The sequence below is a fragment of the Indicator indicator genome, chromosome 3 (assembly GCF_027791375.1).
Source record: "Indicator indicator isolate 239-I01 chromosome 3, UM_Iind_1.1, whole genome shotgun sequence".
NCBI classification, from domain to species: domain Eukaryota; kingdom Metazoa; phylum Chordata; class Aves; order Piciformes; family Indicatoridae; genus Indicator; species Indicator indicator.
The window spans coordinates 9,495,699-9,631,586 of NC_072012.1; the positions used below are offsets into that span (position 1 = coordinate 9,495,699).

General features: G+C 42.2%; 1 protein-coding gene across 1 annotated transcript; it reads left to right on the forward strand.

Annotated features, from left to right (window-relative positions):
- The first annotated feature begins 9,623 nt into the window (after positions 1–9,623).
- FBLN1 (fibulin 1) lies at positions 9,624–101,801 on the forward strand. Its single transcript, XM_054399738.1, has 18 exons — positions 9,624–9,775; positions 9,976–10,439; positions 27,679–27,778; positions 36,480–36,615; positions 43,997–44,168; positions 45,707–45,766; positions 47,947–48,048; positions 49,305–49,442; positions 51,204–51,341; positions 54,731–54,874; positions 55,871–55,999; positions 56,744–56,869; positions 57,430–57,549; positions 58,579–58,710; positions 59,498–59,621; positions 76,041–76,183; positions 78,347–78,478; positions 101,662–101,801. Exons 1-18 carry the CDS (start codon positions 9,624–9,626, stop codon positions 101,799–101,801), a joined length of 2,652 nt encoding a protein of 883 aa, XP_054255713.1.
- Positions 101,802–135,888: the final 34,087 nt, after the last annotated feature.

A 135,888-nucleotide genomic window follows, 5' to 3' on the forward strand; every position in this document is an offset into this window, starting at 1 on the left:
TCCAAGTACATAGGGAATACACCTATTTAATGGGAACTCTAATATATTGAAAGAATCCTGTTTTCTGACGTGCAGTGAAGCTATTGTTTACACACATATGGTATTCAGCTACAAATTTGCCTGTCTGTACATTTCTAAGTTTAGAGAAAAGAATATGAGAGCTATTCTGAACACTAATATTATTCTAATATAGACAAATATGTAGGATGCTACTTTTAATCACAGGAAATAGAAGTTAAGCTAAAATTGGCCTAAATTCCTTCATATCACATTGATGGGAAGTCAATGGCTCCAGGTTCTTAACAGCTAACTCATAATGCAGCTTGTTTGACAGGTAGGGAGGAAGCTGCATCCTGTAGTCTGAGGGGAATGAAGAGAGGCATGATGAAACAGGGAACTGCTGGGCAAACTCAAGTGGCAGAAGAGAGTCTACAGATCATGGAAGGAGGGGCTAGCCACTTGGGAGGAGTATAAAATGCTTGTCAGAGGATGCAGGGAGTTAGCTAGGAATTGAACCCTGCAAGAAAGGTCAAGGACAACAGAAAGGGTTTCTCCAAATACATAGAAGACAAAACACCAGAGGCAATGCAGGCCCACTGCTGAATGAGGTGGGTGCCCTGGTGACAGAGGGTGCAAAGAAAGCAGAGCTACTCAATGCTGCCTTTGTCTCTGTCTGTACTGCTGGAGAATGTCCTCAGGAGCCCCAGGCCCCGGAGGCCCCAAGTGGCAAGTGAGAATAAAGGACAAGTTTGCCTTGGTTGTTGAGGACTGGGTTAGGGATCCATTAAGCAATCTGGAGATCCCTTAGTCCATGGGTCCTGATGGGATCCACACACAGGTGCTGAGGGAGCTGGCAGCAGTCATTCCTAGGCCACTCTCCATCATCTTTCATAAGGTGTGGGGAACAGGAGAGGTGCCTGAGCACTGGAGGAAAGCAAATCTCACTCCAGTCTTCAAAAAGAGCAAGATGGAGGACCCTGGTAACTATAGACTGGTCAGCCTCAACTCCATCCCTGGAAATGTGATGGAACAACTTCTCCTCAGCCCTGTGTCCTGGCATATCAAGGAAAAGAAGGTCATTGGGAGCAGTCAATGTGGTTTTACCAAGGGGAAGTCATGTTTAGCCAACGTGACAGCCTTTTAGGAGGACAGAACCAGGTGGATAGATGATGGTAGAGCAGTGGATGTGGTTTCTCTTGATCTCAGGAAAGCATTTGACACTGTATCCCACAGCATCCCCTCAGCTAAACTGAGGAAGTGTGTGCTGGATGAAGTGAGCTGGATTGTGAATGGGTTGAAGGAAAGAAGTCAAAGAGCTGTGATCATTGGGACAGAGTCTCCTTGGAGACCTGTATTGAGTGGAGTCCCTCAGGGATTGGTACTGGAACCAGTACCATTCAATATATTCATCAACCACCTGGATGAGGGAACAGAGGGCACTGTCAGCAAGTTTGCTGATGACACTAAACTGGGTGGAGTGGCTGACACACCTGGAGGCTGTGCTGCCTTTCAGTGGGACCTGGATAGGCTGGAGAGTTGGGCAGGGGAAAACTTGTATGAAACACAACAAGGTCAAATGTGGAGTCTGGCATCTGGGACAGAACAACCCCAGAGACCAGTATAGGTTGGGGACTGAGCTGTTGGAGAGTAGTGCAGGAGATAGAGACCGGAGGATCCTGGTGGACAGAAGGATGACCCTGAGCCAGCGATGTGCTCTGGTGGCCAAGATGGCATTCTGAGGTGTATTAGAAGGAATATGGCTAGTAGGTCTAGAGAGGTTCTCTATCCCCTCTGCTCTGCTGAGTTGAGGCCACATCTGGAATATTGTGTCCAGTTCTGGGCCCTCAGTTCAAGAAGGACTGGGAAACTGCTTGTAAGAGTCCAGTGCAGAGCCACCAAGATGATTAAGGGAGTGGAACATCTCCCTTGTGAGGAAAGGTTGAGGGAGCTGAGAATCTTTAGCTTAGAGGAGACTGAGAGGTGACCTCATTAATGTTTATAAATGTGTGAAGGGAAAGTGTCAGGAGGACGGAGCCAGGCTCTGCTCAGTAATGTCCAATGACAGGACAAGGGGCAATGAGTGCAAGCTGGAGCAGAGGAAGTTCCATGGGAACGTAAGGAAAAACTTTTCCACTGTGAGGGTGACAGAGCCATGAAATAGGCTGCCCAGAGATGTTGTGGAGTCTCCCTCTCTGGGAACATTCAAAACTACCTGGATACATTCTTTTGTGACCTACTCTAGGTGATCCTGCTCTGGCAGATGGGCTGGACTGGATAATCTTTGAAGGCCCCTTCCAACTCCTAACTTTCTGTCATTTAATTATATGATGCTCAAAACACTTTATAAATCAGACTGCACAAAGAGGTAAAGTACCTTGCCAAAAGACATCTCATAAGCCAGAGAGCAAGCTAAAAAGACAATCTCTGGTAAAGTCTGCTCAAACTTCCTGTTTAGGAAGCCACATTTCTCCCAGGTAATTAATTCCTAAATAGTTAGGGGTTATGGGGTGTTATTTTTGAGAGGTGATTGAGCATGTTTTTTTCTGCCTTCTTTTGGTGTAAATTGCTGCTGTGTGTCTGTATGTCACATACACTTTTTTTATACATTGCACTGTGAACTGGTCTTCCCTCTCATAGGAATATCTCACTGACCCACTACCAAACTCTATGACTAGATCTAAGAAGAGCTGTGAGATCACAGCTGAAAGAAATAAGAGTGAGAAGAAAGGGCTTTTTTTGATAAAGTGAGTAGTACAGGGTTGGTTGGTTTGAGCTATTTTAGGTGAAACCTGAATTCTGTTTCTAGCTCTGCTTCCACAGCTCAACCAGAAGCTAAAAAATGAGTCTCAGAGTAGTCCTTGACCAACAAAATCCCCAATTTTAATGCAAAATAAGCTTAAAGTATACTACATTCTTCTCCAAGTCTGTGAGCCAGTCTCCTCATCTACATAGGCTAATGATGTAGTATATACAAATGGAAATGTCTGTCCTGAGACCTGGGAAATTAAAGGTACATGCAGCATGGCACAGCTAAATCCATTAGGTTCATTTAATAGGGAAAATCTGTGTATTTTTCCTCTTGATGCTGTCCAAAGGCATTCTGATCCATCCACCCTCCCAATTAAGAGCCAGTTTTCACCAACTCTGCATATGCCAGATGTCAGCCAGTTTCTGTAGAATCCTGCCAGAAAATATGGTAAGTTTATAATATTTGTCTTCTGAATGGTTTTCTGTGCTACAATAACTTTTGAATTCATTTTTAATAAGATGCCCTCCCATAACCACTGCTCAGACCTGTGTAAGCATTTTGTAAATACAAGCTCCACTCCCTGTGTATAATATTATTACACAACCTTTAAGCTCATTGAGTCCAACCTTAGCTATGGAGTCTGCTGCTAAACCACATCCCTTCGCACCACATCTCTCCTTTAAATACCTCCAGGGATGGGTATTCAACCACCTCCCTAGGGAACCTGTTCCAGTGTTTGAGAGCCTTTTCATTTAACTTGTGTTTGTAGAATCAGGCCACCAAGGATGACTGTGGGCTCCTAGGACAAAGATATTACAGCCCAAGGCTGTAAAGTCTGACATATGTGGTACAGCAGTAAATAAAGTTTGGGAAGAAGAAGAAACAGTCTGTCTCTGAGGCTGAGGGGAAAGGGGGAACCCAATATACATGAATTTGTGGTAGAGCTTTATTCAGTGTTCATACTCTTTCTGCTGACTGCTTACATTATACTGAGTTTAAACAGAGAATTTCTGCTGGCGAGATAGAAGCTTTCTGTTAGACTGGGACTATATGCAGATGGTTAGGATGGCTTCTTACTTAGACTTATGCAAAAACATTTTAAAATAATACATCAAAGTCATAAAACAATAATGAAACTGCACTGGAGGAAACAGATTTTAAGTGATCATAAGGAAACACAGAAAGATGTGTGCTCCTGCTTTTAAGCTATTGTAGGTTAATATTAAGTGGGCAACTTAAAGTTAAGCTATTTAAGCAACAGACTCTGAAGTTTTATTTGTGCAAACCTGAGATGTCTGACATTCAGTTGTTTATTTTCTGTTTCCAAAAGATCGTTTGGCCACATACTTGGATATTATTTTTGTCTGACAGGGATGGAGCTCAAATTTATCAGGGATGTCAGGAAGGGAAATGGCCTTTTGCCAGAATAGCCATTTACTTTATTGATGGCTTTCCCCCACCCTTTATATTGAGATATTATTTTTGTTTGAACAATGAAAATAACCATTGGTACAGATGCTGATTGACAAAGTTCAGAGTCACCCTCCAAGAGACCGAAGCTAAAATAATGACTAATCCTTCCCTGCTGTTCTTAGATTTGTGGAGGCCCCAAGCAAAGTTTAAGGCAGATGCCACTGTCCCCTCCAACCCATGTGTGCATGACTCACACTGCTTATAGCTTAACCAAATGGGGTCCAGCCTTCCTGGGCCTCAGGTCTTGGAAAATACTTTGCCTATTCACACATAAGACTCACTGCCTGCAGTGACATGAGAGAGTCTAGATGGGGAAAGGAAATTTATGGGAAGGGGGAGATCTGAGAGAGTGGGAGGATGCATCTTTAGAAGGAGAGATAGGAAGTGCCCCATGAATGTCAGATTGAGTTTTTCCTGAATTCTACAAGTAATGCCACAAGGGAAATAACATGGATCATCAAAGCATTCTTTTATGCCCCAATAAACTCCTTGTTTTAGAAGCAGACCCTATACATATAAACAGAAAAGCAGTGTGTGTTTTGAGTGTCCAAGATAGCTATATATTTTTTTCGTAATCAGACAGGAAAGAAAATAAAATGTAGGCAATACTTACAAAATGGATACAACCTCCAAACTGTGTAAAAACTCAATCTGCATAGAAGCAATGTTATTGAAAAGGACTCAGGGTTATGAGTCCCAGTCTGGAATATTTAACTGATCCACACAAAGAGGAAAGAAATGGTTGAGAGATTAACCTAGCAGTGAAAAGACAAGAAAAGCTCTATTAAAGTAAGCCAAGCCTCTACCAAGTCTGTAGGTACTTAAAACATAGAGCCTGAGTAGATAACCTGGTTTGTATACAAGCACCCCTTTTGCTACCCACATGGTAGAAACAGCTTGGGCTACTGGCATCCATGTAGTTAAATATATGCATATATATTATATATATGCATATATGTTGTAATATTACTTACTTGTAATATTATTTATATAAAGAGGAGTCCAAATTTAGGTTGGTTGTAAATTTCACCTAACATTGTAATTATTCTGGAAGAAGTCTTGAGCCAGCTTCTCTGCCTGACTTTAGCTACAAGATGCCATTGTAAACCAGATGGCATAAAGGTGGTGGCTAGGTCAACCTTCTTGACTGGATTTGGAGACTCAGCTTTGTACACACCAGGGAAGGGAGGAGGCTCTCAGTCCTCCCACCCTCCTTTGCTTATTTAGGGCCTGGGATTTGAGAATGAAGATGAGCCTGCCAGGGGGGACAAACTGATTTATCTAAGGACAGGTTTTATTCCAAGCTAATACCTACAAGAATATGGTAGATGCTTATGAAGTGTCTCTAAATGACACAAAATAAGCAACAAATTGTTATCTGTAATGCCATTAATGGCTTAAAGAAAAAAAAAATACCCAGGGGACATTCATCTCTCTAAACACTGACAATTTTATTTTTGTAAAAGGCATTTTCTAATTTGGTTGGAAAACCTGCCAAAAGGCAGGAAGGACAGGAAAGTAAGTCAGAATGGTGTCCATAAAACTTTAAAATCCCTTTCCAATATGAAGATGCTAACCCCCTCAAATTTCCAAAACTTCTGATATTAAAGTGGTAACAGAGCGTGACACAGCTGTTGACACATGTCTTTCGGACAGAGGTCTTCCCTGTTGTTCTAATTCAGAAAAGATTCAGGTAGTGTTTTCTCCAGGAAAGCAGCCCAATGTCAATTGTACTTTGCTCATTCTAGAGTTTGGAGCTAAGCTGAGTGGGTCGTTTGTACTCCAACAGCCAGAGATTTGCTTACCGTACAGTTGGGGTCTTATTTTTATGGTGAGAGATGGTAAGATCCACAAGGGCTTGTCATAATTCTTTTGAATCTGTAGCACTGATGTATTCTTCCTGTTACAAAGGAAAAAATGCTTTTTAATGCATCTTTAATGTGGCACTTTTCCATAACAAGAGACAATACATAGCTTCACTTTTTGGGCAGAAGGAGTTTCCCTTTAGTAACTACAGTTACATTTCTCTTCTAGGTTAATCTGCTTTCTTCCTTGCAACCTTCTTTTTGAAAAGAGGGAAAATACAGCAATTTCCTTTCCCTCTCTTTTGCTCAACTCTGGGACAGATGGGTGGAGGGGGAAAAAAAACCCAAAAAACAAGATTTGGGATCTGCAGTAAAACAACGGAGCAGGGAGACACAGCAGCTGGAACAATGGGGCAGCTTTGTTTGTTAAGCAGAGGTTGATGTCCTTACATAGGTTTATTCAGGCCATCTCAAAAATTCTTGTTCCCAAGAAACTAAGTAGCTGAACAACAACTATGAACCTGCTCCCATAGATGGTAATGGATTTCTTAGAGACTCTAAATTCTTTGTCAGTCTACTTGCATGTATCTACTCTCAACAAGACCCTTAGAAATTACTTGCACAATGATTTGTTATGCTGTCATTACTCATTAATCTGAGCTTCTGCAAATGATTTTTCTTCTTCTGAAGTAAAAATAAAATCCTCATTAAAGAATTTGTTTGTTTTAAAAGCTACACAAAGGATTACAGGGTCTTTGCAAACAGATGTAAGAAAAAATGTGGTTATGCAAAATGTTCCCTCTCCTAAGCCTTTGCTTTCCACTGACTTCCAGGAGCTCTGAATTGAGTTTGAAGTGCATGGCTTAGCTCACTACAAAGCTTGGGGTCTGTAATTAGAATCACATGTACTCGAGGCCACTGAATCTGATTGTAGGTGAAAGTACCAATTTATACTGGAAATGTGTATTAATATTATGCAAAACCAAGGAAAAATCTGTTATCAGATCTGCAGATGACCATAGCCATGATGGTTTCTATTAATGTTTCTGAAACTTACTTGAATTTGCCTCATTTCTGGTAAACATCTTGTGGTGGCACACTGAACAGCAACAAGGAATTCTCACTCTAGAGTAAGAATGTCCACACATGGTGTTAATCAGGGTAACTCCATGTGTGGACAGGCTATTATGTGTGACTTCACACTGTTTTAGTCAAACCGGTGAACTTCTTTCTACCCACCTTTAATCAATTAGGAGAGGGTTTCAAGTAAAGTGCTTAAGCCAATACTGAACTGAATCCAGGATTTCTGTTGAGGGGGGTTCAGTTAAGCTGGCACAAACTTTAGACAATGTGTGATCTTTGTTAGTTGCCTCCTGCAGCTGTCTGATAGGTGAAAAACAGTAGCTTGGAGGCTGTGAAGAAAAGCTGCTAAGGTCCCACTAACTTCTGTAAGATCCTCGTAACCTGAGTCAGGGTATTTAAAGAAGAGAGAGAAATAGATATGCATATGTAGTAAAGAAAGCATAAAACACCCCCAATGAAGTAAGCCACCCATCATGCTTCCCCTTTTGCAGCTGCTCCTTCCCAATAAAATAGGAGAAAGCAAAACCAAACACAAACAAACAAACAGAACAAAAATGAAAGAACAGTCGAAGAAAGATGACCTGGGCATTAAGAGTGTGGATGGAGGTCAGTTCTGTGATGTTTCTTCATATAGTAGAGTTAGGGGCACAATGAGAAGGTTGGTGGAGCCAGGTTCAAAAAGAACAAAAGGAAACGTCCCTCCACACAGTTACTGGGAGATCCATGAAATCTGTTGCCAAAGGGATATTTTGGACGATCAAGGTTTACAAGAACGCATGGGGAGAGAGAATAAATACCTGGAATAGAAATTCATTGAGGACTACTAACAGCAGAGAAACCACATTCCACTGAGAAAATGCTCTAAACTCAAAGCAGCTGGAAGCTGGGAGAGCAGCTGGGAGAATTATCATGTTGTGTTTTCCTTCTTCATACTCTTCCTTTGGTGACCACTTATGATCATTGCTGAAGACAGGATATTGGGAGAGTTGGACTCTTGGCCATATGGACATTTTTGTTCCTGTGTCAGAAAACAGCAAGTAACCTCGTGCAGAACAAAACATGCACCCTTTCAACTCTTACTGTCTTAAAGGCTTTTTCCAGTTGGACATTTTGAGGAGAGGTATTAAAAAGTTGTGTTTATTGAGTAGTCACAAGAGGAACAGTCCAATTTGAGCCCATGTGGCACAACTACTACGTAAACATGAACTGACTTCCAACTGTTTGTCCGAATAAAATCGAGGGCAAAGTATAAAGGGGTGATGAACTCTCCATTTGTTTCCAGGCACATTTGCCTGCAACTATTATCCTCCACGTTATCTTGACGATCTTGGCAACAGCACAGCCAACGGAGTGCTTTCAACTCCAGCTCCTCCTTTGACCACTAACAGTGTTTGTGTTCCTGTTTAAATAAGATAAGGAGGTTAGGGAAGAAAAAAAAAAGGAAAAAGAAGGGAGGGGAGGAAAAGAGCAGAGCTGACTGCCTCATTTGGGTTGAAATTCTCATCTTGGCTTGTTGAGGGGGAAGAAATACGGGACGTTGGAGGGCTATTTTGGCAGCTAATTTAACAGAAAGATTCTAGAATACCTTTTTTTTTTTTTAAAGGATTTTTTTTATTGCTAAAAGTTTTGTTAGACTAAAATTTACCGAGAACAGGGGTTGAAAAATCTCCCTTCCAGAGGTTAAAACTTTCCTTCTCTGCTAGGTGGTTGTCCTTTTAAAAAATTTTCTGTCTTGTTGTTGGGGTGTGTGTGGGTTTTCTTTCATTTTCTTTTTTTTTTTTTTTTGGGGGGGGGTGGGGGTGGGGGGGTGTTGTTTTTGTTTTTCTTTGCTTTATTTGTGGCTTTCTTCTACTTGGCACCGAGAGAAGTCACTGCCTTTTCTCCTTCATAGAATCAGTCACGCCGGCCCTAGGTTCACGCTGAGTATCTGTAAAATTTTCCGAGCGAAAGGGAGTCCCTTTTACAGTGTGTGTGGGGGTGGCAAGGAGAGAGGTAGAGGGGTCCCAGAAGCAACAGGGTCTCTGCTTGAGAGCTGCAGAGGGGTCTCTGGGCTGCTCAGCGTTCGGCTGTGTAATTACCCGGGCAGGCAGTGAATTAAATCTTTGTGAAGCCCACTGAGTGAGGGGGCTCCTGCAAGCTCTTTTGCAACCAGTCGCAGGCGGCTGGGATAACATCAGAAACAGCAGCAACAGCAAGCAAAAAAAAGGGGGGAGCCCACCGGACGCTGCAGTAGAGCCAAGCCCCCGCTCGGTACGAGTGCTCCTGCCGGCGGGGAGCAGCGGGCGGTCGATGGAAAACCTCGGCGGGGCCCGGCCTTTGCGGCTGCTCTTGTTCCTGGCGCTGATGCCTTCGCTCTGGGGCCAAGGTAAGTCCGGGGAGCGGCGCGTCGAGCCGAGCAGCCAGCGGCCGCCGGGCTGCGCTGCGCTCTTTCCCCGCAGCCCCAGCACCATCGGGCCCAGCTCTGCCCCCAGGGCAAGCAGCGCCGCGTTCCGCGCGTACTGGTGGGCTGGGGGATGCCGGCGCATCCTCACCTAACCGGGAAGCTGCCCGCGGCGGGGGACCTCGTCGCCTCCCGCCCCATCCCCGGGCTGGCTGCCCTGGCGGTACCCGCTGCCTTACTCGGGGCGGGGGCGCGGGAAGCGGTATCCCGCGGCTGCGAGAGCAGGCCCACGGGGGATGAGGACTGCTGGACTTCTCCCTTACCCGCGCCCCTGGACGTCCCGGGCACGCTTTAAAGCAGCTTTGCTGTCACCGAAATCGGGAATCAAACTCCTTAGCACCGGGTTTCACATTAAGGAGCAGGCTCTATTGTATTACAAACCTGCGCAAATTAGGGTGCTAGGGGCGCTCCCCCAAACCTTGCAGACCATTTGAAATCCGGGGCGGCTGGGCTCCCCCCGGGTGCATATCCCCTACCCGTACCCCTGGGCGTCCCGGGCAGACTTTAAAGCGCCACTGCCACGTTCAAGTGAGCAGAAAGGCGTGGCGTGCACCGGCTCTGCCGCCGCCGGCTCCCTGTCCCCTGCGGGGCAGCCGCCACCTGAGCCGGGTTATCGCTGCCCCGGAGGATCTGTGTGAGGCTCCACAGGGACAGGCTCTGCCACGGGGAGACGGTGAGTCGGTCGGTGGTAGAACCGAGCTGCGCTGTTCTGCCCCCATCCAGAGCCAAGCGCCCCCGGGCTGCTGGCGGCGGGCCCGGGAAAGGCACTGGGGCCGCTCCGAGGATTTCTCGGTGTCCTGGGGATTGCGACGGGGGACGGTTGGCGCTGCCGACTGCTGTCGCCGGTGCCCTGCTGCAAGTGGAGCACTGGAACAGGCTACCCAGAGAGGTTGTTGAATCGCTGGAAGAGTTCCAAACCCAGCTGGACGTGTTCCTGTGTGATTTACTCTGGGTGATCCTGCTCAAGGCAGAGGGGTTGGACTAGGTAATCTTCAGAGGTGCCTGCTGTCCTTTCTAACCTCTACCGTTCTGTGGCTATGTGAAAGGAACCCGGTGGTGGGCACAAAAGTGTCCCGAAATAGGCAGTCAGAAGAGATGTCAGGTCTGATCTGCTGGGGACCAAAATACACCACCCAAAAATGGGAAACAAGATCAACGGGTTACTTTGAAATCTCAGTGGAATAGGAAGAATAGTAAAGTGAAGGATGCAGTCTTCTTGAAGACAAGATGGGAAAAGTTGATGAATGATACTGTGCTTTGTGGTTGTTTTTGAAAGTGGGGATCTAGATCTGGGCCATGGCTCCCTTACCATCCTGTGCACTTTTTTCCTAGTCTCTTAATACTGTGTAGAAAGAGGATATTAATTTAATTCCATGTGGCATTCCAATACAAATATAACTGGTGATACAGGACAAAGAAACCACTTCTCATCTGGTGGTAATGAATTTATCATACCTAACAGGTAAGTGTGCCTTTTTCTATTAGAGTCACCCCAAGGGGGCTATTCAGAGTTGAGGCTTAATCATGCTGCACTCCAGGCAAACATTTAGAAACATATGGCCTCTGCAATAGGCCTCACAACAGCAGACAAAAGCCAGTAAAATAAATTATTTGTTACTATCACAGTGTTTTGACTCTTCGTTTTCATATAGCAGAGCACTTGTCACAGATACACTCAGAATAGTTGCTGACTTTAACCACTCCTTTTAAAGAAGGAGGAACAAAAGAAAGAAGCTTTGAAAAGCAGTGTTTAATGACACAATCCCAAGGTAGCTCCTACTTTCCCTCAGACTACATCAGTAAAACGTGGCTTTAATGTATCACAGTCAACAGACATCATCATTTTAAGCAATTCAACATTATTTGAAAACACCAAAGAATTAAATTTTGTAATCTCTGTACACTTAACTACTGGACTGCTTTTTAGAAAAAACATAAGTAATTACATAAATAAGTTCGGGTATTCATAGTTTTTTAAAACACAAAGTGTAGCCAGATTTGTTAGTAAAACCTATTTTAGGCTTTTATTCTCAAATGAAAAAACATACTCTGATTTCACTGAGAGCTTCTGCATCGTTAGAACTTCTGAGACACACTGGATGACATTAGATTCAAAGATCTGAAATGAAGGTAAGGATCCTTGCTTAGAGCATGCCTTCTTAGAGTAGGCTTCTGTCAGGTGAAATAATTGCTAGTAACTATAGTCAATAATGTAATAATTGCTAGTAACTGCTGTAAGAAAGATTTTTTTTTTTTCACATGGCCATCTGTGTTTTGCAGGCAAATGAAGTCATAACTTGTTAGCTCATGTTGTTTTAAGTATAGGCTCCAAGGGACAGTGTGTGTGCTCCAATCATCATTAGAATAGAATAAGAGGTTTGACAGAATCTTAGGGTTTGGAAAAGACCTTCAAAGATCATCTAGTGCAACCCCCCTGCAAGAGCATGGTCACCTAGAATGGGTCACACAGCAACTCATGCAGATGGGTTTTGAATGTCTCTAGAGAAGGAGCCTCCACAGTCTCTCTGTGCAGCCTGTTCCAGGGCTCTGTCACCCTCACAGTGGAAAAGTTTTTCCTTATGTTCACGTGGAACCTTCCCTGCTCTGGCTTGCACCCCTTGCCTGTCATTTGGTTATCACTGAGAAGAGCCTGGCCTGTGCTCCTGACACTTGCCCTTCACATACAAACATTAATGGGGTCACCCCACAGTCTCCTACAAGCTAGACTCACCTCCCTCAACCTTTCCTCACAAGGGAGATGCTCCACTCCCTTAATCATCTTGGTGGCTCTGCACTGGACTCTTTCAAGCAGTTCCCAGTCCTTCTTGAACTGAGGGCCCAGAACTGGACACAATATTCCAGATGTGGCCTCAACTCAGCAGAGCAGAGGGGGAGGAGAACCTCTCTGGGCCTACTATGCACACCGCTTCTGATACTCGCCAGGATGCTGTTGGCCACCTTGGCCACCAGAGCACATCGCTGGCTCACGATCATCCTTTTGTCCACCAGGATCCTCAGGTCCCTATCTCCTGCACTACTCTCCAACAGCTCAGTCCCCAACCTATATTGGTTCCTGGAGTTGTTCTGTCCCAGATGCCAGACTCCACACTTGCCCTTGTTGTGTTTCATACAAGTTTTCCCCTGCCCAACTCTCCAGCCTATCCAGGTCCCACTGAAAGGCAGCACAGCCTCCAGGTGTGTCAGCCACTCCACCCAGTTTAGTGTCATCAGCAAACTTGCTGACAGTGCCCTCTGTTCCCTCATCCAGGTGGTTGATGAATATATTGAATGGTACTGCTTCTTCCACTCGATACAGGTCTCCAAGGAGACTGTTCTAATGATCACAGCTCTTTGACTTCTTTCCTTCAACCAGTTCACAATCCAGCTCACTTCATCCAGCACACACTTCCTCAGTTTAGCTGAGGGGATGCTGTGGGATACAGTGTCAAATGCTTTCCTGAGATCAAGAGAAACCACATCCACTGCTGTACCATCATCTATCCACCTGGTTCTGTCCTCCTAAAAGGCTGTCAGGTTGGCTAAACATGACTTCCCCTTGGTAAAACCACATTGACTGCTCCCAATAAACTTCTTTTCCTTGATATGCCAGGACACAGGGCTGAGGAGAAGTTGTTCCATCACATTTCCAGGGATGGAGTTGAGGCTGACCAGTCTATAGTTACCAGCGTCCTCCATCTTGCTCTTTTTGAAGACTGGAGTGAGATTTGCTTTCCTTCAGTGCTCAGGCACCTCTCCTGTTCCCCACACCTTATGAAAGATGATGGAGAGTAGCCTAGGAATGACTGCTGCCAGCTCCCTCAGCACCTGTGTGTGGATTCCATCAGGACCCATGGACTTAGGGATCTCCAGATTGCTTAATGGATCCCTAACCCAGTCCTCATCAACCAAGGCAAACTCCTCCTTTATCCTGATTTGCTGTGGAGCCTCCGGGGCCTGGGGCTCCTGAGGACAGTCTCCAGCAGTATAGGCAGAGACAAAGGCAGCATTGTGTAGCTCTGCTTTCTTTGCATCCTCTGTCACCAGGGCACCCACCTCATTCAGCAGTGGGCCTGCATTGCCTCTGGTGTTTTGTCTTCTATGTATTTGGAGAAACCCTTTCTGTTGTCCTTGACCTTTCTTGCAGGGTTCAATTCCTAGCTACCTCCCTGCATCCTCTGACAAGCATTTTATACTCCTCCCAAGTGACTAGCCCCTCCTTCCATGATCTGTAGACTCTCTTCTGCCACTTGAGTTTGCCCAGCAGATCCCTACTCAACCATGTGGGGCTCCTGGCTCCCTTTCTTGATTTTGTGCTCAATGGGGTGCTCTGATTTTGAGCTTGGAATAAGTGGTGCTGGAATGCTAACTGACTGTCTTAGGCCCCTTTGCCTTCTAGTTGCCTTTTCCATGGGATTTCCCCTAGCAATTGCTGGAAAAGTTGGTCCTGCTAAAGTCCAGGGTTATGATCCTGTTTGGTTCTCTGTTCCTACTGTCCAGTATCCTGAACTCCACCATCTCATGGTTATTGCAGCCAAGGGTGCCCTTGGTCTTCACCACTTTGACCACACCCTCCTTGTTAGGGAGTGTAAAATCTTCTCCTAGTTGTCTCATCCACCACTGGCATCAAAAAGTTACCATCAGTGCACTGGAGGAACCTCCTGCACTGTGGATGGCTGCCTGAGGAGGCCTTCCAGCAAATATCTGGGTAGTTAAAATCCCCCATGACAACCTGAGCCTGTGATTGCGAGGTTGCTGATAGCTGCTTCTAGAAGGCCTCATCAGCTTCCTTGTCCTGATGAGGTGTCTGTAAAAGACCCACAACAGTATCACCCATAGCTAGCCTGCCCCTCAGTCACACCCACAACCTCTCAGCTTCTTTTTGGGCAAAGATGAGCTCTTGAGTGCTTTAGTTATACAATTGCCAGATTACTAGGACAACATAGTTCTGAAATACAGCCTCATCCCAAGGTCGTTACCATCAATTTTCTTAACTGCTTTTCCTTGCTAATGAATTACCAGCATCTATTATATATATCTGAATCATCAGCATCTATGAACTGAAGTCCTCATTCTGAAAAAACAAGAGGGACTGTCTTCAGTGGAACTGCCCAGTACATGTGAATATTTGCAAGAGTAAGGCTCTTAAAAACCTTCTAAATTTTACCGTACAGCTTTGTTTTGCTACAAACATTTAATTTTTTAGAGCGTGTTTTTCCTTATCATATAAAGTACCCTCTTCTGAAGATGATCTACTTCACATCATTATGTCCAAGCAGTGCACAAATAGTTCATCCTCCAGCTGCATCTTTGGCATATCTGGGTTCTAAAGACACAGTTTTAACTCACTAAACATCTGGAAACATGTCTATTCAGGGTGAGCTTATAGTTTGTAATAAAAAAAAAATGTTCCACTGACTTTGTGGAATGAGTTTTATTTTAAGATTATGATTTTTGCATGTGCTTTTCTAGCAGTAAATCTATAAGAAGCATATGGGTGCAGGTAGGACTTACAAAAAGGATTTCTTGTCTGCTATCACAGGTAAAAGCTCCTCCCCCAAAATCACATACTACCAAAAAACACAGTTCTGAAATGTGAATACCATCTCTAAATTAGTTTTCAGTTGCATTTTGTTTTAATAGTCCATTTTCTGACATGGCATTTTATTGCAGTCAGGGGAGGAGCAAGATGTCAAACTCTTGTTTTCCATCTACGTAATTGAAAGCAGACATGTTCATGAAATCCAAGATGAAAATCCGTAAACTATTTACCAAGTTACTGCAGTGTATTTGTAGTATTCGGTCACATTTTAGGCATTATCTGATGCAGGTCAATGCATTTTCAAAAGTTATTTATTTATCATTGCACTTTAGCCTGTTCTGCAAATTTCATATCAACTTTACACGTGTTTCTAATCAATAGTTGTGTTAAGACCAGCCTGTTCTAGAGTACTTTTGTGAGCATTTTTTGAAATTAAAGATGGGTCTTAGACCTCTGGAACTTGACAGAAAGAGAGTTACCTGGGACCAGGAAAAAATTTCAGTTTGGTTTTGTGGTTATGGATAGATCTAAAGAAGTAGGTGGCAAAATCAATTCAGTAAACAGAGAATATGGGTTTACTAGAGCTAGTAAAATACTTCTAGAGAGTAAAAGGGCTGAGAAGGTCAAGAAAGAGAGCTGAAATCTAAATTCAAAACAAAACAAACAAACTAAACAAAACCAACCCCAAAATAATCAAAGCATGGGCAAGAATTTTGGTTCAGTAAAGAGAGAAATTGACAAAAGTGTGTGTGAAAAAGGCAGCAAAAAGGGACAGTTGTCAGTAACAAGGAGTAAGGGAAATGAGCAAAGAAAGGACAAAAAGCAGGCCATTTTATCCAGGATATGCAACAGTTTGTGTAAAGCACTTGGGAAGTGTCAAGCACAGGTATTTATATGTAGATTTGATGGAAGTAAGTAGGCCAGCTGTAGAGCACATAATAGTTAAGTCATCACTGGGAGAGCAGATAGCATTGTTCCAAGATGTAGAAGTGGAGGTAGAAGACTGCAGGGTGAGAAAGTATAGAAAAACTATCTGCAAACAAGTCCATGAAATAGGTCTTGGGAGCAAAAGGGAAAAGTGAGGAAGAGGGCTCAAGAAGAAAAAAGAACATAAAGGAGAGGATGTCAGGAGGATGGGGCCAGTCATTTTTCAGTGATGGCCAGTGACAGGACAAGAGGTAATGGGCATGTACTTGAACACAGGGAGTTCCATCTACACAGAAGGAACTTCTTTACATTGAGGGTGGTGGAGCTCTGAAACAGGCTGCCCAAAGAGATGGTGGAATCTATCTCTGAAGTCGTTCAAAGCTCCCCTGTGCACTGTCCTGTGCAACCTGCTCTAGGTGAACCTGCTCTGCTGGGGGTGTTGGGCTAAATGATTTCTGGAGGTTCCTTCCAACCCCTTATGATTCTGTGATTCTGTGAGGGAAGGAGTCAGTACAGATCAGTGAAGATCCCTAGAAGAATGTGGAGGATTACTGGCCAGAATATTTTGTGAGTAAATATTAGTTCAGAAATGCTCAGAATAATGTCAGGTGGAGAAGGAATAGTCAAAATAGTATCTACAAAAATTATGTACTGGGTAGTTTACAGTGATAGGGAGAGTGCATATAGTAAGGGGAAAAACTGACAGTAACCTGCCTGTTTATCAGACTTGATGAGGATTCTTGTCCTGCTGAAACCATCTCTAGCCAAACACTGGGATAGTTCAGTAGAAGTAGTGCTGAAAGTTATCTGTGATGAAGAGGATGCAGCAGTTCCAAACAAGGATCTCTAGTGCTAATGCTTTCCTAAATATGCTGGCATGTCTTTGGCTAATGCAATTAATGAAGTGTCTTGCCTTCCCTTTTTTTTTTTTTTTTTTTTGAAGGAGTGGACAAGACCCCAAGGCTCATGGGTACTTTGCTTTGTAACTTATATATAATTTTAGACTTCAAACTTCTGAGAAAGTGCCCTTTGGATATCAAATATGTTTTGTTGGATCTTAAGCAGGAAACTGATTTTTCTAGAGCCTCTGGAATACTGGTTCAAATTCTTTTCAGTTAATCAGATTAATTGGAAATTGTCATTAGAAAAAATAAAAAAGCTGAGTGATAGTTCTGATAAGGTTTTGGGTACTTCCTACACAAGTATAGGAATTAGTTTGGGGATGATGGTAGTTCCCACAAATGAGCCACTCTCCACAAAAAGGCTGTATGTAAGATGTTCCCCACTAAAGGATGCATTTTGAATCTGGTCAAAATCTGTATGGAGATATTAAGCATAGTAATAAAGAAAGCAATTTTGTGTCAACGCCAAAGTAAGTGGATGGATATAGGACTACTTGGTTTGGTATAGTACAGCTTTTTAGGGTGTTGCCTAGGATTTACTGAACTGGAAGGGATATACTGCACAAATGCTAGCATCAATACATCCCTTTGAAATACTACAACCATCCAGCTGCGGAGCTGTTATGACTAAATTGCAAGTACTGAATACTTCTAATATTGATACTTTGGCAGGAAATTTGGAAGAGCTAGATACCAGTTTGTCCCTCACTATACATAATTTCAAAAATGAGGAAAATCTCATGTAAGAAAGTTGTAGTAGTGCTTTCTCCAGTAGGAAACCTTCTCTAAATCATTGCTGTATAATTATATGTAAAAAAAAGGATCTTTATTATCTTCCTGCTCTCTAAAGTCTGTGGTTCCTTCCATACTAAACCTTGTTCTGTTGTGCTGTAAGTTGTTTCCCATCTACTTAGTGTTTCCAGACTATTCACGATACAGAGTAGATGTGTTTCACTTAAGCAGTGCATAAAAACATAGTTATTCTTGCTGATTTTCTGGTCAGATAAAAAATAGAGAAATCCCAGTGGAAAAATATTTTTCTTGTAACCATTTTTTTTGTGAAAAGAAAAAAAAAAGGAATGCTTTAGCATAAGCATGACTGATACTATGAGATGTGATGCTTTGTCCCATTCTCATACCCTTCATCTTTAAATTGTTTTAATTTAAATATATGTTTATATACTTGGACTCAATCCAAAGCTCTTTAAGATCTATCTAAGGACTGCCATTTACTGCACTACATTTTAGATCATGGACTTCATTCAAACAAACAGGACTAGTAATAGATGAATTGTAACACCTCCTATAAAACCTTCTAATCACACTTTAAAAAGTCAAAATGAGGAATCAAGAGAAGATAAAAATGTGTTCTTAAGTTAGCCTTAAGTGGTACTTCTTCTTTCTATCAACAGAAGTAATTTCATTATTTACATGATTTTCTCATACAGGGAAGAGTGAAGGACAAAATAGGCTGTGTACTTGTCAGAAAGCAGGTGCTGCCCTTCCAGTTCAGAGTCTCTTTTGTAGGTCCACCCATGCCATCTTGGTAAGACTCTTTAGGCCACCAGTGTCCATCACAGCTGTGAATACCCACCCCACCCCACCTCCCCCCCTTTTTTTTTTTCCATGTTCCTGTGAGTGTTTCAAGTCTAGGACAGTCATTAGTTATACTAAGTGGTTTACAAGATGCTGAAGCATGGGCTCCAGTGTTAAGTTTCTCTCAATACCACATATTTTGGAAGTCTTCAGGACAACCTTCAGTGTTCTAGTCTTACTGTCTTTCAAACTCCAGCCTTCTCCCAGGAGAAGTCCAAAAAATAGCCTGCTGAAAAAGATGAAAGCATTTATTGTTCATAGGAAAGACATTTACATGAAGGAGCAGTCTTCAGATAAAATGAAGGAGCAGTCTTCAGAAAAACAAAAGGTTATTGAAATGTTTTGAGAGCCCCTGAAAAAGCATCAGTAACCAAAGAATCGGCTTTTGGAGTGGACAGAGAGGTATTGTCTTAGTTCTCTGTCATTAGGGACATCGAAGCACAGAAGTGCATTGTTACCTAGAGAGGTTGTGGAATCAGTCCCACTTGATATTGTTTGGAACAACAAAATAGCAATCTCCCTAAAACTGACCAAATTTTATCAATTCTGCTGAGAGTACTGGGTAGGACAAAACAACCACCTGAGGGCTCTTTTGTGGTGTTTTGATATGTATGTAGGATGCCTTGTAGTCTTCCTGGAATAGATGGAGTAGTCTTTTCTAATTTTTTAGTGGCCAGTTGCCCATGTTTGTGAAAGAATTCTTACTAGATCTGAGACAAAATAAAAAATCCACCCTAAAGCACTTTTTTCCCCACCAGAGAAAATAAAATGTGTTGCAACATAGCACTGCCTTCCTTATGCCTGTCTTTTTCACCAAACAAACCAGCTGCTTCATCATCAGCCATTGCCATGAATGATTTTAAGAGATTCTTTTATGAACTGCAAACAGACACTTCATAAAATGAGGTTTGGCCATATCTGAACCCCCCCCTCCCCCCAATTGTGTGATGGCCACTGCTGATGCTACCAGATCCACATTCTCCATAAATGAGTGTTCTCCAGACCTAAGAAAGTTTCCAGTCAAGTCTTGGCTGTTTTAAGACCAACCACAAAACAACACTAAAATACCAGGCATTTCCTTTAGGGTGCTGGTACTTTAGTTAATGAGCTAAGTTGGTTTCTTCATTGATTTCAGCTGTCCTGAGATAATCACAATCAGCTGAGAATTATCTGAAGGTAAGGGTTCAAACCCTTTAAGCCTGTTTAGAAAGAGTCCTTGCAGCACATGAACTGCTAGTGGTTGTCTGTCTGTCTGTCCATAACAATCCAATGTGACCTCCAAACTTGGAACAATGAAGCCCTGTTGTCATAGACCTTCTCTGAGGCCCAACAGCAGTCTGGAGCAGTACTGGAAGGGACATCTAGTGATGAACACAGCTGTGCAGGCTGGAAAAGGTACATGGGAGACTGCCTTCTGGCTTGTGTTGTTGTGGGTATTACAAGAGAGGGCACCCTGGCTCCTGTGTTTGTTATGAAGTTCAAGCTGGTATGTTCTTTAAGGGAACCTGTAAGAGACAACCTAGTGTAAGGACTAAGAATAGCTTCCTGTCCAAAGGTGACTTAATGCTGCAGCTCAGCTTTGTCTGTTCATCTTACCCCATCAGTGTGTTGTCGTATTTTATGTATGGTCTTGAGTTAAGTGAGTACTTCCCTGAAGGAAAACAAAAGCTCCTGTTCTCTTCTCTCTCTGCATATAAAATGGAGGAAGGACATCATCATTCCAGTCTGAAGAGATCCAGGAAATACTTGGATTGTCTCAGATGGAGAATGGCAATGCTTTCCTGCAGCACTCCATTACTCCTAGTTCAAAGCTTTTGTTTTGGGGAATCATGAGGCCAGGTTTTTTGTTGCATGTCTTTGTCTTTCCTCACTTCAGGTCTCCTTCACCTTTTCCTTTACTGTGTGTGCCTAGTCCCTAGGTTTATACATAGATCAAGGTGCAACAAGGCTGTACTTATGATGTTATTCTATAACCAGTTGGACCTTTGAAGTCAGCTGGCTTCCCTCTTGTCCAAACACACCTCTGGTTCTGTTTGATAGATGCCTTAAGTGGCCAGCCAGAGTGTATGTGCATTGTCAGAAACAGCATTTCCACGATTTCTTGTAATGACAACTGAAAAATCAAGACTACAAATCCCAGCTGCCAGCACTTGACTGCTGTTCCTACTACAGAAGCAGCTGACTTGTCCAGCCAGGTGTCATTGTTTCAAGAACAATTAGTTTGGTGCAGCAGACGGGCTAAGCACACTTTGTCTGCCCTGAATCTATAAGCATAGAATCATAGAATCAGTCAGGGTTGGAAGGGACCACAAGGATCATTCAGTTCCAACCCCCCTGCCATGGGCAGGGACACCTCACACTAGATCAGGCTGGCCAGAGCCTCATCCAGCCTGGCCTTAAACACCTCCAGGGATGGGGCCCCAACCATCTCCCTGGACAACCCATTCCAGGCTCTCACCACTCTCATGGTGAAGAACTTCTTCCTCATGTCCAGCTTGAATCTCCCCACTTCCAGCTTTATTCCATCCCCCTTAGTCCTATCACTACCTGGAGCCTTGGCCAAAAGGATATGCAGTTGCTCTGGTTTTGTGTCAGCAGACTTCAACTCTAAAGGGAGCTTGGAAGACAAAGAATTTGACAGTGAATAATATGGATGACCAGTATAGCATTTTGAGGATTAAATTCTGTATGCAGCCTTGTTTTTTTTTTTTTTTTTCACATGACAGTTGGATGGATGAACATTACTAGTAAGAGAGTTTTCTGTACAGAATAAGAAAAGTTTTATCAGAAAGGTACATAGTGAAAGTATTCTTCTTACTGGAAATCTAAACCAGTACATGTCTGTTGTAATCATGAGTTCCAATAATTCTGGATGACATACTGTTACTGAAATATGTTGGATTAGTGCTGAGGTTTTTTCAGAGAGTCCATCTTCTGCCTGTATCTCTATATGCTGAGAAGTGATAATCATGTTCCTTTTTCTCACATTCTACAACACTGAGAGTCTAAGAGTAAACTGAATGAAGGGCAAGCCCTGCACCACATTTTACAAAGGTAATCGATTAAAGTGCTTAAAAGATTGAAAACATCTTAATAAAGTGGCGTGACTTTGGCCCTTTAGCCTGGACTTGCTTCCAAATCCATACCAAACTACAGCTGGTTCTGTGGGCTGGGAAGTCTCTGAATTGAACAGCCACAGCGTTCACTGCACTGAAGAACTGGAAAGCTTTATAAGCCCACCAAGGCTCAGGTGTAGCTTTGGTTTGATATTATCATCAGCTCTATCACTGTTCCATAGATCAGCACTGAGTAATGAACAGCTATGTAATACTGGATTGTCCATAGGCTTTCCCAGCAGCAGCTGTGCAGATTAGCTGCTATTGTAGACGGTTACTTAAAAAAAATCTGTCTCTCTCTGATCTAGGGCGAATGCTGCTGCCATGAAAATTACCCAATCCTTTTTACTTCTGCTTATTTTTTGCACAGTTCCCAGAAACAATTCAGGGTTTCTCATTCCAGGAATCGTGCTTTTGGGTAACAGTCTTAAGCTTATCTTTCTTTTGCAGAAAATATTCAGTATAGCAGCTGAATAAGCAATTATTACATCATAGAACTCTAAGGTTATGCAGATTTTAACCACATTTCTTGCTTTGAACTCCCACACAATATGTTAGGCCAGTTAAGATTAGCAGGCTACCTTATTTTTTTAAAGCAACCATCTGCTCATACACATTTTATCTGTGTAAGCATAGTTCATAGCCAGCTCGTGAATGCATCATGTGTACAAAATCTTTTGAGTGTGTGACCTTTAATCACTTTGTATCCAATATCTCTTGTGAAAAAGATATTTTCTAAAATTAGAGAGCTGAATTCTAACTGTGTTTGTATTCTGCTGAAATCTCTCTCAGACTAACTGTGCATACCACCTTACCATCAGGACAGGCATCCTCACTGTTACCATACTGATATGATTCAAGTTCTTTTAGATGCCCCATGGCACATACTTTCTTTTTTTTTTTTTTTTATTACAGGGACAAGGTAGCGATAAAGCAAACTCTTTGATTTGGTGACCCTGCTCTGGCAGGGCACTTGGACTCCTAACATTCCCACTCCTAACATTGTGTGATTCCCACTCCTAACATTCTGCCACTCCTAACATTCTGTGTGATTCTTTCCATCAACACTTTTTCTTTCTACCCACAGAAGTGATTTCATTATTTGCATGATTTTCTACTAACATTTTGTGTGATTCTCTGATAGACTGGGATTTGCTCAGTTAGCATTCAAAATTACTATATCTGAGTGAAAAGGAAGGAAGATCTCTGGTTTATCTTCATGTTTTTCTGTCTCATGATACCAAAAAGCTGAACAATTGCTTACAAACTGGACTGGACAGTGTATTCCTGAATGCTATAACTTTCCTGTGGGGCTTCTCCCTCCAAATAAAAGGACACCTTTCAGCTGGACACATCAGCCTTTCCCAGAAATGTTTTGCCTCACAGATACCTGAGATTTCTCTGACCAATTTGCATGATATGCCATGCTCTTGGCAAATCAGTTAAAGGGGCATCAGATTCAGAAGAGTAGTACTCTAATTCCCATTCAGTTATCTTTGGCACTGCAGTTGGCACTGTTTGGCACTGAGGGGTGCCACGAGCCCATTAGCTGTGGCAAAAGACACGTGAAAACGCTTGGAGAAAAAAAGAGCCATCACTTTCCACAGAGTAGTGAGGTTCTTCAAGATGTTTAATCAGAGTACTTTGTACCAACTGCTTCCCACTGCCTCTTCCTTTCAGACACCTTGCATTACAGACTTCTGCTTACAAGATGCTGACGAGAGGCCATGAGCCCTCCCCATGCTGTTGGTACAAATGATCTCAGTATGAACCCAAAGATTTCCAACTGGGAGCCACATACATCTATGCATGTACAGTTATGGAAAAGTACAGTTTTGAGACAAGGAATCTATCCTGTTTCTGAGTACTCATTAACAGCTCTTAATACCCAAATAGTCAGAATCAATTCCACTGCAATCAGGAGCTGACACCTGAAGTGTGAGAGACGCATTCTGACATTGAAAGAGTAAAGATTTGTCCCTAATGGATCATTTTAAAAAGGCAAACTTCAAAGCCAAGCTGGAGAAAATGTTTTTCAGTTTTATTGTTGCATTTTAGAGGAATGGCCTTGAGGGTGGAGGCTTTTTTTTCCCCTTCCCCCCCCCCCCCCCCCCCCCCTTTTTTACTCTTGTTTTTCACTTCCCTCTATTCTCAAGAGTATTTTGACAGGATCTTTGGAGGATATGAATTGTGATGTCACTAAAACAGCCTGGCCCGCAGTTCTCCTTCCACAAAATATCTGAACTCCTTCTTTGTCTGGATGCACTCCTACAGACAAGCTTGCTTAGCTTGGCCTGCTTTGAATTTTTGAGTTATTTGGTTGGAGTAGATGTGTGTTGCCAGAGCTGGGAGAGAAGGACTGGTGTCTGGAGCCAGGGATTGTCTTTCTGGGGAGGAACTTGGCTAAGGGCTCATTTGTACAAAACCCTGCAAAAACCTGCAGCTAGCTCTGCTCTCCAGCTAAATATATATCACTTTTCAACACAGATAAGATTAATTGCAGACAACAGTGCTGCAAATACTGTTATTTGTAACACATTGTGTGAAATTTGATGCATATAGTGTTTGTTAGCAATGCAGAGCACCAGACAGGGTCCCTATTCCCAAAGAAGAGATCAAACACAAGTTCATGTCTTTCACCACAGGCAGATATTTTATTTACAAGGCTGATTTTTCTCTGTAGGACTGCAACCTACAATTAGCTTTCAGACACTGGCATGAATGCTGGATACATGGAGGGATTCAAGAGAAATATTGCCTTGACTTCATAATGATAGAAGTTTGACCATTATTTTTGGGTATGTAAGTAAGAGTAGAAGGGTGACCTGGGTCATAGAGTACTGAGCTCTGTTACAAATGAGTATTTAATGTACTTCTGTTAATAAGTATCATTCTTATAAAAAAATGCTTGGTTTACTTGATCCCATAATTCTTATTCCTTTTCACTGCTGTCATACTTGTTGACAGGAATCACATCCTTTCACCAGCTTTACTTATCTAGGCTTAGAATGGTCTATTTCTTCCAGTTTCTCCTCATATAATAGGGCTTTGATTCCCCTGGTCATCCTCTTAGCCTTTCTTTATACATTTTCCATACTGATGTCATTTTTCCTGAAAAGGAATAGCCAGAATTATGTTCAGTACTCCAGAGCTTTGCACTGTAGAATTAATAACTACTTTAAGAATAGCTACCATAAGATGACTGACACATCCTAAAATCTTATTTAAAATTTTTCCTTTTTGCTTTGAATAGTTAGATTATAATCACTAATTGGGAATATAGGTTATTCCCTGCAAATGACTCAGTTGCTGGAGGGGGTTATCTGCTTGCTTTCAACTGCTTTTTACTTTCCCTCATCTAAAGATCTGCTGGTTGAGGTACTCATGTAAACTCTGATTTCCATCAAAGTAAATTTGATCATGAACAAGTTAAATAATATTTCCTCTCACTTCAACAACTGAAACAGGTTAGGAGGTGGTTACAGGGACAAATGGAAGGAGGGTGAAACCCTCTCATATCAGGGGCACCTGGAGAATAACGGCTTTGTAACTGACATAGGAAGAGCCAGAGGAGACAGATGCTTGTCTTTACCAGATTTTCCAGGAAGTCATTTGTGAAGATGGATAGTCTTGAATATAATGCTGCTGCTTAGTGAATTTTTCACCCTTTAGCTTTGCTTGGAACAAAACGAAGAATGAAATGATTATGTGAGGCATTTTATGAGCCAGTGGAGATAGCTGGTCTGGAAATGACCTGGCATGCACTCCCTGTTTTGTCACCAGCTTGCTGTGGGATTTGGGCAAGTAATCTCATCCTCTGTGCTTCAAATTCTTCATCAAAAAGAAGTAATAAGATCTGCCTTCCTCTGCAGCACAGCAACCTGCAGATGAAAGGGTCTTCTTTAATTTTCATTAAGTAATCTGTCACAGAATCATTTAGGTTGGAAGGGACCTCTTGAAGATGATCCAATGTTTGAACATTGTCTCCATAAAGAAGTGTTTTCCCGTGTTCAGATGGAACTTCATATGGTGTAGTCTGTGTCAATTGCCTTTTGCCCTGTCAGTGGACAGTATTGAGAGGAGTCTGGCTGCTGCTTCTTCATCCTTTCCTATCACGTATTTATAAACATCAATTGGATTTCCCCTGGGTTTTCTCTAGGCTAAACAGTCCCAGCTCTCTGTCTGTCCTCATGTGAAAGTCAATCCAGTGCATAAATCCTCTTGGTGCCCTGCAGTAAGTCTGTATCTTTCTTGAACTGGGGACCCCAGGACTGGACACTGCACACCAAATGTGGATTCACTGGTGCTGAGCAGAGGGGCAGGATCACTTCCCTCATCCTGATGCCAGTGCCCTGTCTAATGCAGCCTAAGATGGTGTTGGCCATCTTTGCTGCAAAGGTGTGTGCTGGCTCATGAATAACTTGGTGTCCACCTGGACACCCAGGTCTTTCTTTGCAGAGCTGCTTTCCAGCTAGTAAACCCTTAGTGTGTAGTGGTAAATAGGGTTTATTCCTCCCAACATGCAGGACTTTGCATTCCATTTGCTGAACTTGGTTAAGTTCCTGTCAACTCATTTCTCCAGCCTGTTGAAGTCCCTTTGGATAGCAGCACAGCCATCTGATGGATCAGCCACTCCTCCTAGGTTTGTAGCATCTGTGACCTTGTTAAAGGTGTGCTCTTTCCCACCGCCTACTTCACTGTCCACTTACCTAGCCTGATTGTCAGCTTGTCTATGAGAGTGTGATGGGAGACAGTGTTACAGGCTTACTGTTTGGAGAGTAACCAACAGGTACTATTTTCTCCTCATCCACCAAGCTAACCACCTCATTGTAGAAGGCTGGAAGGTTAGTTAAGCATAATATTCCCTTCATAAATCTAAGATGATTTCTGATCACCTTCCTGCCCTTGATGTGTTTGGATGTTGTTTCCAGGAGGATTTTCTGCGTCACCTTCCCAGCCTGTAGTTTCCCAGGTCTTCTCTCTTGGCCTTTTAGAAGCCAGGAAGACTTTTGCTCTCTTTCATTCTTCACAAGCTTCTCTCATTCACCATGACCTCTTCAAGATAATCATGACTAGCCAGATAATGACATCAACCAGTTCCCTCGGCACTCGTGGGTGCAGCCTGTCAGGACCATCAGTCAAAAACCTTATGAAAGAAAGAGCAAACATCAGAAAGCTCTCCCTCTTGATAACCAGATGGCTTTTTACACAGATTTCATATTTGTTGCACAAGGAGCTGTTCAGTGTCCAGACTACAAGATAATTAATAGGAGAATGTGACTCATGTTTTATTCCAAGTTCTGATACACCTGCTGTGCAGTGAACTTTTGCACTTGGAATATGAAGCAAACCTGTAGTGCTTGTCAGTTCATTAACAGTATTTAGTTTTATTCAATTAAGAGACTCTTGTTAAACTTCATGCTCTGCACAGAAAATTAACTTCAGTATGCTTTTCCACTTAGTGTCAGGGCTGGTATAATTTGGCATCTGTATTAATTTTTCCTTTAATATATAATCAAAATATCATACACCTTTCTGTCTCTCTGTACAATCCTTTCACATACTTGTGAGTAAACAGATTAATTGGATAACAACCTCAGGAAAAAACCCACAGTAGTTCTGCAAATTAACTGGTAGTGAGATTCATCTGTATTTCTTACCAGACTATTATTTGATTTCCTCCCTCCACCCCCCTCTATTCTTAAGGATTTTAAAAGGCTGCTCATTGCTACTGCTGCTTTTAATAATCAAGGAGGCTCTGTCTTTATCTGGAAGGTTAAGGGAAACTGCAGTTTTGCTTCATCAAGGAAGGAATACCTCCAGCACTTGGGCTTATTGCAGGGTGTTAACAGATGCTTCACTTGGCCATGGCTGCCTTTTGGATGGGTACATTGTTCTGTGTGTAGAGTAGGGAGAGGAAAACAAACTGACTCTTTTGTTTTGCTCTTGTTTTTGTTTATTATTTTTTTTTTTTAGCTGCCAGATGCAATATCATTTATTAAAGTTGTATTAAATCTATTATTGTGTTTTTCTTTCTTATTTCTGCAGATCTTTCAATGGAAGAATGCTGTGAGAAGGGTATTGAATGGGCAAATAAAAACAGAATATGTACTTCTCTACCTTTCATATCTGAGTCCAGAGAATGCAGGTACAGAGTTATGTATGATGTATTAAACTAAAATCCATGTTTTCATGTAAAGCTAGGGGGATGATGGGTATGAAAGGTGATTTTGAAGATGAAACATTTGGCTCTCAAATCCAAGCTTTTCAAATCCACATCTAGCCTTGGGGAGCACCTACTGAGTACTTACTTCTGTTCCTTTTTAAGTCCTTTAAGTTTTTGCTGTTGCTCTAGTGTAGAGTTCTCCAGCTCTAATCTGTTTAACAGGTTCTGTCTGTTAGTCAGAAGTTTTTCCACTGTACTCTTCTCACAGGGCTTTGACTGACTCTGGGCAATCATCTCAGTGTGGCTCTGCTGTGGTCAGCAAAGCTTCTTCAGTTTATGATTGTGTGAATGCAACCCTAGCAGTGGTCCAAATACTTGGGCAAAAATTTATCAAGAAACAAAACAGATCCTGTAGATTAATAACCTGTGGATTGAACATGTTCTTATGGATGTATGTGGGAGAGTTTTTCAAAACTGTTTTGCCTGTGTGCTGCCACACAGATGATTGTCCTGCAGTTCTTAGTGGAATGGCTGCATGGGGGAAATTAAAGCTTCAGACAAGGAGATTCCTCGTTGTGTAGAGCGTCCAACAACTGTCAAATGTATTTGACCATAGAAAATAGCAATCTTTAGTACATTTCTTAATTTACTGACATTTAGCAGGGTACTGTTTACTGTTATTTCATCTAGTAAATGAAATAATTAAGTTAAATGTTAAAATCACTTGCACATTTATATTTTGGTTATACTGGATCTCTTTTATGGGTGGGGCATTTATTTTTTTGTCATGGTTTTGTAATGGTTTCTTCTTAAATGTACTTGTTATGTCTAATTTCTGGAGCTAACAATTTGTAATTTGAGGGGCAGTTCCACAGAGGACTTTAAAACACATTACATTGCTCCCCTCGATCTTTTCAAATGGGTTGCAATGTGATTTAACCTTGGTAATTGTAGAAGTGTTGGATTGATGTTTGTTGTGGAAAGAATGTGCCTTGCAGGCAAGTCTGTTCATGTTTTCTGACTTTTGCATTTGTATTGGCATTCAAAACAGTCTTTTAGGCAGAAGAATTGACAGATAGGATTTTAAATCCCAATTTAGGAAATGCTTGAAGAATCAGGAGAGTTACAGACAAAACAGGGAGGAAAATACAGGAAACGAAGTTTACTGAACAATCTGGGAGCGAGAATCTTGATGATTTAGTGATCATTTCATTAATGTGAGTTGCAATTCTGCTGTAAATGTAGTGAATTCTTTTAAATATTTCCATTGTAGAGAGTCTTTAGGACTTAACAGGAGCTGAAAAATGCTTACTAATACTTCTAGCTTTTTATGTATGGCTAATACACATATGAAATTACAGCAGTGTAATGATGAATCAGAAACAAGTAAAGGCATGGATTGTGTGAGTGCTTATTGACAGAAAAAAAAAAGGTGGATAAATGCATTTCAGTTGCATTTATTCATGACTATGATAAATAAATATACCTCCTTCTGAAGCTTGGCTTCACTCTAAAAATGTAAGCAAAATTGGCACCTTTGATGACTTTCTTTTTTCCCCAGTTATGATTGCAAACTGTGAGAGGTACAGAAAAATCCCTTTATGATGCCATTTCAGACACAAAAGTAAGGGCCAGAGTCTACTCCTAGTTAATTGCTAGTGTAACTGGAGCCAGAATGAACAGTGAGGGAACTTGATTCCCTTTGCAAGCACGTGAAGGTAATGACACTAATTTGGTACACTTATTCCTGCTGCACAGAGATGCAAGCAAAACCAGGTCCTTGTGCATGCTGAGGTCCAGGTAGGTGAGACTATGGTGCAGGATGCCTTACTGGTTACAGATTTTCAAAAGACCTTGTTTCCTGCTTTAGAGCCCTACATGCAGTGGGAGCTGCTGGGGTGACAGCTATCTGTCATTTATGTGGTTGTTTAAGCCCCAGCTGGCATCTTTTGATTATCTTGTGCAGCACAGCTTTGGACAGTGCAGATAATCTGACTTGGAGAGCACTAAAACCCCACGATCTCTCAGGTGTACAAACCAATATTACTTGATGCCACATGAATCTGTTTGCCCTCCATATTTCAGCTTGGGTTTGCAAGGTTAGCAGTTAAATGCAAGGGAAAAAATACATCATGAAGTGAACAGATTTGGTGAAGTTACTGAAGTAAAGATGATTTTGTGCAGTTACTTTGCAAAGCCTGTGCAGTGCAGAACAGATTGGATGTGACTGCTTTCCCCAACACGCTTTGCAAGAATTTACATGCTGATTTGAATTCTGTGCTTAGAATAATAACAACGTGATGGCATCTCACATTCAGACCTTCCCTTAAAGCAAGCCCACTGTTAGAGTTTCTTTTGCTTTTCTTTTGCTTATATGAGGAACAAGCTGCTTCATTGAATTAGAATTGCACATTAGTAGTCCAGAAGAATGGATCCCACTCAAACACTGATGTTCTTATATCTGCCATGTGTCCTAGAATCAAGCTGACAGTTCTGTATTTCAGCATCTTTTTAGGATCCTTCCCCCAAAACTGACTTGGCTCTTGAGGGACCTGCCATCAATGTGAGTACAGTTCAAGCTGTAGACATGCTCACTCTCTTGTCTTACACCACGGGTGAGATATCTCCATCTGAGGTTCACAAGAGTTTGGAAGATCAATCTGGCTGCTGTTACTCAGTTGCATCTATGCTGAAACAAGGATCCATGTCCAGTGTCCAGTCATGCCTGCAATCTCTTCTTGTGGTTGCTTATCCCACAAAGGAGTATATTTCATTGTGTTACCACTCTGGACAGTGACAGTATTTTTCCCTGAGTCATCATGACTCAGTAAAGTGAGAGTGTAGAGTTTTAATGAATAGTATCTTTAGCTGTCGTAAGGGCAGCGTTTTGCCCGCCCATCCATTTCCTTGTGACGTGGTTAAGCTCACAGCAGTTGGAAACAGCTGCTGTTAATTTTTGGAACTCAACCTGCCCAATAAATCTTCCTTTCAAAATGAAGAGCATTCCCCTGCCCAGAGCACTTAACAAGTGAACTAAACGCCTGGGCCAGAAACAGTGCATCTCCATATGAGTATTGCGTGCCTTCAGCGCTGTGTCGTGTCCTTTTGGAGTTACCCTGGGAATAACATCATTCATTGTTAGTCTTGCAAGAATGCTTCAAAAAGAAGCTGCACAGCGCTTTGCCAGGTACTGTGCAAAAACAGAACGAAAAGTTGATCTCTGTTCCCAAGCAGGGACAAGTGGCAGCACTTGGATACATGCTTTGCTGGGAACATGAGGAAGTAATAAGACAAGTGTTTGGAGTGATAGGCAGCTGTAACAGTGTGAGAGCTGAAATCCCCCTCCCACACAGACAATAACCAGGCTAGCTCAGTCTGGAAGCAAATGAAAGCTGTATTTACAAGCAAACCTACGATCTATGATGAAACGCAATGAGTATGTACAAATATACGCTATTCACAACATTTACAAGTGTGTACAATCAACAGAAAAATACAACCAAGCCCCCTTTGGGCCCCCCAAAAGAGAGGGGTCCGTGCTTCTTTCCCTCCCCTCTCCTTGAGCAGGCAAAAGGGAAGAAAGCCAAGAAGCAGAGAGAGGTTTGTTAGACTTAGCTTGTCAAGGTCAGTATGTGTGTTACCTTCAGCCAGGAGAGAGAAGGAGCAAAAAGAAGCTGAGCAAGCTGAGACACTGTCACTTTGTTTTGAGTAGATATTCTTTAAACATTTCTACTTCTCCAATAGAAGTGTTTAGAATAATCATTATTTTGCTTTATTACACCCAATAGTGATTTGTTTACATTCTTCCACTTTCTTTGCTCGACCTTTGTAAAGAAAAATCAAAAAGTCTTGAAACCATCACTGCAGCAGATGCCTAACTGCTGATAGATATGTATTGATTTATGCTCTTTTAAGTCTGGAAAAGACAGATTTTTGACATCACAGTTGTGACAGTTTTATGTCTGCAAAAGCTGTTTTGAAGTCTTTTGGCGAGGTTGTCTTTATTAATGATTATCTCTTTGTGGTCACATAAGCATGCCTCGCAGTCAGTAAGATTTTTGGCTTTATAGTCCAAGGGGTAGAAGAACAGTCTGCTGTATTGTCAGGGTTTTATTGCCACTCATTTAGAAGAGCTTGCTTACTTCACTTTGTAAATACTATCAAACTCAGTCCTTCTCTGCCAATATTGTATTAATATTGGCAGAGAAGGACTGAGTTTGATAGTATTGTTCCTCTACGTAGTACATGGCATCAATATAATTTGACCTTTTACCCTCAAGAAAACTTTGATTATGTAATCTACAAAGTTGTTTATGGATTGTAGATGATTTAATTTTGAGGCTTGTTGAATCAATTATTTTTACTCCAGTCCTCTGCTAATTTCTAACACATGATCAGTCAAGTTATTTTCGTTTGTCATATTGTGTCACTCATAATACCAGGTCTTAACTTTCCTGAGTTCATTTCTGTTGCACATTAAACTGCAAACTGAAAGGACTAGGGTGGAGGACCCACTTGTTTTTGCAGAATAACCCTGGAGTGGAATTTAGGTTTTTAATATTTTTTTTTTTGTCCAAGTCCTTCCACTGTGCACATGAATAGCACTGACATAGTCTGAAGATAATAAATAGGTTAATAAATAGGTTGAGAGAACCTGAGGCTAACGAAATTAAGCTGACAACAAAGACCTTGTTTCCAGAGCAAAGTTAAATGTTAATGCTTTTATTGAAAAAAGAAACAAAAAATAGGTGATTGTGAATTTGTGCAGGTTTAGGAGTGCATCCTCTGGGGAGGAGAGTAATACATTTGAAAGGGCTATGGAGGTAAATGAGCATGGAGATTTTTAGCTGGAAATTTATTCCATGAAAATCGGTGACGTTGGTTACAGTTTGACAGAAGGTAAAGGCAAGAATATAACCCATGGTCTCCTAACAAGATTTGTAATAACTTTAATTTTAGAGCAGCATCTGCAATAAAGAATAAGGATTTTTTTTGGTAATGTCTGAGCAATTTCTGTTCACTAATGAGCCATGAACAAAACTCCTCTTTCAGAGTTGCATGAGTTTACCTGAAATATCCCCAGTGAATGTCAGTTATGAAGCATTATGCTCCTCAAGATTCCATATTTGGTGTTCTAGAATTTCAGACATAAATTCCTATTTATTGCAAGAAAGTTCTGTTGCACTGTTTTGACTGAAGGTCTGAATGTGGCAGATAAGGAGGAAGTAATTTGGGGCTTTTAAAAATTGTTATTAGGAGTAATTTAAAAACAACAACCAAAAAAAAACCCAGAGGAAAGTATTTTCTTTTTTTGCAGAGAACAATATTGTAAACTGTGTGTTGTTATGAAGTCAGTAGGAGTGCTGCAGAGGAGGAGTTGAAAGGTTTTACATGAAGAGACACATCTAGATGTCCTATTAGCCAGCAGAGATGGCTCCTTTACCCTGGTGTGAATTAGGAAGTGGGTATGTGTTATATTAGGGTCTAAGCCAGGGAGACACACATAATTTAGCAATGACAGGAAGGGATGCTCTTCATCTCAGGAGTCTTGGAGTCTGAAGAGCTTGTGTGACAGTATGTTCTAGCAGCCACCAGGATGTGGGCTGATGTGCAAAGGGGAAAGGATGGTTAGCTGGCCAGGCTGAGTTGCAGCTGGAAGACCAGCACTGTGCAGACTTTTCTGGCATTTTCCTCTGCCATCTTCTAAGGATTTCTACCTCTGTTAAAGCCACACAGGTGCTTTACAGTCTCAAACAATATTTGCTTCCAGTGTAGCTTCACTGTAGGATTTGGGCAATGAAGTGTGATTTTTATTGTTGTTGTTGTTGTTCTGAGAATGAACAAATGGTATTTTAATCCAGGATTCAACTGATGTTTAATTCCTTGTTACAATTGGGGTGGGCCACATGACTTAGGAATACAGCTGTGGGAAACATTTTTAAGAAACATCTTTGTTTTGGTTGAAATTGCCAATATGTCAGTTTTCAAAGAGATTACTTGGATTTGGGAAGAAAAAAGCCACATTGGAAATCAAACAGCTCTACTGAAAGACTGCTGTTGTTCAGTTGTTGGTTGTTTGTTTGTCTGTGGCTAACATATCTAGCTCCTCAGCAGGACTTGGAGGACTAACAGAGCTGGAAAGTCTCAGCTCTCACAGTCTTGGGCTTGAAGTTCAGGTTTCCAAAGTCCTGACAGTCAGACCACCCCAGAACTGGGCAGGGAATGGAAATTCTGCTTCAGAGGGAATTTCAGCAACAAAAAGGCTACATATTCCTCCAGACTGGAACTAAATCAAATATATAAAAAAAATCCTTCAAATATTCTGCCAAATAAAGTTACTGTCCTGGGCATAACTTCTTGCTATGAATTTAAAGTCTATTTTAGAATAATTTCTTCATGAAGTTACCCTGGGTTTTGTTCCTATGCATTGAAATCTCATAGCTGTTTTTGTCCAAGTGGGAACTGCACAGTCAGACCATTACAAAATCCAATAAACATGAACTGGGACTCTTCAGGAATGTAGCTTGACAGCCTCCCCTCACCAGTATGCAGACACAGATGCAGAGTCTGAGTCCAGTACCTCACACTGTCTGGGAGCTGGAAGCTCACCCTATGGTCAGCCAGGGCAGAGAAGCTCCTCCAGAGGTGATACATGGGAATCCTTTTATCTCAGATGACAGGAGGAGAAGCTGGTGGTTCAGTGGTACAGCTAACCAATCCCTCTTCCTTATACCCTAAAATTTCCAACAAGATTTTTAAGAGTAAAGGTTATTTGCTTGCTGAATATATTTACATGACTTTATGTATTTCTAAGCAGTCCTGGAAAAAATGGCAACTTGCTATTCTTGGTGCATTAGGACATCTTGGGGTGCATTAAGAAAGAGTGTGTCTAGCAGGTTGAGGGAGGTTCTCCTTCTTCTCTGCTTTGCCCTGGTGAGACCACAATCTGGAGTAGTGGTGTCCAGTTCTGGGCTTCCCAGTTCAAGAGGGACAGGGAAATACTAGAGAGAGGGCTACAAGGATGATTAAGGGAGTCTAACATCTGTCCTGTGTGGAAAGGTTAGAGAAGACTGTCTCAGAAGACTGAGACAGGATCTTACTCATATTTACAAGTGTCTGAAGGGTGGGTGTCAAGAAGAAGGGGCCAGTCTCTTTGCAGTGGTACCTTGCGATAGTGTGAGGGGCAACCAAAGCAAACTGGACACAGGAAGTTCTGTCTTGACATGAAGAAAGACTTCTTTCCTGTGAGCTTGCTGGATCCCTGGAGCAGGCTGCCTAGAGAGGTCGTGGAGTCTCCTTCTCTGGAAACTTTCAAAACCTGCCTGGACATGTTCTTGTGTGGCCTGCCCTAGGTGATCCTGCTTTGGCTGGGGGTTGGACCCAATGACTCCAGAGGTCACTTCCAACCTCTACCATTCTATGATTCTGTGAAATTTTACTCTTCAGTTCAAGTAACTAGAGCTGAGGAAAAAAACTGGGTGAATACTCTTAACAGCAAAGAGAATGTGTTCAGTGTTGTTGGTCTGTAAGATGTATAAGATTTCCTACATTGATGGGCATAAAAGTGGACTTTAAGGGGTTTCTGTGCATTTCTTATTGAGCTCTAACATATCAGGGCATGCCTTTTAGATGCCCCAATAAATATAATTGATTAGCTTGGGTTGCCTTTGGGATTGTTTCCTTTTCCCTTAGCAACTGGGGTAACATTATTCGTAGTGGAATCGGGTTATCACAGAACACCTGGATAGTTTTTATATCTTTGATTGTGTAATCTGATTTCTTACTCTTAACTTTTCTCTCTTACCCAGTGTTTACTACAGGAGGTAGCAGTATAAAAGCTTTAAAGTGCAAGCTGCACCCACGATGCAGAGTGATGTTTAGAAACACAGCCAACAAAGCAGAGTTATGTGTGGAAATAGAGTGGGGAGAAGGGAGATACCTTCTTCAGTCTGTTTTACATTCAAGTGTAGGAACAAATCTCCTCATACAGATGTTTTCCACAGGAAGAAATTTTCAACTTACTCCCTGAAACTGTTTTATGAGCAGTGGAACTACAAAGCTGAGCTTCCTGCAGATTTTTAAGCTATCTCCTCTCCATAACTTCGTTCCCTGTAATATTCTACTCTCCCTTGGTTTTTGTCTCCTCTTGATTGCTATATGCTCTGTTTCTTGTTATGGCTTTCCTTGGTTTCTTCACTTCTTCTCCTGTCTCCAGTTGTCTCATGGAGCAGCAGCACTCATGAGCTTCCTTCAAGAGGTTTGTTTCAGCAAGGGGCAACAGGTGTGAGGGTATGGCATCATGGAACTGCAGAATGTGCAGGACCTGACTTTTCTGTTTGCCAGACCTCTCACCGTCCTCTCTTCAGCTACCAGCTGCCACAAAGCTCAGGAATGTGAGTCCTGGAGACCTTGAGCCCTATGGAAAATGTGGCTGAAGTTGCCTAAAAAAAAAAAAAAAAATTAGGACAGACTGCAAGGTAGACAGGCAGTTAGACTATATTAAACGTATCACCTACATGTTCTGCCTGCTCCTGGGGAGTATTTTTACTTTGTAACTAAAATAGTTGGCCACAGGAACTTCTTTCCATGAGACTGGTAGAAGCGCTAATTGTCACAAATTGCTTTGTCTGTGCTTTTCTCTGTATCTGACATTCTTCTCCCCTTGCTTCCATCCTTTTGTCAGCATGACACAGGTCCAGTGCTGCCGCAGCCAGATGGAGAAGCAGTACTGTTCTGATGGGATTGAATACGCCAACGTGCGTGAGGAATGTGACTCACATGCTGGTGAAAATGCCACCTGTGAAGCTGAATACTTCAAGGTGAGGTATCAGAGCTACCCTCTTCATCTTTATGAAATGGTACTGCCTGTCTGGATTGGTATTCAGGATTGGCCCTGAAGGTCACTGTGCTCAGGTTGATGCACACAAACATTTTTTCCCACCTAAACCTCTTGTTAAGGCTGTCCACTTCATGCCTCTTTGAGAGAAGCAGTTCCTCGTGGGGTGAAGCAGACAGTCTCATGACATTTTGGCAGAGGGTAGAGTGCAAAAGTATGGAAAGTCTTTAATGGGAAACTACTTTTGCATGAGGACATCAATGCTGTAGGAATGCAGTGAGAAACTCAGACGCTTTTCTGACTTTAGCTCTCATTAGGACTTCATGGCCTAAGGTCAAACTAAGTGGTTTTCAGTACTGGTGGTCCAAAGGGGGTAGGGCTGAAGTTAATCCTCTCAGTGTACTTATAAATCCAGCTTGTTTATGTGTCTGTAGTTAACATGACTTCAATTTACAACTGAATGGAGACATCTGTATGCTTGTGATAATAGTGTTTGAAGTTAGAATAAAAGTGACTAGCAGTGGCATCTTTGGTTAATCTGTGCCTTGCCCTCTGCCTTTCTTACTGGCTTTGTCTCTCATTTCTTGAAAGGGACCATATTCATACCACTCTGCAGAGTGTTTTTGGAAGAAAGTTCCACCAGTAAGATCATGGCTTTCACCATGACCCAGTCATAACCAGCTCTGGTCCTGTTAGGGATTTCCTTCAGTGTTGATGAAAATAAATGAAAATTATTTTAGTTCTTCCCACTGCTCAAAGATGCTGAATGTTTTGGTCTATTCAGTTAAAAAAAAATCTACTGTGTAGAAGATGACAGACAGCTACCTGAAGGGAGGCTGTAGGCAGGTGGGGGTCAGTCTCTTCTCCCAGGCAACCAGCAGCAGAACGAGGGGATGCAGTCTCATGTTGTGCCAGGGGAGGTATAGGCTGGGTAGCAGGAGGAAGCTCTTCATAGAGAGAGTGATTGCCCATTGGAATGGGCTGCCCAGGGAGGGGATGGAGTCACCGACCCTGGAGATGTTCAGGAGAAGACTGGATGAGGCACTGGGTGCCATGGTCTAGTTGATTAGATAGGTCTGGGTGATAGGTTGGACTGGATGATCTTGGAGGTCTCTTCCAACCTGGTTGATTCTATGATTCTATGATCATGTCTGACTCCTAAGTTTCATGTCTTCAAAATGCTGGCTTGATCATGGGCCTGGCAGTCAGATGCTGCTGATGCCAGGGCTGTGAAGGAATCCATGTTCTCGCTGTGAACAGAAGAAAGGTAACACATTCTGATGAGCCTGGCATTTATGGGTTGTCACAAACTTACCTGTGTGTGCCGCATGATTTTGTCCCACAGTGGGTTGTGTCCCTCAGAGAGGGTGTGTGCCACCTGTTAACCACGTTCAGGGTGCTTCTAGCATACAGATTCCTCTATGCAACCTTTAATGTTAAGAAGCCTGTCCACCTCGTTCTGAATGTGACATGAAAAAATATTTAGCCCTCTGTGTTGGTACTCTAAAGGGCTGTGAACAAGGACTGTGATGAGTTTTTAACACATACCATGGGACAACCCTAAACCAGAATGCAACTGTTCAAGGAAACTCACTTTCCCATCTGTTGACTGATGCTTTCCTATGTGGGCTTGTCAGTGTGAGGAAGAAGAGTTACTGATGTGTTTTAAAATGACCAGACTTCTCTAAAGATGGCAGCTTTTCATGGTGATAGCTGTATTTTTAAACAAAATGGGCTGGGCCTTGATCTCTGCCCCTGAAAATAAATCACATAGCTCAGCACAGCTCATGTCACGTAACTGATGTCTTTTCCCCCAACAGTGCATGAAGGCTGTTTGGAACACTCGCTGGCCTGTGCTAACCCCAAAATATGCTTCAGCATTATCTGAGAGGATGTTAGTTGCCCTTAGAGCTTGCTAATATTTAAACATTACAGACAATTGTGGGACAATGCTTGAGCTGTTTAATTTACTTATATAAACTTAGCCAGTGTTATTTAATCTTTGTGAGCCATGTTCTGACCCCTATTCCCACATGGGAATATCCTTCACTTAATAACTGTACTGAGGTAGCTGTAGGAGTGTCTTTGTGTATATACTGTGACCCATGATGGACATAGATGGTTTTATGTTCTATATGTCAGTGAACCATTCATCATTTCTTTTGTGGAATACATTTTCAATCTGATGGCCTTGAGACATACAGTGTATCTCACAATGGTGCCCTGCTTCTGGTAAACAAACTTGAACATTTCCTATCAAGCCTGTCCTCCTGTGGGTTTGAATCTGAATTTGCCTGAGTTGGTTCATTTTTGTTTAGTTTAGGTAGCATAGGAAATCTTTTGGATCTTCTTTCTTCTTTTGATTTAGTAATTCAGTTAGTAGGATTAATCACAGCACTTTGCAGCTAATGAGGCAGCTAATCTTTCTTTTTTTGGAAAGAAGATGAAAAGACCGTATTTTGAAAACACTTCCCTCAGCTTTTACACTTAAAAGCAGTGGGCAGAGGTAATGATGTGCATAATTTTTCTCCTCTCTCCTTTTTTTTCCTTTTTTTTTTTTTTCCCCTTAAGCATAACTTCTTTTGACTTGAAGGAAAGGATGCAAAATCAATCTGCAATACCTTCTTCCAAAGACATGAATCAATTTCTGATCCTGTGATACAGGAGATGTCAGAATGGTTTTATGAAATTTTATACCACAGCAGCCCTGCAGAAAGGAGTGAAGCTGCTTGTAGAAATTTGACTTTCTTTAAGTGCTGGGATATTTCCCCCAAATTTGTCAGAGGTACTTTCTTTTTGCAAAGATTGCCAACGAATACAGCCTTATCTCCCCAGTTAGGTTAAGGATACTTCAGTTGTGTATATTAGGTGAACACAAAAGTTTTATTGCTTTGGACTGATGAGTATGTTTTTGTTCACATCTCCAAAAGTTCAAAAAAAATTTTCCACTTGAGTTATTTGTAAGGTTTTTACCCAGTCTGTTTTTCCTAGCATCTAGTTGGTCTGGATTTCAGCAAGTGAGAGACCTCTTGTGGACAAATAGACAAAAGCAACTTTAATAGAATCATAGAATTGCTAGGATTGGAAGGGACCTCAAAGATCATTTAGTTCCAACCCCCCTGCAGTGGGCAGGGACACCTCACACTAGATCAGGTTGCTCACAGTCACATCCAGCCTGGCCTTAAAAACCTCCAGGGATGAGGCTTCTACCACCTCCCTGGGCAACCTGTTCCAGTGTCTCACCACCCTCATGGGGAAGAATTTCTTCCTAACATCCAATCTGAATCTACCCATTTCTATTTTTGCTCCATTCCTCCTAGTCCTATCACTGCCTGACACACTAAAAAGTCCCTCCCCAGCTTTCTTGTAGGCCCCCTTCAGATACTGGAAAGCCACAATAAGGTCTCCTTGGAGCCTTCTATTCTCCAGACTGAATATCCCCAACTCTCTCCATCTGTCTCCATAGGAGAGGAGCTCCAGAGCTCCAGCCCTCTGATCATCCTCGTGGCCCTTCTCTGGACACACTCCAGCACGTCCAGATCCTTCTTATAATAGGGACTCCAGAACTGGATGCATTACTCCAGGTGGGATCCCACCAGAGTGGAGTAGAGGGGGAGAATCACCTCCCTCAACTTGCTGGCCACACTTCTCTTGATGCAGCCCAGGATACGATTGACTTTCTGGGCTGCAAGTGCACACTGGTGGCTTATGTTGATCTTCTCATCCACCAGCACCCCAAAGTCCTTTTCTTCAGGGCTGCTCTTAAGCCAGTCACTGCCCAGCCTATATCAGTGCTTCGGATTGCATCACCCTTCTAGATCTGGTAACTTAAACAGTGACATAAATAGTAAAAAATTATTATAAAATTAAACTGATTAAGAGAGATCACTGATGGAAGCAATTTCATCTGCTTCCTAATTACACCAAAAATAAATCTTCAAACTTCTCACATTTAACTGTTGATTCCTGTATTCCTTCCATCTTTATTCCTTTCTGTGAGAAGGCAAGGTGTTGTTAGAACATTTAAGGGATCATGGGGCTTGGAGCAGAACATAACTGTCTGTCCAAACATGAAGATCAAGGCATGACTTTGGAGCTGCATGGGCGTTTTGTTAATAACAGAGGAGAGAGAAAGGGAAAAAAATGTTTGAAATTACTGTTGGGATCACTTAAGAAGCAAAGGCTTACAACTGGATTGCTACCATCGAGGAAGGTAATGATGGTTCTAGCAAATGGTTTTATCAAAGGGTTATTGCACCATGCATCTGGGTAGCTGGAAACCTTTAGAAGATGGCTGTAAAAACATCGTGAACTGAATTAATACAGAGTCTCAACTGCACTCTGGGTTAAAGGATCAAAGCCTTCCAGAACAGGGTAACAGGACTGAAATAAAGAGTATGAAAATAGAAATGTTGAGGTTAGTCTTCCCAGGATCGCTGTACTTACAGTCACAGACTGCCCAGTGTCTCAGAATGCCAGAGTGCTCCCTGAGCTTGAGTTAAACTGGTCTTAGCACTGCTACATTATGACTGTTCCACAGTGAGAGAACTGAGAGAGAAATTGATTTCCAGGGTCACAGGTGGAATGTGTGGAGACATAGGTGGTCTACAGAGTCCTGGATGTCCTCTGAGCATAAGTCCATTCATCAGCTTCTCCATCTAGCAGGGAAGTGTTAGCCTTTAGGACTGCCAGTGCAGAATCTTTTAGTGTCAGCATTAAAAGCCAGTTACCAAAACATCAGTTAATAAAATATTTTACACTTTCCATCTCTGGATCATTTTGGTTGTGGTATAGCAACGTAAATTACCGTGATGATCAAGATGGCATCATGCACAGTAAGAATGAATACAAGTTGGAACAAATGGTTAAATGCCTGCAAGACTTACCAAGCTCTGTGCTTGAAGATTCACATTAGCTGGAGATAAAGGTCTTCCAAGTTATGACTCAGCCTGGAAGAGATAAGGCTGCTCAGAAAGTTTGTGGAGGCTCCTTCTCTGGAGGCTTTCAGAACCCACCTGGACATATTTCTGTGCAACCTGCTCCAAGTGAACATGCTTTAGCAGGGGGTTGGACTAGATGTTCTCTGGAGGTCCTATCCAAATCCTACCTGTGATTCTGTGGAACAAGAATATGAGGTTTCAGAGTAGCAAGATTAATGAATTAATGAAATAATAAAATCCAGAGAAATTCCATAACTCCCGATTTGAGCATTGCATAATGAGAGAAATAGATTAAGTCAAGTAGTATAGAAGTATATATACTTATATACTTATAGAAGTATATAATGTAAAAATTTGGCAAGGCATCAGCTGTTTATCAACAATATGAAAGCTTGAGTCAGACAATGAATCTTCAGCTCAATTTTCATTTTTGTCTTCTAAGATATGGTTGTGAAGAACAGAAGTCTAACGAAATTATAGATAGCTGTTAAAAGCTTTGAGAAAGATGGCTCAGGAAAATATTGGACGTGTTAGACAGAATAAATATTCAGAACTGTTGCAATTCTTGGAAGAGATCATCAAGTAGTTCCTTCTTTTTTGGATGACTTTAGAAATAAATATCACAGACATATTAGTAATGAAACCAGAGCCACTGATGGAAGTAGTTGGAGCACCAAGTGAAAAAAGTGGATACTGAGGAACCATCCCACCAAACAGTAGTTAATAAGGCAAAACATCTATCTTAAGGCTTTAATGGACATGAAAACAACACCACAGTACTGGCCAGGAGGGAAGAGCTCCTGCCATAAAATATTCTGCAACAGGGAAAGGATTCAGTTGTATATTGAAAGGCAAGGTACCAAATAGCATGCTTACATACTTCATTATTCTGTGGAGTTAAAAAAAAGAAAAAAAAGAATCAAGGAAAAAGGATTTTACTGGTTTACTTTCATGCTGCTTTTAGGTTTGAAAAGAACCTTTCAGTATGGTTCAGAGAGAAACATGTACTTCCCTGTAAGGAAAAACTTGGAATATACACATGTAATAGTTGCCTTCTTTGCAATAGGTGTGGTGCTTAAAGCACCCAATTACAGGAACTTAGCTGTTTCGTATTCCATCTGCTCTGTTTAGTGGCACAGGCTATTTTCTTCAAGCAATAAAAAGAGCCTGGAAGAACAATAAGGTCAACGATAAAAGCATAAATCCAATTTTTACATGACAGTAGCAATTAGCAGACACCAGTTCAAGAAAAGCAAACATCTTTGCTGCTTTCTAACAGGAAGGAAGAAAACTGAATAAAGCATCAATGTCCCCTCAGTTCAGAGTAAAAGGAGACCTCCACACGATTACCTCATCCTGTGTTCACTTCTGTGAACTTCTGTGTCCTGGGCCCATAGTGGAGCAGCTCTGGAGGAGGCAGATCAAGTTTCTTTGCTGGAAGCTATGTCAGGACTGAAGTGCTTTTAAATAATGTTTGACTATGTAGTCTGTTTTTTTCAGAGCAGAATAACTTCTCTTCAGGGCCTGTTAACACTAACCTTGGATGAATCACATTCATTTGCCTGTTTGTTAGTTCAGAGAGGGCTGCTTTTTGCTGGCAAGTTGGGTGGGAGGTTTATTAGTCAGGCATTTCGCTGATCGTGTCGCATTTTGATTGAACTGGATGCTAAAGGAAAGCAGAGGCGTTAGGAGTTCCCACTGCTGGTGTTTGAAACTGGACAGTGCAGGCAGGGAGCAGTGAAATTCCAAATGCATATGAGGACCATGCTGGTCCTCCACAGAATCAACCAGGTTGGAAAAGACCTCAGGGATCATCAAGTTCAACCTATTACCTAATATCTAACACCACCTGACAACTAAACCATGGCTCCAAGTGCCACATCCAATCTGTTTTTGAACACCTCCAAGGATGGCGACTCCACCACCTCCCTAGGCAGCCCATTCCATGGCCAATTACTCTTTCTGTGAAGAACTTTCTCCTCCCCTCAAGCCTAAACTTCCCCTTACACAGCTTGAGAGTGTGTCCTCTTGTTCTATCACTGGTAGCCTGGGAGAAGAGACCAACCCTCATCTGTCTACAGCCTCCTTTCAGGTAGTTGTAGAGAGCAATAAGGTCTCCCCTGAGCCTCCTCTTCACCTTGCACACGCTTTCACAGTTACACAGTATTTGTGAGACTAGATCTAGGTTCTGTGCTTGGCTGTATGTAGGCCATGTGCAGAGAGAACTGAACTCAACTACAAATTAAAATATCTGAGCCTGATTATTCTAGGACTTCTTTTAAAGAGTTTGGAGGACATTTGCCATCAGTTTGCCAAGGTGAGATAACACTAGTGATGCTACTGACAAAACGTTCATTGAAATCAGGCAATTGAGGGCTAGGATTTGACTTCATTAAACAGTTTCTTTGTTTTTCTCTTTCACAGACATGTTGTTATTGTTGTTTGCTGGGAAGGGTTGCTGAAATTCAAGGACAGGGTTGCGAACCCAACCCAAAGATAGGATACCAGTGTGGAATTGTCTTCAGAGCTTGCTGCCTGAAGGGTCAAGAAGGCATTGATGTGTCCATCAGCGATGATGTTCCTAAAAAGGAGCAAGGTATTTTATGTTACAGATTGTAAAAGAGTGAGACACCAAATGATGTGGGGCACAAGAAGTGCTTGTATTTAAAATTATTTCTGTTGAAATGTCTCTAATTTGAGATAGCCTCTAAGTAATCTAATGATGCATGTTTCAAATGCGTGTTTCGGGTAGTAATAGCTGAAACGTGCACCATAAGAGGCTAAATGAACTGGAAAGCAACCATTTGGATCCTGATGTTAGAACTTAACTATAGGACACAGTGTGGACATACAGACATGGATTTAGGGTTTGGGTTTTGGTTTTTTTTTGTTTGTTTGTTTGTTTTGTTTTTGTTTTTTTTTCTATTTTCACTTATCAGACAGACTTCAAACTGCGGAAAAGTTGTGCTGTGTAATGCTGCCTGCTTCATGGACAGCTGAGCAATGAAGACATGCAGTCTGGTTTGCAGATCACTAGTGACAGATTTCGGGAGACATCATCTTAATCAATTACTATAACATGAACAGACACCTTTGTTAGGCATGAAGTGGGGGGTCAGTCTGTGTTCTGTAAGGCAGCTTCTTGGAACAGCACCTTGAGTGTGTGTTGTGCAATAGCAAGGCATGTAAGGTATTCCTCTGAAGAGCATAAGGCAAGCTGACTCCTTGTATTACTCTTAGCCACATAAAGACTAATTTCTGATACCATGCTCTACAAAATCAGATCAGACTTGGGCCAATTGATTTGATTAGCTTCTATAGGGCCACACTCCCTGCAGTGTACTAACATACCCTTGTGCACAAAAACTTGCTTTCATATCCATGATGTGTTATTTATCTCTAAGTCACCCCTGGTTGAATGGGCTTATAGACAACCACTGAAATGAGACTAAACTTCCTGTTAATAACCAGAGGATTTTGAGATTGTGTTTTGACATGTCTCACTGCCAACCTGCCATTTCCCCTGCATTCAAAGTGTCAGCATTGGAGGAAGCCCATTAGCTAGTCCTTTGGACAGGCAGTGGATATATTCAGCCCTTTTATGTTCTCTGTGTGGTGAGAAAGAACTCAGGACACGTGTACATTGCAGAAGTACTGCTGATCAAAACTCTCTGAGTTAAGATATATAAAGTACATTTGAAAGATTGCCATATGAAGGTGCCCAAGAGTTGGGTGTGTTGTTCTTTTTTGGAATGAATAACTGCGATTAATCTAATTGTCATTAAAGCTGTGAGTACCCTAAGCTACTATAAAGTCAATGGAAGCCAAGCATGCCTCCACAGCATGTCTTACGAAAATGAGGTTAAGTTCTGGTTTAAAGCCTAATGTCCAGAACCTGCATTTGAGAATCTCAGCTTATATGTCATCTATGATCACAGTCTGACTTTCGTATTGAATCAGTCAGATGGAAAATGCCCCTTGGCCATGTGCATTTGAATGCCAACTTTAAGTATGAAATAGCTGTAAAATATGTAAATAACCCTCTTTATTATTCAAAATCCTGGTGTAAGTCTCACCCCTTTTTACTGTGGGAAGAAATGTGCTTTCTCCTGTAACACCTCTCTCTCTTTTTAGTTGAAATTTCAAAGGAGGAACTAGACCAAGAAGATCCATATCTGCATGATGGCTGTAGAGGTAAGTCAGGTCACTACTCCTGTTAGCCACCTTTTTATGATTGCCTCCAAAAAGAGTGAAGCAACCTTAGGTCTAGAGATTAGTCAAAATCTTTTGCTTAGGCTAGTTATGGGTGAAAATAACAGAATGAAGATCCTTTCTATGAAACAGTAGCCCTTATGTGAGGCTTTAATAGTTCTTAAATACAGGGGTTTGTGTTTTACCCATCTGAACTTTGGACTGTACATGTAACATTCATTTAACTTGTAGCAGGTAATACTCAGAGGTGTTACCCATTGGACCCATGGAGTACACTGGATTCCTCAGAACGTGGGGATCCTATATTAAACATGTGCCTTTCTTTATTCTCCTCTTGGGATGAGGAGGGTGGTTGAATATGAAATGCAACTTGTTTCCTTTTGAGGGATATCACCTAAAAAAAAAAAAAAAAAAGGGAAGAAAAGCAGCTATTGTCCTGATTAGTCTGTTCTGCCTCCTGGGAAGAATGTGTTATTGGGATATTGTTCTGCTAAGTATGGTGATTTATTGCTTGGCACCTGTGATTTACATGTCTATAAACTGAAACCAGTGAAGATTTATTGTTTTCCACAAGCATTGCAGAACCAAGGAATGTATTTAGGATAAAATCAATGTAATAGACTTATATTCCAATTGAGGGATGATTTACTGTGCTGCTTGTTGTGTAGCTGTTACACTCTAGAGAGGATGGAAATGTCTTGCTGGGTCATTAGCAAGTCAAAGCCAACACTGGACTCTCCTCCTTGTTTCCAGCTGCTAATTACAAGAGAGAACATAGAAACATGTGTTATATTTTTTCCCAAGCATTATTTCTTTACGTAATCAGTTGTTGCGTTTGTCTTTTAATCATCTGCCTGCAAGAGATGGATTGGTGTGACTAGTTACAAATTAGAGTTTCTGTCTGCAGTCTATTTTCTGATAAACTTGGCATGCCAAAATTAACTTGTGATTTTCCAACCCTTGCCAGGGGAAACTTAGTTTTTCTAGGCAATGGAACTTCCAGCGTTTTGTTTTGGAGCACTTTTGTGGTATATGAAGAAATGAATTCTGTCTTTCCAGCACCTCCATGGTAGATTTTATTGTGGCTGACAGGAGCTAAGAATATTATTAGCAGAGGTGTTCAGAAAGTGGTAGCTGTCCATCTCAACCACAAGCCTATGGCCCCTTATAAGGTCATTGTTTTTACCAGTACAGACCTAAGTTTCTGTGGTGGATTACTGGCTCTGTTCTCATTAGAAATTTTTGCACTCTAAAAAATGATTTTAATGCACTCAAAAGTTTGAAGTATTACAGCTGCATTTGCCCATACTCTGCTTTCTCAAAATTTTTGTTCAGTGCCTGTCCAGCCATTCTGAAAAACAGAAGAAGACAGGTTCTATTTGTACTACAAATATTGATACTCTTACTAGAAACAGATGGAAGTATATAACCTTTTCTCTATTGTGAGAATATTAGTTTTTAATAATGTATTTTTTAACATGATCAGAGAAAAAAAAAGTTTTCTTAAAGATGACCCACATTTTGTGTAAATTTCTTACAGTATCCGCTCTTTCTGTCTGCCAGAATAACCCCAGCTGTCTTTCACACCCTTTGTGACTTCTACACATACCCCAATAGGTCCTTACTATCCCAGTAGTAAGCCTTGGTTCCTGCAGGCTCTCTGAAGCCTTTGTCACACACAATACACTTCTGTCCCTTCCATGTTTTCTATCTGCTGAGTATGACAAGACCACATGCTGTACCTAATTCAGAAGTATGGTCCTAGTAATGATGAGCTAAAATATAAAGCTTAATGCAGCTAATAATGAAAACATTTCATTAAGTTAGGGTGATGCATCTTATTTTTTGTATTTTACAGTAATCACCACACAAACTTTAAACTTCCCAGCCAAAACCTGAGTTAATCAGCATTCAGCTTCTAACAATGATGAGCTATGAGCAACTCCTTAACTTACTTCTTGCTTGTATTCGTTTTTAGAGCTAAAAAATTCCGGTGATTACAAACACATCTTTCAATGTTCATCCCTTTCCTTCTTTTGTATATTTGTGTGTTTATCTGCTTTTCTAAGTAAATCAGCAAGCATCCTGTAAATGAATGGTTTGTTTCAGTTCCTGTGAAGAGCTTTTTAATTATAAAAGACTTCTTAAAACCTTCCAATTAGGTGGTGGTCCCTGTTCTCAGCAGTGCAGAGACACAGGATCCAGTTATGTCTGTTCCTGCTTTGTTGGGTATCAGCTTCAATCAGATGGTGTCAACTGTGAAGGTAAAAGACATAAAACTATATCATCATCCTTACTTTGAAAGAGCAAGAACAGATAAAAAAAAGATCCAGACAAAAGCAGTCAGGACATGCTTATGCCAGCTAGGGAAAGAGGTGAGATCATTAAAGGTTGATTTAAATGGAGTGTTGGGATGAGAGTAGTGAGAAGATGAGATGAGATGGAGGATTTAGAGTGGATAAGAGGCAGAAGATCTTAAATTTAATGTTATGAGTAAAACCAAAATAAAATATCTGTTCTCTTTTGTAATAGTAGATAGTCTTTGATAAGGTGAGAGAAAAGAATCGTTAAGTTACTTTCAGAAACTTAAAAGGGATGTCAAATGAAATGGGCTGGGATAGAGCTCATCACACTTGACTTCAGACATGTGCAGTGTAGACATTTGCTCCTGAGCTACTCAGCCTAGGCTCCTTTTGTTGCAAACTGAGAGAAACAAGCACTCCAGGGCACAATTCATCTTTGCCTCTTCTGCATGTAGTTATTCCAGGATGAAAAGCATAACTCTCTTTCTGTCATTGACTGAAAAGGGAGTCTAGGTACGTAGCTCAGATACAGTCTTCAGAACATGAAATAGATGTTGATGATTGCTGAGACTAACACTAATCTAGTGTGAAATATAAAAAGGAAAAACTTCTACATTGGATACATATGGATGCTAAATTTTCTTATGCATTTGAAGAGAAAATAAAAAATTCACAAGAGAAATGTACATGAGAAACTATGAAGTAGGAAGTTGCAACTTGTGGTTTAGGGAGTCCCTAAGACATATGTTGGTGGGAGGCAGAGCAAAGAAAGGATTTCCTACAATTTGCTTTATTAATATAGCCACTATAATCATCTGCCACTGAACTCAGTCAGATGATGTTGGCCCTTTGCTCTCACTCAGTACAGCTTCCTTCTCTTAAGTCCAGTGAATGAGCAGTCATAAGTCCTGTTACCAGTGGGGTCAAAATGTCTTCACTGGCTCATGCTCTGACATCAGAGAGGAGCAGCTATGTTGTAGCTGTGTGAGTGAGAGGCCAAATCCACACTCTTCTTTGTGTCCTGGTGCTCAAAGTAATGACTGGTTGGTGATGAGCCCACAGCTAGCCTTTGACATCATCCCTGCAGTGATTTCATGTTTCACATTTAACTCTTATTTTTTCTTTTTTTTTTTCTTTACGTTTCTGCTTCCCTGTGCCTGCTTCCCTGTGCCTGCTTCCCTTTGCTTTCTCTTTTTTAATATTTTTGGAAATTCTAGATATTAATGAGTGTATCACTGGGACACACAGCTGTGGGATTGGACAGACCTGTGTCAATACATTGGGATCCTTTCGCTGTCAGCGAGACACGAGCTGTGGAACTGGTTATGAGCTAACAGATGACAGTCGTTGCAAAGGTATGTCCTGTGCAAATGAAATGGACATCCTCCAGATTTCAGTGAAAAAATCACTATGTCATGTTCTTTTGGTAATCTGTAGTTGCACAGGGACACACAGTGCTAGTTTTCTGGGACAGTAGTTTTCCACCTGTCCACTTGCAGGTAACACATCAGCCTGGCTGTGGACTACAACAGAGATTTCCAGGAGAAATAGCTACAGTCATTTTATGTTGGCAATTTATGCTGCACTGTTGTAGACCTGGTTTGGGGACAGAACCACCTGATTTTGGAGACCTAGCACTCATGCTATAGTCATTTTCCTGGTGTTTACTTCTTACTCTTGGAAGTAAAATTTCTGTTGATTTGAACGACATCAGATTTAGGGCAACAAAGAGCTCACCAGCAAGTGCTAACAATCTTTCTCTAGTGGGAAAAAGGAGTATGGACAGTGAATTATACATGCCATTAATATTTTAAAAATCTTACCTGGCTATGTTCATAATGCTAATTATTACTGCTATGTTAATACCAATAAACCCAGAAAATTAATAATCTTTATGTATGATTGTAAAATACCAAGTAAAGGGACTGAGTTCTGCAACATGTAGAACCCTGCTGAACCCAATTCAATATAAACTCATCCTAAACCTAAAATATACTCCACAATCATTATTCAAATCTCACAAAGTTCTAGGGATAAGCAATTGCAACCTGCTACTGTGTCAGCTCCATAAATGGGAAAGCTGAGGCCTCCTATGATGGAAAGTTTCTGCATTTTAATAGCTTTAAGAGATTTCATCTCATTTCAAGGTGGCAGACACTACATTTTAGTTGCTTTCATGTGAAGATGATTACATTCATGAATGAAGTCTCTGTAGTCCTTGTCTGCTTTATCTGAACCTTAATTAATTTACAAATATTTATTGTCTATTCTGAGCTGGAATGAAATATTAAAGAGAGCAGAAATCATATTTATGTGCATTTTAAAGCACAATAGTGCAAGGATATTTTAAGCCTTAATACAGATGAGAATCAAGGCAAATTAATTTATTGAAGAATTGAAAAATATCTACATTGGATCTAAAGTTGTAATGAAAATTGCACTTGGGTATGCAATTAAAACTTGCTGACATAAAAGCTGAGCCCATGATTCACACTCCTGAATCAATGCTGAACACTTCTGAACATGATGCTTCAGGTGCTTTACAATAATAGAATGGAGCAAAAATAGAAGTGGGCAGATTCAGATTGAATGTTAGGAAGAAATTCTTCACCATGAGGTGGTGAGACACTGGAACAGGTTGCCCAGGGAGGTGGTAGAAGCCTCATCCCTGGAGGTTTTTAAGACCAGGCTGGATGTGGCTCTGAGCAACCTGATGTAGTGTGAGGTGTCCATGCCCATGGCAGGAGGGTTGGAACTAGGTGATCCTTGAGGTCCCTTCCAACCCTAGCGATTCCATGGTTCTAATTTTGAATCGTTAGGCTGTGAGAACTAAACTGGTAAATCGTAAGAAGCACACACACCCCATGCTATATATAAATGTTAAGAAATTTAAAAATAACTTTTGAATGGACCTGTTTTTACTGGGATTCTGTTTGAGGTAGTAGCTCAGATTGATCCTGGCTCACTGTACTGAATTGCCTGAAGGTGCGCTGAGGATTATTCTGTCTGATATTTTTAACTATGACTTGCATTTTAAATGTGATGAAAAAGCTTCCTTCTGTCGAACTCCTGCTAACCTTGGGGTTTTTTGTTTGTTTTTTTGGGTGATGTTCCAGATATTGATGAATGTGAGACTGGTACTCATAACTGCCCCTCCGATTTTATCTGCCAGAATACTCCAGGATCTTTCCGTTGCCGACCCAAGCTACAGTGCATGACTGGGTTTATACAAGATGCTCTAGGCAACTGTATTGGTAAGGCATGTTCTGATCTCAGTGATCTCTAAGTGTTGCTCTGGTGGGTTGAAAATTCCCCCAACATCAAATTGCCTGAGCAGCTCAGTTGGAAGCAAATTAAGCTGTATTTACAAGCAAAACTACAATCTAAAATGAAATGGAATGAATATATACAATATTTACATATATTTACAGGTATTTACAATTTATAAACAGCACAAGAGCCCTCCATGGACAAACCAGGGGAGCTAGTAACAGCTCTTCTCCCCCTGCTCTTCCCCCCTCCGCTCCTGTACACCCCAGAGGAGAGAGAAGATCAGAGGGTTGTTAGGTAGTACCTAGCCCCAACAGAGCAATGTATCCAAGGTCAGGAAAGCCAGCAGAAGCACCACCCAGAGCAGAGGAAGCAAAAAGAGAGCAAGAAAGTTAGTCTAAACCAGCTTTGTTAGTTGTCTATCCAATGGGATCGTTTAGAACTTATCATTATTTTCCTTTTTACATCCAATGGTGATTTATTTACATTCTACTGCTTTCTGTTCAAGATCTGTGGAAAATTTTCCAGGCACAGCCTGAAACTACCACAGTTGCCTATGAGATCAGTTGTAGTTTCTCTAAGAGAGTTCCTGAGGTTCTCAAGTCACTCTTCATGCATGTAACGTGTTGCTCTGCTCTGTGTTTTTTCTGCTCCTTTAAAGGCAGGCTTGATCCCACAGGTAAGATTTACAGATGCAAACTGTTTAAATAAAAGACATTAGATCTCTGTTTTTAATGAGATCTGGTTACCTAAGTCACTTAGCTGCATTTGAACATTTTCTTTAAGTCTTTGAGTATTTTATCTGAAAGAGGTGGGTTGGGTTTTTTGGGGGTCTAAAAATTGTGATATATTTTAGATTCCTCTATCAAAAGGCAAAAGGTTTTACCTTAGTATAAAAAGCTGTAATTGATGACATCATCTATGACACACTTTGTTGCATGGCTTTACATGTATGTAGGTGTTTCCAGACCTGTCCCCTGTTAGTTACAGCCAATTAAGATTCTTGCTGTGTATGAGAATTATGAGCCAGCTGTAACACACTGTGGAGAGGAGTTTGATTTTTAAAGACTGATTACAATCTGTTAGGCTAATGCCCTGTTTCCCAGATTCATACAAAACAGAATGGTAACCTTTATATAACTATTTGAAAATTACTGGTTTCCAACAGACTCTGAATGGAATTGTCTAATGTGACCTACAATCTATCAGTTTATTCCCTTGAGTAGTCTTTTCAAGTCTCAACTTAACTTTGAATTCTCCCATCAGCGTAGTGTGTCTTGGACTTGTGGAACTGGCTGAGCAACAGCAGCTGCCAAGTCTAGCTCATTGTCAACCCCTTGTTCTCCTGACCATATCATACCCTGTAGTGCTGAAATCTGACACTGGAAACACTGAGACTGAAAACAAAATTGCAGCCTTTAAAATAAAATAAAGGGGGCAACTGCCTGTGCACAGCAAAGCCTTGAAGACATGCATATGCCATACCCAGCAGCAGGGCCACAGCTGTTAGTAGTTAGCTTGCCTTCACTGACATTAGTAAAGCCACAGCAATATGTAGCAGCAATAGCTAGGTCCCCTGAAATGCATTTGCTCAAAATATTTACCCAAAAAAATTCACAGGCTGATGTTTAAATACTGTGAATCAAATGTGACATTGAGGAACAAAAAATAGGAAAACTTTTCTGTCTTTGTAAATTGAAAATTCTACTCTCTTGAGAGCTTGGATAGACCTATCTGAAACATTTCACATTATACTGCATCCACTTCTCCATCTTCAGGCAGCCAAAATTTTGCAAGCTGGATGCTACACTTGATGCCATGCCAAGTAGAAAGCAGTAGCTCTTCAACAGTTGCCAGTACCACTGTGTAAAATGGTGATAATATCCCAGTGAAACATTTGGGAAGGTTTTAGGCAGAGAAGTACTGAAGTGAAGGTGGACTTTGCTGAAGTTTATGGGGTGCAAGCCCATACACTCATAATCAGTGCTGCTTCTACAAACTGTCAGGTCTTATTTATATTATTAGCATTTCCAGGTAGCACAGGCTTGTCCCACTACCTCCTGTAGCCACTGATTGCAGACTGAAACTTCTTTCCCTGAGCTAACAGCACATGCTGACCTTGTGTAACAGTGGGTTCCTTACCTTCTTGGCTAGGTGCACCATGCTGGATCACTCTCTAATACAGCTCTTCCACCCCTTCTAATCTGCCCTAGTGAGGCTGCATCTGGAATATTGTGGGCCCCTCAGTTCAAGAAGGACAGGGAACTGCCTGCAAGAGTCCAGCACAGAGCCACAAAAAAGGCTAAGGGAGTGGAACATCTTCCTTACGAGAAGAGATTGAGGGAGCTGGGGCTTTTTGACTTGGAGCAGAGGGGTGACCTCATTCATGTTTGTAAATATGTAAAAGGGTGAGTGCTAAGAGGATGGAGCCAGGCTCTGCTCAGTGATGCCCAATGCCAGGACAAGGGACAATGGGTGGAAGCTGAGGCGTAGGAATTTCTGTGGAAACACGATGAAAAGGTTTTTCACTGTGAAGGGGATGGAACACTGGAACAGGCTGCCCAGGGGGGTTGTGGAGTCTCTTTCTCTGAAGATATTCAAAACCCACCTGGATGTGTTCCTTTGTCATCTACTCTAGATGATCCTGCTCTGGCAGGGGAGTTGGACTGGATGATCTTTCGATATCCCTTCCAACCCCTAACATTCTGTGATTAGTCTCATCTTAGTACATTTTCTTAGATTTTACTTTCTAGTGGGTTGTTAGCAGGCAAAGGTTACCCTTGTCATAATGATGTGATATCCTGTTTGCAAAAGAAATAGACCCACATTTGATGCATGGTAGTGAGCTGCATAGTCTTGTGGATGCATAAATAAGTGATTTACACACTTAATGTGTTTACATGGACACCTTACCATAAGAGAAGGTAAGGCATTCATGGTGAATATCTACAAGTAGTAGTTTATCCCTCTGTACGAATAGAGTCAAATACTACCCATACAAGCACATACTACCAAATAGCTCATTCAGTGTGAGTCACAACTCACAGATGGCAGCATAACTTGTTGAGCTGGTGAAATGAACTGTTGATCATCTCTTCCTATGTTTGGGGGAGGCTTTCAAAGGCTTTTAGACAAATACAAGTTCTATACTCTGTTTCCACTGGGATCTGGGCCTCCCATGACTCTGCTGACCTTTACCCTGGAAGGTAAATGGCACAGATATTTGTATTCTCCCATAGGCAGAGCTTTTCAAAGACTGAAGAACTCCACCGATGCCAGCTGCTGAAGGCTGAAGGATTTGCATAAGGAAAGTATCTTACTCTAGAGGTCTTCACCCAGCAGATAGTTATACTGACTTTTTATGCTCTTGTAGATATCAATGAATGCCTGAGCACCAACATGCCATGCCCAGCTGGACAGATATGTATTAACACTGATGGTTCATACATGTGCCAGCGAATCTCACCCAACTGTGGCCGAGGTTATCATCTCAATGAAGATGGAACAAGATGTGTAGGTAAGTAACAGTTTGAAGAAAATAAATCATGTCTGTCATTTATGTTTACCAGTTGCTTGCACTGCCCCAAATTTTTCTCATTCACATAGCCAATTCTTGATCCATTTCTTTCCCTTATTGCAGTCCCAATCAGTGAAGAATGACAGGGATCCACGCTGTCCTATATATAACTCATAAACTCTATATTCTGAGAAATGATAATCACCCTCCACAAGTGGCATTGTCTGTGACTATATTAGGGTATTGGATCAATGCTGTGTGGTCTCAAATCTCCTCAATGCAGAGGACTTATAACACAAGGTCCACTCACTGTCTGACAGAACTGTTCAAGTAATGTTGAAAGGCATTATATGCCTTTGGCTGACTTTTAACTGAGGTGGCGTTTGCTAAGAGAGGTATTTTTGCGTGTCTTTTCAATTTTTGTAAATGGTTTATTAAATCACTACTGACTGACTGAAGATCTGGTGTATGAATATTGAGTGTGCATAATAAAACAGTGTTGCATCTGATTTCCTCCAAAGATTCTCTGATTTCCTGATCTCCTTTCCCTTCCAAGTCCATCAACATTAACAAGGCACCTGAGAGATGACCTCCTTCAGTAAATAGTTTGTATTTGTGACTCTGATCTTTTCACAGATTGCACTGGGTTGGAAGGGAGCCTCAAAGGTCATCTTGTCCAACCCTCCTGCACTCAGCAGGGACACCTCTAACTAGAGCAGGTTGCCCAGGGACACATCACATCTGATCTTGAACGTCTTCAGGGATGGGGCCTCAATCACATCCCTGGGTGACCTGTTCCAGTATTTCACCACTCTCCTTGTGCAGAACTTCCTCCTGATATCCAGCCTAAATCTACCCCGCTCCAGTTTCAACATGCTTTTTGTTTCAAAACACTTTTTAACTGCTAGGGGACGCGGAAATATGTTAACATGTTGCTCCTCTATCAAGTTGCACAATCAGAAATGACTTTTCAATCACTTCTCTCCTTTTTTTCAGATGTGGATGAGTGCTCCTCCTCTAACCATCCTTGTGGAGAAGGACATGTTTGTATAAATGCTCCAGGCAGTTACCGTTGTGAGTGCAAAGCTGGCTATTCTTTTGATGTCATCAGTAGGACTTGCATTGGTAAGTTGCACCTATTGACATGTAGCCATGGCATGTGGAAAAATGACCCTGTGAGAGGAATGTTACTGCTCTCTGCATAACCTCCTTCATCTTGAATGTAAAATTGAGTACTGTACCATTTATATAAATCTAATATCATGTTAAAGAGCTGCTGCTATACTTCAAAGGAAGCTGTATTAGTGTTGTCAATGTGTTATCTGTTATCCTGTTAGAAGGTAAGGTTATGAGCGTGTGTGTAATTGTTTTCTGTGATATTTTTATATGCACCTACGGCAAAACATTCCTTTGGAAGATCAAAGCAACTTTCTTCTTTAGAGATCTAATTCAATTACATGCTGAGGTGCTTCTAAATGAGCATTTTGAGCAAGTCCTTCTCTCTCTAGTATGAAATGTAAGTCCAGAAAATAAAAATCACAGGATCACACAGGATGTTAGGGGTTGGAAGGGACCTTCAAAGATCATTGAGTCCAACCCCGCTGCCAGAGCAGGACCATAGAATCTAGCAGAAGTCGCACAGATGGGTCTTGAAAGTCTCTAGAGAAGGAGACTCCACAACCTCTCTAGGCAGCCTGTTCCAGTACTCTGTGATCCTCACAATGAAGAAGTTCCTCCTCATGTTGAGGTGGAAATTCCTGTGCTGCAGTTTAATCCCAAATGAAACTTTTATGACCACGTTGAGGTCCAGAGCACTACATCAGTGAAGCCAGACAATACGTAGCCCTCTCTTTGTGTTTATCACTGCAGATATCAATGAATGCCGACGCTACCCAGGCCGCCTTTGTGCTCACAAGTGTGAGAATACTCCTGGTTCCTACTACTGCACTTGCACCATGGGATTCAAACTTTCAGCTGATGGCAGGTCATGTGAAGGTATGGCTGTCTTATGCTTTGGCTATACAGTGTGAGCTCATTGCTGCTCAGCTTTTTCCGTTTGATTTTTACCCTGTACAGCTGCACTGGAAAGGTATGAGAAATCCATCCGTGTGGGGTTTTTGACTACATGGCTTGTTATGAGTAATGAAGCCACTGTAGCCCACAGTTCAGACATGTTGCTCATAGACTGGATCATGCAGAGGTGTATGGTTCTGCATTTATTGCATTTTGACAGATGGTTCAACTAGATCAGATTTGAGGCTTGCTGATACCCAGATTTAAAGATGCAAACGAAGACTCTCTCCAAGTCAGAAATTTTGAAGGACAGTGGGAAATGATAGCACAGTGCAGAAATGATAGCACAGAACAACCTGTACTGCCCATATCCACTAGAGAGTAACAAACCCAAAGCTCGCTGTTTCCAGCTTACTCAATGACATGCATGCCATCCTTTCTTAACTTGCTTGCAAACTTGTAAACTTTTGTCTTAGCCCTATAATAGCAGTGGTGAATACAGCAAGAAACTTGGGCTTCAGATACATCATTTTGCCTTTCAGATTTAAATGAGTGTGAGAGCAGCCCCTGCAGTCAAGAGTGTGCCAATGTGTACGGCTCCTACCAGTGTTACTGCCGCCGTGGCTTTCAACTTAGTGACATAGATGGGATTTCATGTGAAGGTAAGCAGCATCATTTTGCAGACAGAGGATGGGTGAGCATTTCTTACTCTCCCCATAACATATGAGCAGTTCCATGTACTTGTAATTGTTTCATTTACACATTGGATTCTCTTCGGTGTTTCTCTGTGACACTATGGAACTGTATTTAATGAATGTCTCCCACCCATGTCCTACCCAAGGAACCACTTGTGTGGTGTCAGTTTTGCTGTGTACGCTGATTTTTGTAGCTTGGCATACTTTTGTAACTTGCAAGGGAGATTTTTGGTTTTGTTTTCTTCTAAGGAACTAACAGAATTTGTAGTCTTCAGCAAGTGCAGATACGAGCACATTTATATGTTACATATGTAATACATAATATTACTAGATAGCATTTTATATACCCTTTTTTGTGGCTAGTTCTGAACTAATATATAAGTAGGTCCTTCTCATTTACAAGGAGAATGTGGATGTGCCTTCATGGACAAGAACCTGAATTTGGACTTAGATCTCCAGGACTTAATAGACAGTAAGACCTTGGGCAGAACACCTCCTTTCAGTTCCTGTTCTGTAAGAACAAAGATAAAGAGGAGAAGTTGTGGACACCTCATCTGTGCAAATGTTTAAGACCAGGCTGGATGAGGATTTGAGCATTGTGGTCTAGTGGGAGGTGTCCCTGCTCATGACAGGATACTAGAACTAGATGATCGTTAAGGTCCCTTCCAAATCAGGCCATTCTATGATTCTATGAAAACTATTCCTCTCCTGCCCTTCATATAAAGCACTGTGATGCACGTAACTGTAAAGTGCTTGTTCTTATCCATTTACTTTGTCTCTTTGGGCTCTTTTTATTGCTTCTGATTTTCTTCACACCTCCATTTATTCCTGACAGCCTTTGATGACAAGACCCACCCCTCTCTGACGATCTTTTTCCTTGCCCAGCAATTAGCATAGTGAAATTATGTCCTGAGCTCACAGCAGCACCACTGTACACGTGGCACTCGATTGAGTGTCATGAACACATAACAAATGAGTGGTGTTTTCTTCTTGCAGATATTGATGAATGTGCTTTACCTACGGGAGGGCATATCTGCTCTTTCCGATGTATCAATATTCCTGGGAGCTTTCAGTGTACTTGTCCCTCCACCGGTTACAGGTTGGCACCCAACGCACGCAACTGCCAAGGTGAGTTCCATAACTGCAGGGAGACCTAACTGGATCACAGGATGTCAGGGGTTGGAAGGGGCCTCTGGAGATCATCAAGTCCAACCCCCCTGCCCAAGCAGGACCATAGAATCTAGCACAGGTTGCACAGGAATGCATCCAGACGGGTCTTGAAAGTCTCTAGAGAAGAAGACTCCATGACCCCTTTGGGGAGCCTGTTCAGTGTTCTGTGACCCTCACAGTGAAGAAGTTCCCCCTCATGTTGAGGTGGAACCTCCTGTGCCGTAGTTTATATCCATAAATCACGGAATTAGGAAAAGTTCTAGTGAGTTTGTATGTTTAATAAAATGTCTTTATTACAACATTGTAGGTAAAGCAGTAAACATCATCTTGAAATCTGAAGAAAACTGTGTTCTTCATAAATACACAGGAAACTTAAACTACAGAATGCAGCAGAGAATACTTTTTATAACATGATTAAAATTCCTAGTGTGGAATAGCATGAGTTAGTTTAACCACTGAAAGGAAATAGGCCCTGAACATTTCAGCAAATATTTGTATCTTGTCCACTTAGTGGCACTGCTGCTCTTCCTTTTCCTGTCCTTGCCTGCGCTTTGGCTTAGTTTTCTTCTTTTTTTTTTTTTTTTTTTTTTTTTTTTTGTTCTCCTGCTCTTCCCCTTCCAATGCTGTCATAATGTTTAATTGCACCTCATGTTCTGTCATAGCTAGTATGATCCTTTCATCATCTAGGACCTGCAAGCAGAGGAAAGGTGTTTGTTTAATCCCTTCACCTTTCTCTGTTTGGCAGACATCGATGAATGTGTTGCGGAAAGCCACAACTGCTCTTTCAATGAGACTTGCTTCAACATCCAGGGAGGCTTTCGCTGTCTGTCCTTGGAATGCCCAGAAAACTACCGCAAGTCAGGAGATACGTAAGTGCTTTCTTTCTCAGGGTTGAACCTTTTTTTGGTGAGGTCATCTCCTTTATGGCATGCTACTGCTGACTCAATACATAAGAGATTTTGTTGGCAGGCCTGCCCTGTGTTTTGCACACATAAGTCCAGTCCCTTTCTTGTGCTCCTGTTTCAGTCTAAGACATTAAGAAATGCCATGTGTCAGTGGTTTGCTTCGTAATGATCTCTAGAGCCATAAGCAGATGTTCTCTCTCTGGCTACCTTGCAGGCAGCCTCTTAGGAGGGTTGCATTCAACTTCACAATTCTGACATTTTTTTCACATGTGTTCTTTCCTTAATTTTGTGCTCCATTGAAAGAGTTCTTTTTAGCTCCCTCTCTGATTTCTTACAAGTGCTGTTGCAAAGCATTTCAAAAATGTCTTATTTTTAATACTATTTCTCCTCTATTCAAAAGACTGGAGTCCTAACAATGGTGGTGTGTTAGTTGCTGCTCCAGTTGATGTCTCTTAACCTATCTCAGAGAAAGTCTGTGCATTCTGGTATTGAAAATGTTAGACAGCTTTAGGAGGAGGGGCTGGTAGCAGCTCATTTACACTCATCAAATGATGCTAGTGGAGTGGTGAAGTTGCTGTCAAATTTCAGTTGCATAGCTAGAGTTTATGGCTTATGCAGATGACTGCTTTTCCTCCCACCCTGTACTCCAGTGATTCTTCCAAAGGCTGCTCCATGGTGCCCACCATGTGCCCTATACCCAGGTAAGTGTATGTTCCAGCAGCCAGGGAGGAAAGCTGATAAATCACATTTGTCATCAGCCTGCTACTGCTTTTCACAGTCAGCATTCAGATGCCCACCATCTCAGATAAAATTGGGTGCCTCCTCTTTAAAGTGATGCTAAGGCTCATCTTCATCAGAGAGACTTTGTGGGGGTTGGGTAGTCTCCATTTAAACCCTAATTTGTGAAATGCCAAGTTAAGTATCACAGCAGATGTGTTTGATCAGAATGCTGTAGGGAATGCTCATGGTATATAAAAATACAGTCTCAGAACTGTCAATGGTAGTGAAGCTTTAAGTTATATTTGCCTTGTCAATAAACAAGCAGCACCTTGTGATGCAGATGTTCTCTTTATTTGTAATATTGTGGGTTCATTTGTATGCTAAAAAGGGAAAAAAAGAAGCCATTTGCAATGGAGCACTAAGCAGTGGTCATGGTCAGAATTAGTGGTCTTATGGACATCCCTGAGCTGCAAAATTTGGTTTATAAACTACGCATCATACACACTCGTTCCATTTTCTCTTCTTTCTTATCTATAATTTTTTGTATTTGTTGAAATTAATGGCTGTTTGAAATGTCAAGGGGTCTTTTGGGGAGACAGTAGAATGTCTGAATTGTTTGTCTGTGTCTGGGTTGTTGGGGGCCTGTAATGGCTTATTCTGCCCAACTCAAACAGACTCATGGGGAGTCTTCTGATGTGCCATGGTTATAATTAGCTTAAGAGTCAGACGAATTTTGTAGCTACTCAGTGAAGTTCTTGCTATTTTAATTCTTTGACTTATCATCTTGTTGGATTTATTAGGTTTTTTCCCTCTCTAACACAGTTAATAAGTTTAGTGTTGAAAATCTGTTTGCATAAATCAGAGAGAACATGAGTTCATGATTTCTATTGCAAACAGTCCAAGCCAGTTCAATGACCAGTTCACCCAGCATTGTGCCAGGACTCTAAAATCAAAATGCTTGGCTTCTCATAGCATCGTATCTCTGTCAGGTACCATTTTCCTCTCCTTTTTATTAAAATCGTTCCAATTTTACCAACCTGGCACATCATGAGAAAAATAACATGTTTTTCACTCTGAAATGGCTCAAGAACTGGCTGGAGGGCTGGGCCCAGAGAGTGGTGGTGAATGGTGCCACATCCAGTTGGCAGCCAGTCACTAGTGGTGTCCCCCAGGGACCAGTTCTGGGCCCCATCCTGTTCAATATCTTTATTGATGATCTGGACAAGGGAATTGAGTCCATCATCAGTAAGTTTGCAGATGACACCAAGTTAGCAGCAGGTGTTGATCTGTTGGAGGGTAGGAGGGCCCTGCAGAGGGACCTTAACAGGCTGGATGGGTGGGCAGAGGCTAATGGGATGAGATTTAACAAGGCTAAATGCAGGGTTCTACACTTTGGCCACAACAACCCCATGCAGCACTACAGGCTGGGGACAGAGTGGCTGGAGAGCAGCCACGCAGGAAGGGACCTGGGAATGCTGGTTGATAGTAGGCTGAACATGAGCCAGCAGTGTGCCCAGGTGGCAAGGAAAGCCAGTAGCATCCTGGCCTGGATCAAGAATAGTGTAGCCAGCAGGACAAGGGAGGTTATTCTTCTCCTGTACTCAGCACTGGTCAGGCTACACCTTGAGTACTGTGTCCAGTTCTGGGCCTCTCAATTAAAGAGAAATGTTGAGTTGCTGGAACGTGCCCAGAGAAGGGCAACGATGCTGAGGAGGGGTCTGGAACACAAACCCTATGAGGAGAGAGGCTGAGGGAGGTGGGGTTGTTTAGCCTGGAGAAGAGGAGGCTCAGGGGTGACCTCGTTGCTGTCTACAACTACCTGAAGGGAGGTTGTAGCCAGGTGGGGGTTGGTCTCTTCTCTCAGGCAACCAGCAGCAGAACGAGGGGACACAGTCTCAAGCTGTGCCAGGGGAGGTATAGGCTGGATATTAGGAGGAAGTTTTTCCACAGAGAGAGTGATTGCCCATTGGAATGGGCTGCCCAGGGAGGTGGTGGAGTCACTGTCCCTGGAGATGTTCAAGAGAAGATTGGATGGAGCACTTAGTGCCATGGTCTAGTTGATTGGATAGGTCTGGGTGATAGGTTGGACTGGATGATCTTGGAGGTATCTTCCAACCTGCTTGATTCTATGATTCATTCCCATCAAGTTGGCACCTTATGGGATGTTTTTCCCCCCCTGTTCTCCAGTATTTTCTTTGGAACAGCTATAATTTAGTAGGCCTCAGTCCTGAAGACTGAAGTTTGTTCATTCGTGGTTTTCCTTAAAATAAGAGGTAACAGCCCTCAGTGATCCAGAAGCTTCCTTTGCCAACACCTTTAAATCAGAGAATTTTGTGTGGTGCCTCTTGCAGTGGTGATTGTCATCAGGCAAAGTAATTGCAGGATCATCCCATGCTACAGGCTGAAAGCTCAGGATGCTGCATAGATACTCTGATCCTTAGGAGGAAACAGCCTGTGTAGCCTTCCCCAAAGACCAGCAAAGTGTCTGGCATGGTCGGGTGCCTAATGGTAACAATTTAATCTCTTCTATTTAAATTTGGCCTTCCCCGTTCCCCTAGATCAGCCTATAGACTTGGTATTTTTCCAAGGAAAATTAAGATCTACTGCTACTCACAGTAGGGCTTAACTTGATGTACAGTCTTGCCAAACACTTTTTGTTTTCAAATTGCATAACAAATTCTCTTTATGTGACACTGAAGTCTAACATTTGTAGTATTTAAGCCAAGAAAAACAGTAGAAAAGATAAAGAGGTGGTTTATGGCGGCATGTCAGAAATGTGTGCAGCACTGAGCCAGATTGGGAAATACTTCTATATTCTAGACATGTCTGCTTACTATTAGCATTGCCTGTCGCTTCTCATTATTAAGACCCTTTTTTAACTGCTTAGAGTTTGGCCAAAACTTAATGAATGGCTGAAATTTTACATGCCAGGTGTCTGAATCAGGCTCAGGTTTTGGCGAATTTCAGCCAGAGCAGTTGGCATATTTCCTAGGACAAGGGTAGAGAGGAACACAAACACTATGAACCCTATGCTGGCTTGTGTATTTAAGACATTTTGGATTTGGTTTTGGTTTTGGATGTGCTTTGTTTTGTTTGGTTGGTTAGTTTGTTTTTGTTTTTGTTTTTTTTTTTTTTTTCCATTTAGTTTTCTGTCATGTTCTGTAGCAGAAATCTGACATTCGTTAGGAGATTACTTTTGTGCTTTTTTTGGTCATCTTTAATGAAAACCTCTGAAATGATCAATTTTGTTAAACTGCAGTTAGCCTCTTTTCATAAATCTTAGGTAATCAGGACCTTGGTGGATAAGATTAATCCGCCCCTGTATGCCAAAACAGAGCTGGGTCTACCCAACTAAGAGTTGTTTAACTTTCACTTCAAGTCCTGGAATGATAAGGGTTTCATAGAATCAGTGCCAGTCTGACTTTGTCTTCTTCAGTGCAATTTTGGCTCTTCCCATCAGTAGAGAAGTCTTTCTTTTTTTAGCAACAAACATTTCTCTTCTGATTTAGCAGACCTGAGCTTCTTGAGCTCTTCAAGGAAGCCTAAAATGTGTGGGGACCAACTCTATGGATTGTCTGAGCCTGTTCCCACAAATAGCCACAGAAAAGAAACCCCTTCTTCCCCAGAGTGTCAGCTCCTATTAATCCTGGGCCAGGTGCTGCCAGTCCTGATAATCCCCAAACCTATTTTTCTGTGCTTTCAAAGGCCACCCAAACTCCATGGATAAGAAATCTCATCTGTGTTTCTAGCACAGGTGAGAGAAGAACAGAGTCAGTAAGAAGGAAAGGCATATCTGGGGATAAAGAGGCTGAATGTAGGGAGGGAAGGATCTGAAGGTATGACCAGGTGAGGTGAGTGAATCTGGCAGACATTTGAGAGGTAGAAGGTAAAATTGCATTAAACAGTTTAGAGACAAGGGGGAAACCAATCATAGGAGGTTATGGGTAAGAGTGCTTGCTGCTGGATTTGGATGAAGGCCATTAGAGAAAGGAATAATTTGGGATAGCTGCATAAAGATTCTGAAGGAAGGAGTGCGTACTTTATGATTCATAGAATCATAGAATGGTCTGGATTGGAAGGAACCTCCAAAGGTCATCTAGTCCAACTCCCACTGCAGTCAGCAGGGACATCCTCAACTAGATCAGGTTGCCCAGAGCCCTGTTGAGCCTCACTTTGAATATCTCCAGGGATGGGACCTCGACCACCTCCCCAGGCAGCCTGTTCCAATGTTCCACTACAGTCATGGTGCAGAACTTGTTCCTAACATCCAATCTAAATCTGTTCTTCTGTAGTTTGAAGCCATTGCCCCTCATCCTGTCCCTACAGGCCTTTGTAATCAGCCTCTCTCCATCCTTCTTCTAGGTCCCCTTCAGGTACTGGCAGGCTGCTATTAGGTCTCCCCAAGAGCCTGCTCTTTTCCAGGCTGAACAACCCCAGCTCCCTCAGCCTATTCTTGTGGCCCTCCTCTGGACAGGCTCCATCAGATCTATGTCCTTCCTATAATGAGGGCTCTAGAGCTGGATGCAGTACTCCAGATGAGGTCTCATCAGAGTAGAGTAAAGTGACAGAATCATCTCTCTGGATCTGCTGGCAACACTTCTTTTGGTGCAGCCCAGGATGCGATTTGCCTTTTGGGCTGCAAGCTCACACTGTCTGCTCATGTCCAGCTTCTCATCCATCAGCACCCCCCAAGTCCTTTTCCACAGGGCTGCCTGTATTGATAGTGAGGATTGTTCCAGCCCAGGTGCAGAACCCCTTGCACTTGCTCTTGTTAAACCTCATGAGGTTCATCTGGGCCCACCTCTCCAGCTTGTCCAAGTCCCTCTGGATGACATCCCATCCCTCTGGCTTATTGACAGCACCACTCTGCTTGATGTCATCTGTGAACTTGCTGATGGTGCACTTGATCCCACTGTCTGTAGCATTGATACAAATACTAAACAGTAGGGACCCCTGAGGGACACCGCTCATCACTGCTCTCCATCTGGTCTTCAAGCCATTGAGCACCACCCTCTGGATGCTACCATCCAGCCAATTCCTTATCCACTGAACCGTCCACCCATCAAATCCATATGTCTTCAAACAGGATGTTGTGGGGGACCATGTCAAAGGCCTTGCAGAAGTCCAGATAGATCACATCCGTAGGTCATCCCTTATCCACTGACAGAATTGCTTTATCATAGAAAGGTTGGTCAGGCAGGATTTGCCCTTAGTAAAGCTATGCTGGCTGTTTTGAATCAGTTCCCTGTCTTCCATATGCGTCAGCAATGGCATCTAGGAGGATCTGTTCCATGATCTTCCCAGGCACAGAGGTGAGCTGACAGGTCGGTAGTTTCCAGCGTCCTCCTTTCTACCCTTTTTAACCATGGCTGTAATGTTTCCTTTCTTCTAGTCCCCAGGGACTTCACCTGACTGCCAGGACTTTTCAAATACCATTGAGATATCAGCTTGGCAACTATATCAGCTTAATTCCCTCAGGACTCTGGGATGCATTTCATCAGGTCCCATGGACTTGTATATCTTCAGGTTCCTCAGACAATCCTGCATCTTAGGGCATGATTAGGGCTGTGAAGTAGAAACTGAGGAAACCAAGTGTCAGGCGGGAAAGGATAGGGGAAGAGGAGGAAGATTGGCACTGGCTGAGTAGACAATCCTGATAGCAAATGTTTGAGTGAGTGGGAAGGGTAGCAGACAAGGAAAGGGGATAGGAAGAAGGACCCAGGCTGGTAAAGACAGATGAAGGAGAGAATGATAGGACATAAAGGCTCAGTGCTGTGGGCAAAATGAAGATGAGTCCGACTCTTCTGTAGCTTGGAAACTGCTTGAGAGCTTATAGCTCCAGACAGGAGCAACATGCAGAGTATTGGTGCATCCTGTCTCCTGTACTGCTGTACACTGTTAGTGGGACTCCAGGTTCTCCTCTGGGTGAGGTGTATCTTTGAAAACCAATCATCAGTTGGTTTCCCTCCCTTTTAAGTTCTGGTTTGTTAAAGATAAAAAACACCTGCCCTACACAGCTGCTCTGTTAAATGTAGAGGTCCAGGATGTGGTGATACAGCCTGGCTGATGGCTCACCTGGGCCTCAAGGTGTGGTGCAACCTGCTGAAAAGAAATACAGCCTCGATGATAACACGAGGGAGTGTCTTTGTCATGGAGTATATATTCCAGGAGGTGTGGAAGAATGTTACAGCTCTGGCAATCCTCAGGGTCGAATTTCAGAGATGCATAGTGTATGGTTTAGTCATAATACATGTTTATTAATTCAGCACACATGCCCCTCTATGAAGTAAATTGCAAAGCCACAAATCCTGCTGGAAAGTTCTTTACCCTTTAGTGCATGAGGACTTGTTGTATACCACTCAACTCCTTTGGGCACAGTGGAATAAATTGCCTCTCTACCGTGGGAAAACTGGACTCAGAAATTAACAGGAGGGAAGGCAGAAAATATTTTCTCCTTGTTTCTCTGTTAGAAAACGTTGTATTCATTATTAAAAAATTGGAATCTTTGTAGTTTTGGTACTTTTATTTTCCTTTATGAGTAACCACCGTTTGGGAATTCAAACGGTGGGTAATTCTTTGAATTTCAGCCACATCACAGTATCATCACAGTATATCAGAGGTTGGAAGGGACCTCAAGAGATCATCAGGTCCAACCCCCCTGCTAGAGCAGGATCAATTAGGGTAGTCCACACAGGAATGCATCCAGGTGGGTTTTGAAAGTCTCCAGAGAAGGAGTGCTCTGTCACCCTCACTGTAAAGTTTCTCCTCATGTTGAGGTGAAATCTTCTATGTTCAAGTTTGAACACAGAAGATATAGATAGACATAGATATAGATATAAATAAATAAATAAACCTAAGAGACCACGGTAGTAAGTGAGCTAAAATAATCAGGAACCAGTTCAGGAGTAAACCTTTAGCAGTATTGGATGCTTATTTTTTCTAGCTGATGTGCCTAATTGCAGAGGTTTGCAAACTGTGTTTAAAACTGCCTCAGCTGCAAAGCTGTGCATGTTTTACTTGGGCTCTGTGCTGGGTTTGTCTGATGGTATCTTGCTGTCTCCTCAGCTTTCCCCTTCCCTCGCCAGCCGCCCGTGCTCTCTCCCGCAGCGACACAGTGTGGTGGCAGGGCGCGGTGGCTGTACCACCAGCTTATCCATCCTGAGATGCCGTGGAGCTGGAGCAGCACCTTAGGTTGCTCACTCACTGGGGTTGTTGGCTTTCCCCTGCCATATCATTTTCATCTGCCCACTGAAGGGAAGCCTTTAAATAAGGTCTAGAGAGTACACTGGGAGTTAAGTGCTCATTGCTGCTTCTCTTTCTGACCCCAGAATGAACTCTGGTTCTTGAAAGCAATCATATTTGCTGTCTCTGTGGTTATTTGATGGAACAATTAGTGCACGTTAATTAAACCTATGGTGAAATGTGCAGTGTGCACCACAAAAGAATGATGAAATTTTGAGTAATTCTAGCTCCTACCTGCAAGCTGTCTTCACAAATAACTTTCTGAATCAACAGAATGTCCTTTTTCAGATCTTAGGAAGCTGGGAGCTTTGATTTTTTTTTTTTTTTTGTTTTGTTTTTTTGTTCTCTTAAAAAATTCTGGCAATTATTCTAAAATGTATTTTACTTTTAGAAAAGAATAAATCAGGGCATCTTTATGAGCTTGTAAGTGCTTATAAGAGCGTATATGCTTCCAAAAAGATTTACATGAAGAAGTTGTTTCCAAGAAATTAACTGTCTTGACTTGCTTCAAGTAGCCTTGTGATTTCAACAAAACCAAGCCATTCTTTTTAGTGGAGTTATTGATGACATTTCAGAAAAGAATGGAGAACTCACTATACCTGAAAATACTCCAAGAGTACCCACACCTAATTAGCCAGCCATCCTGTGAAGACTTGTGTGTGCTCTTTACACACACAAATAAAATTAAGAATGTATTTAAGTCTTCAAAGATTTGCTTTGTACTGGTGTTGCAAGTGGTATTAAAAGAAAACATAGAATGTATTACCTGAAGAACTGAGGGTGATTTTAACTACCCTTTTTGAAAATGCTTATTTTGCATATAATGAAGAGTTCCTGGAATTCAGGTCACCATTCACTGGCAATGAAATGGGGCTTGCTTATGAGCCACAGTTTTGTTGATACAAATATTTCTAATAACAGATCAGTTTTGTATGTCAAAATAAATGAAACAACACTCAGATTTCCTTGAGGTACTGAGAAGCAAAGCAAACCATGCTTTCATGTTGGAGCATTTCTTAGTAAAGAAGCAAAGAGTTTAGGTTGCATAACAGCCTGTTGACCAAATATTGCTTTTGAGTGGAGAGACACTTTTTCATGATTTGATTAATTATCGCGCATGGGGCAAGTTTGGAGCTAAATGCACAGCCTGATCGTCTCCAAAGTCAACATGCAGCTAAGATCATCATATTTACCTCTCCTTCCATGAATTTGTCTGAAAGAATTGTTTCAGTTAGAAAAGACCTTAAGATCCTTGAGTCCAACCACTGTCTAACTCTATCATAAAGTCTTGTGATAAACTATATCACTCAGCACCACCTCTCTGTGTCTTTTAAACACCTCCAAGGATGGGGATTCAACCCCCTCCCCAAGGAGCCTGTTCCAGCGTTTGAGAACCTTTTCAGTGAAAACTTTCTTCTAATATCTAACCTAAACCTCCCCTGGTGCAACTTGAGGCCATATAGGTTTCCTTTTATTCTGTCAATTCTTATGAGGGAGAAGAGACTTGACACCCACCAAGGATGTTTGGATACCAATTTGAATTGTGGTGATTTGGGTGTGTCTTTAATCTGAAATTTAGGTAAACTTTCTGTGTATTCAGTTCTTTAAACACTTCTAAAACCCACCATCTATCATGACATGTCAGGAACTCATTAATGTGCTCCTAACTAGAACATTCTTTAGTAGCAGTGCCTTTAATTCCCATGCTTGTCTGAGTCATATTTTACTGGACAGGCTTCACTTCTCCCCACTACAGAAAGGGAGGAAATTGCTCCCTTTGTGCAGATTGTGATTTCTAGTGCTGACATTGATTGTTCACCCTCACCCTGTGTGAGTGACATCTTCCTAGTGCTCTGGATTTTTCACTTTAGTATGGTGCTTAGTGATAAGGGGTGGAAACAGCAGAGAGCAACATTCTCACTCACCAGCATCCTTCCTATGACTCAAGGTTGCCTAAGAGTGACCTGACTGTAAGGTGCATGCTGGAGACATCAGGCTCTTGCATCTTGTCCTTGCTAGATGGGTGTTAGACTGACTCAGCATGGTTTTGGTAGCATGGAGAAATACTGTGCTTCACTGGGAGGAAGAAATCTGTCTTCAAAGCAAATAAAACTTAACATACAGACAGCGTTGGAAAGAAGTTTTACATTCCTCTGTATGCTGTCAGATGATGAACTTACAGGCATAGTGCAGTATCTAGTGTACCTCTTCTCTCTCAGGAGAACCAACTCTTTGTGTCTTTGTGGTTTTCAGAATATTTTACTCAGTCTTAAGATCCAGCCAGACTTCCCAAGTAGGACAGTCAGCTCACTAACCACTCACAATCTCTTCCTTTATTTAACATGTATCAAATCAACCAGAAGAATAAATCCTAGGGAGGGGGGAAAGTCAGTATTCTCCCTAGGAAGAGGGATGATCTAAATGCGAATAAACTCTTCCCCATGCTGAGGTGCCAGACTCAGCCCGTCGGTGCGTGCAGAGAAAGGGCAACACTACTGAGAAGGGCAATGCTTCTCCAAAAGCACCAACTGCAAAGTTCATCCTTACTTAATAAATGTCCCTTTGCAACATAACTGAAGTGCCAGGCTGAGGACTGGATACAGTGTGGAAGTCAGCATATCTTCCCCCCTCCCCCCACTGCCCTTGCTCTCCTGTCACGCTTGCTGAATGTACGCTAATCTTCCTCTTGTCTTGTGTTCTCACTTTTCTTGCAGTCGCTGTGAGCGCTTGCCTTGTAATGAAAATAAGGAGTGCCAGAGCCTGCCTCTGAGAATAACCTACTATCACCTCTCTTTTCCTACCAACATCCAAGTACCCACCGACATTTTCCGCATGGGCCCTTCCAATGCTGTCCCTGGGGATAAAATCACGCTGTCCATCGTCAGCGGGAACCCGGAGGGGGTTTTCACCACAAAAAAAGTGAACAACCACAGTGGCATTGTGGTCATGCAGCGGCAAATCACAGAGCCCAGAGACCTTCTTCTGACCATTCAAATGCAACTTTCCCGCCATGGAACCATCAGCACGTTTATTGCCAAACTTTTTATCTTTGTCTCTGCACAGCTTTAATCCTTTGATCCCTTTGATCCCTGTACAGGCATCATTGGCTACTTTTTCTCTTCCAAGAATAGCTTTTCCTTCTCAATTTTAATAAAGTTTTAGTTCATCTGCTTGCATGCTGCACTTGCATTTTATTTGCCATCATCACAGCAGTTCTCCACTTCCCCCTGTCACTGAACACCTCAATTCGGGCAGATGTGTACTCTGCAGCATTTTAAAAAAACCCAAAAAACAAACCAACCACCAACCAAGCAAACTACCCACCCCACCCCAAACCAACAAAACCCCCAAAAACCCAGAAATTGGTGTCCAAGAGTTTATTACCTGAATATACCAAGGACTGAAAACTGTTCGCACAGTAGTGGAGTTGCTCCCATTTGATGATACACAGCTTCCTAGGTCTAGATCTAAATTAAAAAAAAAAAAAAAAAAAGGAAAGAAAAAGTAAAAAAAAAAAAAGTAGAATTTGAGCTATCTCAACTGAAACATCTTTAGGGAGCTTCATCACTTATGGGGTAAATACTGTGTTTTCTGAAAATCTATTCAAAGGGTCTAACTTTGGCCCTTAAGACCTCAGAAGTGCCTCAGAACAAAAGTCACTTAGAAAGTGCAGAGTCAGGTTGTCAAGCTGCACTCTAGTTATCATTGCTCTGCTGATTTCCACCAGGTACAGATACTAGTTCTGGCTTTTAAGGATGGGACAAAAGAGAATTTCCTCCAAAGAACAGTTATTTCATCTTCTTTCTGTGGAATTTCTACTAAAGTAAAAAAAAAAAAAAAAACCTTACGATGGGAAAACCTCAGTGAACTTGCTAATAGCATTCAGCTTGTAGCAGAGAGCTCCTTTCTAGTTCTTAAGCTGTGACCTGAGATGTGTCTACAGGAACATTTGAAAGAGACACTTAATTCATCTCATAACATTCTTGTCTCTCTAGCTCCCACATCAAAGCTGATGAATTTTTAACTGTAAAGACTTCACCCATCACCACCAAAAAACCCTCAACCCCATCCTATCAGTTGTAAAAGGTCAGCCAGAATTCCAATATCCAAATCTTTTGTTTTTTCCTTCTATGACTTTTTCCCTTTACTTCTGTGCAATCAAGAATAACGTAGACAAAATACAAAGGGACTTTCTTGAGAATTCTTTTTTTTTTTTAATTTGTTTTGTGAGCTGGAGAAGAACTTATTTTACTTTTCTGTCCTTGCATCGATAAGTAATCCAAGCTGAGTCCCAGAGGTATGATCTAAAAGTTAATGTTCTTTTACACCATCCTGGGCTCAGATACCTCTGCTGCCTGTGACACAGGCAGAATAGTCCATAGATGAAAGAGGAATAATCCATGTGAATGCATATGCTTTAAAGAAATGCTTCACTATGTAAAGACAGCACAAGCAAGGTACAAGATTAGAAACTGGCAACCTTCTAAACTAAGGAATTGCTCTATTAGCTGTAAGCTGCAGGCTCTCAGGCTCATCATCAGCCAAGGACTAGACTGGGGCATGATTGCAGCACTCTGCCAAAGTATTACACGTTCCCTAAGGCAGAGTTTATTGCAGCTGGCTGACAGGAGTTCAAGTCTCACAAGGACTGCCAATATTTAATAAGTCTGTTGACACATAAGGCTGCCAAAAGTTGCCAGTGGGAAAAGAGTCCCAGTTTTAAACATTGGAAGCACAAGCCTATGCTACTTGAGCTAATGGGGTTTCTAATCACCCCAGAAGTTGTTTGTATTATAAAAGCCTTCTGGCTACCAGTTCATTATGAAGCCATAATTAAGTAGGATAAATATTCAAAAATAAACTTAATTTTTGCAAGCATTAATATATATTTGTTTGGCAGGATAAGAAGGGAGTTTGAGAATACCATAATAATTGCATTCAGCAGGTAACTCAAGAACATAGAACTTGGACTCTCCTCTGCTAGATGCTTTAGTGCTGCAGTGTAGCTGGAACTTTCAAGAACATGTATGTAATTCTGTAGCACCATTTCTCTGTCTGGCTATTCCCAAACTAAAATGAAATCGTGGCTTCTGGTCCAAAGAATCCAATTAACTGAATCCAACAGAGAATATGAAAAGGAGTGACACCAGGACCCAAGAAGAAAGGCAAAATTGTAAGTGAGAAGGGTTTGTTTGCGAAGTAAGCAGAGCAGCTGAGCCAGTTCTTAAATTATTTCTTTTTTTTTCTTTTAAATGAAAAAGGCCTGGAGGAGGTGCCAGTTCCAAAGCTGCAAATTTTGCTAGAGAGGGGAAAACTTGAAGGAAAGATTTGAATAAAAAAATTCTCAGCACTTTGGAGGAAACTTCTGTCAGTCACAATCCCCCACTACAGGAAGACATGAGCAAAAATAAGAACACCAGCTAATCAGATCAAATGCAAAGATGATGTGTAATGATAAAATAAAAAATATTTTGAGGTCAGAGCACATCATTGATAGCAAATAATCAGGCTTTGAAATAGATGCCAATTGCCAAATTATTCCAGAAGATATCCAAAGATGTGCCATTGAAGTAAAGACAGAACAAAGTGTTACCAACTGCATCTTGGATATGCTGAAACAACTAGCAGGGATATCACAAGAAAGGAGATCAGAGAATGAATATTTAGCCAGGGAAAATGAAAGCACAAAATTAAGTTTAGCAGTGTAGACAGAGAATTCAGGGGAAAAAAGAAAAAAGGAAAGGAAAAAAAGGTGTGGGATTCATAAGAGGAGAGAGAAACAATGCAAAGAAAAAGAACTGACACAAATGTTTATCTCTTGCATGTGTGGTTACAAGGTGGATGGATCCAGTATCTAGTTTTAACAATTGAATCACTTTGGTTATTGTGATTCTCCGTTTCTGTATGCAAGGTACCTAATTCAAGTCAGAATGCTGTACACTATTGAATCAGCAGCGAAAATTGTGATTTTTAAGTCTTTCTTAGGCCTTCATGGCGTTACTGGATGAGGATTTCAGGAATGTTTGAATTTGCCAAATCTTGTTCCAGCTGAAGTCAAGAGTAAAGCTCTCTTTCCTTCCTAGGAAGGAGCAAAGGCAGAACAATGCTGACTGCTTCTGACACTCCCACCACAATGTTTTTACATACAAATTCTACTATCTAAACACAGCTATGAAAATTTAGGATGCATCAGGACTTCATTAGTAATGATGTCCCAAAAACTGACAGATATGAAGGCCAGCTAGCTGGAAGTCCTTTCTTAGTTTGGGGGGTAGAATCTGTTATTGCAGGTCAGACTGTGTTGTCCATTTATCCAGAACTACTTTGTTGTAAAATGACCAGTGGGAGGTATTTCACTTCCCTGGCCAGCCAGAGCAAGAAGTGAAGTACTCCTGTAGCCGGCACTGGTGAGGTTGCACCTTGAGTATTGTGTTCAGTTTTGGGCCTTTTACTACAAAGAAGACATTTGGGGTGCTGGAGCGTGTCCAGGAAAGGGCAGAGAGGCTGGTGAGGGGTCCTGAACCTGTGAGGAATGGCTGAGGGAGCAGGGATTGTTCAGCCTGGAGAAGAGGAGGCTGAGGGGAGACCCCATTGCTCTCCACAACTACTTGTAGGGAGGTTGTAGTAAGGTGGAGGCTGGAGTCTTCTTCCAGGTGACAAGTCATAGAAGAAGAGGAAATGCACCTAAGTTGCACCAGAAGAGGTTTAGATTAGATATTAGGAAAAGCTTCTTTGCCTGAAAGGGTCTGCCCAGGGAACAGTCTGCCCAGGGAAGTGCTGGAGTCACCAATCTTGGAAGTGTTTAAAAAACTTTTGGATGAGGTGCTCAGGGACATGGTCTAACAGTTGTGTATGGGGAGATGTTAGGTTATGGTTGGACTTGATGATCTCAAAGTCTTTTTCAACCAGGCAATTCTGTGATTCATCTGAGAGCCATACTGTAATATCTGTGAGATGTCTAGGAAATGACAACATTTTGTACCCAAGTAGCAGGTCTCTCCTGGTCTGCATCTCCTGGCCAGTATCAAAACACCAACTACAGAGTGAGAATAACAAGCCAGACCCAGCTGCTGTAAATTAACCCAAATTCACTGCCTTCCCATGAACTATGCTAGTTCACATCTGTTGAAGCTTGATTTCCTTGAATCGTGTCTCTCTCTTACCTTGATTTTAGCTTCAAAATACTATCAGCATGTTTGGCTTTGTTTTCTTCGGGGAGCAAATGTATGGGTAGCATATAAGAAGAAGTTACTCAGGTATTTATTGTTAATAGACCCATAAAGTCCCTCTGAACATCTGAAACAGGATGGGTTGTAGGTGTGGACTTGGGTAACATGTTTTGAAAAGAGCAAGAAGTTTCTAAAGGTATCTGAAAGACTCAGGCTTCCATTTCTGTTTCCCTTTTACTCAGTGATTTCTTTCTTCCTTTGAATGTTTCAATTCCACACAGATACCCCCCCCCTCCCCCCACAAACACCCCCCCCCCACCTTCCCCCAGCATTGCAGTCTTTTCTTTTTTCCACTTAGAAATATGAAGAAATGGGCAGGTCAAAGTTGAGATCATTTGTGGGGCTTAGTCACATTGTAAGTCCCAGCATAGCCCTTTCATCTCTCATGAGCACAGACCGGGCATTGTGTGAAGTTCTTGAACTGTAAGTGACTTTAAATTCACTCTAGTGGACAAGGGTGAGAAGAAGTCATTTAACTTTTAATAGAGTTTCAAGGACGAATGAGCAGCTGGTTGAGATGGAATATGAAATGACCCTTGCCATTTCCCCAAACTCAGACTTCAGTCTTTGAGGTTTTAAATAATGTGGTTAACTTTTTTCCTCTCCCTGTTTCCATCCCTCACTGTTTTCTCAGTTCAGGTGGAAAGGGAATGTGTGTTAAAAGGAAAAAAAAAAGTTTGAGAGAGGCTTTTCTGGCTCTTGCTGCACTGAAAATTGGGAAAGAGAGTTGGCCCTTCAGATATTTCCTGACTGATATTTCCAGAATGAAAACAACTCTTTCTGCTTTATATGACTGATTATCAGAGAGCACAAAAAGGCTGGTGCAAGGAAATGTAGCCCCACTAAAACTGGTGAGTCCACACCAGTGTACTGCAGCTGAGGATCTGGACCTAGTTGTTTGATCTTGTTTGTGCTTGGAAAGAGACTTTGTATAGCATCTTCTGCACTACACTTCTCCCTGGTTTGACATGCCTGGCTTGAAGAACTGGGAGTGAGTTTTGAGGGAGTTTTGACTGCAACTCTTAGCCATGGCAAATTTTTCACTGGTCCAGCAGTTCTGATGATAGGCATTTGTCTAAGTTTTTGAGAATGAATACTTGATATCAATTGTAGTTTCCTTCTCCCCAGATTACAAAACACAGAGTAATTGGTTTTCAGAGTACCTATGCATCTCTCTCTCATTCCTCTGTAGTGTCAGACTTGAAAAGACAGACACTATCCGTTGCATTAAGTCGTGTCGACCAAATGATGTCAACTGTGTGTTGGATCCAGTCCACACAATTTCCCACACTGTCATTTCACTGCCCACATTCAGAGAATTTACAAGACCTGAAGGTAAGTGGTTTGTTCCTTTTTCCATTTAACAGACTACAACATATAAAACCTCCACCGGAAATCCTTGCCTAAAGCCAGGCTAGCTACCGGTGCAGGAAAATGTTTGTGCAGTTCCAAATTATAGTGTACTATCCATTTAATTAAAACCTTCAATATCTAGGAGTTTTAATTTTATGAGGCAATGAAAGTCAGCTTGAGCTCTAACTCATACAGCTTCCTGGTCTAAGGAGCTCTTGAGTCTGAATTCCCATTTACTGTATTTACTCACATAATAGTTCTGTGCCCCAGGATTTTTTTTTTCTGCTCTTTTTTTTTTGCAGATTTTGTGATAGGAAGTAGGTGCTCCTATTTCTTTCATCTCTTACTGGTCTGTTGTTTCCTATTGACAGGTGGCTTGTTCTAAGAATATAGCCTTTATCTACATGCAAGCTTTAGGTATTAGTACATGTATGGAGGATCATAGAATCCTTTTGGTTGGAAGAGACCTTTAAGATGATGCACCAAGTCCAACCACTAATCCAGCATGGCCAGGTCACCACTAAACCACATCCCTCAGCACCACATCTACACATCCCTCCCTGGACAGCCTGTTCCAAGGTCTGACAACCCATTTGGGGAAGAAATATATTGAATATAATCCCTAGTACTGTGATGTCTGTATTTTTGATCTATGGGGGGGGGAAAACATTTTAGAAAAAAAAGCATTGTTTTTTAAAATACAGAGCAAAGGGAGATTCCAAGGACAGCACAGAAAATCTTAAAGATTTTTCAAAAAGCATCCAAGTGATTTGCTGTCCAGGCATCCAAGGTGAGTTTTCCAGCCCCAGATGCTGCACTCATGCATTTCTGTAGTTCCTTTGGCTTCTTGCAGTACCTGTGAGTCCTGCAGTTTCATAGGGATTGCACTCATTTGCTTAGTTCACATACAGATTTGCAGATAAAGAGCCCATTTTTGCTCCTTGGAATTTGTATTAATTTTCTGGCAGCTTCACTGGGAACAGGTGGGATCCATAGGTGGGATGACTGCCTTCAGCCATGCTTCTCTGCAGAATGAGCTACTCACAGTTTACTGTGTGGCACAGATGCAGAGAAGAAGGGGAGATGGAGGAAAAAGAAGATTATTTTGGAGAGGGTTTTAAAGATTGCAAATCCCTGTTTCTGATGCACCCAGCTTTGCTATCTTAGGAAGATATCTAAATCTCTCTCTTTCATGAAAGCCAAAGCTGATTCTTTACTTCTTTACCAGCAGAAGGACTAGAGCAAGAGACATGCCAATCCTTGTTCATATGAGGAACAATTTAACCACCAGTAACTTAGCTATGTAGAGCTCCTATAGATTGCATCAGACCTGTTTCAGGCCTTGGCTGGCCCTGCTTCACAGGGAATGGAGGAATGCCCCATAGCCACTTCTGCTCAAATACACACCCCTTCAGCTTCACCAGGTGTACTGGCAGCAGAGCTAAGGATTTGGCCCAGGATGCTTCCCAAACCGTTTCCTCATTAGTCCATCCTCATGATTTAATAAAAAGAGACCTAATGATCTGAGAGTACTACCCAAGCTCAGAAGAGGTTCCTGAACTGTAATTCAGTGCATGGCCTTGGGTGAATGCTTGCAGCTCCACACGTTAGTTTCATCTTCTGTAGAGTGAGAATATTTGTGAGAATAATAATAATAATTACCTCCCTCACAAGGGGCCTGAAAAATAGTCTCACTTTGGGTGTTTTAAACAACACTCCAACACTCAAAAGGACCCTGTCATTTATAATGGAAATATTTTGTGTAACTGCCTAAGGGAATCAGAGTTCAGTCCTCCTCCACTGCCCACCCTGTCAGTCCTTGGTGTTGTCCTGTTTGGGTGCATGCAGAAAGTCTGACCAGTTTCTGAGTTTTCCAACCTGGTTAATTCTGTGTGACTTTCTGATCTCTGAAAGTAACAGTGATTTGGCTTCAGGGCTTCTTGGATGGTGCAAGAGGATAAAATGAATCTCTCCAAATCCTCCCTTCCCTGAGATTTCCCTTCTTTCCATTTTAAACAACGCAGTGGGAGTGGTGGGGGAGGGAGGTGTCCTCCACCAGCTTTGAGGAGAAGTCATTTTTGTCAGGTTCTTCGGTGATGTTTTCAAATGCTTCTCAGTGCATTCTGTGATGCTCTTTGTTTGCAGAGATTATTTTCCTTCGTGCCATCACACCTACATATCCAGCCAACCAGGCAGACATCATATTTGACATAACAGAAGGAAATTTAAGAGATTCCTTTGATATCATCAAACGTTACATGGACGGCATGACAGTGGGTGAGTGGATTTTTTTCTCTTTTCTTTCTATAATACAGTGGAATAAGGTTGAAGAAGGTTAATTCCAATCTTGATTTTCAAGCCTGTATTGATTTAATACTCTCCAGTCCAGTATGTGTAATATCCCAGATAATTGTTTATTCAAAATACCAGAGGCCTAAATTTTAATTTGAGAAGTATTTTAACTGGCTCTAATTACAAATGCAAATTGCTTAGCTTTAAAATGATGAGGTTTGACTCCCATATTCAACCCAAATATAAAATATGTGGTATGTCAGCAAAGAGACTGTAAATTTAATTAAGTGTTCTTTCTTGTTTAAACAGCATTGTGCCAATTTTTGGATAGCAACCAAAATTTTAGAGCAGGATGGAATTTACTGAAACTATTAACTGTTTTAATATTTAACGACAGGCTGCTTCAGTTTTAAATAAATACCTCTGCTGAAGGTAAAAGGATCTGTCAAATGCTGTGGTTTAGAGGAAAATTCAGAATGGAACATGCACATTTGATTTATAGCCTCAACTTGGCAGAGAGGAGACATAGCAGGAGGTATACCTGTGGATATGCTAGACCTGCATCTCCTCCTACAGCAGGGTGTGGCTGCAAGCAACCTGAGGTTGTACTTTCTGGTAGGTTTCTTTCAGAGCAGGGCCCTTTGGCTGGTAGAAGGCATACTGTATCCAGTTTGTAATGTCTGTAATGTATTATATCCATCCATCTATCCAGAGAGATAGTTCCAGTATATACTGTAGCCTGGCCCTCACTCTGGAATCCAACATAGCTGGGAGTAGTTGGCAAATTATGTGAAGGCTGCAGAGCAGGAGCAGGTCCCAGCTGATGTGCTGCTCTGCCCAATGTGAGTGGTTATTACAGTGGCAGGGGGATATGCTGTGATTCTCAAGCTTAGAGAATGGATATGCCAGGTATTAAAAAGTAGTATTTTATTGCTCTGCATTAATGTTTTATTTATGCAAATAAAGGACCTCTGTTCCCAGTGGACATTTGTGTTTCAGTATGTGAACGTGCAGGTTCTGCTCAAGTTTATACATGTTCATCTGGGCTTTCTAGCAGGACTTCTCATGATGGAAGGGAAAAAAAATCACTGCTGTGCTTCTTCCAGGCTGACAGTTTGTGAGAAAGCTCTTTATAGCATGATCTGAAGGTGGCACTGTTGCATTTTAGAAGCACGATAGTAGAGCGTCAGCTGAGCAAAGGTTTTATGAACTGTTGATAAAAATCATAAGTGATTAGGTTTATATTTCTTTCTTTGTCATGTGAATGCTGAGAAAGAGGGAGAGTCTGTTAAAGCAGGAGGATAAGATTACAGTTTTCAGGTATTGGGTTGATTCTTTAGAAGAGTATAAATGTTATCTGATGCCACAGGAGTTACAGTAGTTTGCTTTTCATGTTGTGTCCTTCTGTCTGTCTCAAATAAGAAAGAAGAATGTGTTTATAAGTTTGACTGGCCAAGGTGTTTGCCTGAGGGAAGCAGGACTACATTTCAGTGGTGTTTTACCTGGTAAACTGAGTATCTGCCTCACAAGGAAATTCTTATACACCGGATTGAGAGAATATGATATATGCCAAAGTACATTCCCAGCTCTGCAAAAGAATTGGGCAACTCTTTCTTCACCTCAGTTCCCCCATGTGCAATATGCAGATGATAAAACATGCCCACTACTGTCTTAATTAATTCGTGTATGTAAGAGCCTTAATTAATTCCTCTATGTAAATGTAGTTTGAGATTAATGGATGGAAGCTGCAAAGTAAACTGCCTGCAGGAGAATTGGAAAATGGAAAACAAAACAAAACCTCAGCTGATATTACCTGGAGGGGCAGAGGTTCAGGACAGCACGTTGTATGTGTGAAATTAGGATTGCAAATAATTATCCCAGCACCATTCTGCTGCTCTCATCACAATGTCATTTTTCTTGTTATAAATAATCACAAAGTTGAGTGTTCCCATAAAAGTTTGCATGATAAGTAAGATGGGATCCTAGTCCACAGGAGTTCACAAAGTGAGTGCCTCCTGTAAAGAAGGGAAGGATTTGTGTAAAGGTGGAAAAAGACAAAGGGCATAGACAACATCAGAAGGATTTAGTGGTTATTGGAAAGCTTTATCAGTCATCCCATTTCATTACAGGAACATAAGGACTGTGGGGTTGTAACAGGGATTCTGGCAGAGCAAATGCCCAGTTAGTCCCAGTAACCAGTGTCCAAGGTATGCACCAGTGACAGAATCTTCCTCCAAATACAGTGTTCCAACTTGCTGCCATCATCAGTTTATATTCTTCTGGGAAAGCACACTCGGACCATCATGCTTGATGAACACTGATGGGCATATGCCTCTTGAGTCTGTGTAGCCTATTTTTTAATCTCTTTTTACTGCCTGTATTGTAGGGGAAAGGATACACTGAGAATAAACCATAGGTGCATGGGTGAAAGGATTAGTAAGCATGTTTCATTCTATTGTAATATTGCAGGAGAAATTACCAGAGTGTTTGAGCTATTTTACCTGCTAACGGAAATTAGATTACCAGATGTTTTTTCTTTTCTTTTCTGCAAGATAAATTTTCTGGGCAAGAGAAAAGATAGAAAATAACCAGAGTATTGGAGCTATTTTATCTGCTAATGGAAATTAGATTACTGATTTTTTTTTTTTTTTTCTGCAAGACAAATTTTCTGGGCAAGAGAAAAGATAGAAAATCTCTACAGAAGTTGTATTTTAAAAAAAAAAAAAAAAAAGGAAAAACCCCAAACAACCATGGACTAGCTCAGAGAGAGATGAAACACATGAGAGTATATGAGGAAAAAAGCAGGAAAATAGTTACTAGTGTTACTGAAAGAATTGAGTGTAGTAAACTTTGACTTGATGTCAGAGCAGAGGAAATCAATGGAGAGGTTCAATGAAAGGAGGAAGCGCTGGGAAAAGAGGGAAAGCACTGGGAAAGGACAGCTCAGTGAAGATGCCCTTGCAGGAAGTCCCTCATTAGTAAAACAGTTGTTTTGCAGGGTTGTCACAAAGAGACATGATGCCTCAAGAAGGAACTGCATCTAAACTGCGTTTGCATGAATGGAAAGGAACAAGATGCTCTCAAGAGTGTAACACGCACAAAAAGTTAGAAGGTACAGGTTTGGTTTGGTTTAGAGAGTTGAGGACTTGTTAAAGATAAGAGTTACAAAAGAAAAGTGAAGGCTTCAGTACCAACAGAGAACTGTGGACTGAAGAGGGACAGGTCATTAGTTTTAGCCATTATCACTTTAAGAAGAATCATAGAATGCTAGGGGTTTGAAGGGACCTCTGGAGATCATTGAGCCCAACCCTCCTGCAAAGCAGGATCACCTAGGACAGGTCACACAGGAACATATCCAGTTGGGTTTTGAAGATCTCTAGAAATAGTAGTACAACCTCTCTGGGCAGCCTGTGCTGCATCATCCTCAGATTTAAAAAGTTATTCTCATGCTGAGATGGAATTTCCTGAGACTAAGTTTACATCCGTTCCCCCTCATCCTATCACTGAGTATCACTGAAAAGAGACTGGCTCCATCCTCCTGACAGTCACCCTTCAGGTATTTGTACACATTGATAAGCTCCTCTCTCAGCTTTCTCCTCTCCAGACTAAACAGCCCCAGGTCTCTCAGTCTTTCCTCACAAGAGAGAGATGCTCCAGTCCCCATACCATCTTTGTAACCCTCTACTGAACTCTCTTCATTAGTTCCCTGTCCTCCTTGAACTAGAGGGACTCAGAACTGTACACAATATTCCAGGTACGATCTAACTAGGGCTGAGTAGAGGGGGAGGAGAACCTCCCTTGACCTGCTGGACACATTCCTCTTAAAGTACCCAAGTACACTATTGGCTTCTTGGCCACCAGGGCACTTTGCTGTTGCATGGATAACTTATTGTCAACCAGGAGAAGGTGTTAGTGAAGCTGAGAAATATGCAGGATTGGATGGAAAGTGGTTGATCTGGATTGTGATTTGTTGATGGAAAATTAGCCACTGAGGTCATAGGAGGAGGGGACGTTTTGTAGGACCAGGTTGTGAGGAAGGAAAAACAAGAAATGAGAAAGAGAAGGGAGAACTGCCCCTGGGAATGTTAGTAAAAGAAAGTATAGGGTCTACCAAAGGAAACATAGTAGGAGAAGAAAGAGGCAAGGACAGTATTCCAAAACTGATGTATGAAAATACAAACCTACCTATGCTGACTTACAGCAAATATCTTCCAATGGATGAGAAGGGGAGGAAAAGGAACAGGGGAAAGAGAAGGAACAAAAGCCAGACTGATGGAGTGACAGTGTGTAGACTTCATGCAAGCTGAAGAAAAAGGGTTTGTGTAAAAAGTGATCTCCAGTATTTTAACCCTATTGTATTAAAAAGAGATAAGAAACCCCCAATTTTTTTTTTCCTGGTTAAAAAAGTGCTGTCAACTCTGTTGCCCTGTGTGGTTGTTACACACCAAGGTGTCACTGAATCCAAAAGATACTGTTAACTGCTGTACATCATTTATTAGCATAGGTGGGAGAAAAACAGAAGTGCAGACCTATCCAGGTTGTTGGTTGTTTTTTTTTTAACTTTTATAGACTTTTTACTGCATTCCTCCTTTAACCAGCTGTCAGGGAAAAATGAAGAATGCATTTTCGACCTGTAGAAAAATGCCCTATCAATGCCTAAGGTATTATCAGATACTATAAAACATTTCTGCCCTCAGCTATGCATTCATTTCCTTAGGTGACTGTAATATCATCTTGTAGTCTGGTCAGATTCAGGAAGACTTTAAAATTTTGTAATGCAGCTAAAAGTAGTTTTGATAGGCTGAAATCTTCCATATTGCATTTGATACTAACCTTGCCTGTTAAGGAGGATGGTACTATCCTTATCAAAAACCTCCAGAGCCAATGCAATTACAAAATTTCATGAAGGTTGTTCTGATGCTTGAATACACATATCATAGAACCAGAGAATGGTTTGGGTTTGAAGGGACCTCTAAAGGTCATCTAGCCCAACCCCCTCTTGCAGTCAGCAGGGACATCCTCAGCTAGATCACACTGCCCACAGCCCTATTGAGCCCCACTTTGAATATCTCCAGGGATGGGACCTCAACCACCTCCTTGAGCATCCTGTTCCAATGTTCCACTGCCCTCATGGTAAAGAACTTGTTCCTAATATCCAATCTAAATCTACTCTTCTCTAGTTTGAAACCATTGCCCCTGTCCTATAACTGCAGGCCTTTGTAAACAGTCCCTCTTCAGCCTTCTTGCAGTCACATTTCAGGTACTGAAAGGTTGCTATTAGGTCTCCCAGGATGTCAAATTGCTTATGGTTGTACAGATTATGTGCTACTGCTGTCCATTGTTATTTGCAAGAATTTCACTGCCATCCTTGTCCTGACTTTCCAGCCTCTTTTACATGTGCAGTAGTTCCTGATCTTACCTTTGAACCATTATAGAAAGTGTCTCATTTGAGCATGACACTTAGTAGTAGTCTGATTTCTGCTATGGTATCATGATTGTTTATTATGTTCCAGAGGCTGGCAAGAGACTTCAAGAAAATTATTAAATAGTAAACAAATCCAGGTATCATAAGACTGTGTGCTTGTGGGATCCCATATTGGTTGGGGGCAGGAGAAGGAAACTGGAGGTTAATTTGATCATTTGGGAAACCTGTCCTTAGTACAGGGGTAGTAGTTCTGTATCTCATAAGTAGTTTGGCTGTTCCCAGAGTGGCAAAGTCTTTTCACAGTCCACCACTCAAATGTTTGTATAGTCTGACATTAAATTCAGATTGCAAAAGATTTGGTTTTGAACTCTGTCCCTGGACCCACTCTGTGGTGCTAGGTAAGTACCTTCACATTCCTCTTTGCTACTCCCTTATCCTCTATTGCTCTGGACTATTTATCCTCGGGCCAGAGGCTGGTTGCCTCTTACCAAGCATTTGCTACAGTGTTTAGCACAGTGAGATGCCTGAACTGATTTGGGGTTCCTGGCATGGTTGTGATGCTGAAAGTAGCAGTTCACCTTTTGCTTTTCTCTGGGGAAATGGAGGCTAGATGTAGGCAGAGCAAGGGCACCCAGGAAAGCCTTGCCTTTCACAGGGTTGCCCCTGTGATTTCAGCACATAAATTATCTCCCCTTGCAGATACTCTACTAGAAAGTAAGCAACAATAGCCACTTTTTGTCATGACTATAATGTCATTAGCATGAAATGACAATGGTGTCTGGCAAAACAAAACCAGTGCTGGCCAATCATTCACCAGGAGCACACAGAGCAGGGACATAATTCAGCAGGTTTTTTGTCAGACTCTTGCAGCCTTACATTAAAAAAAAGGCACAGTCACTTTCAGTGTCTTTGTTCTGTTTTCATCTAGGCTTGCACCTTTCACAAGAGGAGTCCTTCAGCAAAGAGTATTTTGTGAGGTTTTCTTCATGCCAGGTCGCCCTGTTGAAATTAGTAGCTATGCATTTGAGACAAGGGTGCCCAGAAGCCATTTGGTAAACAGAATCCTAGATTTATTGCCTGAACCTGCCCTTTTGGGATGCTGATGACTGTGCTGTTCAGTAGTCAAATCTCTCAACACCCTCCTTCCCCTCCAGAAAAAAAATGTCGGGCTGGAGAGCTCTTCTGGAGGCAAACAAGCAACTCAAGCAGGAGGTGAATTTTCATGTGGTGTCTGAGAAATGCTGAAGGTGCTTTTCTGGTGAGAATGAGTCTCGTGTTTGAGTGAAACAACCTTTCTAATGCCAAACTTCACTCTAGCACGCATTGCAAGTACCTGGTTAACCAAACGCTCCTCCTTGATCAGTGTTCGTCTGACTCCTCGAGTAGGAAGGTGTAACAGATTGCAAAAGCATTCGCAGAGACCACCTTCACTTACAGTTTTCATAAAGCCAGCAGACAAATAAATCACTCTGCAACTCTGACCCAAGTTGTGTGACCTGTAGGGTGAATTATAAAACCTGCCAACTTGGGAAAGAAAGGGACTGCATCAGGAAGCAGCCAAGGGGACAGCCGAAGATCCTTGGTTCAGATTACATAGTGTGAGTTTTTAAACAGTAGGCTGAGATGTTACATAAATAAGCAAATAAAGTCAGATTTGGAATCCAGTATACTGAGAAACATGCTATAGCAATTCCTCTGAGAGAACATTCCTGGAGAATAAATCTTATGAAGAGTGATTGAAGGAGCTGGGGCTCTTTAGTTTGAAAAAGAGGAGGCTGAGGGGAGACCTCATGGCTCTCTGCAACTACCTGAAGGGATGTGGAGAGGTTGGTGCTGGTCTCTTCTCACAGTTAATTAGTGATAGAACAAGAGGGAATGGCCTCAAGCTGCAACAGGGTAGGTTTAGACTGAACATTAGGAAGAATGTTTTCACAGAAAGAGTGATCAGGCATTGGAATGTGTTGCCCAGGGGAGATGGTTGAATCACCAACCCTGGATGTGTTTAAAGGTGGTTTGGATGTGGAGCTTGGGATTATGGTTTAGGGGTGAGTTTTGTAGAGTAGGGTTATCAGGTGGACTGGATGATCCCAAGGGTCTTTTCCAACCTGAACGTTTCTGTGTGATTCTGTGTATGTCTGTGTGAATTCAGCCTTCTGAAGGGCTTTGTCCCAGTTTTGAGTAGTCAGACCTGCTCTTCTGAGGATCATCAAGCAGGAGATATTTGTGTGACTGATTCAGATGCTTCTACTGCTGCTCCTGAATTCGTCTGTCAATAACAAGCATCTCGTTCCTGCAGCAGCACCTACACACCCTGTAAAAATGGAGATGGAAGATGAGAGACTCAAGGCACATCATAAATCTTTCCCAGTGTGATGCACAGGTGCATAAAAAGCCCCAAACACCATAACTATTATTTTTAAAGGGGTCAGATGTGGTGAAGTGACCCACTTATTTCAGCCTTGATTTGAGAATGGGTTTAACACATATTAAAGCTCCCCTCATCCAAAATTCTGGTAACAATACCAGCAGAGACATCACCTCTAGGTGATGACTGAGCAGCTAGAGAAGGGCTGTCATGTCAAATCCTCAGGATCAGGTAGCTTTTCTTACCTGGTAAATTGAATCACAGAGCCATATCATGGTGTGTGCCATAGTGTGGCTCTTTGCCAAAAAATGCTTAAAATGACAGTAAGTTATTGCCCAGGTGTCATGGCAAAGCAACTGTATCAAAGTTGGGCTGAAAGGAAATAATGTGGTTGTGGGACAGCTGGGGTAATCTAAGCTACTGTCATTAAACAAAGGGATTGAATGTACATGATTCATAGATTCAGAGAATGGTTTAGCTTGGGAGGGGCCTTAAACATCATCTAGTTCCATCCCCTCTGCCTTGGTCAGGGACACCTTCCAATAGACCAGGTTGCTCGAGGCCTCACCCTACCTGGTCTTGAACGCCTCCAGAGAGGGGGCGTTCATGACCTTCCTGGGCAACCTGTTCCAGTGTCACACCATCCTTGCTGTAAAGAATTTCTTCCTAATATCCAGTTTAAATCTGCCTTCCTTAAGCTTAAAGCTGTTCCTTCTCATCCTCTCACTTTATAAAAAGCCCTTCCCAACTTTCTTGTAGGCCCCCTTCAGGTACTGGAAGGCTGTTATAAGGTCTTCCTGGAGCCTTCTTTTGGCCAGGCTGAACAGCCCCAGCTCTCAGCCTGTCCCCTTAGGACAGGTTCTCCATCCCTCTAATCATCTTCATGGGCCTGCTCTGGACCCGCTCCAACAGCTCCATGTCTCTCTTAGGCTGGGAGCACCAGAACTGGACACAGTACTCCAGGTGGAGTTTCATGAGAGCAGAGTAGAGGGGCAGAATCACCTCTCTTGTCCTGTTGGTCATACAGTGCATGACACGGTTGCCTTCTGGGCTGCAAGTGCACATTGTCAGCTTATATTGAGTTTTTCATCAACACCTCCATGTCCTTCTCCTTGACACTGCTCTCAAGCCACTCCTCACCCAGCCTGTGTCTGTGCTTGGGATTGCCCCAACAGAGGTGTAGCACCTTTCATTTGTTGAACTTCTGTCTTGGGCCCACCTGTCAAGCCTGTCCAAGTGCCTCTGGATGGCATCCCTTCCCTCCAGTGTGTCAACTGGACCACACAGCTTGTAGTCATCTGCAAGCTTGGTGAGAGTGTATTCAGTCCATGTCAGTGACATGCTGATGTACTATGATGGACACTAACCCCCCTTGTAAATCAGATAGTGAGAATACAGTATCAGGAAGCTGGTATAGGTGATTCTGCACTTTGGGGCATTCAGCCTTGAAGTTTTTCCGCCTGTTTTTGTAATATATAGGATTCTTATACTCCATAAAGCATGTCACATTCTCAAAGGTGGAGCAGGGAGGTTTTTAAAATATATGGTGGGAACTATGTTTTAATGAGGCTACTTCAAGTGCACTCACTGCATTTTAGGCATGAGTGATTTCGCAGCTCCGTCAACGTTAAAACTCATTGCGAGGTTTGGCTGGAAGGCAAACCAGAGATCTAAAAGCACTTCAGGTTTGCCAAACCAAGATAACAGCACCTCTCTCTGAAGTTATTTGGTATCCTTAATAAAGATTATAGTAAACTAGCCAAACCTCAGTAAAATCAAAGGTTGTTTTTAATTCTTTCATAATACCAAGGCTCCATATGATCCAACATGACAGATAATAGCTTTGAAAATATTTACCACTTGTTTCTGGCCAAAAACTGTATTAATACCAAGAGGTCTCTTTATTGCCTCTCTGTTTGATGCATTTTAGCAGTCAAAAGTTTTCTAGAGAAGCCTAAGTGTTAATGAAACTTAACTTCATTGAGCCATTGCGGGATAGTATTTATAATAAATTGAACCTTGAATATCTAATCTGTTGAATAAGGCAGAAAAATATCCTTTTTCATGCTGAAATGTAATTCCTGTACTGTAATTTCCTTTTTCCTTTTTTTTTTTTTTTTTTTTTTTGCTTTAGAGGTGAAATGAAAGGCAAAAGGAGAATGGAGATTAAGTTTTTGCTCGACTTAGTTTAAGACTTGTACCCTAGGTGGAAATTTCAAAGGCTATTTGTACCTGGAGAGTTTTTTTTTTTGAGCCAGTTGTTTGAAGGGGAGTGCTTTGTCTTTACATGACTTCAAGTGGTCGCTGTGGTCAATGGATGCTCTCAGCACAGGAGAGATCTGAGCAATAGGTGTTGCTTATGACCACAGGCACGGGCCCACCTTGTTGCACGACTCTTCTTTCTGAGGGTGTCCTACTCTTGATCCTCTTTAACAGCTCTCTGTGAAGGATACTGTACCTCTTTGAGCTGTACTGCTGGGTCACAGTTAGGGGATTGCTCTGGGGGGACAGGCAGTTGCCCTGTTCTGAGGATAAGCTGCTGCTGCACCACACCAACTGGCCCAAGCGCTTAGGAATCCCGTTCGTACTGCTGGTACAAATCACTGTTGCCTTTCTGTTCCCTAACAGGGGACACTGGGGTTTTATTAAGTGATCTGGAGCATTGCTGGTGCTCAAAAGGGAAATTCCTCTCTACCTCTGAATAAACACTCCAGCCCTTTCCCTGTTGTCAGCATTAGTGCTTGCACAGCAAGCTATAGTTTTTGGTTTTTTTTTTTTTTTTCTTTCAGGTGTTAATCACAGAATCATTAGGGTTGGAAGGGACCTCAAGGATCATCTAGTTCCAATCCCCCTGCCATGGGCAGGGACACCTCACACTAGATAAGGTTGCCCAGAGCCACATCCAGCCTGGCCTTAAAAACTTCCAGGGATGAGGCTTCTACCACCTCCCTGGGCAAAATGTTCCAGTGTCTCACCACCCTCATGGTGAAAAAATTCTTCCTAACATCCAATCCGAATCTACCCATTTCTATTTTTTCCATTCCCTGTAGTCCTATCACTACTTGACACCCTAAATCCAAGGGAAGGGGTGGAGGGTATAGCAGGACCACTGGTCTTGATGAGCTTAGACCAACAGTGAAATTACCCTGTTTGTTACCTAGCTTATGAAAGTGCCATTTTGTATGTCCAAACTGAATTCTAAAGCATTTTTTGAGCCCTTGGGTGCTCAACAGTTGAAAATCAAGTAATTTCCCTAAGCATTTGATTAAAAACCTGAGAGGTGCATCTTTGAAAAGTACGTTTTTGAAAGCCTTGTCCCCAGATACCTCAGCAAAGGTATGCAGAGCCAGCCACATTCCTGTGAAGTAGTTTCCCATCAACATGGAAACCTTGTTAACATCCAACTCGAACCTGGTTCTCCAAATCTATTATTTTTGTGAAGTGTTCACTCTCAAACTTGAATGAAGGTCTAATTCACACTGTTACGAGGGTGAGATACTTCAAAGCGAGAGGAAATCTATTTGACTGCAAGTATTTTGATTAATGAGTTTTCTGAATCCTTTAGCCATATTTATGTTTGTCAGGTGTGGCAGCTCCAGAATTAATGGTGTCTTTAAGAGCCTGCAGCGATGATTACCAAGAAATATTTCATTTTCCAAGGGGCAGCCACTTATTAATAAAACAGATTATTGCAGAAAGTGTAGAGCAGCACATAGAAGGGGCCTGCATTTTTATTGAGAGAAATACAGATAGCTCTCTTTGGCACACAAAAAACCCAAAACCAAAACAAAAAACAGCAACAAAAAAAAGAGATAAAATGAAAAGGACTAAAGGACTACTTAGCTTTTGAGACATGGAGGAATCTAAGGTGTGCATTAACTTTCTGAAGTCATCAGACATCTGGTGGTCTGGGAAATACCTGCAGTTTGACAGCTAGATTGTGCCTTTAGGCGCAGTCATGAACTAGAGAGGACTGGAGGAACGTAATGCCTGCGAGACTGCCTGTGGAGGCACAGCCCACTGTTGTGAAGGGCAACAAGAATGGTTTCTGCAACTGCATCAGTAGCAGAAGGAAGACTTGGGAAAATGTGGAGCTGCTTCTGAATGGGGCAGGAGGCCTGCTGACAAAAGACATGGAGAAAGTTGAAGTATTCAGTGCCTTCTTTGCCTCTTCCTTTAATGATAAGACTGGCCTTAGGATTCTCAGGGCACTCAGAGCTATAGGAAGGTCTGGAGCAAGGAACAGTGACCCTTGGTGAAGGAGGATCAGATTAGGGAACATTTAAACAAAATGCACATGCCTAAGTCTGTGGGGGCTGATGGGCTGTCCCCACAAGTGCTGAGGGAACTGGACAATGTCATTGCAAGGCCACTTGCAATGAGATTACAATGATCAGAAGTTCTCATGGACTTAGAAGAAAGCAAATGCCGCTACAATCTGCAAGAAGGCAAAGAAGGAACATCTTGGGAGCTACAGGCTGGTCAGCCACCTCAGTCCCTGGAACTTGATGGAAAAAATCCACCTGGAAACCATTTCCAAAGATACTAAGGACATGAAGGTAGTCAGCAAGAATTTATGAAGGGCAAATCGTGCCTGACCAACCTGACATACTTTCACAAAGAGATGACTACACTAGAGAATGAGAGAAGAAGAGCTCATGTTGCTTATCTTGACTTTAGTAAAGCTTTCGACACCACCTCCCTTAATATCATCACAGGCAGCCTCAGGAAATGTAGACTAGATAAGGGGACAGTGAGGTAAATTGATAAATATCTGAACTGCCAGGCTTAGAGGGTAATGATCAGCAGCACAGCTAGCAGCCAGTCACTGGTGGTATATCCAAAGGATCGGTCAATGTCATCCTTTAATGGCCTGGGTGATGGGACAGCATGCACCTTAACAGGTCTGAAGAGAAAACAAATGAGTGGCTGCTACACCAGAGTGCTGTGCTGCCATTCAGAGGGACCTCGACGGTCTGGAGTAACCATGACAGGAACCTCATGAAGTTCAAACCAAAGGGAAAGGCAAAGTCACAGAATGGGAGGGGTTGCAAGGCACCTCTGGAGATCATCCAGCCCAAACCTCATGCTAACACAGGTATGCCTAGATCAGGTTGTAAGTCATGCCCCAAGGGAGCAATAACCCTAGGTACCGGTACATGCTGGGGGCTTAGCAGCTGGAGTGCAGCTTTGCAGAGAAAGATCTGCAGGTCCTGGTGGACACCACATTCATCAGGAGCTAATGAGGTACCCTTGCACCAAAACCAAGCAATGGGTTGCATTAGAAAGAGCACTGCCAGCAGGATGAAGAGGTCATCCTTCCCATCTTCTCAGCACTGGTGGGGTCACCACTGGAACACTGTGTCCATTTCTGGGCTTTCCAGTATAAGAAAGTACAATGCATAGTGGAGAGAGTCCAGCAGATGAAGGTGATTAAAGTACTGGAGCATCTGTTGTATCAGGAGAGGCTGAAAGAGTTGGGACTGTTCAGCCTGGAGAAGAGGAGGCTTAGGGGGGAATCTGATCAATGTAATGTGAAGGAATAAACAAGACAGATACAGACACTTCTCAGCAGTGTGGAAAGGACAATAGTCAATGGACACAAGTTGAAAAACAGGAGATTCTATTTAAACATACTGGAAAACCTTTTTATTTTACTGTGAAGATGACTGAACACTGGAATAGGTGTGCAGTTTCCATCCTTACAGTTACTCAATCCCAAGCTGAACACAGCCAAGAGTAATGTGCTCTAGGCAACTCTGCTTTGAGGAGAGGTTATACAGATTGCCTTCAGAGGTGCTTCCTGCCTCAGCTATTCTGTGATTCTGGATTGCTCTTCTGACTGGATTACTACGACAGGAAAAACTTTGCAGCTTTCACTCTACCAAATGCAGCAAGACATTCCCTAATGTGCAATGTTTGAAGCACTGTGTTTGCAAAGCTAGGATGCATTAAGCCACTACCCAACAGTTAATGGCAGAGCAATATAAGCACCAAAAATCATTACTTGGGCATAACCTTTTGGAATAAATATCAGTATTTAAGAAAGGAATTTAATTAAGCTTTAATATATGCAGAGCCTCAAAGCTTTTTACAGAAAAAAAGTAATTATAAAATAGCCTAAAATACATATTTTCTGTTTGTGATCAGGATAGGAATTATCTTTCAACCTTATTGATGAACTTTGTCTATTTGTAATGAGTACTGAATTAAGAATTTTATTTTTTTTTCCTTACAAATCTTAACATGACTTCTTTGCATTGAGGTCTACAGAGCCAAAACCTAATCTGGCTATATCATTTTGGCTTCACAATATAGATCTGTATTTACATGTTGTAGACTGAGCTAGTCTGGTATTCAGGCCTAACCTGCAACTCCTTGTCTATGGTTTGATCCAAGGAAGCATTTATTCATGGCTGGATTTTTTTTTTCTTTTGTTAGCATCTGGAACGTTCCTGTCCACTTTGCCTTTTAAAATAGCCACTGCAACAATAATTTCCCTTGTCCTAAAAGTTCTAATTGCCTGAACATCTTTTGAAAAGATGACTACTGGGCTCTTAAGTAGCACTGATGCATCTGAGATGTTTACTCTTCATTTTGAAAATCTTGGCCAGCAGTATAAAGCAAGAGGCCTTGAGGGGAAAAGCACACTTGAAATTACAGTCCAGGATCTTGCATTAACATGAGGAGACTGGTCTTGTATTGCTTGAGGGAAACTCATAAACATGCTTTTCCCCTACAATAAGTTGCTCACCACACATTATCTCTGGCATGCCAAAGTTCTGGGCCACTTTTCTTTAATAGCCATGCAGAGGCTTTTAGGTTCCAGGAGGCTGAGATGATAACCTCTTGGCTTCATCACTGTGACATCCATGAGGGAGTCAAGAAGTGTGCAGACATTAGAGGAGAGCCTATGTTCATCCTTTGAACGTAATCATACATGCTCATGGCCTGACACAGACTAGCAGACTATTTAAAGGCTACTTTTGTGATTCCTGAAGGTCCATTGCTCACAAAAGGATAGTTGCTGTCGTCCTGTGGCAGCTGGAACTATTCATCTCTGACAAGGCTGAAAAAGGACCAGAGTGGTTTTTGTTGGGAAGTAGATAGCCAGGAACAGCCAAATGTAGGGCTTCAGAACATAGGCTGAAATTATTAATATAAAGCCCAAGAAATTGCGTGAGTTTCTGATGAGTTTAGGCTCCAGCTCCATAGACCTCATCACATTCTCTGCTACTTGAACTTTTCCAAATTAATCCTTTCACGTTCCAAGAATCCATTTAAAGCAGAAGGCAAATAGCTAGAGGAAATATTACAAGGTGGGGTTTTTTTTGTGTTATTGAAATGTTTGTCATGTAGGCTTCACTAGTAGCTCATCCCCAAATTTCCATCTGCAAACAGGCATATCAGATTTTCGTGACAAGATTTCCTGTTTTTTTTTTTTTTTTTCTTTTCAGAGTCCATTTTGTGATGGAGTTTACCTTTTGCTTTAACCAGACCTCATAGCCTGAGGATTAGGAAAGTTAGGGGGGAAAACTGATTGCTTGGGCACTTATTCATCTCATGGGATTTTTATTTATCTCATGAGGAATAGACATGAGTGTATTGCTACCAAAAGTCTGTACACTCTGCATTAACCAGCTACACATTTTTCAGCCCTAGTATGTATTCCTTCCTCTCCTGTGTTAAGCCTCATACCTTGCTCAGCTTTTCTACCCTGCTGTCCTTCCTGGTGTGTACTTACTTAGAAATCCCTTGGGGACCTCAGAGCTAGGTAGACACACTGGGGTGTGTATAAGAGGCAAAGAAATACCATCACACATAAGAATTGCCAAGAAGATCCTAGGAGGTTTCTTAGCTTTCCTCAGCCCTGTGGCCATTTATACTGGGTGCCTTCCAAAAATGAAGTCAAAGAGTTGAGACCTCCAGTGTCCAGAGTGTCCAGCTCAGGGGGTGGACACAGGAAATAGTGTATTTTGATCCATAAGTCCTGCACCCTTAGAAATCTGTCTGCAAAGTTATTGTCTTGTTCTCTCTTTCCTCTCTGCTCCCATGGGAGAGAGATGCTCTCTTATCTGGTAACGATGGGGGAGTATCCCAAGCCTCTTTGGCCTGAGTAACTTTTTTTTTTTTCCTGTGCAATCTTGGCCTGTTTAGGTCTAATGCCAAGGTAAAAAGGGGGGGCAGTTCAGACCTGGCCAGCCTGAAACCAGCCTAGCAACAGGGGGGAAGAAAGAACCCTGGGGTTTTGGGTGAACCCCAGGTAGGGAGAAGGGAAGTGTTGGACTTTTGGTTTGGTGTAAAGGAATTTGTGTGTTTAGACTGGGGATTTCTTTGAATTGCTGTGCTCACCACTATGCTTTGTAGTTTTTGTAGCCCCTGTGAACTGCTTTTCCATTTAAACTTTCTGTGACTATCCAATCCATTTTTGTGAGTGTTATTCTTTTGCCCCTTTTGGAGCAATAGAGCAATCTGTCCCGCTCTAAACTAGGACAAGCCCTTAGACCCTTTGCTGTCTATGACTGTATTTTATAAGGGAGCTGGTATTAAGATTCCTATGGAGCCATATTCCACATAATAACTCATATTTCATATACCAACTTGCTGTTAATTCCAACTAATGCAAAATACTCTTTATATGTATATGATAAGCAGTCTCACTTGCAGCAGAGTGAATGCAGACTGATTCTCAGTTGTATTAGTTACCGATTTGTCAAAATTAATTTTAGGAATGCATGGCCAGGATGCAAACATGGAAAAAGACATCATTAGCAGTGTGTGCTTGTTTTGAAGGAAAAGTGAACAATGAGCAATGCTCAGACTTGTTCATATGCCTTTTTCCATATATACCTATATATATATCTCCTGTTCTTATTATTTTAGTAGATTTCAGTAGTAGATTTCAGAATGAACAAAAGGATATGTTTTGTTCTACTTAGGGCCAGATGAATTTGTAAACTAGATCCATGATTAAGAAGAGTGAATTGTTTTTCTTTTTACCACTTCATGCTCTCCCAGTAACTCCTCACCATCCTTCCCAGGTTGAGTCAGATTGTGATCAGTTTTTAGCTGGCCACGAATCATACAACTAAACAATGTAAAAAGAAAAAAAAAAAAGGGGGGGGGGGGGAAATTTTCCTAAACAGATAGTTTGTTCCCAGAAGAACTGGCTAAATTGGTGCCTGCCTGTAACATCAAGTGTGCTTACACTAACAAAAAAGGAGGCAATAGTGTTGGATTCAGCTGAGAGTAAAAAAGCCACATACCTCTTTGTTAGCTTGCTACCTGAGAAGCATCACAGAAAGGAGACTGTGTGCTTGCTGCAAGCACAAAGGGAAAACCAAAAGCTAGCTTTGTTGCTCTCTTTTGGCCTGTAACAACTGGAACAGAACGATATAGTTGTGACCCTGTGCGTGGAGGAAAAGATGGGAAGGTGGTAAGGGAAAAAGACCTCTTGTGCTTGTTAGTGAACTACACTCGAAATATGGTTGAGGGGATTGATCAACCTTTTTGATAACTGTGCTGATTGGGTTTTCATGAGCACAGCCCACAGGTTACTTGAAAGAACAGCTTTTGATTTGGCAGCAGTTTGGGTTGTTAATATATACACAAATACATATGCCTCTGTAGGCATACACAGGTAAGGCAGCAGGGGGTGTACTTCAGTACATTCCCTCTTGCAGCACCCATCAGATACAGCTCCCCAGAAACCAGCAGTCCCTGTTACCTCTCCCCCGCTTCAGCCTCTGATTCCTTACCTTTTCCACGGATACTTCCCAGATCCTTAAAAGTTTAGGTTATGCAAGACTCTCAGGAATGGGTGCAGCTTATGCCTGTACTCCGTTCTGACGACAATACAGATTCAAATATTTGACTAGACTCGAGAATCCCTGTGGAAAATCCTGCAACCATTCCCTCTGGAACAGAAAGCGTATCATAATGCATCCATTCTACCAACCCAGAAGAGCCTTTTCTAGTGGCAGTGTGAAAAATAAGCTCCTTTGGTTCCGCTTTGCTTTCTGGCAAACCATGGAGATCCCTGTTTGAGGAACTTTCTCTAGAGAAACTGCAAATGCAGTATTCAGCAAGAGGTGTAAGGAACACAACGACCCAGATTCATTGTGAGTGTAAATGCTGCAGATTTTGAGGTTAGTAGTGGAAGGAAAAAACAGGTAAGAAGAAAAGCTTTTCTAACAAAGTATTTTTTTAAAAGGGTTTTTGCAAGTGCTCCTTCGGCATACTGGGCAGCAAGCATAGCACAGAAATCAGAATAAGGACTGTGGATTTCAGGAGACAAAATGTTATTGCATGGTGAGGCAAGGACTTGTCATCCAGAATGGGTTAATGTGGTAACAAACCAGCAGTGTGTCTCCTAAGTTCAAAATGGAGCTTCTTAGTAAATCAGCTGCCTAATGCAAAACTACAAGCAGAAACCAAACACAGAGGTGAATTGCCTGAGGGTCTCACATATTTCAAAGCAGAGAAATGTAATGAGTGGTATAGACAAGCCAAGGAATACCTGTGGCATGTGATTACAATAATAGAAATTCTGCTGAAAGGCTTAGGAAGATTAACAATATTAACCTTGCTGTATTATTTATCACATCTTTGATAAGCAAAGCCTCAGTAATGCAGTGGCAGTGGCTCTAAGATTTTTGGTCACTGTCATTTTTCTAACCTGAAAATAAGTATTATATATTATTTAGGTTACTGTCTTCACTACACATGGTTACATACTTTTACTTTAGACAAAACTGAAATATGAAACATGAAAGCAGGGCAGGAGAGCAGGGTATTAATTACAGAGCTTTAGAAGTTCTGGGCCATAGCCATACTGTCACTGCAGCAATAACTGTGACATCCAAAAGCTTACTGCCTCCCAAACCAAGGCTGTTTGCTTACACAGATTAGCAGATGGAAAGGATTGGCTCAGATCCTGTTTACAATAAGGGCAAAGTGTGCAAGGAAAAGAAGTCTTGTCATTGCTTTCTGAAAGGAGGTCATCAAACCGTGAAGATACCCAAGCAGATTTGGGATGCATAATAACATCTTTGCTCAGGTAACAAAAAGGCAAAACCAAACAAAGGTGAGCTGATGGAAAGTATTATGCTTGGCCTGTGACATACAAGGTTTTTTTTAGTCTGCCTGTGTTTGGATCACAGATTATAAACTGAAGAATATAAACAGCAGCAGCACATCAGGCTGAAGTGGGGAACAGGATTTGCTTGCATAGATGTGCCTGTAGGCAAGACAGCACAGATGCTTGGGATTGCCTGGCACATGGGATTCAGCAGCAATGTGAATCTTCTTATTCATTTATTATCAGTGATTTCCCCTGCTTTAATATAGACAAATATTCTCCTGTATGTATTTTTTTTTTCTGGTGTGTGTGCAAAATGCCAACCTAGCTGAAATCTTATTTTAATGGAAAAGGATTCAGGTGAACTTGCACAAATATATGTGGTTGGGTTTTACTGGTTAAGGGATTGATAACAAAGAGTATAAATAACAGCCACTCTGAGAAGAGTCACTTCAGTTAGGGACTTGGGTTAGGGACTGCTAGGAACTTCTGCTTCTGTTAGTTAGCTTCTTCTACTGGCAAGGGCTTCACTGTAGGGATGCTGCTAGGGGTATGCTCAGGACTTCTGTTAGCTGCTTTGTCTGTTAAGAGCTTCTGGGACTTCTTCTGTAAGTGGGACTCTGGCACTCTCTAATGCTAGAGATTCTACAACACAGCAATAAAGGACTTCTTCATTCACCACCCAGTGGCCCCCAAACTGGGGACAGAACAGCACCTTCAGTTTTTCGCTTCGATATAGCTGCTGTACGACGTGCAGCATTAGCTTCTCAGACCATTATTTGGCTTGGTTTTAAAAGTGCAGCAAGAAAACTATGCGGAAAAGTACTACCACATGGATAACAGTGTGTGTGCCCATTCCACCTTGAAAAGAAATGTTCCAATTTTTGATGCCTGTTAGCGGGATGCATCCAAACAAGAATGAGGAAGTTACTAATTGATTTGAATGCTAAGTCAGTAACATGTGGATAGATGCCATACTGTGGCATGAGCTATTCTGAGTAGAATTGCATCATGTCAGAAAAAAAAACCCAAAACATTTTGCAATCCCACTTCTAGACTAGCCTAGGCTCTATTAGGGTAGAGCAAAAGATTGATAAATGAAAGCATCAGCCTTTGTCATCTGAGGCTTGGTGTTCACTGTGTGAGCTGCTAACAGGGGTGGTTAAACATCTTGCCAGTACTGAGTGATTCCAAAACTGCATGTTTTTGTGGCTGTCAGTTAAAGCAGTGCCTGCAATAATGTGATACTGTGTTAGCAAAATGCTTGAAATGCTACTCAGAAGGGAGGACAATTTTAGCAAGGCTTTTCTTCTTCAATATATCATCTCCCAAGCCCAGTCATTTTTATAAGGTGCAGGAGAGCAGCCAAGAACACTGGGGAAAAAAAACATAAAATATAAATATATGTGTGTATGGATATATAAATTGTAGGGGGGAGGATGCTTTAAAAATGTATTCATCAAACATGGCAAGCAAAGTGAATGAATGTGGTGAAAAGTTTGCAGTTTTAGTGCATGCTGAAGATATTAGTTAGTATTGAAACAGCTCAAAACTGTAATGTCATCACTGCCTTAGGAAAAGGTGCTGACAGCCTGCATAAGCTAACATTTATCTCCTCCACCAGATCTCAAACTAATGTGTTCATAGGGGACTGCTCTAGAAGTTCAGCTGGGACTCCAGGCAGGCAGTGGCGTGCTGCTTGCTTGTGAAACGTAACCTCCAGCATGCAGAAGGCATACATCTTAACAAATCCTTTCTTAAACTGTACATTTGCTTTGGAATTAAACATTCTTGTCAGTTAAGTCAGCTTGCAGAAGGAGGTAGAATCATAGAATCATCGAATTGTGTCAGCTGCAAAAGACCTTTAAGAGAAGGGGAGTCTCCACCAGACAGGCTGACATTGGGTGCAAGTAGTTTTGATGTCTTAGATACAGATGGGAGCCCTATGGTAGCTCCCTACTCTGTAACACCAGCCCTGGAAGATACCTGTGAAGTGAGAATATGTTTAGAATCTGATCTTGAGCCTCCAGAGTTCATGGCAAAACTTCTGTTGACTTTCTTTTGTGTAAGCCTGAAGCTGTAGTCCTATTCTGTTTAGCCACACCATGTGAAGGCATCCATCAGTAAGACCTCACAGCTCAGATGGGCCTCTCCAGAGTCCTCTCCCACACCCTGCCCAGTGGCCAGTAGCCCCATTTCAGCTTCAGTCCATGCCTGAGCAGTGTTGGAAGAGGGCTGGTCTCCAGCTCATCACAGCCATAAGGTCATCTTGGTATGGACCCACATTCGCACATTGCCTCCACAGTTTGATTTTGGCCAGCATCATCACCATGAACTTCCTTGGTGATCTGGGCCCTTGGTTGAACCAGGCTGTCCCACAGTTTGCCCTGCTGCCTGCCTGGGATGGTGGAACAAGCCCTGTCTAGAGGAGCCTTGCCCTGCTGCTCCCCTGAGGACCCCACTGCTCTTAGCTCACAGGAGTCCTCATCCTATAGCACCCCAGTACTAGGGCTCCTCCAGGTAAAACAAACGAAAAGCCTAGAGCCCTGAAAGACATAGCTCACTTCTCCCTTGCCACTTCCTGGTGTTGATGGTGTTGGCCACCGTGCATGTGAAGAATGACACAAGAAGAGGTGCTGTGGTAGTCCCCCTTTTCTCATTAAACCTCCCTGCTTTATTCCTATTGTTCCCTGTGAGGCCACCCATCCCTGGAGGTGTTTTTAAGAAGAGACAGGATGAGGCACTTAGTGCCATGGTCTAGTTGATTAGTTAGGGTTGGGTGATCAGTTGGACTTGATGATCTTGGAGGTCTCTTCCAACCTGGTTGATTCTGTGATTCTGTGATATGGCACACTAACAGAGTCACAGAATGTTAGGGGTTGGAAGGGACCTCCAGAGATCATCAAGTCCAAACCTCCTGCCAAAGCAGGCTCACCTAGGGCAGGGTGCACAGGAACTCATCCAGGCAGGTTTTGAAAGCTTCCAGAGACAGAGACTCCACAACCTCTCTGGGCAGCCTGCTCCAGGGCTCCATCACTGTATAGAAGTGTCATCACGTTTTTATGGGGAAAGTGCTGATTTTCCCTGCTGCATTACAAAAAACTTCTGCTTTTCCAAATGAAATGTGATTTTTCAGCACAGTGCCAGAAATTTCATGGCATTCCCAGGTGTGAATGTTCATGTTCTCCTCAGGGCAATGTGTGTGCCACCTTACCTAGGGCAAGTCTCCTTGTGACCTACTTAAAATCCAGTGTCACAGACACAGAATTCGTTTCTTGGAATAAAAGCTTAAAAAAATATATTACTAACTTCTGAACATATAGATTTTCTGCCATTAGCAGCATCTAGACCTTCTTAAAGATATTCTGGTTCAAAAAGCTGTATTTTATTCTTATTTTGCAGGCTTTCTTGCAAGCTACTTACAGATCCAATAAAAAAATAAACAAACAAACAAAAAACTTTCCATCATCTAACCTGAAAACAAAAGGGAGTGTAGCTCACCCAAACCCATCTGATTTTCCTGGTGTGGTGGGTTGAAATTACCCCCCCAACATAAAATTGCCAGACCAGCTCAGTTGGAACGCAAATGGAGCTATATTTACAAGCAAAATTACAATATAGAAATATGAAATGTAATGAATATGTACAAAATATACAATATTTACATGTATTTACAATTTATAAACAGCACAAGAACCCCTCTGGACAAAACCAGGGGGCTACCAACAGCTTCCCACTCCCTGCTCTCTTGGCCACCTGGCCACACTGCTGGCTCATGTTCAGCTGCTGTCAACCAGTACCCCCAGGTCCCGTTCCACCTGGCTGCTCTCCAGCCACTCTGACCCCAGCCTGTAGCTCTGCATGGGGTTGTTGTGGCCAAAGTGCAGCACCCGGCACTTGGATTTGTTGAATGCCATCCTGTCGGCCTCTGCCCATCTGTCCAGCCTGTCAAGGTCCCTCTGCAGAGCCCTTCTACCTTCTAACCGATCAACACCTGCTCCCAGCTTGGTGTCATCTGCAAACTTACTGATGATGGACTCAGTCCCCTCATCCAGATCATCAATAAAGATATTGAACAGGATGGGGCCCAGCACTGATCCCTGGGGGACACAGCTAGTGACAGGCTGCCGCATGTTTGTTTGCAGACCAATGGGATTATTTAGACTTTACCATTATTTTCCCTTTTATATCTGATGGGAATTTATTTACGTTCTACCACTTTCTGTTGAAGATTATTGGCAAATCTCCTCGGCACTGCCGCACGTGGTCATCTCAGCAACCTATTTGTATCTCAACAGGTGTAGTCCGCCAGGTGAGGCCCATTGTTGGCCCCTTCCATGCCATCCTGAAACTGGAGATGAACTACGTCATGGGCGGAGTGGTGTCGCATCGTAACATCGTCAACGTCCACATCTTTGTCTCCGAGTACTGGTTCTGAGAGAGCCTTTTCGAGCCCCAGACAAGCAAGCAGCCCCCACCTAAAAACCAGTACCACAAACTATTATGTCGTGTATTTGTTTGTAAAACTCAATAGTGTTCCTTTGTTTTGTTTTTAAAACCTTTAAAGGGTTTAGAGTTGAAGACAAATAAGAAGCTGTCACCTGGATTAGATGTAGCAGGGGGAGGAGGGGGGAGCGAACGGAGCGAACCTGATGTAGTTGTCTGTATAAATAAGTAGTGTGTAAAAATGAGATTTCAAACTGTTCTCAATGTTTTGGCAGGTCTTAACTATTGCTCCTTGGCCAGGTCAGCAGAGTGACTTGAGGGTGTAGAAGAAAATCGTTGTCAAGAGTTCATTGGGATGAATATGTTGTATCTCTGGATGGGAGAAGTTTTAGTAGGCGTTAGTCATTTCACCTCGAGCGCCTTCCGGGTGTCAGATTGTCAGAAAGTGCTAAGCATCAGCTTTTGGACCCCAGTGGGATAACTCTGAGCAGGTACCTGGATTGTTAAGCAGTTCTGGAAAGTTTAGCCTACATATTAAAAAAGCACTGTTCAGCTACAGCTAAAAGAGGAAGTGCAAAAGGAATTAGGAATAGTAAGAGACTAACAAGTTATTGCACATATTAAAGAAAATACTCCTTTGGTTTTTGTTTTCTTTTGTTTTGTTTTATGGTACTTATTATTTGATGGTAAGATTATGGTTGATTCTAATTAAATACCTCTCATTGAAATTAACCTGTTACAAGGCATACTGCTTAAATTCCAATCTCCTCTGTCCTCAGAGACACATGAGAAACTCAGACTCGTGCCTCCTGTCTATAGAGCAAAGCTCCATAGCATTTTAAAACTGGCAATAATAAAATGAGCATGTTAAACTGTACACTCCTGTGCACCAAACCAAGGCATGTGTAATAATACAATGACACTCTCACAAATAAATGAATGTGTAATGTGTTTTGTGGGCGGTGAAGTAACAGATCTTTTTTTGTGTGTGTGTTACAGAACAGAAAATGAACAGCTTCATGTTTCAGGTTTTTTGGTGTTTGTTTTATAATATGAGGAAATAAAGAAAGTCAGATGGGAAATACTTGGAAGTATGGTATGGTTTCTGCTTACCAGAAAAATTGTATGATATATGTCCCATAAGCAAATTAATTCTGTGTATATATGCACATTCCCCACTCAAACAGCTCTGCTTTTTCATGGGTCATTATTGGCACTAGGTGTTTGTCTCTTCCTTTTATACAAAAGCCCCTGAGTCTTAAGGGAATCTTTCTGCTGACCTCAGTGGTCTTTGAATAAGAATAAGAAAGGCTGCCCCCTCCAATAAAAGACCACAGCAACTTCACTGTGTACATACAGAAGTCTTCATTCTGTTCTCTGTGGCAGGGAAGCTTCTCTGTCTGCAGCATTCCTAGCCCTTAAATACAGATTTTATGATAATAGATACTCACAAAAAAAGTCTGACTCAAAGATACCCTCCTTGAGATTTGAGGGGGATTTTTGTTCCCCCTACAATTACAGAGCATCTCAACCATATATATAGCCTGGGTTTTAGGATGCCATCATCTTCAAATGTGCTCTTGTCAGTGACTACCTCTAGAGTCCTTACAAAGTCAGTAAATAGTTGTCCCATTTCTGTAGGAAATTGATTTGAAGCAGATCTGTTTGTAGCAGGTGACCATAATTCAGCTCACCTGAACTGATTGATGTTGGAAAATGCCCATTACAAGGCATGCTGTTGACATCAGAGAGTGCTACCCTACATAATTCTGATTTAGCCTGGAAAATACCATGTTTTATTTTGCTAACAGAGTCCAAGAAAAAGAGGATGAAAGACTTTCCTGATATCATCAAGCTGTTTGTTATTTTTTTTTTTTTTACTGGAAAAGTCCTTAGTACCAAAAAGACAAGAACTGTTTCCATCTGATTTTCTAGACTGTAATTTTTGATCCTTTATTTCCCCTGTAAGTGATATTTGGTTGCAGTGAAAAGAACTTTGAGTCAGGAGAAATCTAAGTTTAGGATCAAACTGATGAACAAACTAATTAAAAAACTTCTTCTTTCTTCTCACCACCACAGACACATACCTCTCTCCTTCACATGTCTGCATTCTGGAGTAAAAAAAGGGATAGAAGGATTACTGTTGCTTCCTGGGAAACTGTTGTTCTACATTGTCCTAAACAATCCTTGAAAATCATATGAAAGCATTGATCCAGCAGATGATTTTATGGTTTGTATATGATAAAATTAAAGAGTGCTGTGGTCACTGTGAAGTGTCTTAATAGGTCAGCATAGAAAGACCAGATAGCTCACTAATGCTAGGAAAAAGGAAATATTTCTCCCATCCAAACCTGTGACAATGAAGCTTCATTTATTGCTAATGGGATTTATAATTTTAATTATAATTCATTTATCATTTCATTGACAAGTCACTAAAGCTGGTCAAGTGGGAGACCATGCTTATGACATTGCCACTGAGATCCACTCACTTTGAGGGTTTTGGGGTTTTTTTTTGCTATGCTCTCTGTGGATTGGTTAGAGCTAAGTTCAAATCATTTTAATTGTGGGGAAACAGAGTCATGAGTAAATGAGCACTTAGAAGAAAGCAATGAAAACAAATACAGACTGATGAATGTGCATTAGTCTACAAGAGTCATCTGCTGAGTGATACACAGAATGATCTGTGGCTTGGAGAAGCAATCACAGCATGGAAAGAAAAGAAATAATTTAATAATAAAATATTTTCTAACGATTTCAAAATAAACATAACAATGCACAACGACAAGTACCACATAGGAAGAATTTACAGAATCATAGAATGATAGAAATGTTAAAAGACCTCTAAGATCAAGTCCAACTCTCAACCCAACACCACCATGCCCACTAAACCAGGCCATGAATGCCATGTCTATATGGTTTTTGAATACCTCCAGGACTGTTGATTCAACTACAGAATCACAGAAACATTCAGGTTGGAAAAGATCCTCGGGATCGCCAAGTCCAACCATTAACCCCACTCTACAAGGTTCACCCCTAAACCATATCCCCACATCTAAATGACCTCTAAACACATCCAGGGTTGGTGACTCAACCACCTCCCTGGGCAGCACATTCCAATGCCAGATCACTCTTTCAGCAATGAATTTTTTCCTAATATCCAATCTAAACTTCCCCTGCCACAACTTGAGGCCAATTCCTCTCATCCTACATGACCTGATAAACTATCTTTGACACTGGATGAGTATTGAAAGACAGAAATCACTTGCATGAGCAAAGGTTCACAGGTGCCAGCCAGATTCCCAACAGAAGGAGCATCAGGTCGCAGGTTGCTCTGCCAAAAATCAGCCACTCTGCATAGATGGGAAGATTTCTTGTGTGCTACAGGGACTGCTTCTAGGACAAGCCTTCCAGCAGGAAGAATTGCCTCAGTGTTATTTCTAGTGGGATTAGAATGGTTTGACTGAGTAAGCCTTCAATGTACATCAATGGTTTGGAGTAAGTGAGGCCATGGACTTAGGAAAAAAAAATAACAAACCAACCAGGAATATTTCAGATCAGTTTGCTGACAGATTGATCTGCTTTCTGCTTCTGCAGTTTAAAAATCACTTTTTGATGGATCTGTGATTTATTAGCAGATATAGAAGGCAAAATAGCATACATAATCCTAGCACAGTTACTCCTTTTACAGAGGGAGAGCAGAACAGCCAAGGACAATAGCATTGAAGAACAAACAAGTTTCATAACTGTTGAAATCAGTACATTCCATGTCTGTAAGCTTGGGCAGTTATGACAAAAGTTACTTCATGATTTGGAGAGAAATCCTGTGTGCCTTTCCAGGGTAGCTGTCCTAACTACAGTGTATGGTAACTCTTGGAAGCCACTGGTGACTGCCTGTAATACTCCCAACATGGCAAACTGCTTGTCAGCACTGGGACTGTGGCCATTGTTTGGAGATCATGCAGCATGAATTTGTTCCTGACTCAACGGCAAAATCACACTTCACTCAGGTTTGGCCAGTGAAAAATATTACAGCATCCAGTTGTTCCACCCAGTCCATGTCTGCTTCTGTGCCTGAACACATGCAGTCAATCAGTTCTGCCAAAACACAACCACAGACTCAGAATGCATAGAGTTGGAAGGGACCTCTAAAGGGGGGAGGGTGTTGTTGGAGTGGGGAATGGGAGGGTGGCTTTTTTGTGGTTTTTTTGTGGGTTTTTTTGGTGGTGGTGGTGGTGGGTTTTTTAGAAAATAAAAACCTGTGTATAACAGGGTTATGATTTTTTTTCCCCTACTGTGGGCATACCTACTGTCTTGATATTATGTCATCTCATTTGAGAGGTATTTGTTTCCTATAGCAAGGTTCAAGTTTGGGATCATCAGCTGCTGCTTCACTTCTAGCTTTTAGCACATGTTACAGAATCACAGAATGTTAGAGGCTGGAAGGGACCTTGAAAGATCGAATGATCAGTCCAACCCCCCTGCCAGAGCAGGATCACCTAGACCAGGTCACACAGGAATGCATCCAGGCAGGTTTTGAATATCTCCAGAGAGGGAGACTCCACAACCCCGCTGGGCAGACTGTTCCAGTGTTCTGCCACCCTCACTGTGAAAAAAATTTTTCCTCATGTTTCCATGGAACTTCCCATGCCTCAACTTTCATCCATTGCCCCTTGTCCTGTCATTGGGCATCGCTGAGAAGGGCCTGGCTCCATTCTCTTGGCACTCACCCTTTACATATTTATAAACATGAATGAGGTCACCCCTTAGTCTCCTCTTCTCCAAGCTAAAGGGACCCAGCTCCCTCAGTCTCTCCTCATAAGGAAGATGTTCCACTTCCACTCCCTTAATCATTCTTGTGGCTCTGTGCTGGACTTTTTCAAGCAGTTCCCTGAGGTCCTTCTTGAACTGAGGGGCCCAGCACTGAACACAATATTCCAGATGTGGCCTCAACAGAGCAGAGTAGAGAGGGAGGAGAACCTCTCTGGACCTACTGACCATATGCCTTCTAATACACCCCAGAAGGCATTGGCCTTCTTGGCCACATGAGCACATTGCTCATACGCCCAGTCACTACTAATTCAACATACTCCTTTTGGTTTGTAGAAAAGTCCTCCTCTCTGCAAGGAGGGGGAAAAAAAATCCTCCTTCTCTTCCCTAAGCTGGGATTTTTGCTGGCTCTTTAAAAGATGTCAGCTGAGGTCTCCTAGGGATGCTCATTCCAAGGGCATGCAGTCAGTCACCCTCGAAAACAGCACTTGATTTGCTCTGTCTTGGCTGAGTCTGACGCGAGTAGAATGCTGATAGTAATGCCAGAGCCACTTCAGCCATCTGTCAAGACACGCTGTTTGCCCTAAGGAAAGCGAGAGGGACCAGAATCTGATTTATATCTCAGGGTCTCCAGTCTGGCAGAGGTTTCAAACCTGCCTGCAGGCATTACCACACCCTCGGTGTACCTCGGTTTCTGCCCCTGGTGGCTGAGGCTCCCCGGGTGGCCCTGCGTGCCTGCGGAGGACACTCTTCCCTCAAATTACCTGTCTGGTCTGACCCTCAGCGTCCTCCCCACTCTGCAACAGCGAGGAATGCCAAAGCCCTTTCCAACATCACTTCTGCTTTCTGAGTGGCTTTGTTCCCTGCTGCCTGTGGTGAGCACAGGAGGTGTGAGGCTGCGTGGAAATTGCTGCTACTAGACAAGAAAGACATAAAGTACACCCACCAAGTCTCCAAAATCCTTGATCTGATGAAAGACTTTTCATTCCTGCTGTGGCTAAGAATGTGCTATCTGTTCTGTAATAAGTTCCCCCACTTTTTTTTTTTTTGCTTTCACTTTATCCTATTTCAATTTTTTTGTCTTTTTCCTTCTCTTGGATTCCCTTCTCCCTGTCTTTTCTTCTGAGTGTTATAACTGAGCAATTGAAGTTAGAACCACAGAATCTTTAAAGCTGGAGATCATCCTGTCCAACACCACCATGCCCACTAAGCCATGTCTACACATTTTTTTTTTTACACCTCTAGGGATGGAGATCCAACCACCTCCCTGGTCAGCCTGTTCCAATGCCTGACCACTCTCTGAGTAAATAAATTTCTCCTAATATCCAATCTAAACCTCCCCTGGTAAAACTTGAGGCCATTTCCCTTGTTCTACAACTAATTACTTGGGTGAAGAGACCAACACCCACCTCACTACAACCTTCCCTCACGGAGCTGAAGAGAGCAATCAGCCTCCTCCATCCTACACATTCCCTCATGAGACCTGTTCTCCAGACCCTGCTGGCTGTGGCCAATGCAGAAAGGCAACATGAGCACAATATACAAACAGACCTCTCTCCCTTCTGCTTCCAGGTTGTTTTTTTCTGAGTGTTTCTCTGTGTGTGCTGCAGATGAGAGAAGTGGTTGATATCTGTCCTTCAGCCCTGCATGGCTGCTTTGCAAGCTGCCAGACTCTTTGCAAGCTTCAATCCTGGATGACGCTTTGCCAGTACTGCTGAAGCAAAGGGTCAGTCCTGCATTCTGAGCCCAGGCTAACGGATTGCAGCAAGTGGCACTGGGTCAGGGGTGTGGGGAAACCACCTCATGGAGTCTAAACCACTTGTAGTCACAGGCTTCCTGCACTAGTTTCCATGTCCTACTGATACTGTGTTTTCCCATGCCACAAGATCTCATGGCCCCAGATGAACTCATGCTATCAAGTTCTTAGTGTATTGGAAGACATTTGGGGTCTCCCTGTGTTGAAAGGCAGCTGGCAGAGCTGGTTTGTCCTATCAGGAGATCTGCACAACTTTGCACAACACCAAGCTGAGGTTTTCCCTCCTTTCCTGCAACCAGTGCTGGTCATTCTCTGGAGAAGCTGGAGTCCAAGAAGCATGAGAAAGGTTCTTCTCTGGAATTGTACCTAATAACTGAACTAGGTTAACTACATGCCATACAGGTAACCATGAGCAACTTGGAAGGTTTATGATTATGCCCCATTGAGATATGCCCCAGCTCAGGCTGAAATAATGTTTGGCAATGACAAAAAGGGAGGATTAAGGATATGAGGATAAGATGTATCATCCAACCCTTTCATACTTTCATTTACAAAGCCACTAGTAGCTCCTCTAACTTCATAACTGCCACTGAGCCACCAACCACGAGGAGTCAGGAGTTCCACCCCTCTGCAGTGAAAGGAACAATTCACCAGCCTGTGGTTGATGATTCCCAGGGTCTGGAGGTGCAATGTGGGATTTAACAGTACACAGAGTGTTTGAGATTCCATGAGGGCAAAGCAAACACATCTAGCTTAAGTATTGTTCTGATGGAAATGGATAGCCTCACTCTATTTAAATAAAAAAGAAATCAAATCAAATGAAATAAACCCAGTTGTATCATGTCTGACAGCACAGGTGGGAAGTATTTTTGCCTCACAGTTCTCACAGAGGGACATTTGCAGGTTGACTCCCAAGGTGATGATTAGCTCTTTTGTGCTGCCCTTGGCTGATTGTTCTCACATGAGTGAGAACATCCTACAGTGATGATGGGGGAGAGCTGATAAAAGAGAAATGCTTTTGGCTTCCCCTAGTCAGGCTGGTCCTGGCAAAGGGAAGAGCAACTTTCTCTGAACCTGCCCTATCAGTGACCTCAGCCCTAATCAGAGGGACCACCCTGAGCTCTGGATGCGAGGTAAGTGAAATTACATGCTGCTGAATTGGCCTAATACTGCCAACGTTTTGGGCAGAAGTTGTAAGAATGATAAAAAAGCCCCAGTGTAATGGATACCATCATAACTCTGTAACTACAGCTTAGGTTTTGAAAATTACAAATATGTGTTTAACTAAGGCTAACCAGAAAGTACTAGATGGTGCTTCAACTGTGGCCAGCTGTCTAGTATTTTGAAATTAGAAAAGAATGTTTTTGTTTTTGCTTTTTTTTTTTTTTTCCCTTTCCAAAGTGGAAAAGTGGCTCCACATTTGTACATATTGAGCTGGTGACCATTTGTGGAGCTCTGCCCCACAAGCATCAGGTTATCTTTAGTATCGGCAGATGGCAGAGTGCTATGTAAAACAACTGCACAAAACAAGGCAAAATGGATTCTGTAGCCTTCAACTTAGAGGTGCACTGCACAAATGACAAGGGGGCACTGGGTATAAATGAGAACACAGGAGGTCTCACTTGAGCTAAGGAAGAACTTTAATTTTGAGGGTGGCAAAGCACTGGAACAGGCTGCCCTGAGAGGTTGTCGAGTCTGCTTCTCTGGAGGCTTTTAAAGCCTGCCTGGATGTATTCCTGTGCAACCTGATCTAGGTGTACCTGCGTTAGCAGGGTTGGACTAGATGATTTCCAGAGGTCCTTTCCACGCCCTGTGATCCTTATGGATTAGAGACTGTATTTGGAGCCAATTAATTTCATAGATTTAATAGATTTTTTTTTTCCTTTTTAATTAGACCCCAGCAGTTAACAGGTTGTTTTACTCTTTACTACCAGGGAGTTTCATTTTGTCTTGAATTATATGCATGAGCCTGGATTTCACTGGTATTTCTTCAACACATTCTGGCAATTCTATTCTTCCCAATTCATGTTCTTCTATAAATGTTTGTAATTATAATTCCTTTTTTACCCATACCCTAAGTAAGCCTCACACCTGGCCTCTTATTCTACCTCCCTTCCTTAATTTTCTCGGATGTGGAACAGCTGGGACCGTGGAAAGAGTATTTCAGTTGTTGTGTGTGTCAGTCAAACCAGAATGAGATGTTCCCTTCCCATAAGGCACAGAGGAGCTGCTGGCTCCAGCAATCAGAGACTCAGTGAAGAAGTTTGTGGATGAGATGGGCAGATAGATGTAGAAGAACATCAGTTAGCAAGACAGGATGCAGGTTTTTATACAGCCTGAGAACATGGAGGCTTTCCTGAGCTCCTCCTAGGCAAGGGTTACACTGCAACCATTGGTGGCTCAGAGTTGATTTTGTTTTTCATGTTTGGCTAAACAGGTAGCTGATAGGCATGGGTGGCTGAAAGACTTCTCTGATTGAAGGTCATTGACAAAAATGAGCTTTTTTATTTTATTTTTAAATGTGCAAGATTACCCAGATTTGTAGATGAACAGCTTGCTGAGACAGGGTTAGAGAGGAGCTAAAGCAGAGTTCCATGTCTAGGCTAGAGATGGGCTTACCTAGGCAACACCAGAAGGACTCTGAATGGGTACAATTGCTAAGCTGAGGGATCTAGGGATCCTGTCTTCAGTGGTGGCTTGGTACTGGATAGTTGGTCTAGAGGCTGCCTTGGGAGGGGCATTTCTGTGAGGTGACTGGGGGAGAGCAGTAGTTCAAAAACCACTTTGGACATCGCGGCCTCTATGATCTCTGCAACAAAACTCACACCCCTCTACTTCTTGAGGTCACCATCTCCTCTGAAACATGGGAGCAGTGGGTTGGCAAGGCAGACCAGGAACCTCCTGGCTCTTTCCCATGGCAGTCAGTTATGTTCTAGCGAAATGGAGAAAACACTCCCACTGAAGCAAGGAGGAAAAACACATGCCAACAGGATTTATCTCCCAGAGATAAATGGTTGGGCAACAGTCAGAGCCAGCATGGGAAGGGTGGTCCAGCAGCAGCTGAGGAGAGCTGTGTGAGCTCATGGAGGGGAGAAAGGCAACTGTAATAAGGGGAAGAGCTCATCACATCTATGCTCTCTACACAACAGCAGGCATACAGCTCTTTTGTGTCATCTTGCCATGCTCCTCGAAGAGGACAAGCAAAAGCAGATACTACTAGTACAGGAAGGTGTCTATAAGCAAAGAAGCAAATCTGGAGGAGAGGATTATTTTCTGTATTATCCTACTCAGATGGAAGATAGAAAATGCAGGATGGGAAATAACTGGGCAAAGAAGCTGGAAAGAACTGACGTAAGTGGAAGAACAAAAAAAAGACCAAAGTAGAAAGAAAGATTGAAGAAGGAGCAGTTTATGGCTTTCCTATTGATTTTTTTTTTTTCATCTGATTAAAGTAATTTCAGCCTATTGGGTTTACATCTGAGTAGCTGCAAGATAATAGCAGTGCAGCTGCTGAGATGAGAGAAGAACATTTGATAGCTACCTGTATGGAAATCAGGTAAGGAGTTATTTATAGACTACCAACTCCAGTATATGTATGAGAGGTAATACCACATGGCTGGCTCTTGTCAAGAAAAAATAAACAAACAAAACCACAAACAAAACACACAAAACCAAACCACAAAACCACCCAAACAACAACAACAAACCAAACCAAAAAACAACCAACCAACCAAACTTCACCAAACAATTAGACTTTCCAATCTGCCAAAAGCTCTCCAAAAGAAAACCCCTATGTGAAGTACCTCTTGAGGGTATTGAGGGATCCATCTTTGTGGATATGTGAGCTGCAGCTGCCAACAGCAGGGCAGGAAGTTTAAATCCTATCATTTTTCTGTTTTGTATGAAAAAAACAGTTAAAATAATATCTATTCCACCCCATTCACAAAAAGCACTTCAAGGTTATGCTTCAAGAATACTTAATGATGAAGCCTTGAATAAAACATACCTCATCTTTTTAAAGTCATGTGCTTAGTTTGTTAGCTTTCATCTTCTTATTAAAATAATATTTTAAATAGATTTAAATGTTTTAAAATGCATACAGAAAACACACATAGGCATATTTTACAGAAATAAAATATATTCAATAAAATCATACAAGAAACCACCTAACCTCATGTCACAAATCAAGACCATCAATGTCTTGTCACAGAGGAATCTGTCACTGGAGCAACTCAATTCCTTCTGTAATCTCTGTTGCTCAGTGAATCCTTCTACAGAGCCAGCAAGGGTCTGTAACTGAGTCCTCCTAAACAGGCTGGAGAAGCGAATTTGCTTTTTATGGGTCTTTTTATGGAAACTAGTGTGAGCTTTGGTGCAAAACTTTAAATTGCCCTGTTCTGCTCTGTTTAACTGGAATTTGAGGTCTTCAGTCAAAAAGAGGAATCTGGAGGGAAAAAAAAAAAAAATCTCATTCTGTTGACAGGTCCCTAGACTGGGAGGGAGGCTGCAGTCATGACTTGACAGGAAAATAGGGAGCTAAAAAACTCTTGCTTTCCTTCACTTCTGCTCCTGGTCATGAACAGCTTGAAAATGCAGATGAGCTAAATGCAGCCAGGGTAGTGCTCATTCTGAGCGAGAGGATGTCATAACAACAACAACAGGAGCTAGCTGTAACCAAATTAGCCATGACTGATTTACAGTGCTTTGTTGGGAACTATCAGAAACAGACAAGTTGAACAAATCAGCTTCAAACCGCAGGTGCCTCATTCAAGGTTTTATGTCCCCCCCCAAGATTAAAGGGAATCCAAGAATGTAGTTATTTGCAGGATGCTAAAGAGTTTACATCAGATTTTTTTTTTTTGATTGAGGACTTCATAAAAGCAGGTATATTATAGCCTCTTTACAGACTAAATACCAACCTGGCAATTATGTTCTCCTTATTTAATTTCCTTTGCTATTCTAATTGCACACACAAGTTTTCCTCTTCCCTTTACTCTGCAGCTTTTCAGTACCTACCATCCTCCTTGAAACACTATGTAAGCCACTGTGTCGATGCAAACAAGCACTGTCCTGTTCTGCAGTTAATAAATGTTATAAGAAACTTAATTCACACTCAAATAAGGAGCTCTCAGGTAATTGCAGCCCTTGGTCTGTCTTGTAAATGCAACGTGGTAAAATAACCGAGCAGGGAACTTGCACTGCACCTATGTCTTGTCCAGACAATCTGCTTTTCTTCTCTTCCAATTGCTGTTCATGGCCTGAATGTGCTTTCCTGAAGTCAGTGGTGCATTGCCATTAGTTCTGACCAGAGAGTTTAATTAACAAATGAACCTCTTTGTCTCTCTCTCTCTCTCCCCACCTTCTGTTTTCTTTTTTGTTCAGTTCTTCCTCCTTCTGAGACCTGCAGCTAGTGGTGCTGTCTGGGACTCAGCACTGGGTCCAGTCTTGTTCAATACCTTCATCAACAACCTGGATGAAGGGACAGAGGGTACTGTCAGCCACTTTGGCGATGACACAAAACTGGGAGGAGTGGCTGACACCCTGCCAGGCTGTGTTGCTATTCAGTGAGACCCAGGCAGGCTGGAGAGCTGGGTAGAGGTGAACTGCATGACATTCAGCAAGGGCAAATGCAGAGTCCTGCACCTGGAGAGGAATAACCCCATGTACCAGTACAGGTTAGGGGATGACCTACTGGAAAGCAGCTCTGTGGAGAAGGACCTGAGAGTCATGGTGGGCAAGTTCACCCTGAGTCAGCAGTGTGCCCTCTTGGCCAAGGTGGCCAATGATATCCTGGGGTGCATTAAGAAGAGCGTGGTTGGCTGACTGAGAGAGGTTCTCCTTCCCCTCTTGCTCTGCCCTAGTGAAACCACATCTGGAGTACTGTACCCAGTTCTGGGCTCTTCGGTCCAAGAGACAGGCAGCTACTGGAGACAGTTCAGTGGAGGCTATGAAGATGATTAGGGGACTGGAGCATCTCTCTTATGAGGAGAGGCTAAGAGATCTGGGATCTGAAGCCTGGAAAAGAGAAAACTTGAGAGGGCATCTTATCAACACATGTAAATATCTAAAGGGGAGAGTGGGGGAAGCAAGCAGAGGGGGCTTGGGCTCTTTTCAGTGTTGGCCAGTGATAGGACAAGGAACAGCAGGTATAAAAAGAGAACACAGGAGGTTGCATTTGAACTTAAGGAAAAACTTCTTTAATTTGAGGGTAATAGAGCACTGGAACAGGCTGCTCTGGGAGGTTGTAGAGCTTCTTCTCTGGAGTCTTTCAAAGCCTCCTTGGATGTATTCCTGTGCATCTTGCTCTGGGTAACCCTGCTTTAATGGGGGGGGGTTGGACTAGATGATCCCCAGAGGTCCCTTCCAACTCCTACCATTCTGTGATTCTACAATGTTAAATATATTACACTATGACACATCAACTTTATTTTATTTACCAGAAACAAAACTCTTGGGGGTAAGAAAACCTCAACATCTTTTTTTTTTTTTTTTTTTTTTTCATAGGCTTTGTGGATCTGAAACCATTTTCCACATGGCCAGATTTCTGAAGATCTGCAGATGCTTAATGAGATTGTCATAAGAGTCAAGACAGATTATCTGTCTGTGATACTTGGGTATGTCAAGCCTTTTTTTCATCTAGTCCTTAAACTCCTCAAAATGTGGTCGTATAACGAATAAGTATTTGCTAAGGTATTTACAGAAAGGCACTTTTTTGTTTAGTTTGGGGGTTTTTTTGTTTGGTTTTTAAATATCACAGAATGCTAAGGGTTGGAAGGGACCTCTGAAGATCATCAACCCCCTTGCCAGAGCAGGATCACCTAGAGTAAATCACACAAGAACAAGTACAAGCAGGTTCTGGATGCCTCCAGAGATGGAGACTCTACAATCTGGAGTCTTTCCTGACTAGAACATTAACATAAAATATATTAGACTTGCTAGAATGTACTTTATCAATGCCCACTCTTAAATGTCAAACAGAGATTATATATCACAGCATGTTAGGGGCTGGAAGGGACCTCAAAAGATCATCCAGTCCAACTCCCCTGCCAGAACAGGATCACCTATAACAGGTCACAAAGGAACACATCCAGGCAGGTTTTGAACATCTCCAGAGAGGGAGACTCCACACCCACCCTGGGCAGCCTGTTCCAGTGTTCTGTCACCCTCACAGTGACTTAATTCTTCCTCCTGTTTCCATGGAACTTCCTATGCCTCAGCTTCCACTCATTGCCCCTTGTCCTGTCATTGGGCTCCATCTTCCTGACACTTGAAACAAATTGACAGTGGTAGTTTTGGCCCATCAGCTGGGACTGAGGAATAGGAATGCTGCTACTCTGTAAGATACCAAAGCAATATGTTTCAATGAACTGTAAACCACCTGCATAGCAGGGCAAAGGATTGTTGGATAAAGAGTGGACGAAAGCACTGATTTAATGACTTGCAGCCTCTTCACCTTCATTTTATGCTCAATAAATCTTGTTTGAAGCTGCCCACTTATCCCTTCAGCATGAAGAGACTGTCATCATCATGCCATATCGTTTCTGGCCTTGAAGTATTTGCACTGCTGACCTAATATTAGTCAAGTTATCATCATCCATGACTAGATCGGTTTGTCAGAAGCCAGAGGGTGGAATTGTCCCAGGTCACTGTGGAGCTCACTGATGGAAATCAAGGCTCTTTTCTGAAGGAAAGAAAGATAGATGAGAGGGACAGGTCTATGTGATGGGGGTGGATCTAGTGACTGTAGCTGGTGACAGATCAGATGTGCCTGCTGATATCAAGTTATATATAGCTTGAAATGTTTAGGTGTACAGTAGGTTATAATGGCATAGGTCCCTTCCAACCTCTAGCATTCTATGATTCTAAGCAGCAGCTCAGGTGGTCTGAGTTTTATCTTCATGCTGTCTTTGATGTTCTCTGTGGCCTTGAACAAATTGTGTAGGAAATGCTGCCAAACAGCAGGCAAAAAACCATCCCATGTTAGTTCACATTGAAGCCTCAGTGCACACATATGATGCAGTATGAATCTACAGCAGCTAGTGTCACTGTTGGCCAGGCTCAGACTGTTCCATACTCATCAGGGACACAATGCTCTTGTGGCTCCAACCATGTCTGAGACAGCAGCTCCATAATGCTCAGAGGGGTAATACACACTCTGGCAGGTTTCTTTCTCAAGGCCAGTTTGAGAATCTTCTGCTGCTTACCCATCTTTTCAAACCCTGTGTGGTGCTTCACTGTCCCAGAGAATCATAAAGGCTGGAAAAGACCTCACTGAGCCCAACCATTAATCTAACACTACCAAGCCCACTACTAAACCCTGTCTCTAAGCACCATATATATGTGGCTTTTGAACACCTCCTGGGATGGCAATTCCACCATTTCCACGGGAAGCCTGTTCCAATTCTTGACTGCTCCTCCAGTGAAGAAGCTTTTCCTAAGATCTGACCTAAACCTCCCTGGTGCAACTTGAGGCTGTTTCCTTTCATCCTGTAACTTATTACATGGGAGAAGAGACCCCTGCCTTGCTACAACCTCCTTTCAAAGCCTCATTTCACTATGGTTGAGGCAGCTTTTTAAAAACTTGTGTTGTAAACCAGGTCTTTTACATGGGTTGAAGTGAAAAAAAAAAAAAAATCACTGCTTTGCTGTGGAAGATGTTGAGGTCCAGGAGCAGGTCCAGATAAGGTCCTGGTGAAGGGTCTGGAGAACAGGTCTTTTGAGGAGCATCTGAAGAAACTGGAATTTAGTCTGGAGTAGAGGAGGCTGAGAGGGAGACCTTATTGCTCTCTACACTACAATCTCCTTCCAGGTAGTTGGGGTGGGGTCAGACTCTTCCCTGGGAACAAGTGATAGATCAACAGGAAGTGGCCTGAAGTTGCACCAGGGGAGGCTTAGATTGGAAATTAGAAAAAAATTCTTTACAGAAAGAGTGGTCAGGCATTGGAACAGGCTGCCCAGGGAGGTGGTGGAGTCACTGTTCATGAAGGCATTCAACAAATGTGTAGACATGGCACTTTGGGACGTGGTTTGGTGAGCATGGTGGTGTCAGGTTGATGGTTGGACTTGATGATCCTTAGAGGTCTTTTCCAACTGAAATGATTTGACAGGCCAAATATTCTGGAAGGGACCTGGCTGTAAGTGTCACGCAAACTTTGAAGAAAAAGAGGTGATAAAAAGATAAGAAATCTTAGAATGGAAAATTAAGTTTGAGGGGAAAAATGCCTGCAGCCAATGGGGTTAAAACACTGCTGAGATTACTGTATGGCTTTCAAGAAAGAGCATTTATTTATGTAAAATCATCTGAACCCAAGGCATTTTTCAGTCTCAAGGTTGTCATGTAATTGTGGTATGGCATTCAAGCTGTTCTGCTCCAAGAGTCTATCTTCAGCTGTATTGCTTGAGAAAGATTAAAGGTGTCCTATCTAGCTGCAACAGCAAGAGCTGTGACAATATGACTGTGGTTACTGCAGCTTAAGTGATTGGATTTTGAAATTGGAATAATGAACTCAGTGCAGAGCCAGGGAAAGGTCTGTGGTGGCAGAATGGTAGCACTGTACTCAACATCCCAATTTTTCTTCCTTTCCATGCCTTGAGCTGCTTACTTTTTCTTTGCAGTAAGATATGTATTTCAGCAATATCAAGATTACTTTGTTTTGATTGAGCTTTTATGTTATCACAAAATGGTAGAGGTTGGAAAAGATCTCTGGGGACCCTCTAGGCCAACCCCAGGTGGGCACCCTGAACAGGTTGCACGGGAATGCATCCAGGCAGATTTTGAAAGTCTCCAGAGAAGGAGACTCCATAACCTCTCTGGGCAGCCTGTTCCAGTGCTACATCACCCCAAAAAATTATATTGATACATAAAATGAAAGATGCCCCCCCCCAAGTGACTTTGAATAGAACATGTATTATAATTTTAGCAATAGATCTGTACAGGGTAGAGTGCTTGTTGTTAAGAGCTGCTTGAAAAGGGATGCATGTGAAAAGCTGTTTGCAATGTGTGGAAGGAAGTCTGATCTGGTCCAGGAGAAATAAAGTGACATCTACTGAGACTTCATCTGTCAGTGATTAGAGTATCTCTGTGCACGTTTTCTTCCCAGGATATATTCCTAGGCTTGTTATCAGTTTCAAGATTAATACCGTGTGCAGCATGGGCAGAGAATGGGCAGATGCTGAAAGGAGTCAGCATAAACCAGTGAGATCTGTAACTCTGAGTAGAGTTCTGGGAGTGCAGGAGGGATGACGCTGTGGCCTTTGAGTGCTATGCTGTAATGTATTTATGCAGTGTTTTATCTTGACAATATCCCTGGGCATACCAATGAAGAGCAGAAACAGGAGTCAGACTATTCAGCCCAGTTCCTTGCAGAGACAATATTCTTGCAATTAAGGAAATTCACTCTCAGCCAAGGCAGGTAATGGAAAACAGGTTAAGCAGGCCACCATCTCCTCTTGAGCTCTCTGTAGTGCAGCTGCTTTCCTGCTTTTACCCTTCCTGCTTCCTTCCTTCTTCTCCAGCCCCATGGAGACATCAGCTGCTCAGCCTCTGCTTTCCAAGTATGGTACTTCCCTATGGACCCTGGCCTGAGTTTACCTAAGCATTTCACAGATATCTACTTGCCCTCTGTCTGCCTCACAGCTGCTGGGTTTCTTGCTGTCACTGAGCTTCTGAGCTGTCTCTGACAAACTGGGATATGGATTTGTGAAGAGGGGTTCTTGGCTGAGGATGTGAGGCAGGCCAGGAGTCTTGGTCCAGCCAAACTTTTCTAAAGAGCAGTTTCTCTTGCATACAAGCAAAGTGTAGCTAATGGAAGACCTTTCACTAAATCAAGATATCCTCTTATGAAGATCGACTGAAGGAGCTGGGGCTGTTTAGTTTGGAAAAGAGGTGGCTGAGGGGAGACCTCATTGCTCTCTATAAGTACCTGAAAGGATGTTGTAGAGAGGCTGGTGCTGGTCTCTTCTCACAAGTGATAGAACAAGAGGGAATGGCCTCAAGCTGCGACTGGATAGGTTTAGACTGGACATTAGGAAAAGAATTTCACAGCAAGAGTGGTCAGGGATTGAAATGTACTGCCCAGGGAGGTGGTGGAGTCACCAAGCCTGGATGTGTTTAAAGGTTGTTTAGATGTGGTGCTTGGGGATATGGTTTAGTGGTGAACCTTGCAGAGTGGGGTTATGGGTTGGACTTGGTGATCCTGAGGGTCTTTTCCAACTTGAATGTTTCTGTGAAGATAGGAAAGAATCCTAAAGTCACAACAATTCAAGGCACAAAGCTTCCCTTTTGCCTTGAAGAGGAAGGCTTATAGGCCAGCAGATTTAGTTGACAAAAGGATAGGAAAATCTGATGGATGCAGACAGCTGCAGGCATATACAAGATACATACACTAGCTACCTGTAGGCACAAGGACTTTAACACAAATGTAGTGATGTTTGTCCTAGTGAGGGAAGCGACGTCAGCATAACCAGCACCTCAGTGTTTTCTACAACATCAGGCTGACCCACTGATGCATTTGTGACACTTGGTAATGTACAGGGCAAACTTACTTATCCTATTCAGCTGATGAGCACAGAAGCAAGCCGCCCCTCTGATGGCACTATGCTGCCTGTTGTCTGAAATTAGCTGAGGTGCATCAAGAGAAGTGTGTACAGCAGGTCTAGGGAGGTTATTCTATCTCTCTATTCTGCCCTGCTGAGACTGCACCTGGAATACTGTGTCCAGTTTTGGGCTCCCCAGTTCAAGAAAGACAGGGACGTGCTGGAGAGAATCCAACAGAGAGCCACGAGGATGATTAGGGACTTGAGCATCTCCCCTGTGAAGGGAGACTGAGAGCCCTGGGGCTGTTTAGTCTTGAGAAGACTGAGAGGGGATCTCATCAATGTGTATAAATATCTGAAGGGTGGGTGTCAAGGGGAGGGGGCCAGGCTCTTTTTAGTGGTGCACATTAATAAGACAAGGAACAGCAGGTTCAAGCTTGAACATAGAAGATTTCACCTTAACATGAGGAGAAACTTCTGTACAGTGAGGGTGGTGGAGCACTGGAACAGGCTGTCCAGGGAGGTTGTGGGTTCTCCTTCTCTGGAGACTTTCAAAACTCACCTGGATGCATTCCTGTGTGGACTACCCAAAGTGATCCTGCTTGGGGGGTTGGACCCAATGATCTCTGGAGGTCCCTTCCAACCTCTAATGCACTGTGGTACTGTGATCTTTTCAAGGCTGTATCACAGCCTGCCTGGGCTCTGGCTGCCCTTCTGGAAAGGTGTGTATCTTCCGTAACTCCTACGTGACAGCAGCCAAGCTGGTGTGGCTATCTTGCCTAGCCTAAATCAGGTATTGTGCTGCTGCACATCTGTGTTCAGGGACCTGAACTGTTCCCCTCAGGAGCTCTGCTGGAGCCTGTATTCAGAGACAATTATGGTCAAGCAATAGTGGATTTTCACCACTGGGGAGACCAACACACTGTGGAAGGAAGAAAAAAGTCATAACAGATTACATAAGGATTGCCTGACTAAAATGCTACCAGCTGTGCACAGAAGCAGGGAGTTTTATTACTGCTAGCAGGAAAGGGAGTAATGCCCACTTTGTTAGTTGAGGAAGACCCAATTTGTAAAGTTCAGATATAATTCAAGCCAAAGTCCAGGGTCCTTATGATCAAAGGAATGAGTATAGCTTGCTACAGAGACAAAAGCAATAGCCAGACTAGACTGGCAGTGAGCTGAAGCTTTCACCCACCAGCCTCTCATTCCTTGGAGAATTGACCCTGGGATACAGCTGTCCAGAAGTGAATTTAGTGCACAGAGAAGCTGCACTTGGGAGCACTGAGGCTCTACTAGGTAGATAAAATGCTAACAGCAGATTAGATTGCAGCATGCCAAAGGAACATCTGTTTTGAGGAACAGCAGGAAGAATGGAAAGGAAAAAAAAAAGAAATATGCAGAAGTTAAGTTTTTCAGTTATTGTCAATTATTTGAATTATTGGATTATCAGCAAAGTTCTCCTTGTTCAATTGATGATCTTTCCTGCTGTTCACTGCTGGCAAGGAGCTGTGCCATTGCAGAAGGTGCAAGGAGCTTGCATATAATGGGGTCTGCAGCAGAGAAGGGCCAGTTCAAGGGCTATGCTTGATTCACAGCATTTATGAGGTTGTAAAAGAATCATTTGCATTGATCAGGGTTACTGAAGAACTGTCTTTATTGAATCACACGCTAGCAATACGAATTTAACAGTGCAAACTCTTCCTGATCTATTATTTCTCTGCCTAGGGAAGTGGTGGAGTCATCCTACCTGGAGGTGTTTAAAAAAAAAAAAATGCATAGACATGGCACCTTGAGACATGGTTTAGTGGGCATGGTGGCATTGGGTTGACAGTTGGACTTGATGATCTTTAGAGGTCTTTTCCAACCTTAATGGGTCTATGATTCTCTGTGATTTTGTTCTGAAAGAAAAAAAATACCAAACCAACAAAATGAAACAACACCACAACAAACAAGCAAACAACCCCCCACCCCCAAAACAAAGAATCACAACAAAACTCCCCCCATCCTGGTCCTGTCAACAACAGTCATTTAAAGAAATAAAAGTGCTGAGATGTCAGAACTGCTCAGCAGCAGATACCAGTTTTCCACTCTGGGCTGCAGAGAGCTCAGAGCGCTGCATTCCCAGTGGAGGAAAACACCATTGATTTATTTCATAATTTCACCTGCCTCTCCCTGATAGATGGCTGCTTATTCTGATCCCTGGAAAACAGTTGTGCACAATAACATAGGTGCATCGAACGCTCCAAAGGTCAAGCAGCTTGAGCATGGGAAAATATTTGTGAATGAGGCCCAGAAAAACTACTGAAAGAGGTGATTTCTGCCTCAAAGATTAGTCTTCATTTAGAGACTGAGAATTTATTGCTGCCCAAACCAGCATTATCAGCTTTCTGTCAGCAACAATCATCAGGATTTCCTTTCCCAATCAACGTGAGCTGTGACCTCATCCTTGCAAAGGTGAACCTCTGACAGGGATTAAAGGCTAATAGAGAGAAATGAGGTAGCAGGGCTAAACAAAGAGGAGATTGTTACATGGCAATAACCAACTCGGGCAGAATGTTACAGCTGAAACCTGACCCACCAAAGTAGAGGGAGAGGATGCAGTATTTTTAAGAGCCTGAGCAATGCTGGGTGTCTCTATCTTTCAGTGGAGAAAAAAGGCAGGCTGCCCTCCTTGCCATCAGAGGTTTCTGACGCAGGATTAGCACAGCCTTGCAGTTTGTCAAGTGTTTGACTGCAGTTCTGCAGGGAGGCAGCCTGAAGACACTGGAAACCAAATTAACAGTTGTGCCTATCACTATATACACCACACTGCTCCTGTGCACATACAATAGTGAGTGCTCTTAAATGGAGATGCTGAGTCTGGGGTCAGGTTTAGAACCTGCAAAGTGATGAAAGGCAAATCCATGCTTGATAGTCACTGAAGCAACGTAATCCATGGCTGCATAGTGAAAAGAGGTAAAAAATGATTTTTATGTTGTTGATCTGTAAGTTATTATTTTTTTTTTTCACTCATCCCTTCACATTCTGGAGCCAACAAGTGAGGATACCTTTTGTGGGTTTTGTTTTGTTTGTTTGTTTTTTCTTTTCCCTGGGGGGATTTTTCTCTTAAAGGTCATTCTTGGCTGCAGAAATATCTTTTCATCTTAAAGCTTACAGAGAGTTGTTTCAAGTCCCAGTGGCCTTTGGATCAGCCCCTTTGGCAGACTCCAACACACCTCTGTATTTTCCAGCAAGGTAGATTTGTGATGTAGTCCAGATCCAGGTGTTATGAAAATTCATGGCATCTAGGTTGCTTTCTGCATGCTTCTACTATCTTCAGCTCACCAATGCAGGCTAGCATTTCTTCCTCCTGTGTACTGGACCCTCTTTAAAAGGGACCAGATAATTTGATCACCTCTGGAGCACAGAGGGACCAGATAATTTGGTCTCCCTCTGGAGCACAGAAATTACCAGTGCTGAATGTACTTACTGCATGAAGTCTCCAGGCTGCAGTCACTTGTGGAGGATGAGAAAACAAATCGATCTGAAACATACAAGAAGAGTGTTGAACTTCATGCGCACTTGTTATATTCAACATGTTCTATATACATCACTTCTCAGTCTGGCACAATGGTTTCAAGTGAATCTTAAACAGAAAGGCCAGATGCAAATGTTTTGATCATGATAATAAAATGCATGTACCAGGGTCCTTGCTGATACTGAGCAGCCTTCAGAAACTACTCAGAATAAAAATATCTCCATCCTAATGTATTTTTAGGGCTTTCTGTGAGGAATCAACATATCTCTAAAACCTCCAAGGTGCTTTATTGTTTATGTCTTAGAGATTGTCAGCCACAAACACAAGGGTAAGGCCCCTAGTAAAGAAACAATTAACTCAAACATCTCCTCAATCCCCAGCTCCCAAAAGGTGGAGCTGCAGGAACAGCCTTCAGCTGCTTTTGAGATGTTTTTAAAGCTTGCTCCAAAATTTGAAGTTGCATGCTGCTAATCCCCAGCCCAGAGGGAAACAGTAAGATGTAAGTTTCATATCTATGGAGGGCAGCCTAACTGATATTTGGTTCCTAATGATAAAAACCTGCAGCAGCTTTTGGAGGCTGGGCCACAGTCAGTGCACTTTCTAGGCTGAACTGTGTGTTTGTGGTATGGCTGAAATGTTTGATTTGAGCACCAAGATGTTAAAAAATGGAAGTCTTAGAAATATTAGAGCTCAAGCCATAGCATTGCAAAATCCTATTTTTTAATGCTATCAGACTAAGAAATATGAGTAAGTATTGGAGTAGAGTTAGAGTCCTGTAGCAAAACACAAAGCTATCTGGCATTGTAAGGCATGTGGCAGGCTTTAAATTTGTTAGACAACAGTTTTCATCTATCATGTTGAACTGAGGAAATCTAGGGTTCCTTTTGGCTGTTTTCTAATAATTTGAGACAACACAGCTAAGCTTCCATGGAGAAGAGAATATGTTCCTAATATGGCTAGTAATTGAGTGTGTTCTGAACAGAAACAGGGAGGAAAGAATACTCCAAAGAGGTAACTACAACTCTGTATCTTAATTTTGTCCCTGCTGTGTTCCTGGAGTCACTCTGCTCCTAACCCTGGCTAGCAGTAACTCACACTCACATGCTGCAATGAGCAAGTCTCTACTGTGTTATACAAAGACGTGTTCTGTAGTAAGGATACTCTGAAATTGTGTGATAAAGCAGTCTGGTATGTGGAGCAACTAAGGAACTTGATGGTCATGAGTTCAGGTCTCACCTAAGCTGGTAGCAGTCAAGCTCCTACTGAGACTCTCCTGTTCTTGCATGTCTTTCACAGGGAACTGTGGCTTTCTCACTGCTACCCCAATATCTGAGACAACACCTCCCTGCCTGGTGACTTGCCTGAGACAGACTGAGTGAGCCAGCAGGGCTGAGAAGAGAATGCCTGTTGAAATAGGATCAATTATGGTTCTACTTTTGTGGGAGGATGTCAGAGGAAACGCTAGAAACAGAATGCCAGGTGAGTCTCATGCTGTTTCTGCCCCTTAGTATGGGTCACAACAACCCAAAACAATGCTACAGGGTTGGGGAAGTGTGGCTGGAAAGCTGTCTGGCAGAAAGAGACCTAGGGGTTCTAATCAACAAACAGCTGAATATGAACCAGCAGTGTGCCCAGGTGGCCAAGACAGCCAATGGCATCCTGGCTTGTATTAGAAATGCTGTGTCCAGCAGGAGTAGGGAGGTGATTGTCTCCTTGTACTCAGCTCTGGTGAGGCCACACCTTGACTACTGTTGTCCAGTTTTGGGCACCTCAATACAAGAGAGATGTGGAGGTGCTGAAGCCAGTGCAGAGGAAGACAAGGAAGCTGTCGAAGGGCTTGTAGAATAAATCTTATTAAAAGTGGCTGAAGAACCTGGGGCTGTTTAGTTTTAAAAAGAAGAGACTGAGGGGAGACCTCATTGCTCTCTACAGCTACCTTCAACAGGGTAGGTTTAGACTGGACATTAGGAAAAAAAAAAATATTGGAAAGAGTGGTCAGGCATTGGAATGTGTTGCCCAGGGATGTGTTTAAAGGTTGTTTGGATGTGGTGCTTGGGGATATGGTTTAGGGGTGAACCTTGTAAAGTAGGGTTATTGGTTGGAATTGGTGATCCTGAGGGTCTTTTCCAATCTGAACGTTTCTGTGATTCTGTGAAGTTCCTGGGACATAGCCCTGATGGTATTTCTGCTGTACTTGTTCTAGGGGCAAACCCAGACACGTGTTCCAGTAAATTCACAGACTGATGTAAGGAGGAGATGAAATTTGTGTTAGTATACATGAATCAAAATCCAGTTTAGAGGCTTTCTAAAGCCACTACAGCAGCCACTACAAAGCAAACCAGCCCAGGTTCAGTCCCTGTGCATTAACAGAGAAGTTCAAAGCTACAGGAAGCAATCAGATTTTAAGGTTGCGATGACTCTTATGCACAGGGGTCACGGAGATGCTCTTCCTTGCTTGAGGTCAATGGGAGCATCCAGATGTTTGAGTAACTTTCATTTTCAAAGCCGTTTACTTTCCATCTGTGCTCAGCAGAAGGTTTTCATCTCACAGAACCACAGAATCATAGAACAGCTTAGGTTGTTAAGGGCCTCAGAGATCATCTACTGCAACCTCCCTGCCATAGGCAGGGACACCTCTCAACTAGACTTGCCTGCTAGAGCCCTCATTCAACCTGGCCTTGAGCACCCTCAGGGAGGAGGTATCCACAATCTCCCTGGGCAGCCTGTTCCAGAGCCTCACCACCCTTGCACTGAAGAACTTCTTCCTAAGATCCAGTCTGAACCTACTCTCCCTCAGCTTCAAACCAGTGCCCCTTGTCCTATCACCCTTAGGAAAAGTCCCTCTCCAGCCTTCCTGCAGGATCCCTTCAGGTACTGGAAGGCAGCTATATGACAGCTATAACCCATCTCCTGAAGGCAACTCATACAAAATTTAATTACACTGTGACTGGAAAAAAATATTGTCACTTGAGCTCATTTGAATTAATTCAATGAAACAAATTATTTCTTAGCTAAAGCAGGAAATTTAAGCTGTACTTTCCCCCTCCCTCCCCCCCAAGTTTCCTTGAGACTAGCACTTAGTATTTGCAGATCCATATTTAAACTGTTATGATAAAAGTAATTGTGTTTTGACATTTCTACCTAGATTAGGATGCACTGTTTTCTCTAGTTTTAGCCAAATGCTGCAAAGCTTGCAATATAATTTATTTTCTCTTTCATATCAAAATGTTCATAAATATTTTTCATCCTCAATCCAAAACCTGGACAATTTCAGAGAATTATTTATCTGTGGGGGGGAAAAATAATCATTATTGCTTTGGGAAAAAATAAATCTGAAAACCAATTTATTTAATTTCAAAATTTTAATAAGATAATTTCACCTAAAATTTGGAAAGCCTTCATGAGCTCTGAGACTAGCTTTACAAACTGTCACAAAGTGGATACAGTCTGATGGATATCTTTGTAAATGAAATAGGTAAAACCTCCTTTGCATTTAAGGTTTGCAACAACTAACTGAGCCCACCTCAGCATCTCCTCTAAGTGATTTATTAAGAATACAAAGGTAGACACACTGAGAAACTGCAGTTAATGTTTCCCTTACACATTCCTTAGTCATTTATACATCCTCTTTATGTTTAATCATTAAATCAGTCGATATTCTCTTTTCCGCTTCATAGGTGTCCAAACATTGTTGTGTAGGGAGCTCAGACAGTTTTTGCCTGAGAAATCCTGCAGTGATTAACAAGACATTTTTATAAATCAAAGGGAAAAACAAAACAAAATCAAGAAAAGAGGTTTTGCTTATATAAGCAAGTTCACTTAATTTGGATTTCCCCCCTGCCCACCTTTATTCTTCTTAAGAAAAAAAAGAATCTACCTACCTGGCTTATTGTGAAGTTCTCTTAGCAAGTTTCTTAAATGCAAAAGACAAGCTTGTAAGAGAGATTATTGGGCAGAATGTCTTCAGCAACTGACATATATAGTTTAAAAGAAGATACTTTGAAGAACCTTGGTGTGAAGAAAGAAGCTGGAAGCTGCTGCCAGCTCAACTCTCTGTTTGCCAGAGGTCGGTGAGTGATGAGAAGAGATTATGCAGCAAGTAAACAATGTTGAGTAACAAGCTTTGAACTCTTCTGAAGCCGTGAGCTCCTGTTTACTGCTTCTTCTGCTTCTCCTCCATTGTTCTGAATAAATCTTCTTAACTAAAAAAGATCAACATCTGGAGCAAACATTGATTTGTCATGTAAACCACACAGCCCAACAAGTCTTCTTGCTCTTTTTGGCATTAGCAGGTTGCTGAAGGAGAGCCTGTGTCTGTGCCTGCACTGTACCTCCTGCTCAGAGGACAGACTCTGCAAGGTTTTGTCCATTCACCTCTTCTTGGGAATGTTTTCCCCTGGATCTAGTTCTCTGGAGCTTTCTCTTGACTGGCATCTTTCTGCCCTGTGCTCAGGCGGGTGTGGGCAGCTGCCTGCTGCTCTGTGCTAGAAGGGGATGAAAGTGATGCAGATGGCATTTTCTCATTCAGGAGCTGCATGTGGCTTACTGCCTGGCTCTAGTCTGGGCCAGGTCTGCTGCAGCTCTGAGCCATGTCACATCACTACAGGTGGTCCTGAATCTGCTCTGAATGAACTGCAAAGTTTATCTTCCTTTCCAGGTCTGACCTGCCTCCCATAATCTTCTGCCCTGCCATGGTTTGTAGGAAAGGTGGCAATGCCACTTAGCACATCCTGGCCTTTCAAGCTCCTTGTCCTTCATTCCTGAAGGTCTCCATTTGCTCTCTTGTGTGAAGGTGAGTGGTGGTCTGGCATCAGGAAGTAATAAAAATAATGACAATAAGGCAAATACAAATATGAATATGATATGGGGGGAAAAAAAAAAGCAGAATAGTCAGATCAGGTCACCAATCCAGACAGATGTGTGGCCACAGAAACACTCAGAACAATACATTATGGGAAGCAGATAGGTGTGGGACATGGGCAACCAAGAGTGGGCAGGAGGAAGGAAGGCAGAGTGAGTCCTGGAGCCAACCTCCAGCCTTCCTCCTGGACCAGCCCTCTCATTCAGCTCATTTGTCCACTGAGTGGCTGCTAGACCTCAAAGAGCAGAATGAGGGTGGGAACTGGCCCTTGGGAATGTCCCTTTCTGACAGCTGTCACTTCCAACATCTGCAGCCATCCTGTTCTCTGTCTCCCTGAGCTGGATCACTGGCAGTCATCACCAGTGCAGGAGGAAGGCCAGGCAATCTGATGGCAGATGATATAAGTCACCTCAGCTTCTGAAACGTACAGTCACCCACACAGTATTTACAGTTGTTCTCTCCATCCTTGTCTCTCTGCCAGGGAATGCCATGGGGCAGAAGCAGGGCTGTGAGGTTCATGGCAACCTCTTCTTGATGTTGTACCAAGAGCTGAAAGGGGCCTTAACATTAAGAAGGGCTGAAATATGCCCCAGTTAATGATGCCCCGGTAAAACACCAGCATGCCAGAGCAGAGCTACATTGCTCTTTTTTAAAGCAATATATGAGTGGCCAGACTGTTGAGAATGAAAGTATTCTCTAAAACAGGGAGAGGAATTACTTACTTAGAAAGGCTCTTTGTTGCATATCCATGTCCAGTGATAGGGGAGTAAAGCAACTCAACTCATTTAAGACTTGGAACGTTGTTAAAGAGTGAACACAGTGGCTGAATGTGCCATCGTGTTTAAATCTCAGCTACCATTAATGGAATGGGAGCAGGGAGGAAGAATAGACAAAAATGACCATTCACAACAAAACCAGTCATTATTTATTACTTTACAAACAAGGGAGGAAAAGGGGAAAGTGCTCTCATGAGAACCTGTATGAATTTCCTTAAGAGGGTGTACTTTAGATGGAGAATAAACTACCTTCTGTGAGATATTTGGGTTACCAAGGTAACAATGCAGCAATCTGAATACAAAAGCAAACAGATGTATAAACCCAGAGTAAATCATTAATGTGCATCAGTATTTTTGAGATGGGTTGGAGTGACTTGTGTATTGTAGTCCCTCTTTATTGAATATTTCAAAAGTGTTCTTTGATTTAAAAGCAAACACTTAATAAGCCTCTTCTCAGACAATTTACTCCCTTTTCAGCACAGCACTCTTAGAAGAGACTTATTGATGCCATCTAATAGAACAAAGACACAAATCTGATGGAGTCAGACAGAACACAGGGGCATGGGTACAGCACTCAACTTAAATGTGGTCATTATTTTAAGGTTGCTTAGCATCCCAAGACTGCTCAGTTTCATGCAGACTTGCCCTGGTTCCAGCACCTTGCTGAACTCAGGTTTACTTGGACAATCTGCACTATACTTTTTTCATTACAGCAAACAGTTATTGGCAACAATGTTTTAAACCAACTCTTTCTCTAATAACAAATGACAATGTGGCTATAAATAGGTTGGGGCTGGACATAACCATTTCCCAAGCAATTACCAGGTTATCCATACCCTGTTCTCCTTGTTTAATACAATTAATTCAGTCCAGGAGACCTGTTCATAACTGCATGATGCATAACTCCTAAAGCAAGTTAAACAGCTAATTGAAGACACTTCTTACAGGATCAGGACTTGGCCTTGGCAGGTACTGAACCTCACTTGCTAATGATTGCTAAGAACTGTGAATGATCATTTTCCCCTCAATATGCAATCATTGTTTTCCAACATCTCTTCCCCTTTTAATTGCTATTCTAGTGACATATTCAGAAGTCTGGGCTACATATTTAGCAGTGCCAAAATACACTCAGTTAAAAATACTATAAAAGGGAACAAGCAGAGCTAGAGGTACTTTGCTCATTGAAGTTTAGGACCAACAAGAGAGGACTATTTCCCAGAAAAAAAAATAATACACTGCACACCCAACATTATGGGAGACAATTAAACTATGAGAAACATCTTTGCAACTGCTTTCATCAGTCCAGTAGACAAAGCAAGTCTTTCTTTGATATGGGAATTTTTAAATCTGTGGCAATTTATTCAGTGCAGTGAATTATTAAAAAGAAAAAAAAGTTCTGAAGAAATTAAGTCATTTTTCTTCCCAGGATTATTACTGGAAGCTCTTATTTGCTCTGTGCTGTTTGTGTCCCTTCTGTTTTGACACACAAGTGACAGTGAATTTGTAAGCAGCTTCTTCTGCAGGCCTGAAGAAGGACGTGGGTACACACGAGCTCTTCTTGTTTCTGCCACACTACCAATGGTCTAACAAAACACAGCTTTTCTGGCAAACCTTGCCTCTTTTAGACCACCCTGACTACAACAAACTCCCACGCTTCCGGACACAGAGGTCAGCTTGCTACTGGGAGAGAGTGGTTTCCCTGCAAAAGCACCACATCAGGATGTGGGACATTCAGCTGACCGTGCTGTGAAGCAACCTGCACGTATAGCAGGGAGATGGAGAGGAGTGGCTGCACAGCCAAGGCTCAGAGTAAGGAGGAGGGGGGAACCCTGCTGACCTTCACTGGGAAGCTCCCAGCCAGATGATGGTGCCACACCACATCACTGCTGACAGTTCCTTGAGCAGATTCCTTCCATGGGTAATTAGTCTTCATGAAGCATGAATGGACTAGTTTTCTATCAGGAGACTGAATTTTAGCTGACAAATTAGATGGATTCCCTGAGGCCAGAGTTATGCAGCTTTACCAGTTGCACTAAAAAAACGTGATTTATAACAGATTCCTTGGGAGAGGCACTCCTTGCTTCAGGAATGAAGGTGCACACCACACTAAAACATTTTGCCTAACACAATGGTCTTACAAAGCTTTGTCCTATGCAGATTCTGTCACCTGCTTTTGACTTATCAAGTGACTCCTCTGTTGTCCAGCTGAGCATGACAGATCATATGACTTGATGATCTTAAAGGTCTCTTCCAGCTGCAGTGATTCCTTGATTCTACATTCAAAAGTCAGGTGTGTGCAGGGGTAAGCAACATTTTAGGAGGCAAGGGCATGTTAATTTGGGAAGTTATACCACATGTAGCAAGATGAAGTTTCCATCTAGGGAAAAAAAAAAAAAACCCTCAACAGATTTTGTCTGAAATGCATCTCTGTCATTTAGTGACATTGGTATAAAACAGAGGCGGAGATAGTGGCCTGCAGAATTCAGGTCTCTTACCTTGCATTAATTGTATGAGAAATAGGCTCATCCTGTAAGTTCCCAGGCACTGAACAGCCTGAATCCTGATGCTTGTTATTTCTGAGCATAGCCCAGGGGTTTGACGTGCCTGCTATGCCGATTCACCCTGCAGGCAAGGATGGGCATTTCATCGGTGTGGGGTGAACGTGGGTAAAAGACAAAGAAGAAGTCTAGCAGACACAAATGCCATGTTCTGCTTTATTTCTCTCCTTGTCGTACCTCTAGACCAGACCACAGAGAAAGGGAGACAAATATGTTTTTCTAAGACTAATAGGAAGACCCAGAGTCTTGGGCAGTTGCAGAGTCCCAGGTAACACAAGTAATGAACAAGTAGAGAGGAGTCAGGAGGGGCTTTAGCCTAACATAATCCCAGACCCAGTTCTTGCCAACCAAAGCTCCACCTCCGACTCACCACTGGGTTTTCTCCTTATTTACCCCTCCAGTGAAACTGGCATTTGTATTTGGTGAGTATCAGCAACTTGCTCAGATCAAAAGGCAGGCTTGCCCGTCCCTGACAATGTCTTGAACATGTCTGTGTCTGCATGGTGTTAACAATTAATATTTACTTTAATTATTAATTTACATTGCTGAATAACCACACGTAGTATTAGTGAGGTACCAGGCACATCTGGGGGGAGAGGTTCATAAAACCCATGTGGTCTAGGTCTAGCAAGTGGGTAATGTGTGGCAGACAGATGCAGACACAGCTGATCTGGGGCTTAAGGAAGATATTACACAGGTGAACAGATGAACAACCATCTCCCTCAGCATTTGCTCTTAGCTCCATCTGATTTGGGAAATTCATAACTCCATAACACTATTACTGCCAGTCATTAAAGAGCGTGGGATTTTTAAACTCAGAAAAATCAGAATCACATAAACAGAAATGACTTCTGCAGAGGCCGATTTTTGCAATCAGCATATGCAGAAGGCAATTATCTAATGTCATTTATGTTTGTGGCTGCTTAAAGAAATTAAGATGGTAGTTAAAAAAAAAAATCTATATATCATATAACTTTAGTCTACTGACATGATCTTGTGGGAAAAACCCATCTAAAACATGAATGTATCAAAGCTTTCCTTCAGATACTTAATTAGATTAACTTTTTGGACAGCCTTTGCATATTGGTTTAAAAGAGACAATGATGTTCTTTTTTTGTGGGTCCACAGGAAAGACAGCAAACTTTAATGAGATATTTCTTCGGTGTGATAAGGTCTCAAAATTAAAGGCAATAAAATATCCTCACACCCACAAGTTTTCTGAAATCTTCTGAAGATGTCACTTTAACAGAAATATTTGTTCCTTTTTTTAAAGTCTAGATTGCATGTTCCTTTTAAAGGGGCATAAAGATGGTGTTGGACACTTCAAGTTCTTAATGAATTTTGTAGTATTATATCAAAATTAATACCCTGAATTTCACTCCTATTTTCTCATGACTATTAAATCTTTCTTATAGCTGCAAAAATGGACAGACCCAGAGGAAAAGGTTTTGGAGAATTGAAGTTTCAACTCTTTATTTCTCAGTTCTGGATCTGTCAGTCAAACAACTCTCTCTATGGAATTGGAGACATTTCATCCTTAGACACAGGTAACGTATGTGGAATCTTCCTAAATAGTGTTTCTTAAGATGACATTAAACTTGACTTTCATAAATGCTCCAAAGCCAGTCTTTGCAGGTATTGGTTTCCTAACACCCAAGAAACAAATCCCAGTTCTGCTGCCCTTGTCTTACAAAGCTGACACAGTATTGTCAGTACAGAAAACCTTCTAAAGCCTTGGGTTTATGTGATTTAGTTAGCTCCTAATCTTATTTCCGTGTAGGCTAAATGAAATGCTGCAAATGTACCTATCATCAGGCTTGATGCAGGCAAATTTACAGCATCGTTCAGGTTTGATGTGGCTCTGAGCAACCTGATCTTGTTGGGTATGTCCCTGGCCTCTAGAGGTCCATTCCAACCCAGTGCATTCTATGATCTCCTGTGATTTTTAGTTTACATTAGAGTTTCGCTGATTCATTCTGAAATTATTTTCTATGTCACAAATGGAACTAACAAATTAAATGAACCGAACCTCTGCAGTCAATAATATGCAGTTCAGAGAGATGATAGTAGCTTGAGTCCTGCAGCCCGTGATTTTACCTCCACTAGATGTCAGGCTGTGGACAGAGCTGGAAGAGCTTCACCTCTATTTCATAGTCAGGAGCATGGTCAGGATCCCAGTTAAGAGTTTTCTTCCAGTTGCCAGCAGTTACCCAAAATAAGAGATACTCTGAGTCACTATACTGTTTTTCCTTCTTTGCTCTTTTAGCCCCTGTCTTTTCTCTCTAGAAAATTTCTCAGGATTGGCAAGGTCCATCAGTGACGATAAACAGGAGTAGAATGGAGTAATGTGGGATTCCCTGTGGGCATCTCCCTTCACCCATCCACTCATAAGGGGCCAGGCTTGACACATCTACTCAGGAGGACTACTTAATTTGTGAGTGACTCAAATATATTTAAGTGAATGCCTTTTTACTCTCTGACAGTGACCAGGTGGTGAAGAGCTTTTTGGTTATTCTTGTTCCTTAGAGATATTTGGTTTTGTTTTGTGGGGAGAAGAAATAATTTCAGAAAGAATTCTCACCACTCCGATACTATAAAATACAGCTGAAGGAGCCAGGCTGGACTGCAGGCTTAGCAGATGAATTAAATTTCCCAAACAGCAGAATCAGGATATTTCCAGGATTTTAAAGAATTTTGTTCACAGATGCTAAGTAGTGGCTTCTGCAGCCCTGGAAAGGTAAGTTTCCCACATGCAGCTCTGCAAAAGTGATGGAAGCCCAGCATGTCAGGTTTAATGTGCATGCAGGGAGTGACTACACCCTGCATGAAAAAGCAATGAGGCTGATTGAACTCTCTATCCTGTGTCACTGTTACTCTATCTATGTTCCTGATGCCTCCACTGTAGAAAATAGAAGTGATTCATGTGCACTTCCTTAATAGCAACTTTTTTGGATGCTCAGTTGTTCAGGCTGCTGAAGTCCACACAAACTGTTGCTGCTATCAAAGCAGAGGAAAAGCCAAGGTTTTCACATGACAGATGAGATGAAATCCAGTTGTATTTGTATGGGAATTCCATACTACATGGCACAAATGTTGAAACTTAGCACTGCTCATGGAAGCATTTTCACATGGGAGTCTAGGCCTTAAAACAACATTGGATAGTTGAAAAGGTCACAGGAGGAGACTAGTAACTGCACACTTTCACCTTCACAGTCCTCAGGAATTATCCTTTCCCTAAAAACCTGTTTCTGTGCACGATTCAGTCTCAGGCACAGCATTCTGTAAACCTGCTGTTTACTGTCACTTCCCCCACATCCCTTCTTCTTTAATCATCATAATTTCTTCTTTAATGCCATGATCAATGTCAATGACAGCCTCCTTTGTGGAGATGCATGTCCTTCCCTGCGTTGTATATTGCCTAGAGAATCCTTGCCCTTTCCTACAGCCATTAAACTGCAGGTGACTCTGAATGGACACCATTTCATCCGTATTTAATTCTTGGAAGACACCATTCATTTCCATGACAAATGGCAAGCGCTTTGAACATCTTCCCCAGGGCTTTGCAGGCTGTGTTTCCAGACAGATTTCTTTCTTATGAAAAATTAAATTTATTTCTGCTATTGCATAACAAAGAGTTGACATGTACATCTCAACATCAAATGCAACCACTCTTTTATTGCCTTTGAAGCCAAATAACCTTTGGAGCTGTTAGCTTGGGACTGCAATAGCTATTCTTGGGATTAAGACAGTCTGCAGTATCCATTTCTCCATTGCTCTTGAATGCCTCAAAAAGACTTACAAGTTGTTTAGTGTTCCACCTCTCATGGTTAAGAGGATGATAGTATCTCCTCTTAGATGTACCCCTCTTCCTCTTAACATAGATGTTTAGAATTTCTTGGCCAATTACTCTAATTTGCCTGGTGTAAGTGGGAAAGTGAGGACTGACATGAGGGTATAGTCTGCTCCACAGCTCAGTGGATCTGCTGTGGGGCTCACTGCTCTGCAACAAAGGCTAATCAAAAGCATTTTCCCTAGTGCATCAATCAATTTCACTGGATCCTATTAAACACTAGACCAAAAATAAAAGCTTTGGTCTACAGCTTCAAAGCTTTGTGGTCCAAGTCATACTTAATCTAATACAGGTCCAAAATAAGAGACTGAAAACTAATATTTATGCCGGAAATAGAGTGTGCTGTGGGATTTGCTTCTTTAGTGTGGAGCAACTTTTTACAGAGCCCAAACTATATCTTCTGATTGATGTAATCTCTAATAAAAAGGGGCAAAGATTAGAATGAGCAGGCATCTCTCA

What these genes read in the sequence shown, in the direction of transcription:
- FBLN1 (XM_054399738.1), top strand. Translation starts at nt 9,624, where the DNA reads ATGCCGGCGCATCCTCACCTAACCGGGAAGCTGCCCGCGGCGGGGGAC. An exon ending in TCCCGCGGCTGCGAGAGCAG is followed by an intron (nt 9,776 to 9,975) that starts GCCCACGGGGGA and finishes CAAACCTTGCAG; the next exon opens with ACCATTTGAAATCCGGGGCG. An exon ending in CAACGCACGCAACTGCCAAG is followed by an intron (nt 58,711 to 59,497) that starts GTGAGTTCCATA and finishes TCTGTTTGGCAG; the next exon opens with ACATCGATGAATGTGTTGCG.